Raw genomic sequence first — 144179 nt, 5'->3', positions numbered from 1 at the left:
CAGTGAAATGAAGTGCCATTGCTGACTTGGCAGAGGTGTGGTGAGGAGGCTTCGTGAACCGTGACATTTAACAGAGCATCACCCCAGTGAGGCTGGCAGGCTGTGTACTGGGTCAGTGCGTCTGGTCATGGAGCTCATCTGCTTCACTCTTACCCACACAGGTTTATTTCTACTGGTTTTACGTGTTTCATCTTTTTAAAAACTTATGTTTGTTAGAACCTTTGTCACTTAATAATTAGACAGTTCTATCGATAATAATTAGAGATGCTCTTTTAAATCTTGCAAATTTGAAAACAGACTGTGACATAAAAAACATGTAAACAAGAAATCATAAAAATGTTCTTTTACTAAACACTGAAAGTGGAACTCCTCTCTTATAAGTAAGGACTATGCATCTTTTGTTGCTATTTTAAGTTAACCTTTAGGCTATGTACTAATCCTATATATCATATATAGAAAGACTTTTTTTTTTTTTGCTTGAAATAGTATCCTGGGACTTCCGGTCATGATGGGGTGGAGGGCATAGGTGATCGCAGGATGGCGTCCTCCCACAACTACATCCAAGTTACAACCAAACTACAGAACAACCATCATTCAATATCACCTGAAATCAAGCTGAATGGAAGTCCTACAACTACGGAATTAAAGAAGGAGCCACATCAAGACTGGTAGGAGGGGCGGAGGAGTGGAGGTGCTACAGGCTGGTCCCACACCCACGTGTGGCAGAAAAAAATTAGAAGGACCCTTCGTCTGGGAAGGTCCTCCTTGAGGACTGAGGGGTCCCCATCCCACACCAGGCGCCCAGCTCAGGGTTCCAGTGCCAGGAAGAGAAGTCCCCATACTTCTGGCTGGAAAAACCAGTGGAAACTAAGGCTGAGGGAGGCTGAGATGGCTGGAGCCCCAGGCAGCTCCTCTTAAAGGGCCCACGCACGAACTCACTCGGACTCGCACCCTCCAAGTTCCAGCTTGGGGGAGACAGCTTGAAAGGCACCAAAGACATACGGGGAAGAACTGAGTTGTTTGGCATTGGAGCAAGGGCTAGAGAGGCAGCTTTCTCCTGGACAGACGAGCTGTCAGAGACCTTTGTTCCTTTGGTGAGCCCTTCCCTGGGGCGGCAGACAGCCACCATATCTGGGACTCCAGCAACCTGGCTCACACTGTTTGCCCCATCCTGGTGATTCCCTGAGGCCTTGCCCCACACAACTTTCAGGCCCACCCAAGCTGTTGCCAGTTGCTTTACCATAGGATTGGCCTGTCTTGGATCCTGCTTCAGGTTTTCCTAAATTCTTTCAAACAAGCAGCATCTGGTATCATCTGGCTCCGTACCTCTCATTAAGTAATATATAGAAACAAACACAGGAAGGGAGCCAAAATGAGGAGACAAAGAAACAGGTCCCAAATAAAAGAACAGAACAAAACCCCAGGAAAAGAACTAAGCAAAGTGGAGATAAGCAACCTAACAGATGCAGAGTTCAAAATACTGCTTATAAGGAAGCTCAATAAATTTAGTGAGGGCCTCAAGAGCATAAAAAAAGCCCAGTCAGAAATGAAGGAGGCACTAACTGAAATAAAGAATAATTTACACAGACTCAATGGTAGAGTAGGTAAAGCCAAGAAGCAAACCATTGATTTGGAATATAAGGAAGCAAAAAACACCCAATTAGAACAGCAAAAAGAAAAAAGAATCCAAAAAAAATGAGGGTAGCATAAGGAACCTCTGGGACAACTTCAAGAGTACCAACATTCGAATCTTGGGGGTGCCAGAAGGAGAAGAGAGAGAACAATAAATTGAAAACCTATTTAAAACAATAATGGCACAAAAATTTCCTAACTTGGTGAAGGACACAGACATTCAAGTCCAGGAAGCACAGAGAGTCCCAAACAAGATGAACCGCAAGAGGCCCACACTAAGTAAGACACATCATCATCAAAATGCAAAAGGTTCAAGACAAAGAGAGAATCTTAAAAGCAGCAAGAGAAAAAAAGCAGTTAGTTACCTGCAAGGGAGTTCCCATAAGACTGTCAGCTGACTTCTCAAAAGAAACTTTGTAGCCCATAAGGGAGTGGCAAGAAATATTTAGAGTGATGAAAAACAAGAACCTACAACCAAGATTACTCTATCCTGCAAAGCTGTCATTTAGAATCGATGGCCATATAAAGAGTTTCCCAGACAAGAAAAAGCTAAAGGAGTTCATCACCACCAAACCATTATTATATGAAATGTTGAAGGGTCTTCTTAAAGAAAAATATGAACAAACAAAAAGGCAATGAATACATATCTATCGACAATTGAATCTACATACAAAACGAGCAAGCAGAACAGAAGCATTCTCATAGATACAGAGAACATTTTGTTAGTTGCCAGATGGGAGGGGGGTTGGGGGAATGGGTGAAGGGATTAAGAAGTACAAATTGGTTGTTAGACTGACAAACCTCAAAGGGAAGGGGGGGTAGGGGTGGGAAGAGATAAACCAAAAAACTTATATGTATATATGTATAACCAGTAGACACAGACAACAGTGTGGGGAAAGGCAGGAGGGGAGCGGGAGTGGGGAGAATGGGGTCAATAGGGGAAAAATGAGAAACATCTGTAATACATTCAACAATAAAGATAAATTTAAAAAATAAATAAAATCAATAAAGAAAAAAATTATTTTTATTAAAAAAAAATGGTACCCTGGAAAATTCAGAACAAAGCCAATGTCATCTTAGTTTAGATCATAAAATTTCTTTTCTTAAATGTCTTGACTTCAGTGGTGGTCAATCCCTATTCTATCCTATGGCTGGTAGACTTGCTTTCTACTGACACAAATCATTTTAATGCGAAAAGACCGGTCCCTTCTGTTACCTCTCGAGGAACGATCCTAACGCTCCTCATCTTTGGCCAAGCATTTAATCTCCATCTGACATGATAATATACAATTGGATTCATTATTCTCTGAAGGGCAATAGACACTAAACTTTCATCTATTCACGGACATCATTAGCCTACCGAATTATCTCTATTTTCTTGGCTTCCTCCACATCTCTTATGTGATGACTTATTATTTGTTAATGTTTGGCGTAGTTTGATACATATGGTGCTGCTGGTGATAGGAAATGGGGCAGAGTTAGAATTTACCTCAAATGGAATGTAATTAAATATCACCAGACTGTTTTTAAATGTCTAATCTATGCCATGTGGGGTTTTAAACTAATCAATAATTCCAAGAAAAACTGAGACAGAAGCCTGAATTACTATAGTATTTTCATGGGATGCCAGAAATGATCATTTCGGGTCTTGGGTTAATGAGTGCAGCACGTTTATGAAGAGTAGAAACTTATTAATAGATCTCTGTTAGTCCAGTTCCCAGTGCATGAGCCAGCATCTATCTTTGGAGTGGGCTTGTCTATATGTCACTGTAGGGAAAAGCAAACCTGTGCAAACTCTTCAGAAATGTCCTCCAGTGATCCCATGACTTACCACTAGGGGCGCTAAAGAGCCAGTCATCCAGGTCCAAGGCCAAGAGGCCCCGTCATCCAGAAGACAGGCTCAAAGGCTGAGATACCCCACATAGAATTAATTTGCAAAATAATTCTGCAAACTGTCAAACAAACAAACAAAAACAAAATATTCAAATCACATGACGCTCTTAAAGCAAACCCCTGACAACTTAACTTTCCCAGAATTGTGTTTTTCCACAGAGCCCATGCACACGAAGCTTAATGCCTTTTCAGCATTTTAACAGAATTCCCAAATATTTATCTATTTAAACGTCTATACCTTTTAAAGTAGCAATAGAAGGAATCACTAATTAGGTATGCTGAAGGAAAATTCAATTCATTACAAATTATCTAGGAGCTGTGTGCGCCATTTTAGCTGTGGAGAATCAATCCTTCTCAGGGAACTAATGAGCCTTAGCTTCTGCATTAAATCAGTGCTTGTCATTTAAAATTATACACGGATGTATACATACCTGCATTAGGGGTGCATTATTTATATGCAAATAGTTCATATACCAGTTTTTCTAAAAGCAATTCGTTTGCTACAGACTTTTAAATCTGTCTTACACTTTTTTGGTATTTTATCAGAGCCAGAATTTAAAGCGATTTCATCAATCACCAAGTGACAATAGCATGCAAATCCTTCAAGGGATATGAGGTGCAAAAATAACACGACTGTTAATTAAATCATATATACACTTCTGATCCCAAGCTTCCCTTTCCATCTCCCCCTCAACCCGCCCTTCCAAAGTGTATTAACACATTCAATTCTTTTTCCATTTTCTCTCCTCATCAGCGCTGACATCCAGCTTCCATCATGGCTATTAGGATTACTGAGCAGAGCCACATGGCAGGATCTGTAGACTCCCCTTGGCTAGGACAAAAATAAAACCATGAATAGAACAAGTAGGCTGCAATTTCTGTGGGCAAGGAAGGGGGTTCTTAAAGCAAAGGCTAGCTCCCTCCACAGGAAAACTTGGATCAATGAGCACAATGACATTAAGATCATAGTCCCCCAAATTAGGGAGATTTAGGGGTTTCAAGAATAATGATTTGTTTTTATTTGTCGGTTGGCTTCCATTCCACTCTGTTTAAAAAAATGCATACAGCTCTGGCCGGGTTGCTCAGTGGTTAGAGCGTCAGCCCACGAACCAGAGAGTCCCAGGTTCGGTTCCCACTAAGTGCACGTACCTCGGTTGTAGTTTGTCCCTGACCCCAGTTGGGGTCGTGTGGGTGGCAGCCAGTCGATGTGTCGCTCTCACATCGATGTTTCTCTCTCTCTCTCTTCCTCCCTCTCTCCTTCCCACTCTATCTGAAGATAAATGCAAAATGTCCTCGAGTGAGGATAAAAAAAAAAAAAAATGCATACAACTCCATCAATTCACCATATTTTTTAAACAATATAAAAATGCCTACAAATACAGTGTGGATATGATGACCAGTGTTTTCTCTAGGGTTATATGTATATGTAGAGAAAAGTCTGTACAGTGGTATGTCCCCCACACCCTTCCTTTACAACATGAATTACCTCACCAAATACAGAGCATCTACCCAAATTTCCAGGCAAATGTCTATACCTATAACTTACGATATCTGTAAAATGTGAAACACTAAAAATATGAGTTAATAGAAATATTTAATGTAATGCCTCTAACAATAGAGCCCAGAAAAAATGTTAGAACAAAAATGCATTGGGCAATTTTAGCAATACCAGAAATCTCAAAAGTTCCACACTCTGCTTTCACAGACTATAAAGTCTTTCCTGTTAGAATTTTTCAATTTTCTTTGGGAGTTGAGAGTAATATATTGGTATCAATATACTAAAAACATGTATGCAATGGATGAGTCTGCCCTACAAAAAATTTGTAGGAGGTAAGTTTGCCTTGTGGGAAATTTTGCCTCTGGTTTGGGGGAATATTTCTCTGCACCCCTGTAATGGTTTCTGTTCTCAAGTTTTATTTATTTACTTATAAAAACCTAATCTTAGAAAAGGAACTAGTAAATTCAATCATGCTAAGGCATAAACCAATAAAAATTGACTTCTAGGGGTTAAGCCTTAAGCCAACACTAAAAATTTTAGTAGTGGAATTTTAACCCACGTCATGTTAACAATCAAATTTTAAACTGAAAAATATTAGAAAGAAACTGGTGCTTTTGCCCTAAAGCATAAATAATGTCCACGAATGAACTACCTTGGCTAAATTTCATATTTATAAATGAATGTATCTAAAATTTTGCTCCGGCTATCGACAGTCCTGATTTAAGGTGGTTTGACTTACAATGTTTTGATTTCACGGTGGTATGAAAATGATAAGCATTCAGTAGAAGCTGTTCTTTGCATAGTGATCATTTCCCGGACTAGTGGTATGTGGTCTGATATCTCGCGATGCTGGACTGCAGCAGCGAGCCTCAGCTCTCCATCAGACGTGACCACAAGCGTAAACAACTGTACAGAGTACTGTGTTGCCAGTATGTTTCGGATATTGTGCTCTGAGCATGACTAAGGTAGAGTAGGCTAAGCTATGATGTTCAGTAGGTTAGGTGTTGTCAATGCATTTTTGTTATTTTCAACTTATGATGGGTTTATCTGTATGTAACCTCATTGTAAGTCCAGGAACATCTGCAGTCATTTAAAAATTCTATCCAACTTCTATAGTGAACCAAAAGCCATATTAGAAAAACCTCTTTATCCACAGTGGGATGCATGTGATAAAATGTGTGTTTAGATCCATGACTGCAGTATGTACGATCACAAAAAACTGCAAACAACATAAATGTCCACCCATAGGGGAGTAGCAAACTGATTGAAATACAATGAAATACCATCAAACCTGAGTATTATTTTTTCCCTTTGGTGATTTTTTAAAATTGTGTTAAAATATACATAATATAAAATTTTATTATCTTAACCATTTTATTTTATCTATTTATTTATTTTCTTCCTCACCCAAGGATATGTTTTTCACTGATGAGAGAGAGGAAGAGAGAGAAAGAGAAAGAAACATCGATGTGAAAGAGACAAATTGATCAGTTGCCTCCCAGATTTACCAGGACTGGAGATCAAACCCAAAACCTGGGTATTTGCCCTGACTGGGAATCAAACCCCTGACCCTTCAGTGCACGGGACAATGCTCTAACCAACTAAGCCACACCGGCCAGGGCTATCTTAACCATTTTAAGTGTACAATTCTGTAATATGCAAATTACTATATTAAAAATAAGGTTGCTCTATGTATGCTAAAATGATGTAAACTCTCCAGGATATGTTGTTGAATGAAAAAAGTATAATGTAGAATAGTACATATCAAATGAATCTACTTTGCTTTTTATTTGCGCATTTAAAAATGTAATGTAGAGAGAATAATTTATCACCCATGCACTTATTCTCAAAACTGGCAATTCTCCCCCCACACCCCAGATTTAGTTTTTTTTTTTTTTATTCTTTTATTTAGATAAGGAGAGTGTTTTATTTACATAAGGAGAAAGAGCAAGAACAATCACGTATTTGAAAGGAGAAACAATAGAACCAGAGAAGATGGAGGGTGAGTGTCCACCACAGCCCAGAGAATCCATGATTCCATTCCCTTCCAAGGTAAAAGCTTCCTCAAAATAATGTGTAAACAAGCTACACATTACACCTTCAGCCGTCGTCTGCCTTTTCAAATACCTAGTCTACATGCAAAGAATGGAAAGGCCAAAAATCTAAAACAAACAAAAACCAAATAACCCTCTCCAGAACAACCCCGAGCCCTCTTTACTATGCAAGACATGAGGTCAAACACTTCTAGTACAGTATCCCCTTTAAACAAAGGAAGAAAGCCATCCTCACAGAGCCTTAATAGAAAGTTCCACTCTGCAGCTTCCTAACGGGGCCCGGGGGGCGCGGCTACCATCTTGGAGGCCACCCTTGCGGAGAACCGGCCAACAGCAGGTCCATGCACCTGGATGATCACGAGCCAAATGTGCACTGGTGGTCCGGGTGGGGAGTGCGGCTGGGGGACAGACAGGGCCTGACCCCCACATTGAGCCATTTCTGTCCTGGGTGATCTGTTTGTCTTATGTCCACCTCCCAGTTTCAAACGGGAAGAGCTAGCTTTCTGTGGTCTGCCTTTCCCATTCGTCACAGAACTTGAAGTACACACACTTCAGTATCTTTGATTATCAAGGGCCATTTCCCAGAGACCTTCTAACCCAGACACGCTCTGCTAGCAAAAAGGGACACATACAGGTGAGAGGCAGCATGCAGCTCCTCGTGGAGGGGACCCGGTCAGCAGGAAGGAGGCTCTACCAGTTTGCCACATGCTACCTTCGTGGGCCAGTTCCGGACACAGCTGTGCGTGTGCATACCCTCAGCCTCCTTGGCTCTGAGCAGCAGCCATCAACCTCATCAACCCTCCGAGGGGAGGTCCGGCAGACAGAAGGGCGAGTGTAGCTGGAGGGAACTGGTGCCGATGCTTAATGACAGATACCCCAATATTCCTAGAAGTGGCTGGAGTGACCATGGCTGTGGAACCAGAAAAAATGATTTCTGAATGTGTAATAGTCATCCTTTGTTTTCCCCTTTAAGGAATGTAGAGCTGAAACTGGCAGTTCTTAGAATTGGTCACATTTCCTTCAATGTCTATATCTGTGCGTATGTAAAGAAAAAAATCCCAGATAAATTGGAAGTCCATTTGTCCTTCGTCCCCCATCCCTTGCAACTAACTCACCTCTTGAGAATCACATGAGTGTAATGTGTACCTGAATCATCTCTTTTTATTCATCTATTTTTTTCAAATAGAAGGAACGTGAATACAATATTATTTTGTGTGCCTTTTGAAATCTGCCTAAATGTTACAACCTCTTCAACCTGCTTTCTTATTCTGCCATCACTCTGAAGCTTGTTTTCTTCACCTGACATTGTTTTGACTGTGAACACCAAGTTGTGTTTCTTTGTTAAAGGATATGCGTATGTGCTTGATTTCTAAAGACAGCTTCCTGGTGGCACATGCGTGACATTGTTAATAGTATTCACATTAGAAAGAAAATGTGGGGGAAGTGTGTCCAGGGGGAGGGTAGGACTTTTACTCCTCATTTTACACTCTGAAGTGTTTGAAATTTTACTATAGTTGTTAACTTTCAAATAAAATAATTAGTTTAAACGTACAATTTTTTTTATCCTGTTCATGTGGCAGGTTACATGGTTTAAGTAATTTCTTCCCTGTGTTCACACGCTGTTGCTGCCCATGTGAAATGATGAAAGCAGTAGAACTTGCGGAGAAGTTATAGGTTCTGGGGGGGGAAGGAGGCCAAGAGCTTACACAGAGGTCACTCTGCTCTCCCAGTTCAGGAAAACTGAAAAAAATCTGCCTGCTAGGAATGCTTTGGATTGGAACAGAAGTGAGTGAAAGGGCCGCATGTCACGTGTACAAAGGAAATAGGTTGGAAGGGGGGTGAATGCTGCCGATTTCACGTCCTGGTGCTATCACTAACACTCACAAGCCTCTCTCATTCTCGTTCTTTTCCACCAAAAAATGAGAAGACAAAGATTTCTCATTCATTCTGTTAATGTTTGTGGAATCTCTAGGTGGTACCAGGCACTGTCTTAGGTACTGGAAATATAAAGGCGAACACAATGGAGCCTCCTCCCTCATAGAATTCCTAGCCTCACCCTGGAGGTGCGTTGACATCCTCAGAGTCTAACCTCCAAACGCTAGACACAGGCAGAGTGCAACCAGGAGTCTGCAGGTCCCAGTGTTTCCCTGCACAGCCTCCGTGGCTGCGTCAGAAGCCAGATGACAGAGGACAGAATAGTTACTCCACGGGTCTCAGCAGGAGGCTTAGGACCCAAACATCTCTACTTTTTGTGGGACTTGGGGAACGTGGCTTCCGCTGGGAGCAGCAGGATGAACCAGAACCACAGCCAGGACCACAGAGGGAACATGTCACAGGAGTGTACCAGTGAGTGAATAGAAGAGGATATTTGATTTTCTTTCTTTTTTTAAATTTTTATTTATTTATTTATTTTATTTATTTATTTTTTTTGTGGTACGTGCCCCCAGCGGGAACTGAACCCGGGACTCTCTGGTCCGCAGGCCAACGCTCAACTGCTGAGGCAAACTGGCCAGGGCTTGATTTTCTTAACTTGAGTCAAGTTAAATGAGGCTATTCTATATCTTAATAGTGTATATTTTGCAACTTTCTTGAATTTTACTTATGTGTATAAACTTTAAAATAGCTGACCACATACACTGTCACTGGGTGGTGTGGGAGAAGGAGTCACCGTGGGGGAGAACTCTCCCCTTTCATACTGAAATGGACGCCATGGTCCCTGTAGTGATGCCATGAGTCACGCAGTGGTTTCCACGTGCGGGGACAGGGGGTGACCCAGGAGGAGGTCATCCTCAGGCTCCTCAGTGAGGGGTTTTCACCAGAAGTAGAGCCAAAGCTGAGGGAGAGCAGAAAGGGGCTAACTGACTGGGATTAGATTTTGAAGCCTATGGAATTAAGAAAGCAAATTAGTATCTTATAAAATGGGGATAATAATGCCTACTTCATTGGATTAACATGAGGAAGAGTACATTTTAAAACACGGGTATATAAACTATAAATGGCTTTAGAAGCATGAGGCTATTAATATTATATTATTTGGTATTCTAAAAGATATAGATAATATATTTTCTAGAAATTGTTCCATGAAAAGGTGCCAAAAGCCCAGTGGGCCCTGCCTGTCTCAAGTCTCTTCTGTGCACAGCTGCCTTGTCTCTTACTTATTGGTCTCATTCTTCGAGGCTGTATTATGTGACCTAGATCAGCAGAAGTCTGGAGACATTTAGGGAAATAAGATTTTGAAAAAAATATAGGAGGGGAATTCAGATGGGAGTTTAAATCAGGGGAACACACACACACACACACATACCAGACTCTTAAAATCTCTTATGGAGTTTAGCTTATTATGGCAAATAAAGGATTGCAATCTCTATCTTCCTAGGATTCTTCTCTATTATTCCTAATTATAGAAAATATATTGTCATAAGGATCTGAAATCCAAAAACAAAAACAAAAATCATTTTCAAAATCTTTCACGTTAATAATGGCTATCATAAAATTTGTCTAATTTTTTTTTTGTATCCTTATCACAAATGATATAGTGCTCAAGAGCCACACATTTAGAGAGAAATGAGCCCAAAGATAAAACACCTTTGAAATAGCATGGCTCTTCTTTTCTGTACACATAGACAAGAAAAGCAATTTCTTAGCCCAGTACAACCAATAGCCTCAAAAGATCTTCCTGTGTTCCAGTGATGAAATGCTTTATGCATACATAACTCTAATTTAACAATTTCTAGTCATTATTTAAATGAGAGACTTGAGTATGTTAACAATTTAGGAGACATTTACATAAAAAGAAATCCTTTAAACTTTATAATTATCCAGTCCACAAGAAAATTATGGGGCACTCCTCTGGGAAACACAGAGTAGAACAAATGGAAAGATAAAGAAATAGAGTTGCCATGATTCATGCAATAGCTTTTGACTAGTTTTTGAGAGAGAACAGTCTGCGGGTTGGATGCACACACGCACTTTGTAAACAGCTCTAAAGAACTAAACAGTCTCCCTTAGGACTGTTGAAACCTTAGGTGGTACGGGGACAAACTCAAAGCCCAAAGGTTAATGTCAAAGAGAGCACATCTCTGATGGAAATTCATGGCCAGACTAGCACAAGCCCTACAAATAAAGGAGAACAGAGACCAGATGGAAAACATTCTCTAGGTCCCCTAGAGTAGCAGTACGGACACAGCAGGGCATCACCCATCTTGTACAACTGAAATACAACTGATATTAAATTGTTCATTGAGGAATCTTAACTTATCCAAGTACAAAAGTGGAAGTTTCTATCTCCCCCCAAAACAATTGTATTAATTCAGCCCTACTGACACCTCACTTGCATGCATTTTTCCCCAGCAGCTAAAAGACTTCCTGAAAGACATCTTAGACTGATTCCCTAAGTGGTCAAACATGCTTGCTTATTAAGACAGGGTCATTTTATTTTTTTGTTAAATGTTAATCCTCCCCACTTAAAATTTCTCTCTTACTTTCAAGGTCTCTTTCCAACCTCCTTCTTCTTTCCCCTATTACCTAGCATAGATAAGCTCCAGAGACTTGAATAGGAAGACAGGGAAGGGGTGTTGGGGCAGGACGGGTGGACATGGAAAAACTTGCATCTTTATGAGGTCACACAAAGCAAATTGCTTTCTTTTTTTTTTGCTATCAAGGGGGCAGCCCTTTGTCCATAGTAATAAGGTTGCTGTCTCTATTCTTTGTTAATATAGTTTAATTATCTAGACTTACCCCAAGCAACTTCCCCAGGCACCATAACTCAACACTGGGGCCTTAGTCACAGGCACACAGTGGAACGTTAGGGACAATCTGGCCTTTCTCCACAGACTACGCCACTATGTCAACTTGCTTCCACTTGAAAACACTAAGGCATGTCATCAAGCCCGATGGCCAAGCAAACACTCAGTCGGGAAAAAAGAAACCAGTTTTCCCTTTTTAAATGAGACTATAGACCTTAATAATTATTCTCTTGGCCGGAGAATCATTAGAGTCCAGTACTGTACCAAGGACAAGGTGGTGGGAGGGTCTATCCCAGTGTAGGCAATAAAGTAGTGCATTATCTGTAGAAAATTTAAATATAACAATAAAATCCACTCTAAGTCAGTATGCCTTTTACCATGATCATACACCGGCCATTCTAAGCAAAATCAGTAATAAAATATTTCTCCCTGTAAATATTTTTTGTTGGTCTAAGTTCTAAACAATTATTGGTCAGAGAGGGATTGGAGAGGAAGAGAATGCTTCTAGTTAATACATTTCTATTGCTTACTTTTAATAAATATTTATTCTGTATGGAAGTTAATTTGGAGAACTTCCCATTAATCAGCTGCTTCCTAACACACAGGGATTCTGTAACCCTCATTTCTTTCTAAAGTAAGTTCGTAAAGGTTTAATTTGGACACAGTCACCAAGGTACTCCATATTCTTATTCTTTTATTTTTTATTCTTACCCAAGGATATGTTTTATTGATTTTAGAGAGAGAGAGAGAAACATGGATGTGAGAAACTGATCGGTTGCCTCCTATACATGCCCCAACCGGGGATTGAACCTGCAACGTAGATATGTGCCCTGACTGTTAATCAAACCCACAACCTTTTGGTGTATGAGATGATGCTCCAACCAACTAAGCTACTTGGACAAGACAATATTTCTAAACTTAATTAGTGATTCGAAGTAAATGATAGCACAGCATTGTAAAGAAAAGGAAATACAATTAGAGAACTTCAATTCTGTTAGTCTAAGTTGTCACTCAGAGTTTTTATTTGTGTTTAAAATGTAAAAAAAAAAAAAAAAAGTGAAACTGCAAGCTGTGGGGGAAGCTATATCTGGGTCATATGTCCAAGTTTCACTTTGAACATGCACTGAACTATTTTACTGAATTTTAATACTGTGTTTATGGAGTTGACATATATTCTTTTTAAATTTGCTAACTAAAGAATGAATCAAGAAACGAAAGCATTAAATCCATGGTTCCATTCAGTAGCCATGGATATTTAAGAATGATAATATGGAGGAATTATTTTTGCTAGTGCCCCCCATGTTTCACACACTGATCACACATGCACTGTGGTCAGGTACATCCATATTGAAGATGGTAAAGTTGAAGTAAAGGAGTCATTCTTGAACTTCTTTGCTGTTTCTGGAAAAATGTTGCTAAGCCCACAAAAGAGCTGTTGCACCCACTAATGATGATGGATGGGCGTAATCATCTGTCCTGGTCAGTGATATGACAAAGCTAAAACCAACAGACACTCACAGTGGTGTCAGGCACAAATCAAAGACATTACTCCCAATCCTTATATATGTCTTATGTAAAGCACTCGTTGAACCTTCACAGAGTTCACTTTTGGATGTGTTGCTTTACATGTGGCTCTCTTGGAACTTTGGGAAAAGATTATCCATTTATAATATCCTCATTGATGGAAAACATTGCAGAATGTGTGCATAACAGTGAAAAGACCTTCCAAGATTACTGGTGTGCTCATTATGGAGCTGTACAGTCAGAACAAGTTTGCAAGGTTAATTTTAATCTTCAAAGTACTATGCAATCTAAAAGAAAATGTGGACCCAAGAGGATTAGCTTAAAATGTCTCCCTGTTGCATGCGATTTTTCTATTCTGAGTTTTCTTTTTTTTCTGATGTGAAGTTTTAGATGAGGTTAATCAGACCCCCAAATATTTGCAAACAGCCAAAATCAGACTTTAACAATGTACAGTGAAACAGCAAGCTTTAAAGCTGTTGCTTGAAGATCACACAGAAATTCTGAAGAAGGCTATAATTATGCACACAACATTGAAAGGACCATAATCCCACCAAAACAGTATCAAAGTGAACATATCTGAGCTGCAGAAGATGCAGAAAGAAATCCTGTCTGAACTTCCCTATCTGACTAGTGCAGAACCCTGTGAGAATCAGCTGTCACTGAGGCAACAGTCCTTGGGCACTGGGATATTCCAAAAACTTGTGTAAACAAGCTTTATCAGAACCTTCCACCCTTCACAGCTCTAAGTCAGCGCCCCCTCCCCTTACTAAATCGGCTATAAACCTTTGTTCCTCGATGTCTCTGTAGAATACTCCCACGTGTGATCCATTTTTATCCTATTGTCTGCCTATTGTCAAGTAATTCACAGGTCTCTGACCATTTGGACGTAAATTGGTAGATTAAAAAATTTCCCTTCCAATAACATAAAGAAAATGAGTATTTAAATTGAAAAAAAAATTGAATTTTAAAGAATGACAGGAGAAATAAGAGATGCTGGTCTTACATTGCTAGGAGATATTTAAAAAAATGGGATTGAACCTCCTCATTGTTCTGACCAAGAACTGGACATTTGTTCTAAGGCAAGGGGTCAAATAATGTCTCTGATCTTTGCAGAAGAAAAGCTGTGAAAGTTTTTATGGAATATGATATAAATTTATGTTGAATTTACTAGTAAAGATATTTTAGTAAAAATTCTAATTAGAGACATTTGAAAGCTGCTAGAACAAATCCCAAAGAAACTATGATATGCTCAGTACTGTGATTTCTGGAATTTATTGTGAAATTGAATTTTTACAAATCTTTGCTGAACTTAAGACTTCTTACTACTATCTGTATATGTATTGCTTCATGTGATAAAGCTTTTGAAATTAAAGTTAATAAAAGTAGTTTTCAACCAACCATGAGAGAGGATAAACTAACAAATTCAGCAACACATGGGTTTGTGAAGAAGATGTGTTTTGACACTAAGGTTTGAAAACAGAAACTGTAATGTTATTCATTACCGTGCCAGACCAATATGAAGAAACAAACATTTCCCTTTAAAAGATGCATTAACCTAATTAAGATATATTACTACATTATTTTTTTCTGCAGTATTTTGTTGATTTTTTCTATTCTTTTTTTACTGACAGGATTATATTTACAAAAAAAATCAATAAAGCATTTCTGTTTGCATTTCTTTTCTGTCCATTATTATTACTTGTTTGCGATCATTACTGAAACAGTTTTGTTATGGAGAGGAGGGGTGCACAAGAAAGCTATGCTGGGTGTCATATACCTTAGATGAGCCTCTAATTCACATGGCTTGAGCCCCTCCTCCTTAGCCTCCCCTCCCAAACTTGCCTTCCACCTCTTCCCTCTGGGCCATCTCATTTTACTCAGGGAGGCCGAGGTTGAATGGAGGTTTTGTACCTACAATGTCAATCTACAGACCCTTAGACACACTTCTAAGTGTTATGACCTTTGCCTGCAGTTCTGGAAAACCAGAGAGATTTTGATCAGCCCCTCCCACCAACACGCATTTTAGAACAAAAGATGAGTTCTTGAAGGACTTCTGTTGAACTTGACTGCACCAGATTGGCATTGCTTAATATTGATATCAATGAATTTAGGTTAATGGGATAATTGTAGGACTTTCCCTAAAAACAATTTTTAAAAAATTCTCAGTTGTAACTTAATTATTGTACATCTCTTAAATGTGTAGTTTAAATAGAAAAGTAGAGAAATTTAAAATAGGTGACAACATATCTTTAATGCACAGGGGGAAAAAACAGAATGAATTAACTTCTTGGCAGCTGCCGCAAGGCTGGCTGACGGGATCTTCCAGTAATGGGAAACTTTGCTTCGGTTTCCAGCTGAAAAAGATACAAATGGTTCTGCTATGCATGGCGTTGTTTTGCAAAGATTTATATTTATTAAATTAGGTTTAAAAACTTGAGACTAAATGACATAAATCCTCTCGGAAATCATTCAGAGTTGCTCTCAGACAAGTCCTTTTCCGGCTTCTTCATCTGTTTGTGCTTCCCCGGGCTAGAAGCCTCAGAGCGTGAGGGTGAATGATTCTTTGTGGCTCCCTCCTGGGAAGAAATCATCAATGCAGGACTGCAAATGAGCAGCACAGGCTGTTTCTTGGTCGATGAGCCAGAAGGCTGGGCAAATGAAAGGCAGCTTTTGTTTTTCTTTCTATGCAGTTGCTGGTTGGTAATTTAGGGACTGGAGATCAGTGCGTATTTGATTTTCTCTGTGTAAGCGAACCCCTTCAGGTGGAGCCCATGAAATAACATTGCAGAATGAGAAAGAGAAAGACAAGATAATGAAGCTTGTATGTCTTTTGCTTTGGAAGAGGTTTTCTATTTTGTTCAGTGATTTCTTTATAACTTACACTGCACGGAAAGAGAAAATTAGGGCTTTTATACATCTGTTCTCTATTTAAAGAGAATATTGGTTTTAGTTCACTGACACAGAGGCAGGAAAATTAGGAAGCTGAGTTCAATTATGATTGATGGCTTCCTGAGAAAAATCTTTAAAATTGTGCATCTTTTATCTTTTAACAAGAGACGCTATCTAGATTTGATTTTTTAAAAGAATTCCAAAATGTTTGAAGACTGATTCTTCAAAGGAAAAAGCTTAATTATAAAGATGATAGATCCAGTCTGGTCTTAATACACATGTAATAAGGTGTTTGTTTTTTGTAATTTGGGCTACTCTACCAGCATTAGGCCATTTCCTTTTTTATCAGTTTTTGAAATATCATTGCTTGAGTGTACTGGGACCTGAAATAAATATTTTCACACTTAATTAAGATGGGCTCTCAGTCATACCAGTCACAAACCGCTTGGGTTGAGTGCCTCAAAACCTTTTCCATCATGCCTTTAACCTGCCTTCTAAATCAGTGTTTTCCTAATGTGAGGAAACAGTTGTGAGACTACAAATAGCTGTTGAATAGAAATAAAATACAAGGTGCATCACTTTTATTAACTAATGGCTAATGAAGTCAACTGAGCCTGTGATTGGATTTTGTCTGACCCCCAAATTTTCAGTTCCATTCTTCTCAAAATAGACCCTAGTCGTCTGGCCACAGAGCTGGGATTGGCCAGTTGTGCTTTTCCCCCCTTGGCAACAGTGACTGATCAAGGTGTGAGTCTGTGCTGCAGGGCATCGACCCCGCCCCACCCCACCCCCAGGGCTGATAAACAGGGGTGGGGAAGTTCTCTCTTTCTGGCCATGTTGCTAAATTGGGACTGCTAGGGGACAGGTTTCCTGCTGCAAGAAGATCACTAGGAGGGAGAGACCTTGAATTTAAGACTTGAGAGCTGGGGGAGATAAAGAATCCTGGCCCCATCCAGCCATCTGGCCGGTGTGGCTCAGTGGTTGAGCATCGACTCATGCACCAAGAGGTCACTGGTTGGATTCCCAGTCAGGACACCTGCCCAGGTTATGGGCCCGATCCCCAGTGAGCGCATGAAGGAGGCGGCCAATCGATGCTCTCTCTCATTGATATTTCTATATCTCTCTCCCTTCCTCTCTTTAAAATCAATAAAGAAAAAAAAAAAAAAAAGAATCCTAGCCTCAGTTATCTCTGGGGTCATCTCTCAGCCCTGGTTCCTGAAGTATTGCCTTTTAGGTTGTCATCTACCCAAGTAGTTCTTCCAGGTCTCCAAGCCATAAATCTCTCTTTTTTTCTGCTTAATAATCATTTGAGTTACTGCAACTTGCAACCAAAAAGTCCAGACTAATATATGTACCATTTTACACCACTTATTTTTTTGACTTGTTCTTATTTTTATTTATTTATTTTGTCTGGTAGGTTTTTTTTTTCTTTCTTTTTTTTAAATTGAATTTATCGGGGTGACAGTGGTTTGAAAAACCATACTGGTTTCAAGAGTACAACTCAATGAAACATCGTCTGCACACTGCTGCTTTCTGCGCCAGTCATGCCGAGCAAGGTCTCTCTCCACCCTCCTTTCTCTCCCAACTCTGTCCATCTCCACCTACCTGCCACCCCCTTTCCCTCTGGCTAGCACCACAGTGTTGTCTGTTTCTATGTGTTATATACATGATTTTTTTTTTTTTTACTTAATCCCTTCACCTTCTTTCAGCCACTCCCCTAAACTCCTCTCCCATTTAGTTTTAATTTACATGCAGGAAGACTCACTTTTTTTTGGATCTGCAATTATATCACTTATGTCAGCTTTAGTAAGTGTACAGAATCATGTGCAATCACCACAAGACACAGAGCAGTTCCATCACACCCCAAAATGCGACCCCTTAGAGTCAATTCCTGTGCCAGAGCCCAACCCCTAAGAAACAGTGATCTGTTCTCCATTCCAATAGTTCTGCCTTTTCTAGAATGTTATATAAACAAAACCATATGATACATAGTCTTTTGTGTCTAGCTTCCTTCATTTAGTACAAGTGTTAACCCCCAAATTAAAAGGCCTTTCAAAGTGAGAGGCAATAACCACCTATTTAAGATCAAAGAATAGCTCACCTGAACACACAGGGACTGACAAATGTGTTCTATAAAAGGCCAAGTAGGAAATATTTTTAGCCTCTGTTTCAGCTATTCAACTCTGTGAAAGCAGACACAGACAATATGCAAATGAATGGGCGTGGCTGGATTTGGCCTGCAGATTAAATAGTTCACTGACTTTGCATGATGGGTTCATCTTTCTTATTGCCTGTTTTAATAGTTTGTTCCTTTTGGTTGCTGAGTAGTATTCCATTGCATGGATGTACCAGTGTATTTGTCTATTCAGCAGTTGACTAGCATCTAGCATCTGTGTTGTTTCATAATTGCTGTTGGCAATTATGAATAAAACTGTTATCAACATTTGTGTACAGGTTTTTGTATGAACTTAAGTTTTGTTCTCTTGGGTAAAATACCCAGGAGTGTGGAATTGCTGTGCTGAATAGTTGTTGCATATAAAAACCGCCAAACTATATTCCAGACTGGTCTTACCATTTTTGCATTTTCGCCAGCAAGAAATATATGACAATTTCACCTCCTTATCTTTGCTAGCACTTGATATTGTTAGTCTTTTTTTAAATTGCCATTCCAATAGGAGTATTACGGTATTTTGTTATTTTAATTTGAAATTCCCTAATGAATAATGATGTTGAATATCTTCTCAGGGACCTATCTTCTTCGGTGACCTGTCAGATCTTTTGCCCATTTTGTGGGGAGTCATTTGCTTTCTTTTTGTCAAGTTTTAAGATTCTTTATATATTCTGAATGGAAGTTGTTTGTCATATGTGTGACTTATAAATATATTCTCTGTGGCTTTTCAGTCTATTAACATTGTCTTTCGCAGAGCAAATGTTTTTAAATTTTGATGAAGTCTAGTTGATCATTTTTTTCTTTGATAGTCATGCTTTTAGAGTCATTTCTAAGATAGCTTTCTCTCATTCAAGGTCATAAAGATTTTCTGCTATGTTTTCTTTTGGAAGTATTATAGTGTCATATATATATATATTTATCCTCACCTGAGGCCATTTTTTGTTCAGATAGAGTGGGAGGGAGAGAGAGGAAGAGAGAGAGAGAGAGAGAGAGAGAGAGAGAGAAACATCGATGTGAAGGGATATAGTGTCATATTTTACATTTAGGTTTATAATCTATTCTGGGGTAAATCTCTGTATGAAGTGTCATTTTAAGTTTTGGTTTTTTTTTTTTGCATATGGCTGAATGACTGTTCTTTGTTGAATTGCCTTTGCATCATTGCCAAAATTCAATTGACTATATTTCAGTTAGTCTACATCTGGATTTTCTATTCTGTTTCATGGGCTACATGTCTAACCTTTTGCCAATATCCCACTATCTTGATTGCTGTGGTTTCACAGGAAATCTTGAAATCAGGTAGCATATATCCCCCAACTTTGTTGTTTTGTGTTTTTGACAAAGTAGTTAGGCTATTCTAATTTTTTTGCCTTTCAATATCAATTTTAGAATCATTTTTGTCTCTATCTAATAGATCCTGTCAAAGTTGTGTTTAGGATTTCATTAAACCTATAGATCATTTTGCAGAGAATTAGCTTCTTAATAGTATTGAGTCTTTCATTAACATGGCACATCTCTGTTTATTTAGGTCTGCTTTGATTTTATTCAGTGCTGTCTAATAGTGTTCAGCATAGAGAACCTGTATATATTTTGTTAGATTTATACTTGTTTAATTTTTTTGAAAAGGATAATCTTAACTTTTAATTTTTCATTACTTTTATGTAGAAAATACAATTGACTTTTATATATTAACTTTGTATCCTATGACATTGTACACTCACTTATTATTATTAAGACCTCTTTTGTGGATCCTGAAATTTTCCACAAAACTATCATGTTATCATTGAATAAAGACAGTCTTATTACTCCTATTCTAGTCTTTATGCCTCTTATTTATTTATTTTGGTTTCTTACACTGTTTAAAACTTCCATTATTATACTAAATAGGGAGAATGTAATTAGAAATACATGTAGTAAGAAAGAATCTCCTTGCATTGTTCCCAGTATTTGGGGAAAAGTGTCCAGTCTCTCACCAGTGAGTATAATGTTAGCTGTAGAGTATTCTGTAGATGCTCTTTACCAGGTTGAGGAAGTTTCCTCTATTCCTAGTTTGATAGGAGTTTTTTTGTTTTTATCCTCACCTGAGGACATTTTTCCACTTTTGTTCAGATAGAGTAGGAGGGAGAGAGAGAGAGAGAGAGGAACATCGACATGAAAGGGACACATTGAGTGGCTGCCTCCCGCACCACCCCAACCAGGGCCGGGGATGACTCATAACTGAGATATGTGTCCTTGACCAGATTTGAACCCATGACTCATTGATTTGCAGGCTGACGCTCTAACCACTGAGCCAAACTGGCCAGGGCTGATAGTTTTTATGAATTATCTGTTAATATGGTTAATTGCATTGATTGCTTTTCTGATATTGAACCAATTTTGTGTTATAGCGCATTATCCTTTTTATATATTGTTGGATCTTATTTGCTGAGAATTGGTTGAAGATTTTTGCATTTTTGGCCATGAGAGATATCATTTTGTAGTTTTATTTTTTATTTTTGTAATGTCTTTGTCTGGTTTTGGCATTAGGATAATATTGACCTTTGGAAAAGAATGCGTAGAAAGGGTATAATTTCTTCTTTAATGAAACTTCTCCAGTGAAACCTTTTGGGCCTTGAATTTTCTTTGTTAGAAAGTATGAAATGCAAATTCAATTTTCCAAAAGATATGGCACTGTTTTTGAGTAAGATTTTATAAATTGTATCTTTTAAGCAATCGGTCTACTTCAGCTAAATTATAGCATTTATGAGAATAAAGTTGTCATATTCCATTATTATCTTTTTTTGTTGTTGTTAATCCTCACCTGAGGATATTTTTCATTGACTTTTTGAGAGAGTGGGAGCAAGAGAGAAACATCAATGTAAGAGAGATACGTTGATTTGTTGCCTCCCGTAAGACCTCGAGGGGGGCCAGAGATCAAACCTGCAACCCAGGTACGCACCACTGATGGGAATCGAGCCCGAGACCCTTTGGCCCATGGGCCAATGCGCTAACCGCTGAGAAAATCTGTCCAGGGCCCATTATTATTTTTTTTAATATCTCTTAATGTTTATAGTAATAAACCTTCTTTCATCATTATACCGGCAATCTTTTTTCTTGGCCAGTCTGGCTAGGAATTTATCCATTTTTTTCAGAAATCTGGCTTTTCACTGCATTAATGCCTTCTCATTGTTTTTCTTTTATTACATCACTGATTTCTGTGCTTTATTTCCTTCCTTATTCTTGCTTTGCATTTAATTTGATCTTCATTTTTTAGTTTCTTCAACGGGAAGTATAGAGTATTAACTGGAGACTTCCTTTTTTTGTTTTGTTCATCCTCACTGAGGCTATTTTTTTTCTTTGATTTTTGGAGAGAGTGGAAAGGAGGGAGGTCAGGGAAAGAAAGAGAGAGCGTGAGTGTGAGAGCCTTGGCTGGGTAGATCCGTTGCTTAGAGTGTTGTCCTAGGACACCAAAGTTGCGGGTCTGATCTCCAATCAGGGCACATACAAGCAACAACCAATGAATGCATAAATAAGTGAAACAACAAATCCATGTCTCTCTCTTTTTGTCCCTTCTTCTCCATCTCCAAAATCAATAAATTTAAAAAAATTAAGAAAAGAGATTGAGACAGAAAGAGAGAGAGACAGACTCCCACTGGAGTTCCTTTCCCTGATTCTTCTACCTGGAGAGATGAGTTGTCTCTGGGGCTTCAGATGTTTACGCCATGGCTGCTACAACTTCATGGTGGGAGCTGGTGCAAGGCAGAGGTAAAAAGAGGAGCCCCTAGCCTATTCAGGTGGATCCTTTCCCCAGGCCTCTGGCTAGACAAAGGTGGTTATTTTGAGAGCTGTTCCTGTCCCAGTCCACTGTGCAGTTTCATCATTAGGTCAAAGCTGGCAGATAGGGAGGAAAGAAATACAGGATCAGCATCAGGCTGGTGGTTTGTGCTGCAGGTTTTGATTTCCTTCCTCAGTCAGCCTGCTATGTGTACGTTCCTCAAGTAGTTAGCTTTTATATTCTGTCCAGGGTTTTACTTAGAATCAGTGAGAGACATACTGTAGTGTGTTTACTCAATCTTGGCCACATTGGAAATTCACATTGCTTATTTTTAAGGCTAGTCCTCAGACTTCTTAAATTACTCTAGAAATTGCTACATAATCTTTTCCCCTTTCCTTTGGAAATTCTCATTTTTATGTCCTCTTTCTCTAGTCCTTCTACATATGATATCCCATTAAGTGTGTTGCCATGCTACACAGCTTAGGGTCTCATACTTTTACCTATAAGCTGATAAATATTTATTTTCTTTTTATGTTTGCTTTGGAAGCTAGAAAATGGTTAAACATTTCCAGAAGAAAGTGCTGGATATGTTGTATGGATTTTAAATAACTTCAGGAAATCTAATCATTTAAAACTACTAAACATTTAGTTTTTATTTGATTTTCAAACTGGATAAGTTTTCTTCTGAATATGAAAGAACAACCAGAGGAGAAGGCAAAAGAACTGAACTGTTTGCATGCCCTGCTCTCCCATCATTTGGGTCACGGCAGCCTCTTAAACCTACACCATGGATTATACTCAAAATTTTCGATGTATAAATCAAGAGAGCTGAACTGTAGTCCTAATGCTACTGTTGACTGGCTGTGTGACCTTCAACAATTTACTTAACTTCTTGAACTTAATTTTCTCATTTGCTTAATGGCTCATTGGACATTAGGTCTCTAAAACCTTTTTTTTTTTTTCCAAGAGCTGACATTCTCTGAATTTATAAGAGATGGTTGGGAATAGACTGTGACAAAAATGCGACCCAAATGGGAGTTAGGGAATCTTTGTCAGCCATAGCACTGAACATACTAAAAAGGTAGATAACCAGTACAGCCCTGCTTTTGAAAGAGGCAACAATCACTGAGTAATCTACATTTTTTAAGAGTTAGTGATCATCCAAATTAGATTGTAATTTGAAAATGCATGATCTGAAGTTAAGCTAAGGGCAAGCCTGTATAATTCTGAGCTTATGATTGCATTTGCATATCAGTATTGGGTTTGTAGTGAGGCTGGAGTTATTGATAAGAGTCAGTTGATTGGAAAGGGACAGCATTCCTTGGAAAGCAGAGGTAGTCATCATGTGTGAAACGCAGGCTTTCCCACCTCCACCCCCTTTGCTCAAGAGCTCTGGGGGAAGGGAACTTGAAATCTTTTCGACGTACAAAGCAGAGCTGACATATCTGGCTAAAAATAATTTGAAATTTAAAAAATATATGAAAAACAAATAAGAATATCATATGGGCACAAGCGATATTCTCAAACTGTCTAAGCTTTTGTGAAAAGCTTAGAAAAATTCTAAGAAATTGTGATCAAAAATTGTTAATACATGAAAATATTAACATCAGACATTTGTTTAATTTTAGCAAATTTTAGTACCTTTCTTCCCTTTTCCTTCCATGTTTTTATACCTAAGACATTTAAATAAATATTATCATACTTGGTATAAACTTTGCAATTTGTCTTTTCCTTCAATTTAGCTTGTTGATACCTGCTGTTTCTGTTCATTCACATGACCTACTTTATTGTTAACCATTGAACAAAGGTGCCAACGTTTACCTACACAGTCTCTTGGAAATCTTTTTTTCCTGACTTAGGCTATATTGATGTCCTGTTCCTACCTACTTATTTCATATTTTTTTGCTTACCTGTATTTTTATTTTCTTTAATTTTTTTTCTCCTGCCAACTTGGAAGCTATATCTCGCATTTTATGCATGACAAATTACCTTTATTTTTAAATATGAATTTTTAACTATGTATTTTTCTAACACTACTTAAAGGTTTTCAGTATTTCAATCTTATTTCTATATAGGACACAGATCTTAGCATGTGTTAGCTATTTGTTGAACACCGCCTTCCTTTCTGTCATTTCTACCTAATTTTAATTAAAAATTTTTTCAATATAAAAAATAGGAGAAGCAGCACATTCAATCATTGATTAAGACTTATTTTAATCCCTTTTATGATAAATTTTGATTATTATAATTCAGGTTTTATGAATTCATTTCTTTCTGCATGGTATATCTTTTAGTAATTCATAGTGAGGGTTTATACTTTCTTAGTTTGGTTTGAAATATCCCCATTTTTTTTTTTTTTTATCCTCGCCCCAGGACATTTTTCCATTTTTTGTTCAGGTAGAGTGGGAGGGAGAGAGAGGAACAGAGAGAGAGAAACATCATTGTGAAAGGAACACATCGAGTGGCTGCCACCCGCAGAACCAACCAGGGCCGGGGACAAACTGCAACCGAGGTACGTGCCCTTAGCGGGAACCGAACCCAGGTCTCTCTGGACCGCAGGCCGACGCTCCAACCGCTGAGCCAAACCAGCCAGGGCAAAAATATCCCCATTTTTTATCTCAGTCTTAATACTTTATCTCGACTTTATACAATTGCACATTGTAGTTATTGTCCCATTAGCATTTTAAGGATATTAATGTATTTAATTCTGTCATTCATTGTTTCCAGGAACAAATGTGCTGTTGGTCTAATTTTCATTTCTTTGTAATAACAGCTACCATTTTTGAGTATCTGCTCTATACCAGTGTGCTAAGCACATATATTGACTCACTTATACTACACAACAACACTATGAGGTGTATTTTCTTATTATAATAAAGAGAGCTTAGATTCAACATATCTTGATCTTTTTCCATAGCCAATTAGTGGTGGAACTGAAAGTGTGTATTTACCTTTATCGTGTTCAGTACTTTTAGTGTGCCTTTGGGTCCATAAATCATGTCCTTCAACTCTGCAACATTTTCAGCTCATATCTCTTCAAACACTGCTTTTCCACTATTCCTCCTTTCTTTCTTTCCTTTTTTTTTTTTTTTAAATCAAACTCTTATTTTGGCAAAGGCACTGTGTGTGTGTGGTTGTGTAGGTAATGCACTGCACAACTCTAGGGGCACCACTAGCACCAAGGGCTATGAGCCCTTACCTTCAACCAATTCACTTAGACATTTTTGTCAATTCTCAATCAAAGAACTGATGTTTCAATAAAGACATTTCTACTAAGTGTTTGTAAATTAGCCATTATATATCTGTTGCTCCAGGAGAGAAGGCTCTTTCTGATGACTAATTGCCAGGTAATTCAAGTTAATCTCACCTTCTTTTTTTTTTTTTTTTTTTAATCCTCACCCGAGGACATTTCTCCATTTTTTGTACAGATAGAGTGGGAGGGAGAGAGAGGAAGAGAGAGAGAGGGAGAGAAACATCGATGTGAAAGGGACACATCGAGTGGCTGCCACCCGCACGACCAACCAGGGCCGGGGACAAACTGCAACCGAGGTACGTGCCCTTAGCGGGAACCGAACCCGGGTCTCTCCAGACCGCAGGCCAACGCTCTAACCGCTGAGCCAAACCGGCCAGGGCTAATCTCACCTTCTAAATAATATTAATAATAATAATATCTTTCTGTGTATCATGCTGTATTGTGTTAAAAATTATTTATATGCATTATTAAACCCATTCTCACCACAATCCTGTGAGACAGTTTGGGAGGATGGTATCATTATCCCCCATCAGATAAATAAGCAGATCAGATCTCAGAAAAACCAGTGGCTTACTCAAGGTTACAAAGCTGTTGAGTGACAATTGGACCCATGTCTGCTGAATCTAAAAGTGCTCATGACACTCTCAAGGAACTAGTAATGTGCAGAGTACCATGCATGAGATGAACTCATCTGACTTCTTTACCAATTCTCTCCTTCCTGTGCCTTCTTTCCTGCTAACCTATGAGCTCCTCGAGAGTGGGGGTTAGTTCTCACTTGAGTGTGAATCCATAGTCTTTAGCATAGGATATGGAACATACACAGTGAGTGTCTACCATTTTGTGAATGAATGAATAAACTGAAATGCAGAAAGTGCTTATATTTATTTTTTTTAATTTTATTGACTTTTTTTTTTTAGAGAGAGAGGAAGGGAGAGACAGATAGAAACATAGATATGAGAGAGAAACATTAATCGGCTGCCTCCTGCATGTTCCCTGTTGGGGATTGAGCCCGGTACCTGGGCATGTGCCCTGACCAGGAATCGAACTGGGACCTTTCAGTCAATGGGACACCAGCTGGGTACAAAAGGTACCTTTACATATAGTAATTTTATGAAGTATTACAGCTTGGAAACATTTTAATATGTCAATATGTAACCTTTTATTTTCAATCTCTTTGAAAAATACTAAATGCTGCATTAATTTATGTCAAATAAACAATAAACAAATTAACTAATGAATGAGTTAGTGTATCATAACAATAAAATAATGCAATACTTCCGTGTGCATTTAATAACTACTCTCACTTTAAAATTCAATGCAGGTTCACGTGCAATTAACTCTTAACCTTCACTGACATTTAAATCTATAAACTCACGGGCTTAATCCTTAAAATAAATGCAATGTGAAATGTTTAAAATTTGTCAGGGAATTTGAATGAAAAGGTATGAGCAAATATAACTTGCCATGTTAGATATTGATTTCATCATTTCTGACCTGGGAAAATAAAATCAATGTTTAATGTGGCAGCGATGACAAATGGCGGAGGCTAAATGAGCTTCTTGTGTGCGTTCCTTCTGACGACAAGTGAAACAAAGGGGATCCACTGCAAATTGTGTCTGTGGCGCAGTTGATTAAACCTGCATGTGCGGTCACAGTGTGCCTGAAATATCATGGGATCCATGATGAGTAGCTCCTGCAGATGCCGTTTGCCCTGCGGGAGCAGCAGGCAGGCAGATCTTCCTCAGTTCAGTGATTTTACTGCATCTATACAATTTCAGCCAAGTGCAAGAGAAAATACTCAGAATAAGGGCGGCACCAGAAAGATAGCCAAGCCATAAATAATAGGATGGCTGTTTCCGAGAGCCCGGATGCAAGAAACAGGGCAGCTTGATGCGTGTTAAGAAAGGAGCAATGGGAGCTGAGCATTCCATTCCATTGTCAAAGCCAGACTAGACAAAATTATGGCTCCGCTGGCTTTGTAAGCAGGCAAGGAAGGAAAAATGCAAGCAAATAGTCAAGGATAGAAAAATATAAAAGCGCTCTTTTCACATCTGGCCCAAGTACACCATGCCAGATTAGAAGAGGAATTGAACTATAGGGAAGGCACTACTGCAGAGATAGAAAATTCTATGTACTTCTCCATTCAATAGATACTAATAAGGATCTTGCTAGGATATACAGAGAATGCAAAGGGAACAGGTCACATTTGAGCTCAGGTTGCCTTATTTGGTTAAAAATTCACTTTGCCGTTATCAATTTGATTGTAGGTGGAGGTTATAAGGAAGAGCATCTGGTTCCTGAATGAACGCATTTCCCCACAGAGCCCAGACAATTCTATATTACTCTAGATTCCATTATTACTATGTTATTATGGAGATATTTACTTTGGGAGACATTTAACATCTTTTGGGCCATAGAAATGTTGTTTAGGAAATGCTTTCTTTAAGTGCCTGAGCATTTGTATCTATTTCAGCAGAGGGTAAGAGTTAGGGTGTTTTATTTATTTATATGTTCAAGTTCAGCAATTAGGACTTTTTATTAATCTGGTATTCTCTTAGGCCATTTTAGAAATCTCTTTGAAACATGTCCATTAGATCTGAATTATATTTCCTCTGCAGGTAGATAAGATACTAATAATAGATGTCAGTTACTTATAAAGTCTTCTCAGCATTTATTCTAACATAACCATGAAAATAGACATGAGTCCATACGCTCATAGGCTCAACTATCTGCCAAATGAAACTAGGGGGGCAATTTACCTTTTGTGGGATTCTGCATTTGTGGGTTTTCAGAGCAACTGTAAGCAAACTGTTAACATAATCACTTTACAAGTTAAACATGGGAACCAGAGGAGGTGGGGGAAAACATTAGCAAATGTAAGTAAAATGCTTGAGGAAACATATCCAAAAAGTTATTTCTCAGTCTGATGTCAAATAGTTTGCTACCTATGTTTTCATCCAGGAGTTCTATGGTTTCCGGTACATTTAAGTCTTTATTTTGAGTTTATTTTTGTATATGGTGTAAGAGAGTAGACCAGTTTCATTTTTCTCCATGTATCTTTCCAGTTTCCCCAGTACCACTTGTTGAGGAGACTATCGTTACTCTATTGTATGATCTCGCCTCCTTAGTCTTAGATTAGTTGGCCATATGGGCTTGAATTTATTTCTCAGCTCTCTCTTCTGATCCATTGATCTAGTTGTCTGTTTTTGTGGCAGTGCCATAGTGTCTGATTATTAAAGCTTTGCGGGATAGCCCTGGCTGGTGTGGTTGAGTTGGCTGAACGTCCTCCTGTGCACTGAAAGGTCACCGGTTTGATTTCTGGTCAGGGTACATCCCCAGGTCGCAGGTTCCATCCCTGGTCAGAGTGTGTGTGGGAGGCAACTTATCGATGTTCCCCTCTCACATCAGTGTTTCTCTCTCTCTCTCTCTCTCCCTTCCTCTCTAAGATCAATAAAAACATATTTTTAAAAAATAAAAAACTTTACAGTATAGTTTGAAATCAGGGGTGTGATACCTCCCAAGTTGCTCTTCTTAAGATTGCTTTGGCTATTTGAGGATTTGGGGTCTTTTGTAGTTCCATATACATTTTTGGATTATTTGTTCTAGTTCTGAGAAGAATGTCATTGGTATTTTGATAGGGATTGCACTGAATCTGTACAGTGCTTTGGGTAGTATGGTAAACAAAAGCAAAAATAAAGAAATGGGACTTCATCAAACTAAAAAACTCTGTACAGTGAAGGAAACCATCAACGAAATAAAAAGACAACCTACTGAATGGAAGGCTATATTCATAAATGATATATACAATAAGGGGTTGATATCCAAAATATATAAGGAACTCATAAAACCCCCACCAATAACAAAAATAAATAAATAATCCAAATAAAAAATGGGCAGAAGGCCTGAAAAGACTTTTCTCCAAGGAGGACACACAAATGTGCAACAGACATAGGAAAAGACGCTCAGCATCACTAAGCATCAGAGAGATGCAAATCAAAACCACAGCGAGAGACAACCTCACACCAGTCAGAATGGCTGTTATCAAAAATTCACAAATAACATGTGTTGGTGAGAATAAAAGGAACTTTGTAATGTGGGTGGGACTGCAAATTGTTGCAGCCACTATAAAAAAAAGTTAGGAGATTCTTCAAAACACTAAAAATAGATCTACCCTATGACCTAGTAATTTCACTTCTGGCTGTTTATCCAAAGAAAATAAAAACACTAATTTTAAAAAGTATATGTACCCCTATGTACATTGCTTATAATTGTTTATAATAGCCAATATATGGAAGCAACTTGGGTGTCCATTGATAGATAAATGGATAAAAATGATGTCATATGTAACACAGAAATTAAAAAAGAAAGAAACCTTATCATTTGAGACAATATAGATGGACCTAGGGGGCGTGACGCTAAGTAAAATAAGTCAGAGAGAGACAGATACCATATAACAATATGTGGAATCTAAAAAACAAAAAAAAAACAAAAACAAAGTCATAAACAGAGACCAAAGGGATGGTCACCAGATGGAGAGGTATGGGTGAAAAAGGTGAAGGGGAATATAGTCAATAATATTGATACGTTTGCTCAGTGACCGATGATTACTAGAATTAGTGGAGTGATCACATTGTAAGGTATAAAATGTCAAATCACTATATTGTGCACCTGAAACTAGTATAACTAATATGACATTGTATACCAACTATACTTAGATTTAAAATATATAAGTACAATGCATTTTTGAGATCTTATGCTCTTTGAAAATGTTATCTGAAATGTTCTCTAGCTTCTTAATGACAAGTGGCCTTTGCTATCTTGATGATATTTTCTCAATTATTTGGCATTTGGAACAGATACTTCACTTTATATTATATTATGATTGTTTAATTCAACAAACATTTTAAAGCTTCTACGTAAACTCTTTTCAACTGAGAAGCATGTATCCCAAAGGCTGTGTGCTGGACGTGTAACTAGCTACAGCATAAACCATGGGGGCAATTTTTGCAGTCAAAATTTTGCATAGCAGTAAATTTAAACATGTTTTTATTAAAACTACTAATGCTATATGATGGATTTGAAGGCAAACTTTACATAATGCTTTAAAGATAAAGCAAGGCATCAAGGAAATTTTATCCCAACACAGTCTGAAGGCACATACTCCTCCGCTGTAAGTGAAACCTAGGGGGAAAGGTGAGCGCATTCTGTGCAAGACAGGTTAGAAGGCACGTCGCGCTGGGACATACAAAGAGTCTAGCCATCTTCCTTTGACTCACAGAACTTGTAATTAGGAATTAGAAAATGTGTTTACAATGAACACACACAGAAGCTGTGACTAGACACGAGGGAAAGACCAATTCTGATTAATAGATGTGCCATGTGAGTGTTCGTACTTGGAAGGGCCTGGAAATTTGAGTAGAATTCCAACAACTAGAACATGTTGGAGGGCTTTCCAGGGAGAGGGAACAGCCTGTGCGAAGGCACCACGGCATGAACTGAAATGGTCGGTTTAGGAGCATGAAACCATGTCTTGCGGCTGGGACATAGGACACAGGGAAGATTGATCAAAAGTGGTGCTTATGTGTATTTTTTCTTTGTTATTTCAGATAAACCAATGTTCAACCTTTAAAGTAATCTTCCTCTGAAAAATTAACTTTATAAAGTAAAAACAACTTCCCAATTTATCTGCAAAAAGATTGTGTTTTTAAATTCATTTAGATTGGGGCACAACTGGGTAAGCATTTTCTTCTTAATTTTCTTCTGAATTTGTGTATTTCCACATACTTTTATGTAGTGCCTACCACTGGCTAGAACCAACTGGCAAAGATTGCCTCCCTTTCCAAAAAAAGGAAGAAAGAAAATCTTCTCTGAACGAAGGTACCCAGCCCAGTTTTATCTAAATACTCATCTCCTGTGAGCCTCGGGGAAAGGCCACGGCTTGTCCCTGATTTTGGGATGATCCTAGAGAGCAGCTTCTGCCCTGGGTGACGCCTGATGTATTCCTTCCACCAACACATCCCAGCTGAAGCCTAAACTTAAGTGCTCAAGAAAGAAAAGTCACTTCAGTGCTGCAAATTATAGTTAATGGTCCCCAATATTATCACAACCCTGTAAGAAAACAAATAAATCACCTCATTTAACTCAACACCAGCATTTCCTTCCAACCAGTTGGAGGATTTCCACAGAGTCCTCCCCTTACTTAGAAGTGAATTCTTGGTTTCTTATGAATAATAATGTCGAGAAATTTTCAATTGTGAAAAGTCAAGAATAATGACTACATTTAAAATTTTTTATTGGAGTGAAAAGAACAGCTGTCAAGATGGAAATTTATTTCAGTGTCAAGAAGAACATTAACACTGACCCACGTTAAGGTTATAGAATGACATGAATAGCAAAATAAGTTGGGGCCTCCTCAGAAGAATTCTGTGGTGCCTGAGACAGGTTGAGAGGGATGAAGTAGCAAGACTGACTAGGCCCGAGGACGATGCATAGTGTGGCCATTCCTCGTTCTGGTCACCACGGCCAGGGTCTGCGTACTAGTGTCTATGTTGCCAGCTCTCAGAGTCATCAAGCTTGAGTGATACAAAAAATAAAAAGCAAAATAAAAATCCCTATGTATTTGCCACAATGTCAATTGACCAGTTTTGGGAATAATGGTCAGAAATATTTCTGACCTGATGACTGGTTATCCATTTCTGAGACCCAGAGAATCCACCCTGTCACCAGGATCCTGGGAAGGCATCAGAAGGCTGCTTGGCAAGCATGGAATTGGAACAAAGGAGGGTAGAGTTCAAAGGCTAAATCATGCAGGTCTCGGTGCACCCCCACGAAAGGGATCTTCTCTGTTGCACCAGAAGATGTGGCATAGTGTTGAGTGTGTGGATTTGGGGGTCAGTCATGTCTCAGTTTGAGTTCGACCTGCACCATTTATCAACTATGACGCCTGGAGAGATAAGCAGTCTCTCCTTAAAGCCTCAGTTTCTTCATCTGTGAACTGTTATGTGAATAACAGCAATAGCTAACCCTCAAAGAGTAGCCACATGGACCAGGCTGTGTGCACGGTGCTTTACAGACATCTCTCAACTGACAATAACTCTCTGAGTTGACTGCTCTTATTATCCCAGATGAGGAGACTGAGGCACAGCTGCTCCCTACAGAAATGTGAAGGTTCATCCTGCTGTGATATCTTGTAAACTGTCCCATTTCATGGTGAAGGACTTTGCTCCTGCTCCAGGTCTTTCCTGGCTCATGGAGGAGAAATGAGTCAACTACTCTCTTGATCTATTGACTCTTGCAGGCAGGTGGGGTCTGAAAGGAAAGGAGAGCTCTGGTTCTGCAATGCAGAGGCAAGGAGGACCGTGGTATCTTCCAACCCAGCTTAAGGCTCCTTGTCTCCTAAAATATCTAAAATCAAGCCCTGGCCGGTTTGGCTCAGCGGTTAGAGCGTCGGCCTGCGGTCCAGAGAGACCCGGGTTCGGTTTCCGCTGAGGGCACGTACCTCGGTTGCGGTTTGTCCCCGGCCCTGGTTGGGTTGTGCGGGTGGCGGCCACTGGATGTGTCCCTTTCACGTCGATGTTTCTCTCTCTCCCTCCCTCTCTGTCTGAACAAAAAATGTCCTCGGGTGAGGATTAAAAAAAAAAAAACTAAAATCAAATACATATCACACTGTGAAATATATAATTTTATTCCTGCCCCACCCTCCATATTCACACCTGGCCAATGAGAGTAGTCCTCTTATTTGAATGTTTTAATCTTTATTTTGTGTCAATTAGTGCTCCTGACCTCAGTGTGTTGAGTGCGCTCACACCATCTCTGCGGTGCGCTCACACCATCTCTGCGGTGCACGCACACCATCTCTGCGGTGCACGCACACCATCTCTGCGGTGCACGCACACCATCTCTGCGGTGCACGCACACCATCTCTGCGGTGCACGCACACCATCTCTGCGGTGCACGCACAGGCTTTCGCTCGCTGACCAGCAGTGAAAGGGATCATGCTGGGCCCATGGCTCCCTTCTCCTCGCGTTCTTCCCTGATTGCAGAAGAGGCTTGGATACAATTATAGCTCACCCACTTCACCCACCCCAGACATTGTAAATCCAGTGGCCAGAATATTAACACTGACCAGATCGTGTGTGCAGAAAAAAATTCCCATGGTCTTTTGTAAAGTGTATCACACACCCAAATAAGACTAACCCCAGCGAAGGCAGTGTTCAGTGAAGAAAGCTTCTAACCTTGTCTTCCTATCCAGGTTATCAGAATCGTAAAGATTACCGATCATTTTAAAATATAGGTTTTGTTATTATTTCAGTAGGGCAAGGCCAGGAGGTCAGGAGACAACTGCCATAGAACAGATGGGTTGTCCTCACAGATCCCAAGAGGAGGAGGCACGCGATGCCCTGTGGGCCACAAGGGAAGCACCAGGCTTCCTCAGAAGTCAGCTGGAGCAGGGGCATGTTGGCAAGAGCCTTCACTGTGGTTTCCCTGGGTCGGAACCAGTGAGCCAAGGTAAAACAGGTTCAGGATGACTAGTTTGAATAATACCAGCAGTCTCCGAGGCTTAGGGATTGTACCTAGCAAGTTGTTTGGTATGTGACCTGGGGAGATTAGGGCAGTGGATGGTGACCCCGAGTATGAAAACTCAGATAAAGGAGGTGGTTAGAGGGGCGGGGTGGGGAGGGTGTTTGGCTCTGAGAATTGCTGGTACGCCTATGAAAGGTGTGCCCACAGGGGAGTTATTTGCTATCTTTAGGAATTAGCTAATTCTGATCATTCTGAGAGGGGCAGCTCCTCTGGAGTCAGCAAGGTCCCAAGATATCCAACTATCAGAAAATACAAGGCATGGTTCATACACCAACTGAGTGGAATTGTTGTCTATCTATTAATGATTTAGACACTAATACTAGAGAAGATCATTAATTCAACCCTTGTTTTTTTAATCCTCACCCGAGGACATTTTTTCGATATTTTGTTCAGATAGAGTGGGAGGGAGAGACAGAGAGAGAAACATCGACGTGAAAGGGACACATCGAGTGGTTGCCACCCACACAACCCAACCAGGGCCGGGGACAAACTGCAACCAAGGCACGTGCCCTTAGCGGGAACCCAACCTGAGTCTCTCTGGACCACAGGTCGATGCTCTAACTGCTGAGCCAAACCAGCCAGGGCTAATTCAACCCTTAATAAAGATCACAAAAGGTGTAATTGAGAATAACTTAATGAAGACCATATGGAAGAACTATAAACAAATTACTCTAAATTAGTTTGGGCATATTTCTTTACTATAAAGTATAAACACTGTGAACACAGTGCTATTTATAACTTCCAGAGTTATCTCATTAGGAATCCCTAGAACCCTTAGCAGAGTGGCTAAAGAAAGATCTTTGTTTTTTGTCTTCTCCAGTCCTGATATCTCGTCACCTGCTGAACCTATTTTATGATTCCCATCAGTGTGCTGACATGGTCATTTCTTTATATTTCTTATAACTCATTTCAAAATTTTTCATTCTCTGGATCCATAACCATTAAAAATGTAGATTTTTAGGAAGGTTAATTTTCTCCATGTGGTTCATAGTAATACCCACTACAGCCCTGGCTTGTTTGATCAGTTGGTTGAGTGTCATCCTGTGCACCAAAAGGCTGCCAATTTGATACCTGGTCAGAGCACATACCTAGGTTGCAAGTTCAATCCCAGATTGAGGCATGGGCAAGGGGCAACCTGTTGATGTTTCTCTCTCACATTGACGTTTCTCTCTCTCTCTCTCTCTCTCACTTTTTCTCTCTCTCCCTACCCGTCTCTCTAAAAATCAATAAAAACATTTAAAAAATAATACTGCATAAAGTTATTGTGAGGATTAAATGAGATAGTGTATATAATTCAGCACAGCACCCGGTGCAGCATAAATGCCTTGATAATTACAATCACTATCAGATCTCCCAATTCTGCTTTTCTTGTATTTTAGGTAGTTTTTGTAAATTATTGGTCTCATCTATTATGTTGATTTATTAGTTTACCACTCAAATGTAACTTTATTTTTTAAGTGTCACCACAAAGTACAACCTATTGGACATCGAATTCAGAGATCCTATAGTCTCTCCTAGGTTTCATCTGATTGGACGTTTTGTAAATTCCTGTACATCAGGACCTATAGTGGATAGGGCCACATTATGATTTGTGGACCCCTTCTTCCATAAAATAATATTAAAATTGTAATGTATGACTGAGTTGGTAAAAAGATGAATGTGGTTGAGGTTGCAATTGTTTATTTTCATCATTATTATTTTCATTTTCTTCTGATTTTGAAAGAAATTAAAATTAAACCATTTTCATGGGCCCCTAAAATCATCATGGACCCTACTGTGTCTTCTACTGTGTATAAAGGATAAATCAGCCCTAATGGTGGACTCAGACCACAGTGAGAGTTAAGAAACCCCAGTGATAGCATTTCTGAAAACAGAGCTAAAGATATTGCTACAGTTGTTTTGTTAACAGAGACGATAAAGCTATTACCAAAATCATTTTGGAGTAATGTATTATAGAACAGCAAAGGTGTCAATCCCTCTTGAGACCCCCTAGTTCAAGGCCCATTATTCATAAGTGAAAAATTCAGGCTGTGTCCAAGTGCTCAGTGTCCAAGTGAATTCATAGAGAGCTCCAGCTAGAACCCAGTTCTCCTGCTATACCAGGCTGTATTTTTTTCACCACACTGTCCATTATTCTTTCAAGCCTAATTTGAGCTCATGTCAAAATGTAGTTAAAAATAATCTCTTTTGTTTTCCTACCAAAACAGTACTCCTGATACTATACTTCTGCCGATATTTATAGGCCCTTGTGGAATTGGACATGAGCTCGTACTTTCGGGGTGGGGTTTGAAGTCCTTCCCTTTAACACTGCATTACCAGCAACTATCTTTCAACGTAAACTGACACAAGGTCTGTCATACAGTAGTCCCTTGTCCACACAGGACACCTCGGATGCCTGAAACTGCAGATTGTGCCAAACCCTATACATACTATTTTTTCCCTATGCACATAAACCTGTGATAAAGTTTAGTTTATAGATTAGGCTCAGTAAGAGATTAAGAACAATACTAATAATAAAATAAAATGTTTTCAATATCCAACCTCTATTTCTGCAGTGTGTTGTTTTTGCTAACTCTTCGTTATAGTGGTTTATTTCCTTTAAAGTGGTGTTTAATTTGAACATTTCCTGTTTCCTTGAGCAGTCTCTGGAACATTTTTTGGTAAGAATTTTTTGAGTTCTGCGTTTACAATACTTATGGTAGAGAGGAATTCCGTTTCCTACTGCTTGCGACCTTGTTTGGGGCAGCTCAGCCAGAGCTAGCACTCACCTCTGTCCTGTCTTATAATCCCTCCAGGGCACCCTCTGGAGATGTAGGCTGTCTGGTCACAGCATCCCTGAAGGAGGGCTCCTTTCCATGTGGCACCTCCCTTGGGACTGCAGTCTCAAAGGCCAGGGAGCAAAGTAGGGAAAAGGGGAACGAACATTTGTTAGGTGTTTATTATATAACAAGGTCCAACCTGGGTGTTTTATATCTGCTCTATCTTCTAATCTGGAAACTAGTTATCCTGAATATGCTGACTCTTAAATACCATCTGTTTTAACTCATAATTTTGGAGTGAATATTTCAACATGAATTTAGCCTCCGAGGTTGTAGATCCAAGCTTCTCAAAGATCCACTTGTATCTGAATATTACATTCTCTGGCACAATGTTTCACGTGGCCTGATAACCATGATTTCAGCTTCCCTATAACACACTGATTAATTATATTCTTTGAAAATGCCAGAAGATTAGCTTCATTGCCCAAAGGCTGTGTTGATCTGCAGAAGTATCCATAGATGTTTCTGAGAAATGCCATAACACTATTTCAACACCTTCCTAATCTGGCCAGATCAATTCTCTTGTGTACAAACCATCAATATTTCCACAGGATAGTTTCCATATGGATCATCATCATGTTAATATATTAAAACAGTATTTAAGATGAAATATTTAGCCTAAGTGGAGAGGCGTTAAAAACAAAGACCAGCTGTTGTGTCCATATTCCTGGTGAAGAAACAGCTGGAATCTATATACAATTTGGAGGCATGGCTGAAGATGTGCTTTTCGTGAGAAATTTGCCCTTGGGGGGAAAGAAGCTTTGCCTTTGTGTACAACTGAAGTGGAAAATAGGAGAGAACCTTGAAAGCCGGGGACTATCTTCAGTTACATGAGAGAACTGAATAGTGAAAGCTTTGAACATTACGATGACACAAAGCCATGGAGTTTTAATTAAATCCTGCACACTAGAAGTGAGGCCCAGTCCCAATTTTGTGCAAGTTTTAGAAAATTGAGTATTACTAGAGCCACTTAGATATCCTATTAGATCCATATTAGATCTGTGCTGTCCGAGGTGGTAGCACTAGTCATTTGTGACTGTTTAAGTTTAAATTAAATACAGTTTAAAATTCAGTTTCTTGGTTTCCCTGGGCACATTTCAAGTGCTCAGTAGTCACATGTGGCTAGTGGCCACTATATGGAACAGCACAGACATAGATCATGTGCATCATTGCAGAAAGTTTCTTTGAACAACACTGTATTAGACATGCAACAAACACACGTTGAATGAACGAATGCATGAATGCCCAACAATTGAAAGGAGAGAAAATGTACTGCTTTTGTAAAATGTTGAACTGGTCCTCTTAAAGAAGACAATATTGCCCTGGCCGGTTTGGCTCAGTGGTTAGAGCGTCGGCCTGCGGTCCAGAGAGACCTGGGTTCGGTTCCCGCTAAGGGCACGTACCTCGGTTGCAGTTTGTCCCTGGCCCTGGTTGGTCGTGTGGTTGGCAGCCACTCGATGTGATCCTTTCACGTCGATGTTTCTCTCTCTCTCTCTGTTCCTCTCTCTCCCTCCCACTCTACCTGAACAAAAAATGGAAAAATGTCCTCAGGTGAGGATAAAAAAAAAAAAAAGAAGACAATATTTATTTGGAAAAAATAACCCAGTGGTTAAGTAATAAAACGATCTTTTAGGAAGAGTAATGTCATGATTCCATTAAACTTGGTTTAGATTTCTGCGATAAATTTCTCTGAAATCTTCAGTAAAGTCTGTTTTCTTCAAAAAGACTTTTGTGCGTGGGGATTTTTTTGAGGGGCTCAGTGAAGCAGCTATGCCACGTAACATTTATGTCAATGAGAAACCCCACATATAACAGTGGTCCCATAAGATTATAATGGAGCCCTGGCCAGCTTGTATCAGCAGTTAGAGTGTCTGCCCACGGACCAAGGAGTTGTGGGTTCGATTCTGGTCAAGGGCATGTACCTCAGTTTCAGTTCGATCCCCGGCCCTGATTGGGGTTGTCTTTCTCACATCGATGTTTCTCTCTCTCTCTCTCCCTCCCTACCTTCCTCCCTCCCACTCTATCTGAAAATCATTGGGAAAATATCCTTGGGTGAGGACTAAAAATAAAAAAAAAGATTATAATGGAGCTGAAAAATCCTTATCACCTAGTGATATCATAACGTTGTTTGCACAATGACAAAAATCACCTAATGATGCATTTCTCAGAAGGTACCCCCTTCGTTAAGCAGTGCATGACTGTGTTTCATAGGCGAGTGTAGAAGAGAGGCCAGATATAGGGAAGGAAGAATCAGGAGGATGAGAAGCTCATGATAACATGTATCCACCAAGAACAGGTGGGAACCTTAGGAACAGCTTTGAAACTCCACACCCATGGAACCAATTTTAACTCTAATTAAAATACCCTGCCGATCTTTAAGCTGCATTTTAATATACTAATCAGGGTTGGCAGGCCAGATCTGGCACACCACCTGTATTTTAAAAGTTTGTATGCTAAAAATGGGTTTTAGACTTTTCAATGATTATAAAAAGAAATTGAAAGAATATTTCATGATATATGAAAATAATATGTAATTCAAATTTCAGTGTTCATAAAAAGTTTTGTTGCAATGACTGCCTCACTTGTTTATGTATTTTCTATTGCTGGTTTCGTGCTACAGTGGCAGAGCTGAGTGGTTGTGACAGCCGCCACATGGCCTGCAATGCTTAAAGTATTTACAGGCTGGCCCTTTATAGGGAAAGTTTGACAACCGCTGTACTGTGTCATCAATCGTGAGAAAAGGGATCTGCACACCAGATAGCACAAAGCACTGAGGCCAGGAATGGGTTTTGCTAAAGTGTGGCTGCTTCATGGGGAACCAGAACAAAACAAGTTTTAGAAGATTAGGGATTACAGGAGGAGTAGAGAAATCTTTAACAGGAATAAATCCTCTATATCAAATGTAAACCGCTAATTTTTTATTGATGATGATAGCAGGACAGATAAAAGAAAACTGCATGACTTAAGGCAATAAATCATCTACCGTTTCTTTTTTTTCTTTTTTACCCTCACTCAAGGACATTTTTGCATTTATCTTCAGATAGAGTGGGAGGGAGACGGAGAAAGAGAGAAACATCAATGTGAGAGAGACACATCGAGTGGTTGTCACCCACACGACCCCAACCAGGGCAGGGACAAACTGCAACCGAGGTACGTGCCCTTAGTGGGAACCGAACCTGGGACTGTCTGGTCCATGGGCCATGCTCTAACCGCTAAGCCAAACAGGCCAGGGCTCATCTACCCTTTCTGAGGATCAATTCAACATCACTTGGTTTTCATATCTCATAGAGTTATTTTGAGGTTCAAAAGCAAACAAAAAAAATATATATATAAAAGCATTTTGCAACATGTGCCATACAAGTGTAATGTATAATCCCTGTTGATAATGAAGTATAATTAAGTTGATTCTAAATACTTAATGGAGACAGAAAAGATGATGATCCATATTTCACAGAGGAGTTGGTAAACAAACTGTTCTAAAATACCTACTAAGAATATCATTGAACCCAGCTGGTGTAACTCAATAGTTGAGCATCGACCCATGCACCAAAAGGTCACCGGTTTGATTCCCGGTCAGGACACATGCCCACGTTGTGGGCCTGATTCCCAGTGGGGGCATGCAGGAGGTGGCCAATCAATGTTCTCTCTCATCAATGTTTCTATCTCTCTCTCCTTCTCCCTTCCACTCTCTCTAAAATCAATAAAGAAAAAAATTTTAAAAACATATATCATTGAGTTGCATCCAGGCCAAGTGACCTCCCTACAGCAAGCAAATTCCAAGTATGCCAAGCATTCAACTAAATGGTAACTGCTGCCTGCCCACATGCTGTCCTACTCTCTCCAGCCTGTGGACACTTCCAGCTGCCTACTGGACCTCAAGCAAATGTCCGTATGTGATACAGAATAGTCCAGCACCAGATGCTGCAGGTCATTTTCACTACAAATGCCTATGCAGTGCCTCCCAAGAAGGCCCCATGCTAAAGTCAAAGAGAGGGAAAAACGGAAAGCCTAAGTTATGGCTCCTGTTCTCCAAAATATATATTCTCCTTGGGGAGATAACAAAACATATTGGATTATTGGTGATAATCAAGGGGCAAATGAGAAATTTTGGAAACAAGTTATAGAGTGATTTAGAAAAGAATGGGCTGCAAAGAACAGAAGTGGTCAAGGAAGGCCTCCTGAAGAAGGAAGGAAGGAGCTGGGTTGGAGCTTGAAGGCTGTGAGGGGAGGGGATGGAAGGAATTACAAAAGGGAAAATGTGTGAGAAATGGCTTGGCTTTGGGTGGGAGAAAGCCACCCACTAAAAGAGGAGAGATCAGCCGGGCTGAAGAGTGGGTATGATGGGGAAGAGCAGGTGAACTTCTTTGAAAAGATAATGAGTAGTAGCATTGGCACAGACACTTGGCTCCTTAGAAAAGTGTTCTAAACAGCTGGAGAACCACAGATGTCCCTTACCCTCCTGAACACAAGATTAGAATGAAAGGGAGAGTGGCTAAGAGGGGAGAGATTCAGAGGACATTTGCTAACGCCATCAACCCTGAATGGGGAGAGAGAGATGTTCTGACTGGAACCCTGAGCAATATTCTTATTATCTCCTGACATAATCTTTCCAGAGCTCCTCTCCAAATTTTTGAATCAAATAAAATACCTTTACTATTGGTGAAGCTTCTGAAAAACAGCACTGTCACCCTCTTTTATTCAGCTTTTGTTGACCATTTCAGTGTGACAACAATTTAAACGAAATAGTGGCTACCATGTCAACCTCACTGGCCAATAGGTGATCAAATCTCCATTGGTAATGTTGAAAAACAGTAATCAGAGCCATGAAACTTGGAGAAGACCATCATAAGGGATACTCAGTGCACATATGAAAGTCCATGCCCCCTGTCAGAGAAGATGATAAAAAGAGTCGATCATTTCACTAAAATGGCTAATAGCAGATGCTACTGTTTTTTAAAAATATGTTTTTATTGACTTTCATAGAGAAAGGAAGGGAGAGGGACAGAGAGAAACACTGATCGGTTGCCTCCCACATCTCCCACATGCACCCTGACCAGGAATCAAACCGGCGACCCTCTGGTGCACAGAACGACACTCAGCCAACTGAGCCCTGCAGGCCAGGGCAATGCTACTGTTTTTATACTGACCTTAAAAACCCAGACTTTTACCATTAAGGTTAGTGACCAACCCAAAAATCTTGACTCATACAATAAAACAAAATAATTTTTATAAACTGAAGAACAATAATTTTGTTAGTTTTACCAGCAGATTTGTCATTGTGTGTGGTTTTAACTAGGACTCAGAGTCCCAGTAGTGATGCACTAAAGAAGACTTACTGCCACCGCAGTGAGCCCTGATTTGAGCAGATCAGACTATCTTAGAACAAATGACCCGAAGGCCAGTTTCATCTAACATGCAGGTACTTGTCAAAACTAACCATAAATGCACTTAGTGTTTGCATGATAATAAAATTACTGGAAAAAGAGAATCATAAATTACAATTAATCTATGATTAAAATGAATTCTTGTGGGTATGAAATAAAAGCTAACCAATTATCAGACTGACCTTGCACATTTTAGGAAACAGGCTTGCAAAGAAAAATAGTTAACGAAAACTTCAAACCACTATTTCTTTGTGAACAGAATTCATTATCTCCATATAGTAGATTTAGTGTGGCTGATGAAAACACATAGACTACAGTTTTATGTCTAAGAAGATGTCCAGAACATCTAAATGTTTTGCTACTTAATCCACAACTACATGAGTAACTAGAATGGACAGGAATTGATGGCACTGACATTAAAACATGCTCCTGGGCTAATTTATGTAGAACAGGGTGATCATACTGCTAAATGAACTAAGTTCTATGAAGAATTAAAGAGTACAGGGATCTAATTCCACATGATTTATTTCTGCCAACAGAGAGAAAAGATTTAAAAGTTAAACTTAAAAGTAAAATGTGGAGATTCCAAAATCATGGCGGAGTGAATGGAAGCTACACAGACCATCTCCCAGGACCAAACTGGATTTACAACGAAAATAACAACAAATCGTCAGGAAAAAGCAACAGAAAAGCAGGTTGGAGGACCACATAACCAGGGAAACTGACTCGATCCCTGTAGGATTGTAGAGGCATGATAGGGGGGCTGGGAGCCCACAGACAGCAGCGGCCTTAGCTGTGAGCAGCGCCCTCGGATTACACTCCCTAAGCAGCTCCACAGCGCAGAGCCGGGACAGAGGCTAAAAAAGCCACAGCCACTCACCTTGGGTTCCAGCAGAGAAAGGGCAAACTGGTCTGGAACTGTGTGGGAACACTCAGGATTTGGAGGGCACTCAGAGCTTTTGCTGAGTTGCGGCCATGCAACTCAGGATGGTGGTCATCTTCCTCCTTCCCAGGGCTCTGGGGAGAGACAGCAGCCCCTCCCTCAGAGATTCAACCTCACTCGGTGGCCATTGAAATGCAAATCGAGGCCCATTAACAACCAGCATCCACCCCACCCTTAGAAAATCCCCTTATGCCTAATACCTGAGGAAGTTTCTCATTCAACTGAGCAGCCAAGACTCTTCAAGTAACTGCTACTGCTAGCCTCCAGGCAAAAAGCTAGAAGATAACTGTACCATTCTTGGGCTAGCAACTCTAACCAGGAAGTAAGACTTGACAGTGGTGTTTAACGTGGGTCCTCCCTGGCTCATTCAAATCCAGGAGAGGGAGCCACAAACAGCAGAACACCAACACCCACAGGGAAAATTTGGCAGGCTCCAAAGCCCACTGTGATAGCCAAAATGGTGAAACACAGAAACAAAAGCCAAATGAAAGAACAAGAGGCCTCTACCGAAGATGAGATAAATGAGGTGTACTTAAGCAAGTTAACAGAACCAGAATTCAGAGCCATGATCTTGAGGAAGCTCAACAGCATGTGTAAGAACATGAGCACCAGGAGTAAAGACATAGAAATGTTGAAAATCAACCAGTTGGAAATGAAAAACCACCAAGAAGAAATGAAGAATGACATAGCAGAAATAAAGAATACATTGGAAGGTCTAAACAGCAGAGTAAAGGAAGCAGAGGACCGGATCAGTGAATTAGAAGACAAGGTAGAAAAAATCAACCAATCAGAAAACCAAAAGGAAAAAACAATTAAAAAACAGGAGGACAGCGTAAGAGAACTGTAGGACAGCAGGAAATGTAGTAATATTTGCATCATAGGAGTCCCTGAAGAAGAAAATGAGCAAGGGTTAGAGAATATATTTGAAGAAATAGTGACAGAAAACTTCCCTAATTTGGTGAAGGAAGAAGGCATTCAAGTTCAAGAAGCACAGAGAGTCCCAAGTAAGAAGAACCCATACAGGGCTACACCAAGACACATAGTAATCAAAATGCCAAAAATTAAAGACAAAGAGAGAATCCTAAAAGCAGCAAGAGATAAGCAATAGGTTACCTATAAAGGAAAACCCATAAGGCTCTCAGCTGACTTCTCACAAGAAACACTACAGGCCAGAAGGGTTAATCAAAGTCATGAAAAACAAGGATCTGAATCCAAGACTACTCTACCCAGCAAGGCTATCATTCAAAATAGGTCAAATAAAGAGCTTCCCAGACAAAAAAAAAAAAAAGGCTAAGGGAATACATTAGCACCAAACCAGCACTGCAAGAAATTTTAAAAGGACTGCTATAATTAGCAGGAGAAATAGGAAGAAAAATATAACCACACTAAACAAAAAAGGCAATAAATAAGTACATATCAATAATCACCTTAAATGTAAATAGATTGAATGCTTTGATAAAAAGACACAGAGTAGCTGACTGGATAAGAAAGCATGACTCAGCCCTGGCCGGTTTGGCTCAGCGGTTAGAGCATCGGCCTGCGGTCCTGAGAGACCCGGGTTCGGTTCCCGCTAAGGGCATGTACCTCGGTTGCAGTTTGTACCCGGCCCTGGTTGGTCATGTGGGTGGCAGCCACTCGATGTGTCCCTTTCACTTCGATGTTTCTCTCTCTCTCTCCCTTCCTCTCTCTCCCTCCCACTCTATCTGTACAAAAAGTGGAAAAATGTCCTCGGGTAAGAATAAAAAAAAAAAAGAAAGCATGACTCATATATATGTTGTTTACAAGAGACCCACCACACAACAAAAGACTCACATAGGTTGAAAGTGAAGGGATGGAAAAAAATCTTCCAAGCAAATGGAAGGCAAAAAAAGCTAGGGTAGCAATACTCATATCTGATAAAATAGATTTTCAAAATGAAGGCCATAACTAGAGACAAAGAAGGCCACTACATAACATTGAAAGGATCTATCCAACAGGAAGATATAACCTTGATAAACATATATGCACCCAATATAGGAGCACCAAAATATATCAAAAATCTTCTTGAGGACTTCAAAGGAGAAATCAACAGCAATACAATCTTAGCAGGGGACTTCAACACCCCGCTGACATCACTGGATAGATCCTATAGACAAAAAATTAGCAAGGAAACAGAGACTCTAAATGAAGCACTAGACCAAATGGATTTAATAAATATCTACAGAGAATTACACCCCAAAACTACAGAATTCACATTCTTCTCAAGTGCACATGGGACATTCTCAAAGATAGACCACATGTTAGGACACAAACTAAGTCTCTACAAGTTCAAAAAGATTGAAATCACATCAAACATCTTCTCAGATCACAATGGCATGAAAGTAGAAATCAATTGCAACAAGAACATGCAAAGACATTTGAACACATGGAGGCTAAATAGCATATTATTAAACAACAAATGAGTTACCGAGGAGATCAAGGGAGAAATTAAAAACTTTCTGAAAACCAATGAAAATGAACACACAACAACACATAATCTATGGGATGCAGCGAAAGCAGTTCTGAGAGGGAATTTCATAGCACTACAGGCCTACCTCAAGAAGCAAGAAAAATTTCTAATAGTCTATCTAACCCCACAATTTAAAGAACTAGAAAGCAAACAAAAAGAAAACCCCCAGAGCAAGTAGAAAGAAGGAAATAGTAAAGATCAGAGCAGAAATAAATGACATAGAGTCCAAAAAGAACAATTCAAAGGATCAATGAAACAAAGTGCTGGTTTTTGGAAAAGATAAACAAGACTGATGGACCCTTAGCTAGACTCACCAAGAAACAAAGAGAGAGTACCCAAATACACAAAATAAGAAATGAAAGAGAAGAAGTAACAACTGAGACCACAGAAATACAAAAGATCATTAACAACTACTATGAACAATTATATGGCAACACATTGGACAATATAAGCAAAATGGACAAATTTCTAGAAACACAGTCTCCCAAAACCGGACCAGGAAGAGATAGAAAACTTGAATAGACCAATAACAACTAAGGAAATTGAAGATGTAATCAAGAATCTCCCAGCAAACAAAAGCCCAGACCAGGATGGCTTCACAGGGGAGTTTTACCGAAGATTCAAAAAAGAACTGACACCCATTCTCCTGAAACTATTTCAAAAAATTCCAGAATAAAGAAGACTTCCAAACTTGTTTAATGAGGTCAGCATAATTCTAATTTCAAAACCAGAAAAAGACACTCCAAAGAAAGAAAACTACAGGCCAATATCCCTGATGAACATAGACGCCAAAATCCTGAACAAAATACTAGCAAATTGAATCCAGCAATACATCAAAAGAAATTATTCACCATGACCAAATGGGATTCATCCCAGGGATGCAAGGCTGATACAATATTTGCAAATCAATAAATGTGATACACTACATAAACAAAATGAAGAATAAAAACCACATGGCCATATCAAAAGATGCTGAAAAAGCCTTCGACAAGATCCAGCATCCATTTCTGATAAAAACGCACAGCAATGTGAGAATAGAGGGATCATATCTCCACATAATAAAGGCCATATATGAAAGACCTACAGCCAACATCATACTCAATGGGCAAAACCTAAAATCATTTTCCTGAAGAACAGGAACAAGAGAAGGATGCACCCTTTTGCCACTCATATTTAACATAATACTGGAAGTCTTAACCACAGCAATCAGACAGGAAGAAAAAATAAAAGGGATCCAAATTGGAAAGGAGGAATTGAAACTGTCATTATTTGCAGATTACATGATACTATACATAGAAAACCCCAAAGTCTCCATCAAACATGTACTAGACTTAATAAATGAATTTGGCAAAGTAGCAGGATACAAAATTATGTCAAAAAATCTGTGACATTCTTATACACCATTGATGAACTCAGAAAGAGAAACTAAAAAAACAATCCCATTTACCATCCTGGCAAAAAAAATATGATACCTAGGAATAAACTTAACCAAAGAAATAAAGGACCTATTCACAGAAAACTACAGCTCATTGAAAAAAGAAATAGAGGAAGATATAAAAAAGTGGAAGCACATACCTTGCTTATCGATTGGAAGAATTAACATCATTAAAATGTCCATATTACCCAAAGCAATCTGTAGATTCAATGCAATCCGCATCAAAATACCAATGACATAGTTCACAGAACTAGAAGAAATACTTCAAAAGTTCATATGGAACCAAAAAAGACCTCGAATAGCCACAGCAATCTTGAAAAAGAAGAATAAAGTTGGAGGGATCACATTAACAAATTTCAGGTTATACTACAAAGCTACTGTAATCAAAACAGCCTGGTACTGGCACAACAACAGGCATATAGACCAGTGGAAAAGAACAGAGAACCCAGAAATGGACCCAAGGCAATATACTCAATTAATATTTGACAAAGGTGGCAAGAGCATACAGTGGCGTAAAGACAGCCTCTTTAATAAATGGTTTTGGAAAAATTGGACAGCTACATGCAAAATAATGAAAGTAGACCATCAACTTACACCCTATACAAGAATAAACTCAAAATGGATGAAAGACTTAAATGTAGCTTATGAATCCATAAAAATCCTAGAAGAAACTGTAGGCAACAACATTTCAGACATCATACGCAGCAGAATTTTCACTGATACATCACCTAAGGCAACAGAAACAAAGGAGAAAATGAGCACATGGGACTACATCAAACTCAAAAGCTTCTGCACAGCAAAAGATACAGTCATCAAAATGGAAAGGCTACCCACTGTATGAGAGAGCATAACTGCCAATGATATATCAGATAAGGGGTTAATTTCCAATATATATAGAATGCTCATACAACTCAACAAAAGGAAGACAAAGAACCCAATTTAAAAATGGGCAGAGGAACTAAATAGACACCTCTCCACACAAGACATACAAATGATTAAGAGACATATAAAGAAATGCCCAACATCACTAATCATCACAATGAGGTATCACCTCACACCTGTCAGAATGGCCGCCATCAACAAATCATCAAACAACAAGTGTTGGCGAGGGTGTGGAGAAAAGGGGACTCTAGTACACTGCTGGTGGGAATGCAGACTGGTGCAGCCACTATAGAAAACAATATAGTATACCTCAAAAAATTAAAAATTGAACTTCCATTTGACCCAGTGATCCCACTTCTAGGAATATACCCTAAGCAGCCTGAAACACCAATCAGAAGGAATATATGTACCCCCATGTTCGTAGGAAGCACTATTTACAATAGCTAAGATCTGGAAACAGCCCAAATGTCCATCAGTAGACAAATGGATAAAAAAGTGGTGGTACATATACACAGTGGAGTATTATGCAGCTGTAAGAAATAAAGATCTCTTATCCTTTGAGACGACATGGAGGGACCTGGAAAGTGTCATCTTAAGCAAAACAAGCCAAACAGAGAAAGATAAGTATCATATGATCTTACTTATTTGTGGAATATAATGAACATAACAGTGTGAGGAATGGGGTAGTCCCAGAGACGTGGAGGTGGGGAACAGACTGACAATCCCCAGAAGAGAGGATGGTGGGGGTGAGATAAACCACAGAACTTATATGGATGTATGCATGAACAATGGACATGGACCATAAAGCCGGGGACAGTGTGGGGAGGGAGAGGGAGGGGGAATCAGTTGGGGGAAAAAGGAGAAACATCTGTAACAAAAATAAATTAATTTTTAAAAAAGTAAAATGTAACTGGTTTATTGTAAAAGCTATTACATTTTTCATTAAAAATAACTCTAGATTAAATTCTTCCTGTTATATATATATTTTTTATCCTCACCTGAGGACATTTTTCCATTTTTTGTTCAGATAGAATGGGAGGGAAAGAGAGAGAGAAACATTGACGTGAAAAGGACACATTGAGTGGTTGTCATCCACACGACCCAACTAGGGCCGGGGACAAACTGCAACCAAGGTACATGCTCTTAGCGGGAACCGGACCAGGATCTCTCTGGACCGCAGGCCGACCTCTAACCGCTGAGCCAAACCGGCCAGGGCTCTTCCTATTATATTTTAATGTGATTCTTTTTTTGTTCCCATTTGTGATTTGGCTATGAATGCAGCATGGGTCCTGGTGCTGGTGACCACAGAGCAAGCGCTGTCCCCACTTTCAAGCACACCTCAACCAGGAGGTGTTGTGACATTGGCAGGTTCAAATCTCTGCTGCCAGTGGAGGGGAAGGCCTTTCAGAAAGCCAACGATGCCTTGGTGGGTCCCTACTGTTTTGTTTTATTTTGTTTAAATTTATTTTTATTTTTGTAAATTATGGTATAATTGACATACAACATTATATGGTAGACAGCATAATGATTTGGTACTTATGTATATTGTGAAATAATCACCACAATGTCTAGTTGACATCTCTCACCATACACAGTTACAGAATTCCTTCTTCTGGCGAGAACTTTTTTTTTCTTGGCCTTGCAGCTAACTTCCTTGTCAAATTCCCTTATTAATTCTAATAGTTTGTCATAAGTTATTTTACCATATATAGACATGTGTAATGCAAATAACAGTTTTATTCTTTCCCCCCAATCTTTATACCTTTTATTTATCCTGCCTTATTAAACTGATCAGAACCTCAACTAATGTTGAATGGAAGTCTTAATAGTGAACTCATCTCTATCTTGTTCCTGAACTCAGGAAGAAAAGTGTTATTTCACTATGAAGTGTTATTTCACTATAAATAACATTTTTTAACCCATTCCCCTTATCTCCTCTCCTTTGACAACCATCAGCTTGTTCTCTCTATCTATAGGTTAGGCAAATAGAATTAGATTATAAAAGCTGAAGAAAACTCTTCCAGAAGTAAAAAAAAAAAAAAAAAAAGCTTCCTATGCAAAGACAAGTTGCTAACTTGGAAAAAAATTATTGTGCACTTTTCAGATGAAAAAAAAAACCCACACATTTAAATGTCTAGTTTCTTTAAAAGGTTATTTTAAAAATCATGAAGTTTAGGTCAGTTCCTGCAGTGAATACTAATACGTGGTGAATAGTTATTCTAGTACTTTCTTCAACTCCATGTATTCAACATTAATGCAATGTCAAAATAAAGGAATGCAGTTACTTGTCTGAGAGCCCCACTTCCTGAATCCTAATTAGAGGGCAACGCAGCATACAACTTTTTTTTTTGCTAACCAACCTAACATATTCGAGTAGAGATACTGTCCAGGGAATATACATATGAAAAAGAGAGCCCTGGCCGGTTTGGCCCAGCGGTTAGAGCGTCGGCCTGCGGTACAGAGAGACCCGGGTTCGGTTCCCGCTAAGGGCGCGTACCTCGGTTGCAGTTTGTCCCCGACCCTGGTCGGTTGTGCGGGTGGCAGCCACTCGATGTGTCCCTTCACATCGATGTTTCTCTCTCTCTGTTCCTCTCTCTCCCTCCCACTCTACCTGAACAAAAAATGGAAAAATGTCCTCAGGTGACGATTAAAAATTAAAGAAAAGAAAAACAGAATTTGCTTTGGGTAATAATTATTCTTGATTATTAAATGTCTCCCTCTTCTCTATTTGAAATTGAATTGCTCTGAGAAATGATCATTTTAAAGCAGGAAATCAGGAACACAAAGATTAATCCTACAAAATTCACCATTTATGGGGTAAAGATATGACTGTGGATGGAATGTAAACTTAAACGTGATTTAACACTCACTTTATGGCTAGAAAAAGAAGAGAAAAAAATCACCATTGTTCTTTTCGAGTAGCGAGTGTTTTGAACACACCTAAGGAGTCCAGAGGAGGAAAGCAGGACTTGGCAAACCGCCAGTCACAGCCTCCCAGGCAGAGCTCTGGGCCAGCAGGTGTAGCCACTGAGGTGGCCCACTGTGGACCTGTCATCGGGAGGCTCTGTGGAATTCAACAGAGTAGAATTATTTGACAAAAGGTACTCTCTGTTTTGCCTAGAATAGCGTTTAGAAACTGCATGTCACAACCCAATGGTGGGCTGTGAAATTAAGTTACTGGGTAAAAATCAGAATGTTATGGACGGAACTGTGTCCTCTAAAACTTACCTGTTGAAGTCCTAATCCCCAGTACTTCAGAATGTGACTTATTTGGAGATGGGTCTGTTAAAAAGGTAATTAAGTTAAAATGGGGCCATTCGGGTGAATCCCAATCCAACATTGCTGGTGTCCTTATAAGAAGAGGACATTGGGCATGCACAGAGAAAAGACCATAAGAAGATACAGAGAGAAGATGTCCACCTGCAAGTCAAGAAGAGAGGTCTCAGAAGAAGCCAACCTTGCTGACACCTTGATCTCAGACTTTTAGCCTTCAGAACATTTATTTTAGCCTGTGAGAAAATCTGTGTTGTTCTAGCCCTGCAATCCATGATATTTTGTTATGAAGGCTCTGACAAACTAATACATAGGAATTTTAGAAATGGAATATACTGAATAAAAAATGTCAGGGAGCTCTATACATTGAAAGAGTAAATAATATAGCTTTATTATAATTATATGGGGTGTGTGTGTGTGTGTGTGTGTGTGTGTGTGTGCATTCTGTCTTGATATGATATATGGTGTGTTTCTCAGTGTGGCTCATGGACAAAAAGTTTGAAAGCCATGGTTTAAAATACAGTAGGTGTTCAATGTGTCTGCTAAATAATACTTGCATCATCTGTCAGGGTCCCCTTCTGGGGTGCACTGACATATTTCTGCTCTTTGTACCCCCTTCATTATGAGGACTTCTTTTCACATTACTTTTGATATCAAATTGTGATCAGTTAGGCTATGATCTTCTTTTATACTGTCATGTGCCTGACTCTGCCTTAAACCAAGTTCTGCTTTTTCACAAGGTCTTAATGTTACTTGATTTGTGTGGCTTCTGATCATTTCCAGAACATCTACAAATGGCTAATTTCACTCATTATTTGGGATATAGTAGATATCTCCTATTTTATCTGATCAGCATTACTCCTGTCATCTGGCAATAGCACCCTGACTTTTTTTGGGGGGGGGACTACCCCATCCAACTCCATGAGCTTCTGGTTGACTCTCTTTTAGGGTGGGCATGTGATTCAGACTGGCCAAAGTCTTCCTGATATTTGACACAGGGTCCATGAGAATCTGGGGCTGTTTTTCTTTCAGCATGAGAGATCTTCTCTGTGGAATGAAGCTAGACAAGGCTCAAGCAGAAAGTTGGAGAGAAAGACCCTGGCAATATGGCTGGAGTCCTGAGATGCAGCCATGCCTAAGGTGTTAACCTCAGTTCTCAACTCAGTCTTCTGTTATCATTGCTTGAATTTAGCAAAGTGGGTAGGGCCCATTTGCCTTTCATCCAAAGTTATCCTTGGGCTATATTTGGCCACCAGTGCCAGTTAAATGAGCTTGATAATGGATACGAGGTTACCCAGTGAAGAGCACTGGTATGGTAAATGAGGCAGGTTTAAGAAAAGACAATGGAAGCTGGATTCAGTACCAGAAAAAGACATATAACCCGGAGAAAATGACAGTACACATACAGAATTACAGGAATAAAGACCACGTATGGGAGGTTTCCCTATAGGGGTAACAACTGAATTAAACCAATTAACAGGCAATTAAAAAATCTTTCAGATTTATGATGTTTTGTTTAGAAGAGAAAAATGATTGTATATAATGACTGAGTAAAAATAAAGACTACTACCAGTATAGTAGTCTCACATTTTTCATTTTTATTACTTTTTATAAAAGAACACAAAAATTATGGGAACAAAAGGATAACTGCAAATCAAGTTTCAGCAAGTTATCTTAATATAGAAGGCAAAATTAGACAAAGCCAGTCACCCACGTGTCTGTGAGCTTTTGTCATTCACCTGCACGGAAGCCTTCCAGATCCCTGGAAGCAGACATTTTTTTTTTTTTAAGACACTTAAAAAAAATTACTGTGATAAAACCATCTCTCTGTAGCTCATGGACTGTGAAGCATTAAGAAAGTAAAAGAACTTAATGAAACCCAGCCGGTTTCTAATGCACCTAGGAGTGAAATATGGAGAGGTAACAGGAGGCCTAGTGCTTGGAGAGCTTCCAACACACTGTGTAGCCTGAACAGCCAACTAAGAAGCAATTAGTCATGTAAGACAATAGGCAGGATGAACTCCATATACCTGCTCTTGATGAAACATCACAAAATTGAAGACATTCTTAATGACCATAGTTTAAAAAAGAGCCACTCCTATACAACTTTCTTCTCTGCTTTCCTTCTATAAAAATCTTCACAGAGCCTCTAAAACCTCTGATCTCCATTTCTCATTTTTTTCTTCTCATTTCTGAGCTCCCCATGCTGCAGTCGGCTATGACAAGATTTCTGCTGAAGTATTCTGCTTTTCAAGTGGCTTGCCTGCTTCCATGAGTCCTTAAAATCACACCTGCTACCACAAGTCTACTTGCCCCAAGGTAGAGTCTTTTTTTCATTAGTAACTTTCTACATGTGTTTACTGGTCCTATTCCATTTCTATTCACTATCTCCCAGTTGCAGCAATTCTCTCTCATATTTCTTTTTGGCATGTAAATAATTAAGGAACTCACCCCAAACCTCCAGAATGTCACATTCAAAGGATGCATCCTAGCAATTGTTGGATCAGACCTTTCTTTGAGACTCTTCTCCCTCTCAGCTTTCCATACAATACTTTCTACTGGTTTTCCTACTTCTCAACTAATCCTTCATTTTCTATTCCCTGGGACTTCCCGAACTATGTCATCACAGCCACTGTGCTGTCCAATGGTAAACTGAACCACCTGGGTGTCTCACCTGCACCTCAGACTCATAGTGTACACTGGCAGTCTCTCTCTCTCCCACTTTTCTTAACTACATCCATAAACCGAGCCAGAAAATGTGGGTGTCACCCTTTACTCCTCCCTTTCCCCCAAACAGCCAATAAGACATCTCCATAGCCCTGACCCTAGTTCAAGACCTCTCATCTCGGAATTAACTCTCCAACTGGTCTCTCAGACTCTATTCCTTCCCACATCACCTTCCCTATACTCCACCTCCTTCTCCACTGCCAACTCTGTGACTTTATGAAAATGCAAATATGGTTTTTTTTATATTCTTGCTTTAAATCCTTTAATGCCTTCTAATATCTACAGCAGTGCTTCCCAAACCTCAACCTGACTCTGAAGCACCTGGGAGGTTATTAAACATGATTTTGCTGCTGCTCCTTGGACAACACTCTGAGAATCAAGAGTTCCGAGTTCACGTCCAGATGTGAAACAGGGGCCCCTTACAGTCCGCTCCCTGCCTAACATTACGGCTGCGGTTTCTGACATTGCCCAGAGAACTCCTGGGACACCTCGGTCACTCCAAACCTTCACTCACCTCCATCCGGAGACCCTCATGGTTTCTAGCCACGTCTCCTATCTTTTCTCAGTCGGTAAAATGAGCACCAGCTGGGGATTAGCCCATATTCAAAAGGTAAAAATCAAATAAAATTTCCATAATAGCAGGGAATACATGTGTTATAAGTTCTTTGTGTGAAATGGTTCAATAATATCACATTTGTTTCACATTTCTTAACAATTCACCTTTGAGTTTTTACCATGGCAATCTTTTTTTGCTTAATGAAAATCTCACTAAAGTTTTTATGAGGCCAATGGTGAGAGAACAGAACTATATTAATAACCTTATGAAAAATATATGTATCTTTCTCTAGATATTGTCTTTTAATATTTTCATTGGATTATCAAGTGCTTATCTTTATTCTAGCTTTATAGCTCATTTTTCTTTTATCATTAGAAGTGGCTAATAAAAAGGTAGATTAAAATACATTTGGCTGTTTGATCAGGGTTGAACATAATTTCCTAGACCATTGGGAAGCAATGTTTATGTGAGATCAAACCCCTCTTTTTCTGAGCCCAGAACAGATATTATCGTAGAAAGAACAATCTCATAACGTAGTTGAGCCATTAGGTTCAGGCTCATCTCCCATCATGTCCAGCAAGACAATCCAACATCTTATTAATCATGAAAGCTGCTGAGCTATTTTACATATTTCTGTGCTTTTGCATATGCTATGTGCTCTGCTTAAAACCCCCTTTCTCACTCCTGCTAGCTAACTCTTCCCGATCATTCAGAATTAGGGCAAAAGTTACCTGGTTGAGGAAGCCTGAACTGATTACCTCAGTTGGGCTGGCTTCTTACTGAGTTACCTACAATCACCACCATTTGTACTGCTGAAGGCTGATTTATTTGCATGACCCCCTCCCCACCCACTTAGAGGCAAGGATCTTCTCTCCTGTGCCTGGCTGACAGGGTGTTGACGTACAGGGGACTTCTGGTAGGCAGAGTAGTGCCCTCCTCCTCCCCGAGATGTCCGGGGCCTAATCCCCTGAACCTGTGAATATGTTGCTTTACATTGGCAAAGGGGGTTTTTCAGATAGAAATAATGATCTTTAAATAGAGAGTTTATCCTAGATTATTATCTTGGTGCCCAATGTGACCACAAGGATCCTTGTAAGAGGAAGGTAGACGTGAGAGTCGGAGCTGTGAGGTGAGAGCAGGGGCCAGTGATGCAGCCTTGAGCTGAGGCCTGCAGGCCTAAAGGCGAGGACACGGATTCCCTCCTAACGCCAAGAGAAAGGGATGCATCCTGCTGACAACTTGATTTTAGCCCAAGACCCATTTTGGACTTTTTTTTTTTTTTTTTTTTATCTTCAGATAGAGCGGGAGGGAGAGAGGGGGGAAGGCAGAAAGAGAAACATGGATGTGAGAGAGACACATCGACTGGTCGCCACCCACACGACCCCAACCCGGGCGAGGGACAAACTGCAATGGAGGTGCGTGCCCTTGGCGGGAACCGAATCCTGGGGTCTCAGGTCAGAGGGGCCGAGGCTCTAACCGCTGAGCCAAACTGGCCAGGGCTAGACTTCTTTTTTTCTTTCTTTTTAAAAAATGTATTGAGAGAGATTTCGTGTTCCACTTATGTATGCATCCATTGGTTGATTCTTGTAGGTGCCCTGACCCAAGTTTAAACCCACAACCTTGGCATGTCTGGATGACGCTCTAACCAGCTGAGCCACCCAGCAGAGCCCATTTTGTATTTCTCGCCTCCTGAACGCGAAGATATATTCCTGTTGTTTTAAGCCACTGAGTTTGGATAATTCGTTACAGCCGCAGTAGGAAACTAATACAACGCTCAATGAATGTTCTTTTACAGAATCCGCGAACAGAAAATGCCTCCGGGCTCATTTCTCTGTCCCTGTATTTTTTCTCACTCCTCTTTCTCCCTGAGCTGCAAGCAAAGCTGCAGATGATGCTCCGAGACCTGGCTGGGGCACCTTTGACACCCGTTGGTGCTTTGCCCCCTGCGTTTTGTGGACCCAGCTGGGTCAGGGTTGGAAGGGCTACTTAGTATATTACTCCGCCAACACGCAGTCCGGCTTCATTACACAGTTTCTATCACCTGTTGGTGCACGTCTCTGCGGTCGGTGCTGTGGCAAGTTTTATTTGGTCTATAGTTTACTTTAAAATGCTCCACAACTCCTAGACAATGAGTACTGCTATAAGGTAAATCAAACATTTCACCTCTTGCCATCAGCTCCTGCTCTCCACCAGGTCTCCCCACTCCCCCTGCCTCCCCCAGATGACAGGACACCCTACCTCCATTGAGAACCTCGGTTTCCTGACTCACTGGGTAACTGAAGCCTTCCTTTCCAGTTTGACGTATATAAATATATACTAAAAATACTTTTTATTTTTAAAGATAGACTTCCTTTTCAATTTCACAGGTCTCTTGAACTGCTAGGCTTACAGTTAAAATGCGGGTCCGCTCTGTAACTCAGCTGTCAGGCCTCTAGGTGTCGCCATCACCCAAGTCCTGTTATCGAAGGGTTCCTGACCCTATAGATATCATTTAGTTTTGATTTTTTTTAAGATAATGAGGGGGTGGGGGTGAGGGTGGGGAAAAATATATATATAATAGAGTAGATATATTTTTTCACCTATGTTATATATACAATATATATCTTTTATTCGTGTGTCTGTGTGTGTATAATAATCACAAAACATTGCCATTTTCCTCTGTTCCATTCTAACACTAATTTTCTGCACGAAACTGAACTAAATGATGTAAATAGTAAATGACGTACCTGAATACTTTAAAATTTTATTTTTGTTCCATTTCATAAAAACACTGGACCACCCTGGATTTTATTTGACTATCAGAATATTCACTAAACATTCACTATTGACACACAAATACATGGTTTTCCTTGTACAATGCTGTTGCAGTGTTTTCCCTGCCTCTAGATGTGTATACATTTTTGGAGGCTACTGTGAGTTGATTTGGATTTCAAAGCAGGAGGAAAGCAGCAAATATCAAAAAGTACATTTAGAGTTCTAGAAATATTCTCAAGCTCACTAGTCAATCACATTAAGTTCTTCCCCATTTGGAAATTTGACAACTCATAAATGTAAATATATGATATACTGAATCTGAAATAAGAATGCCAACCGGGAGAATTTAGCAGGGTTGGAACCCTGCTCCCCAGTACTGCTCTTTTCTGATCTCATAAAGTTCTCTATATCCATATGACAAATGTTTACAAATACCACCAGTTCAGCCCTGGCCGGTGTGAGTCAGTTGGTTGGGCATTTTCCCACGCTCCGAGAGGTTGCCAGTTCGAGTCCCAGTCAGGGCACAGGCCCACATTATGGGCTCAATCCCTTGCAGGGGGTGTACAGGAGGCAGCAGCCATAGATGTGATCAATGTTTCTCTCTCTCTCTCCCTCTCCCTTCCTCTCTCTAAAATAAATAAAAACATATTTTTAAAAATCATCAGTTCATTTGTTCTACTTTTTCTTTACGCTAGAATTGCCACCTTTGTCTGTGTGTCCTTATCTATATCGTGGCATTGCTGCCACTTCTGCAGTCCCACTGGTCACCCTTCCTGAGATTCTTCTTGCTGCTGACTCTGCAGTGATCACATTTTACTTCTGATGGCTGTCGCAGGTCACAGTCCATAGGCTAGACTTAAATGGCATAACTGGAAAGAATATTCTGTTTAAAGATACTCCTTGTCTCTCCTTTTTAAAAACTAAGATTTAGTAGAATTAAAAATGGGGACAAGCAAAATAAGCCAGTCAGAGAAAGACAAGTGTCACATGATCTTACCTATTTGCGGAATATAATGAACAAAATAAGCTGCTGAACAAAATAGACCCATAGACACAGAAGTAGGGAATCAGACTGAGAAACGTCAGGGGGGGGGAGATAAATCAAAGAACTTATATGCATATATGCATAACCAATAGACACAGACAACAATATTGTGAAGGGGGGCAGGAGTGGGGAGGGGGTGTCAATGGGGGGAAAAGAAGAAATATCTGTAACAAAAATTAATTAAAAATAAATAAAAATAAAAATTGAGGCAAGTTTCCATAAAGATATATGTAGATATGTGTATATACACACAAACACACACATACACAAATCAAAATAAGAGCTTTCTAAATCTTACATTTAATATTTATACATTTTCTGACAGCTTTGAATATAACCAAAGCCATTGTTAGACAAAGAACTTTGACTACAATTGAGGTTATTGTAAGACAAGGGAACATGCTGTTTTTATCATCCACCCACTTGCTCTACCCAAGAAAAATACTGCATAGCAGTTAGCTCCTATTAAGGGCTCTATCTAGTCGCTACTGAACTGACAGAATTCTGTCAGGCTTCTAAAAGCAACTTGTTTTCTGACTTTGGAGCTAAAATTAATTAGGAACCCAGAAAGTCCAACTTTTTTCTTTGAACAGAGAAATAACCCCAGGGGTATATTAGTGACCAAACTGGATGTGCTAGTTAAAGTCTTCTATTTATTCTTTTAAAAATTACGTATGTAAGCAGTGAATGGTTTGGTTCAGCGGTTGGAGTGTCAGACCACGATTAAAGCATATTAGGTTCAAGTCTGGTCAGGAGCACATACCTCGGTTGCGGTTCAGTCCTGGCTCTGGTCGGGGTCTTGCTGGAGGCAACCAGTCGATGTGTCTCTCTCACATCAATGTTTCTCTCTCCCTCTCCCCCCCCCCCCAACTCTATCTGAAGATAAATGGAAAAATATCCTCGGGTGAGGATTAAAAAAATTATGTATATAAAAGAACAACAATCAAATTATGTATATAAAAGAACAAATCAAAGTGGGTGGCTACATAATAAAAGTGAGTATCAGATTTTGGTCTGATTTCATTATAAGCCAACAGTGACACTTCCACTGGGCCCTTGGAGAAATCAGAATGTTCAGTGAACTAATACTTTTGTAAATTAATGAATAGACCCAAACCTCTCCAGCATACCTATTCACAGGTGACAAAGTCTGGGCTTATAGGGTAAGGGTAATTAATTCCTAGAAAGACCACCAATGTTACTACTAACTTACAGACATCTGTAAAATCCATACCAAGGAACCTAAGAGGTAAAAGGGTGCAGAGGCTCCCTAGCACGGGTCCTCTGCACCACACAGACCTTCTCCACATGTGAGCTTGGTGGCACCACGTGGCACCAGCACTGCAAACTCCCACGACAGAGCCACACTGGAAGTTACACTTATATTCCCAACAAAGTTCCGAATGACGTGGGTGCTCTGTGTATCCATTTGTTACTCTTGATTTTGTTAACACATACTAATGGGAACATCGAAAAAGAAAATGGACAAACCCAGCGTTCCAGCATCAAGCCGAGAGGGCACTGGAGTGTCCTGGACGAGCCACCTTTTGAAGCTCATTCCTTTCTCAGTAAAATTAATTTTTCTTTCACTTCAGGCTCACTTAAAAGTTAATAAAGGAAGGATGTCTGGCAGGAGTATCTATCTCTCCATCTATCCATCTGCGTAATCACTCGGACCGACCCAGGGAACGCACAGAACCCCTGGATTTAATGGGATCTGGCGTTTACCATCTTCTAATAACCTCTGCCTTGTCTTCCTTCAGAGGTAACATCTTTCAGGGTGAGTGAATAGGTCAGACTTTACAGATATGTTTTTTCAATTTCCTCTTTGCTAAAGAAAAGAAAGATAAAGAACCAATAGTTAAGTCCTTTATACAAGTATCGGGTTCTTGGTATTTATTGTTTGGGAATTAAAGAGAAATTCTACTGCTAGGCCAAGACCCAAGCTTTAAACTCGTTTGGTGCATATCCTCTGAGTAACTGATTGCATGGAGTCACTTCTAGAAGCTTTAAATATATATTTTACCATCTTGCTTTTTTTCTTTAAATAAAATTTCAACAGCTTTCTAAAACAGAGAACCACAAAGATGACTAGACGAGCTTTGCTTCTTCCTGTGACATTTATATTTGCGACAAGATACTCACCAGCTTAGTTAGCAACTGAGTTGCCAGCTCCCATAACGAAGTTTTGGATGCTTGAAAGCAAAGCAATCAGTATGCTTGTAAAGCAAATTTTCACTTAAATTACCTATACTTCACAAAACACGGATAATCCTTTTGCTCTTAGTGAGCATGGCTAATTCCAAATTAGAAGTCACTGAGATATGATACATGCCAGTTATCAATTTATCGTGTGGTAGTTCCAAATCCACCTCTAACACATCTGTGATAATGGTCAGAATTCCTTTAAGCATCTCTCCTTGACAGTGAGCACAACGTTCAGCTTTCTCAGGACAGGGTGCAGGAGGAACACCGTAGGAGGAGGCGGGCTCCTACGGGCTGCCGCACAGTGGGTCTTCGTTGTGGGTGGGATGGTGCTGCCTCAACGTGGGGGACCCAGAGCACGATTCCTCAGGGACCTCGCAGCTGCGGTCTGCCCTGGTGATAACCTCCAGTTCCTAGGTCTCCTGTCTGTACCGGCACCTAGACTCCCTCTGCAAACACACACACTGGGCCAAGGCTGGTCTGGCCACTGCCTGCTCTCCAGAGGGTTGCTTCCTGTTGCCAACGACTAAGCCAGCCCTGCCGTGGCACCGCCGCGAACCTCTCTGCCATGCAGGGGGCTGCAACTGTCACTTCTCCGAGGAGTCTGGCCTCCCTTCCAAGGAAGGACTTCTTCCTCTGTTCCAGGGTAAAATATAGTTTTCTCATATCTGGCAGACACTCTTTTATCAGAGTTTAATAATTCTTTAGCCCAGCCGGTGTGGCTCAGTGGTTGAACTAAGATGACCCACGCACCAAGAGGTCGCCGGTTCAATTCCTGGTCAGGGCACATGCCCAGGTTGTGGGCCTGATCCCCAGTGGGGGGCATGCAGGAGGCGGCCAGTTGATGTTTCTATCTCTCTCCTTCTCCCTTCCTCTTTCTCTAAAAATCAATAAGAGAAAAAAAATGTTCTTAAATAATTCTTTATATTTTACTTCCTGTTTAAATCACCATGTAGCCCTGGCCGGTTTGGCTCAGCGGTTAGAGCGTCCACCTGCGGTCCCGAGAGACCCGGGTTCGGTTCCCGCTAAGGGCACGTGCCTCGGTTGGTTTGTCCCTGGCCCCGGTTGGTCGTGCGGGTGGCAGCCACTCGATGTGTCCCTTTCACATCGATGTTTCCCTATCTCTCTCTCTCTTCCTCTCTCTCCCTCCCACTCTGTCTGTACAAAAAATGGAAAAATGTCCTTGGATGAGGATAAAAAAAAAAAAGTTGAAATTAAAACTTATTTAAAAAAAATAAAATAAATCACCATGTAGTGTTTCTCTCCTAATTGGTCACAAACTGATACACACATTTCACACTTAGAAACTGGTAACTGCCAGCAGAAGACATAAAGACTCCAAGTTACTGGTAATACAATAAAAAAAACAGTTGACTTTTAAGTACATGACCATGTATCTAATTATCAAATAGACCACTGAACGCATACTAATGCATGTATTTCATTTAACTGTAGAGTCAGCTTTTATATAACAAATGTGTTGTGTTTAAGTAAAAAGAGAACATACCAGTAATTCCTCTCTCTTGATACAAAGCTGACCCAGACCAAATAGTATAAAATAAAAAGCAGCGTCTGAGGTACTAAAGAGTAAACATCAGGCTCACACAGAGCACTACGCTTTCCTCAACATCACGCCCGTGTAAATATCAACACCTGGTATCAACAAACCCCACAGAGTTGTCCGAATACAAGGTGAGAGATAACGGATCTGATTTTTATATTATATTTGAACTTAATTGGTGAATGGAGATTACGCCCTTACCGACACAGGAAAGGGCTTATCCTTTCCAGGTAATAAAGGGCTTATTGTTCACCAGGTGAAAGATACAAGCTGTGGTACCAAACAAACAAACAAACAAACAAAAAAAGGACTCAATACCACAGATTTCTTGGGCTTTGGCTAGACAACTTATTTGGTGACTCTTATGTTTACCACAAGCTATGCAAGGGATGCTGTTCCAATCGGCAAAAAATCAGAATGTAAATTAAAAGTTATGTACAGTATATTGAAAATACTACCCAATGAGAATGACTAATAAACAATTTTTGGTAATGATGAAAACATTGGGAAAAACATATCTTCACCAACACGTAAAACCCATTCTCTACTAAAATGATCCATTTTCAGGAAGAATGCTCTCTTTTGGTAGAAACCACTACCACCCTTTCTCCCATCATTTTGCCTGCTTGTCTCTGATTCCTGTAGTCTCTCTGTCCACCTTCACTTCAGACATAACTGTTTGTTTTGGAGTCTCTGTAAAGCTGTCCCCAGAGAATGGGGTCACTCTGGAATGGTCTCATTTAGAGGCACTCTGGTCCCTAAGAAGTGGTTTCCTGCTGTCATTCAGAAACTGTCCGCAAGTCAGAATGCTGTGGTCATTGTTCCTGCTAAGTGTATAACTGCTAAAATCCTGCTTGCCCAGTCACCTTCTGACTAGGAAGAGAAGCCTGCTAGTATTCCGTTTCTCTTTTATGGCTGGGATACAGCACAATAATAAATATTTACTAGGCATCAGGGGAAAGAGCACAGTGAGGGGAGCTGCAGCTGCAGTCATTCCTTCTGGCTGCTAATCTGGGGAGTTAAAATATTGCTGCTGTCAACACTTTTTGCTACCCATTACACTAGTTAGGATGTGGGCAGGAACAGATCCTTTAAGAGTGGTTTACCACTAAAGACAGGGAGAGAAAAAAGACCAGGTCTGGTCTAGGATAACAGAATCAACACTAAATTGCTGGTCTTAGGCCCCAGCTACTGAGTCATCTCTGAGCCTAGCTTCAGGCTGTCCCAGGGCCCAGATGGGTATTTCAACCTAGTGATGTTCCTAGTGCATGATATGAAATGGATTGACAGGAAGAAAAATATGATAAAAATATTATCCCAACTGAACAGATGGGATAATAATATCAACAAACTAAATCAAATTAGTGCGAAAAATGTTTGTCTAGAATTTATCTCAGATGGGCTGTTCCACCCATCCCCAAAGGCAAAATCCGACATAGGTGTGGTAGTTCATTAGAATGACAAATAAGCCCCAAACCAACACTCAAAGCAGCTACAGGAAACAGATGGTTGGCATCTCTTGGCTTGCAAGGGAGGTAGTACAATCAATTTCTTATTTCAGGGAAGGGTCTCATACAAAATAATCTTCCCAAATATTCTTCCACTTACAACAGTACTGTTACCATCAACTATTTCAATGATAAAACTAACAGATTTTCCCAAAAAACTGTTTTGCTAAGACAGTAGCAAAAAGAAAATGGTTAAACACCCTGGGCAGGAAAAGGATGATATTTTCCCTTAATACTCGCATTCTGTTTTCATCTTTGGTAGTCAGATCAGAAAGAAACTTTAAAAAAGCAGATTATCCATATATTCTTATGAGCTAAAATGGATTTTACAGATACAGAGAATTAACATTTTAGGAAATCTAGGACAAAATCCTATTAATATTCATCACTGTGCTGCAGATTATAGATGGTATCTGTGTGGTTCATTAAATTCCCTTTAACAAAAGGAAAAACAAAAAAAATGTCACCATGACTTAGTTCACAGATGTGGGTCAATTCAACAGGGGACATCAACTTCGTAAGACGATAAAGAAAGGCTGGACACATAAAGAGATGTTCCATATTAAAATTCACAAACATTACCTTTATTCCAGGACAAAAAGAACCCTCCCCCACTACAAAAATGCTTCAATCTAGAGAGATGAAAAAGCAAAATTAGAAAAGCATTTATCTTGGCAGCAGTATTAGACAATTATATTCCAAAAGAGGTTCACATTTCCTTTTATTATTACAAATGAAGGAAGGAGATATTCTGCCCAAACCCTAAAAATCTTTTCAAGGAGTTAATGTCTGTATTGTAAATTCAGGTAAAGAGGCTGGTACAGAACAGGACTGTCTTGGACTACTGAAACGAAAACCATACATGTAACTTAAAATTTTCTTGTGGTCACATTAAAAGTTTAATGTTTAATGTAACCCAATATATGTCAAGTAATATCATTTAAAAATGTAATCAATATAAAAATTATAGAGAGATAGTTGACATTCTCTTTTTCATACTAACTCTTCAAAATCTGGAATATATTTTGCACTCACAACACATCACACATTCAACTAGGTAATTTCAAGTGCTTAATAGTTCTCTGTGGCTTGTTGCAAACATACTGGATAGCACCATTCTATACTATAGAGCTTTCTTTTGCATAACATTAATGATAAATATTTGCACTAGAGTTTTTTCAGTGGAAAGTTTAATAATAGTGAATTTTATTATAGAACCAAAAGTGATATATATTTTGAGAGTGTGGAGTGCTGTTTTGTGCAATTCATTATAAGCCGCACCAGGTTTTCAGTTGATACACTTTCAGATGCCAAGGTTCTTAGTCTATTAACAATGCTGTCCTGTGGTTAGCAGTAGCCTCAGACAATGAGACTGCATTATACTTTCTTATTCTAACACCAACCAATCCGTTTACACGCAGGAAAGCATGCCCCTGCCACAGCACACTGGCTTCTGCTCACATGCTGCTGATCTTGCTCAGCTAAGGATTATTTAATTATGAGTATAGGTTCAATACAATTTCCTATTACTTAAGTGTTTTTTAAATGTTCTTTTACATATAATATCATTTTGGCCTATTGAAATAAGCCTACTATGTGTTGACATAGTAAAGAAATGTGTATATATAAACATGCAGTCTTTTTTAAAAAAATGTGTTTATTGCCTTTTTAGAGAGAGAAGGGGAGATTAAAACATTGACGTGAGCCCTGGCCGGTTTGGCTTAGCGGTTAGAGCATTGGCCCACGGACCAGAGAGTCCTGCGTTCAGTTCCTGTGGACCGGAGGGTCCTGGGTTCAGTTCCTGCTGAGGCGTGTACCTTGGTTGCAGTTTGTCCCCCGCCCCGGTTGGGGTTGTGTGGGTGGCAACCAGTCGATGTGTCTCTCTCATGTTTCTCTCTCCCTCCTGATCTGTCTGAAGATAAATGCAAAAATGCCCTCCGGTGAGAAAAAACAAACAAACATTGATATGAAAGAGAAACGTTGATCAGCTGCCTCCTGCACACCCCCAACTGGGGATCGAGCCCACAACCACCCCGGGCATGTGCCCTGACTGGAAATCGAACTGGGACCTCTGTCTATGGGATGATGCTCAATCCACTGGGCCACACTGGCCAGGCAAACATGCCACCTTTATAAAGATTTCCTTCTGGTGAAATTCTGTAGCAGAAAACCAAATAATAGCATTCATTTCCTTCCAAATAACTGGAATTGATGAGTCTTATAGCATCAAAGAAGGAACACTTCTGAAGCACAGAGGTTTCCTAAGTAAATCAGCGTACGATATATGCCTTTAACTTTATGTTCTCCAAGTAGAATGAAATTTCACATGCTTCTGAAAATGGCTTCAGAAGATTTTCTACTCTAAATATTGTTTCTCTATAATAGTTAAATAAATATTAATGGATAAGAGATTTAAGTATATCTAATATAAGTATAACTAATTTAAGGTGTTTTAAATTAGTAATAAAAAACACAACATAATAGAATAAAAGTATAACTTGAAGAGAGATTTTCAAGAAATAAGAATTCCCATAATAAGCCCCGACCAGTGTGGCTCAGTTGGTTGGGCACTGTCCCATGCACGGAAAGGTTGCAGGTTCGATTGTTGGTCAGGGCACATGCCTAGATTGTGGGCTTGATTCCCAGCAGGGGGCATGCAGGAGGCAGCTGACTGATGTTATGCTCTCACAACAATGTTTCTCTCTCTCTCTAAAAATCAATGAAAATATATTTTAAAAAAAGAATTCCCATAATAAAAAATGTACAACTTAATAGTAATCAAATATACACATAATGAAATTACAAGATGCTATTTTACACTCAGCTTGGCAAAAATTAGAGTCTGACAATCCCAAAAGTTGGTGAGGATCTAGATAGCCAGAAACTTGGTATACTGGTGGGAACCTGGAAAACCGTGGCACTATTTTATAAAGCTGATGATGTGCTGTGTTATATGACGGCAATTCTGTTCAAGGTATACATTTACTCTGTGTATGTGCACCAGAAATCACATAAAAAATGTTCATAACATTTCCTTTTCCTGCTTAAAAGAAAGATGCAGCCCTGGTCAGTTTGGCTCAGCAGTGTTGGCCCACAGACTGAAGGATCTTGGGTTTGATTCCGTCAAGGGCACATACCTGGGTTGCAGGTTCGATCTCCCGTGCAGGTCAGGCTGGTTCGGGAGGTGACCACTTGATGTGTCTCTCTCGCACTGATGTTTTTCTCTCTCTTTCCCTCCCTCCCTTCCAGTCTATCTTTAAAAATCAATGTAAAATAGCCTGGGGTGAGGAGTAGCAAAAAACACAACAACAAAAAACAGTACGGTTCAACTTCCAGCAACAGAAGGGAAAAATTGTGCTAGTCACACAATGAAATAAAACTTAACTGTGAAAATAAACACACGAAAGTACTTGTTTCAAAATGATAATGCCCGATTACAATGAACATAAAAAGAAAGTGACAGAAGAATAGTTTCATTTCATTTATTCGTATTTAAGCATACATACACGGAGGTAAAACGATTAAGGACAGAAAGGCTATGATCAATACAGAGTTCAGGAGAGGGGCTCCCGCTATCACACCGGGATGGGACAGGGTCAGAGAAGAGCTCACGTAGCAGGCACACGGGGGTTTGTTTATTACGCTTTACATTTTAGTGTGTATGCATATATGCTCCACTGCATGTGTGAAATCATTTTAAACTGGAGTGGCTGTAACAGACACAGAAGATTATGCATCACACTTCAGAAGATGCCCACGGCCTGGCGTGCTATGCACTTCCCTCAACTCTATCCTTCACCACTGGGCTGAACCTGCTGCTTTTGTTTCTCTGTTTCTCTCATCTTGAAGGTAGAGACTATGGTCCTGTTCCGACAGTACCTATTACACTCTAAGGACTCAACACCCGATGATTGAAAGGATGACTAAACTAACCTAACTTGAAAATCTAGAAGAACTAGGAAAAGTCTGAAAGTCAGCGTTACAAGTGGGTGGCTTATTTCGTTTCCCAATTTAGCACATTCTACAAACTTACAGCCTGTTCCTCTTTTATCTCCTCCTTCACCCTCCCTCTGTCTTGGTATTTAAGGTTTGAAATAGTTCAGTGATGAGATCAGCTTAGACACTGCCTTTCGAAATGCTTCCTTCTGTTTCCAGAGGTGGCTGCAGCCAAAGGGGCTTCTCTATTAAGGTGGTATCTACACTGTACTTGTTTTCTGCCCCCAATGAGGCGAATAAATCCACCAACCTGGGGCTTCAGTGTACTCAGGAAACCACGGTCATCTATTTAAACCAACCAAGGGACCCAGTGATTTAACACCATCTTTGGTCCCGGTTCCTGTCTGAGATGATTCTGTGGTCACCTCACACACACACTCACACACACACGACTACATGTGCATCTCTTCACATGGTCAAACGATACATCTGCATTTGTATAACTAACCTGCAGGTGTGGAGCTCCTGGGTGGGAGTGGAAACACAGCATCCCAACTAAACAGGAAGGTTTGAACCAAACACAGAACTAACATTAGAAAAAGTGTAAGACATGGTAGGGAACAAACACTCCATTTTCAGAATATGTGTTTTCTGGAATTTATTCTTTTTTAATGTTGAATATAAAATCTGAGATTTCACCAATGCCTTTAGGGACAAATGCATACAAATGAAAACCTAAAAATAACAATTATGCAGATCAAGGTGGCCCTGACAAGTAAGAAAAGCTGGTAAGTGAAAAGCTTTTCTAGGAAAAGCAAAGCCATCTATAGCAAAATCAAAATTTAAAAAACCAAAACAAACTAAAAAGAACGACGCTTTGGTACCTTTCAATGAGAGGAAAAGTAGGTTTAGTTCATTATAAATTCAAGTAATACAAAAACATCTATGTGGGAATATTGAATAAATCTATAAAATAGAAACAAATCTAAAATATATTAAAGTTTGAGGGGAAAAAAAAATCTTCCTTTTCTCCTCTTTGATTTTAATAGAACACTAGAACTTGGAAAGAAAAGGTATTTCCCCGACTAAATTTCCTCTGGTCTGCTTATACCTAGCAAGATGGCACTCTGTATTTGACCGGATTTAAAATGGCATACTTTGATTTCCGGCAACACACTTCCTTTGTCCTAACAAGCCTACCACAGGAAATAAGAATTCTGTCTCGAAATGCCCTTGATATTACAGCTATGCCTGCAATTCCCATCCACTTCTTTCCTAGGCTTTTAAGACTGTGATCATCTAAATCTAAAGGCAGCTAGTCAAAGACGGGAACAAGAAGATCATGATGTGTTTGGAATTCAGCTGGTGAAATAGTACAAGTAAGGACATGATCTTCCCTGAAGACAGTGTGGTCCCAGAGGGCAATCCCTCAGCATCTGGAGAGCCTGGGTACGTGTCAACGCCACTCAATGTGCTTCTAACTCAGTTTAACAAGTATAGCGCTAGCCAAGGCTGGTCTCCTATTTCTTTGCTGATTTAAAGAAAAAAAGGTAGGGTGAGGGATAGATGATGTATAACTGTAACAGTCATTTAGCACTACTATTCATCTAGTCTGTTTAGGAGAATCATACTGGGCCTACCATAGACATAGGACTTCAAAAGCTTTAAGACAAATCTGAGTAGCTTTGTCTAGCAAGTATTGTATTGATCCTACAACCCCAGAGTTTAACTTACAAAATGTCAATCTTAAAAAGGTGGTTCTTGGCCTGGCCGGTGTGGCTCAGTGGTTGAGCGTCGACCCATGCACTAAGAAGTCGCCGGTCAGGGCACATGCCCAGGTTGTGGGCCCAATCCCCAGTGAGGGGCATGTAGGAGGCGGCCAATCGATGTTCTCTCTCATCGATGTCTCTATTTCTCTCCCCCTCTCCCTTCCTCTCTCTCTAAAAATCAATAAAGAATAGAAAAAAAAAGTTGCTTCTTGGTGCTCACTGGCAAGAGTAGACAATATAAATTAGACCACTGTAATATTAGAAAACATTTTAATTGCTGCAGCTTAAAAAAAATTCTAAGTCTTATCAGAAGAGTCACATACTCAAACACAATATCCAGTTAAAAAAAAAAATCCTGGATAGTCCCTGGGATTTATCAAATGGATTTTGACCTGAATCTTATTTAATGCCAACTAAGCAGTAATACCCATGATTTCACAACAGCTTTCCTTCAGGGAAAACTGTGTGGATCGTGTATCTATGCCAGCCTAGTAAAATTTGTGGCACGTTTTTCTTCTGGTTGTAGGCCCTGGGCTACAAACCTCCGCCTGTGATTTCAGCTTTTGCATTCAGCAAGTCCACATTTAGCAAGTTGTAGGGTAAGAGAATATATGTGATGGGGTTTCAGTTCTCCTGTTTTTTCTGTTTCTTATAAACTTCCTACTCAGAATCTAAATGTCAGGTCCAGCATCAGGATCCAGAGAATAGCAGAATATTTTAGGCAGCCCTCCGATATTTGGTCCTTTGCAAGACTGTTCCCATGTTTGGCAACTAAAAACTCTAAAAAATATAAGCAGAGACAAGGATGCAAAAACGTAGCCTCTGCCCTAGTAAAATAGACATGTTTAGTGTTGCTCAGCATCCACTCTGAAGGGAGTAAAGATTTTGCATGCTAATACAATTCAGATGTGTCTCCATCAGCCCCTTTCTCATATATGCTGCTCTGAACACTCACTGAGTATCTACATTACTCTGAAAAATCTGGGACTGTGCATTGGCCAGAAATATAGACTAGCAAAGTTAGAGAAATAGGAACTAGCAAAGTTAAAGAACCAGTGGAAAGACAGAAAAAAAATTAAACTGGGCAGAAATATTAGTATCTTTTAATATGCCTTGTCAAGGGTTCACAAAATATATCCAAAGAAGATCTTCCTTTCTCGAAAAAATATAATCCCTCCACAAAATAGAATAAGCAGCTGTTAGTCAGGGTAGCTGCATTAAAAAATATATGTGCACTTACATTTAAGTTGCTAGAGCTGAAGCTTTCAGATATGAGTCAAACACTTTTTCTATAAATTTACTATCTAATTAGTGCACCTCTTAAAATACATCTTTTAAGCAGTCTTATGCATTTAGGTGAAACTTTCCTCTTGCAGAAGATAAAGAAGCATCTATTTTCCAAAATAGCAATTATTTTCATCCCTGTAACTTGGTTCCGATCACACATTATTGCAACAGTGATTTCTGGAAAATCTCTGGGAGCTTAGAAGGTTTATGGGGGTTAAGAGTTACATTACCAAAAGGAGGCTAGGACATCCAACTTGCTCTGTAGGTGTTATTACAAAACACTAGAAAAGTGACATTTGTGATTTTGCAGCAAAAAATTTCATCCCTTTGTCAACCAGCATTTCCTTTTCTTTCTGATCAAAATATTCTAACATCCTGGCAGACTACTTTTAAGAATAGAAACCAGACAGCTGAAAGAGACGCAGGTCTGAGCAATACTGGCATCAACTATAACCTAGGGCAGATCCAACATTTTCTCTCTGATGGTGTCACTCACTTATCTTCCAGTCATTAAGGAAGCACACCTGTAACAGGTTATAGTACCTCCAGGTGAGTGAGGCAACTACAGGCAATTCTGAAAATAAGAAAAAAAACCCACCACAGTTCTGATTTGGTTTAAAGCAATCATGCAATCCCATTATACCCACATCTTCCAAAAACACCTTTTCCAAATGCAAGCAAAGTTATTGATGATGCATGTGGCTTTTGTCACAGTGATGCATTAGGTAAGCAGGTGTGTGCCGAGTACCAGGGGGCGCTCCAAAATGCATCTCCATCATCTTCCACTTGTCTTCTCTAAGGTTCTGCCTATTTATTTAAAAATAAAATAAACAAGTCAGTAATTGCCCTGTGTTGACAAGAAAATTCACCCTGGCAGTGATATTTTAAATGTTAGGAACAGAGATGCTGGGAATCATAATAAATCACCCCCATTTGATATATAAGAACAAATCCTGAGTTTCAGGATAAGAGGCCAGATTTAAACCCCACACATCTGACCTGTCAAATATGAAACTGTAAAGAAAACCACACTTCAACAACTGCAGAGACTCCACTCAGAGGTGCTATTCCACTCATGCCTGGGTGAGCAGGGGGTGTGGGCCACACCCTCAGGGGGCCTGTGGAGAGCGAGCCAAGGTAAAGAACAGCACCTGTGGCCATGCCTATTGGTGAACAGCTGCTGCCCCAGCCCCAGGATGGCTCCATGATTCAACCACCAAACAGACACCTGGCATGGGGGGCCTCTGCCCTGCTCCAGCTCTGGTTCTGGCTGGTCAGTGCCCAGGGTTTACCAGTTGTTACCACCCCCGAATGGCAGCGATCCAAAAGCAGAAACTTCTACTCAGTCCCTGCTTTGAGTCTATGGAAATAACAAACGCGATGGGCCAGTCACTGCGGGCTCCAGCGAGGCCTACCAGAATGTGGGTTTCCACACCTGCCAACTTCTCGAGAAAAGTGGGAATCTGTTATTTGAAACATTGACAGCTCATTTAAATTCTTTTAAAAACCTTGTGCAGACACACTCAGAGCCAGTGTGGCCTGAAGGCCGCCATCGTGTGCCTCCCACCTTCCTCCGCCCTCTGCTCCTGGGTACTGCCAGGATCCGCACTGCACCTGTGCCTTGTGGGCCCGTAACTGTTCTTTCCCTATCGTTCTCTTCTGTCTCCTCACTGTGTAAGCTACAGATGCTAAGGGTGTCTTCTCAGTTCCCCGGCAGGCTCTCCAGCCCTGTTTAATGTGTGTATACTGCACAGAGGGTGGGAAAGAAGACGAGAAAAGGGGGCTTCCAGCTTTGCCTACACTGCACCTGCGAGTGCTCTGTCCAGCCTCACAGTACAGATGGTACAACGATTTACCACCACGGTAAAAACGAAGTAACTAGAAAGGAGGGAAATGCTCAACTGCTCTTCAAGATACTCTTACTTCTCTCCTATGAAGGTGAATGGAGTATGAGCTGGATTAACCCTTCAGGCCCCAAATGGTTCGCGGTGGAGGTGGCACACACAGCGCACCATGGGCTTCCCCTCTGGGTCCCTGTGCTCCTGCCCAGCTAGGACTGACTCGGCACCTGACAATGGTGGGCTGAAACGGTGGGCATGACCAGAGCCCTTGCTGCCTTTGGAGTGATCTGAAATCAGGTGAACACCCATGGTATCAAGACCAACTTTAATATTATGACCACAAGTAGTGTGAGAATGCTTATTTTATAGATCACAGATTTCTGGAGAAATTTCTGAGAGAGTAAATATTTTTTAAGAGTCGAACAGTCAGCCAGCGGAGTCCCTAAGGAAGCCAAATCTCAGGGGAAAATAAGAGCAAAGAAGTAAGCACACAGTATTTTTTTTTTTTAAATGCTTTTGCATAGACAGTGATGTTCACCGGATTTATGCATCTGTTAGACTGATTACTCCTACCCCAGTTTTTTCCAGTTCTTTGAAGATAAATCTGGATTGTTCAATATCCTTGGATGAAACATGTTATAAAATACTACAATTTTCCTAACAACTATTCCAATGTTCCATCTTTATAAAAATAGTCTTAAGAACCTTTTAATATTTTATGTGTGGGTTTTGCCTCTGTTAAAAACATGTGCCTGGAAACCACCCACAACCATCTGTGGTCTTACTGACGTAAAAACAAAGCAAGACCTCACATCAGCTATAAACTACAGGTGCTGGTGTATAATTTTTATTATTGATAGTCGCTGCCTTCCTCCCACAGGTGTTCCAGAAATGGTACAAATCCTAAGTAGCCTCAAAAGACCTATTACTGACAGACATTACTGACAAAGTTCTCAGTAATGCACTTGCATTTCAATTTAGTGTAACAAATGACACTTTAGAGCTCAGCCTCAATTGAAATACAGTAAAAACTGCAATTGCTATATATGTAAAGATTACAGGGAAACACAACTAAGATGTTTATGTGGTTATCTCTGGGTGGTGGATTAATAGGTTATTTTATTTTCTATTCAACACATTTTAGTTCTTTCCCAATTTTTCTAAATGAGCCTAGGCTACTTCCATAATTAGAAAAAACCAGTGTAGCCCTAGCCAGTGTGGCTCCATTGGTTGGAGTGTCATCCCATACACCAAAAGATGGTGGGTTTGATTTCTAGTCAGGGCACATACCCAGGTTGTGGGTTCAATCCCTAGTAAGGGCGTTTGTGGGAGGCAACTGATCGCTGATGTTTTCGCCCACAATGATGCTTCTCTCTCTCTCTTTCTCTCTCTCTCTCTGTCTCTCCTGCTTCCTCTGTCTAAAAATCAGTAAATTTTTTTAAAAAAGAAAAAAACACCAATGTCTTTAAAAGGGAAAACAACAGTCAAAATATAACCTATTTTAAGAAGGAAATGGTATTTTTTATTTTGAAAGCGAATCTATGTGCTTCACAAAGTTGTGATAATATATATCATTTCTAGGTCTCAATATTAAAAAACATTGCGCTTTTTACGTTCTCTGAAAGACATATGACACAACAAAGCAGCTTTGAAAACATTTTGATTAGTTTAAGGATTGTAGAGTTTTCTCGAGATTGACTACTTGTTATTGCAGACCATCTCTCTTTTAACTTACATGAATTAAATGTACAAAAGACCTTAAAAATATGGCCCTGGCCGGTTTGGCTCAGCGGTTAGAGCGTTGACCTGCGGTCCAGAGAGACCCGGGTTCGGTTCCCGCTAAGGGCATGTACTTCGGTTGCAGTTTGTCCCTGGCCCTGGTTGGGTTGTGTGGGTGGCAGCCACTCAATGTGTCCCTTCCATGTCGATGTTTCTCTCTCTCTCTCACTCTCACTCTATCTGAACAAAAAAGAAAAAATGTCCTCAGGTGAGGATAAAAAAAAATTTTTTTAAATATGGCTCTGAGGCTGCTATTTCAAAAAACATAAAGTAATGTAAACTTGCACTTTAAAACAGAAAGCACCTACTACTTTATGCTAATTCTTCTTGGAAGGAGATATATATTATAAATTAATTAGATTATAAATAAAAATAAACTCTAATATACAGCAACAGTTGAAAACTGAAAAGAAAAAAGAGATTTTTTTGTTTGTTTGTTTTTACACTGGGCAGTCTCTAACTGTGCATTTAAGTGAAAACTAGCCCTGCCAGTTTGGCTCAGTGGTTAGAGCGTCGGGTTCGGTTCCTGCTAAGGACACATACCTGGCCTTGGCTGGGGTCATGCGGGTGGCAATCAGTAGACATGTCTCTCTCACATCAATGTTTCTCTCTCTTCTTCCCTCTCTCCCTCTCACTCTATCTGAAGATAAATGCAAAAATGTCCTCGGGTGAGGATAAAAGAAAAAAAAGTGAAAACTAAATACTTAAGGTATTCAGGATGTTCCCCCAAAATGTATGCACACAATTGTAGATTCTATTACATTTTGAAAATAAAATGTATTTTAATAAACACTGCCTTTATAATGATTCAAAATGTGTATACATTTTTTGGGACGCCTGTATGTGCATTCCTCTAACACCTTCAACTTCAACTGAGAACAATGAAGAATAAATGAAAAAGGTGAATTTTAAAACAAGAAAAGATTTACCTACCTTTGATGCCAACCGTGATTTCAGGCCTAAGAATGAAAACACTGTGTTGCTTTCCTTTGATTCAAAAAAACTGTCATAATCCTGGGAAAAGAAGGGGGGGGGGGGTAAACAAAAGCCAACAATTATCTTTGTATGCAGTACTTTTGACAAATTCGTTAGCAAAGTAAAGACTGTGCCCCTGCTCCAGCCAGGCCAGGGAAGAGCTATATAAATCTACTCGTTTGCTCTGCTTGAGCCAACATTTCTCTCAGTATGATGATAAATGTAACAAGTTTTCAATCCAAAGCCTGTGATAGGATTAAAACATAAAACACTGGCGACGGAAATGAAATCGGAACTCACTCCCTTTCCTTCATGTGCCAAACCAACATTTATTTGTGTGAAATCACTCTGTCCTAAGCTTTTATTCTAGCACTTCAATATGGAAGGCTGCCTCCCAATTCTACTCTCGGTATTTTGTTATCTAGGGCTTTAGAAAAAGCTATCACTGGGTAAACAGAAACCTATAAAGGTCTCTGTGTGTCAGTGAGAGTGCTTCTATTCTGCTTTTGAAGTGGTCCACATTCTTTAAGACTGTGCCTTCAGAGAGAATAAAAAGATCAAATGAAAACTATATTCCCTATTAACATTTACCTTCGCCTCAGAAGCAGAATCATTCTTCTCTTCCTACTTTCACAAGAGAAGCCATTAAGGAGTTCTAATCAATATGTTCATCAATTGTGTCTTTTCAAAAGTTTGCACATATAAAACCACACAGTGTCTAAGTTGATAGAAAGCAGTCTTAAAATTTGGTAGCGGTCCCTTTGATAACTTTATCCTGAGAGTAAATATTGTAAGCAGACGAGGTTCAGAATCATTTTTAGGCATTTCCTTTGGGCTAGGCGCCTTACAATGAGTCGGTCATTTAATCCCCACCACAGCCCACCAGGTTGGAGACAGGCTCAGAGCAAAAAAAAGAAAAAAAAAATTGTTGCCCAAGTTTGACAGCCAATGCTTGAGAGAGCTGAGATTTGGGTCCAATTCCATTCATGTTGTGATTGATGTTTTTTGTACTTTATAATGCTTCTTGCTCAAGAGGAAGGTGTGGGCACCCTGTACACGAGTCACTGAGCTTCCATCTACTGCTAAGCCCAGCCAGTGGCATCACAGGCACTTTTGAAACCTGTCTAGGAATCTAAAGGGGAGTCAATAACTTATAGAGATCTGCCTTCTTGCAAAACATGCCTCAGTTGATGAAAAATCTTTGAATTATTTGACTCTGTCTAGAGATTCTCTTGTCCAAATGCTTTAGAAGGGTGAGGCGGGAGTCGGGTTTCAAAACATTAAGCCTGAGAAACTGTATGAGACACCTACGTGAAGAGGACCATTTGGGCCGTTGGAGGTTCCTAGTGACTCCACAGTATCACAGATTTCATAGAATTTTATGAGAAATTTTACTTTTTTATAAGAAAACTATATCACAAAGAATGCAAGTCTAAATTTTATGTGACATTTAAGCAAAATCCCGTGAACTGAAAACGTTACAAACATTCCTCAGGACAAAGGCATTTCCAAACAGTTGAGTGACACACTTCACTGGGTTCAAGAAATAGTCCTGTTTTAATATATACCTTCTCTAGCTGATCATTTTTGCTTATATTTAATGTGGTAACAAGAGGAAGGCAGCTGAACTACAGCCAGATGTATCATCCTTTTAGATATCCACTATATGAAAACGACTGAACTGTTCCCCCGGCCATATTCGGCCACTATTCAGTCTACATTCTTTCCCTACAGAATGTCAGTTAGAGCCATGGCCCTAATTAAATTCACATCTTTAGCTCTGATTTATCCTCTCAGTTCTGGTTCTATATACAAACTAACTGTTCACAGACTCTTAAACATGAGGGATTTGAATCACGATGCATGATCTTCCTGCCACACCACAAGATGGACCTCTGAGAAGAATGGCACTAATGGGCTCTACCGAGTCAGAAACCAAGGTACCATCGGATTCCTCTCTCTCCCCACCAATAACTATCTTTCATACTCCTTCAGCCTCTCCATCGGCGACATCCATCTCATCGCCCTAATCAAAGCTAGACTTCTGCAGTAGCACCCCAATTTATCAACGCTTCTCCAAGCTAACCTATTTCCACCCCATCATCCTCAAGTGAGGACTGATTAATCTTTTAAAAATGAGACATTGATCATATTGCCTTCTTCTTTTTTTATCCTCACCCGAGGACATTTTTCCATTTTTTGTTCAGATAGAGTGGGGGGGGGGGGGAGAGAGAAACATCGACGGGAAAGGGACACATCGAGTGGCTGCCACCCGCACGACCAACCAGGGCCGGGGACAAACTGCAACCGAGGTATGTGCCCTTAGCGGGAACTGAACCCGGGTCTCTCTGGACCGCAGGCCAACGCTCTAACCACTGAGCCAAACCGGCCAGGGCATATTGCCCTCTTCTTCTCCGGACCGCAGGCCGATGCTCTAACCGCTGAGCCAAACCGGCCAGGGCTGCCCTCTTCTTAAATCCTTTCCTTCAAGATGTCTCATTGCTCTTACAGTACAGATTAAAATTCTTATCGTGGCTTAAAAGGAGTGATGCGGTCCAGCTCTGACTTAGTCAAGCCTGAGAACAGAGGTCTTGTATTTCCACGCATCAACCACGATCTAGTTCACAGGTTTCTGGGAAACTGAGGGGTATATATGCTCAGTCAACTGTAGATGTGATGTCCTGCAGTCTACTGAGTTATATGACCTTGATCAGCTCATTTAACCTCCTCGGACTAGTTCTTCCTTTCTGCATCAGACACTACCAGTCCCTTGAAGCGCCAGGATTCTATGAAATGATGGAGCATTCAGTGGAGTTGCTCTTAAATGGGCTGTTAGCTGTGTCCAGGGGTAAAGTCACCTCTATATTCTATTTCTAAGGATACGTATTTGAAAATTTACCCCTCACTGGTTTAACTGAAGAGACAACAGTAAGAGCGAAAAAATTAGGACTCATGACTTTAGTCATCAAAATGCTGTCCCTATATTGAATTTTGAAATTCAATTCTGTTGAATCAAAACCTGTTTCTACTTGATTAATAATCTCTGATGGCAGTGTGAAATGCAGGAATGAAAAAACTAATAATTTAAGAAATAAAACATGAGAAATAATGCCTGACTCAATCTCTATAAATGTAGCATGAATTTTACTTTAAAAGACGGAAGGGCTAACATGGAAATATCCTGCATATAAAAAATTAACAGGCAAGTTACAATGAAAATGTGTATAATTCAGGTTTCAGTGTTTATATGAAAAACCTTAATTTAAAAATAATTACAGGTCTTTGCCCTGGCCGGTTTGGCTCAGCGGTTGGAGCGTCGGCCTGCGGTACAGAGAGATCAGGTTTGGTTCCCGCTAAGGGCATGTACCTCGGTTGCAGTTTGTCCCCGGCCCTGGTTGGTCGTGCGGGTGGCAGCCACTCGATGTGTCCCTTCACATCGATGTTTCTCTCTCTCTCTCTTCCTCTCTCTCCCTCCCGCTCTATCTGAACAAAAAATGTCCTCGAGTGAGGATAAAAAAAACAATAATAATAATAATTACAGGTCTTCAAATCACAAAACTGGAAATAAGGTAAACTCTCACAAGCAAGTTTCATATATAAAATGGGACATGTAAAATCCATACATGCAGAGAAAATGTGTAACTTTATAAACTATCCATTTAACATTGAATCAAAACTGTTCTCATACATTTTACTCACCAACAAAAGTATTTTGAAATTTCAGCTATTTAAAAATCTCAGAAAGGCAACATTTCTCATTTAGATAAAAAATAAACAACAAAAAACTCTTCATATCTGTCATAAACATTATAAGCATTATTTTTATTTTATGAACCTTTAACTCAGTGCCATATAACTGTAGCTAAGGGGCTTCTTACCTGAATGCTGAATTGGATCCTCCCAACAGTTTAGAAATTGTCATTTAAGGTAATTAACTCCTTACAAGTGACAAGTATAAAATTTGGTAATTAACGTTAAAGGCAGAATAATTTAATAAAATCATTTTTAAAAGTCAATGTTAGAACAGTTCCTGACACACACCGAGTTACCAATAATACCTGTCAAGTGGATGAATTAGTTCACTGCTAATTAATGACTGATAGGCCATGTTTTAGGTAATCTCATGCTAGCAACATAATTTGAATAAATCCTATCTCTATTACTTACAAGTTTTAAAGAATTATGTACACAATTTACTTTCTGACATTCAAAAGCTTTTGAGTGGTCTGATGAATCTCAAAGTGCAAAAGGTTAAATTATTTTCCTTGTCATATTTAGGCACCGCATGTGATGATCATTTAAAATTTAGATTTAAAATGAAGGATTTCTTTTATTTTTGCATGTAGCTGTACAATTTTCCCAACATCATTTATTAAAGAGGCTATCTTTACTCCACCATATGCTCCTGCCACCTTTGTCAAATATTAATTGAGCCCTGGCCAGTTTTTCTCAGTGGTTAGAGAGTTGGCCTGTGGTTCAGAGAGACCCAGGTTCGGTGTCCACTAAGGGCACGTACCACGGCTGCGGTTTGTCCCTGGCCCTGGTTGGGTTGTGCAGGTGGCAACCACTAGATGTGTTCCTTTCACATCAATGTTTCTCTCCCTCTCTCTCCCTCTCACTCTATCTGAACAAGAAATGGAAAAATGTCCTCGGGTGACATATATTAATTTAGCATATTGTCTTGGGTCCATTTCTGGGTTCTCTATTCTGTTCCATTGATCTATCTGCCTGTTCTTGTGCCAGTACCAAGCTGTTTTGATTACAGTGGCTTTGTAGTATAACCTGAAATCTGGTCCATTAACTTACATCATATACAAGAATAAACTCACAATGGATAAAATACTTAAATGTGACTCACGAATCCATAAAAACCCTAGAAGAAAATGTAGGCAACAAAATTTCAGACATCATACGCATCAGAATTTTCACTGATACATCACCTAAGGCAACAGAAACAAAGGAGAAAATGAACACATGGGACTACATCAAACTCAAAAGCTTCTGCACAGCAAAAGAAACAACCACCAAAATGGAAAGGCAACCCACTCTATGGGAAAGCATAATTGCCAATGATATATCAGATAAGGGGTTAATTTCCAATATATAGAGAGTGCTCATACAACTCAACAAAAGGAAGACAAAGAACCCAATTAAAAAATGGGCAGAGGACCTAAACAGACACCTCTCCAAACAGGACATACAAATGGCTAAGAGACATATGAATAAATGCCCAACATCACTAATCATCAGAGATATGCAAATTAAAACAACAATTAGGTATCACCTCACACCTGTCAGAATGGCCGCCATCAACAAATCATCAAACGACAAGTGTTGGTGAGGGTGTGGAGAAAAGGGAACTCTAGTACACTGCTGGTGGGAATGCAGACTGGTTCAGCCACTATGGAAAACACTATGGTGTTACCTCAAAAAATTAAAAATTGAACTTCCATTTGACCCAGTGATCCCACTTCTAGGAATATACCCTAAGAAGCCTGAAACACCAATCAGAAAGAATATATGTACTCCCATATAATAGCAGCACTATTTACAATAGCTAAGATCTGGAAAGAGCCCAAATGTCTATCAGTAGACGAATGGATCAAAAAGCTGTGGTACATATACACAATGGAGTACTATGTAGCTGTAAGAAAGAAAGATCTCGCCCTGGCCGGTTTGGCTCAGCGGTTAGAGCGTCAGCCTGCGGTCCGGAGAGACCCGGGTTCGGTTCCCGCTAAGGGCATGTACCTCGGTTGCAGTTTGTCCCCGGCCCTGGTTGGTCGTGCGGGTGGCAGCCACTCGATGTGTCCCTTCACGTCGATGTTTCTCACTCTCTCTCCCTTCCTCTCTCTCCCTCCCATTCTATCTGTGGAAAAATGGAAAAATATCCTCGGGTGAGGATAAAAAAAAAAAAAAGGAGAAAGAAAGATCTCTTACCCTTGAGACTACATGGAGGGACCTGGAAAGTATTATCTTAAGTGAAACAAGCCAAACAGAGAAAGACAAGTATCATATGATCTCACTTATTTGTGGAATATAATGAACATAACAGTCTGAGGAATGGGGTAGTCCCAGAGACGTGGAAGTGGGGTACAGACTGATGATCCCTAGAAGAGGGGGTCGTGGGGGAGAGATAAACCACAGAACTTATATGCATGTGTGCACGAACAGTGGACATGGACAACAAAGCTGGGGACAGGGCGGGGAGGGAGGGGGAATCAGTGGGGGGAAAAGGAGAAAACATCTGTAACAAAAATAAATAAATTAATTAAAAAATAAAAAATAAAATCTAGGATTTCTGAACAGTTAATACCTCCTTCCAGAGATAATAAATTAAATAGTATGATGTGAAATAACTTGAGTAAATAATATTAGAAAATTTAAAATCACATCCTACTCATTATTAGTATAAGTTATTATGGCCTTAGGCATTCCCTAATAAAAAAGGAAAATCTGCTTTCTTATCAAATTCATTCCATTAATCAGGCTTATATTAAATATATATATATTATGGCTTAATACTGCAAATGTTAAAAATCACCATATTGTAAAAGCTCACTATGAAGTTTCTAAATAGGCTTGTTGAGTTCCTTACAGTCAAACACTCTGAAGTGTTTATAAATACTCGTCCGCTAATGACACATTCAGAACAATCAACCTTCTGTTAATGACTAGTTAACAGCACCTTTGGAGAAGGGTATAAACACACAAAGCATATTCAGAATAAAACTGCCCAGTTTCAGAAGCTGGTACGTTTTTATTACATTAAAAAAAAAAAAAGGTTGAAAAAGTCCCTTTGTGTCCAGTGTCGACTGCTTATGAAAAGGAAAATTTCTGGACTATATAGATATCAGCAGAACTGAGCATTATTACTAATGGAACATTTATCTGAATGTTGCAATTTTAAGAAGAATAAAGCAAGCTAACTAGCTGTTAAAAAAGAAAAAAATAACTTCCATCACCTATACTTCTGTTTGTGTTCAAGGGAAAAGCAATGTTAGAGGCATTTATAAGCTCATGATAAAATCTACAACAGGTAGATTCACAATAGTCTCATTCTTCCACAGAGCTTACTTACGGACATTAGCCGTACAGTGCGATTAGACTATTGTGGACTAGACAAGCACTGGAGACAAAGACCTTAAAGTTCTTTGCCCTTTTAGTGTTCCCTAAGAGAACAGTGAGGAAAACCCACAGCAGCCACTCTGAAAAGCTGTGCTGCTTCCCACGCTAAGTCAGTGACAATTAAGTGACAGACCCTCATTATTTCTACATGCCAAGGGCACATCCAAACAGGAGGTTGCAAGGAACAAAAAGAACACGTGGCCTACAAGGAAATGGTGGCAATAATCAATTCCAAACGAGCCAAAGCAAATTTGGTTTACCCAAAGGAAGAAAATCTTTTAAAAATGTTTTTTAAGACTACAAGAGTTATTGCTGCTGCTGCTGCTGCTGCTGCTGCTGCTGCTTAAAATGGACTGAGTCTCTTCCTTCTTAACGTTTCAAGCCTGAGGGTATCTTCTGAGCAGAATTTCTTGATTTAGTGGTTAAAGACAGTTAGAGCTATATTCTCTTTTATGAAATCTTGATATAGAAAGAAAAAATAGTTGGCAGTTCCAGTCATGGTAAAATGTGTAAGATGTAGTTGTCTAAAACAGCTTCATTCAGCAATTTTTATGCCAAATACTAAAACTATGAGTAAGCCCAAAGCTGAGGATTTTAAATTTCTAATTCATGTTTAACATTTCCAACCATATCAGTAAGAGATGGCCAGGCAAGCAAAAACATCTACCCAGGCACCAATTGAAATTGGATGAAAAATATTTTTGAGCTTAACATAGGAACAGGAAGCAGCAATAAAATTTTAATAACTACCCAGAGGAGTAAGTGAAAAGCCTAAAATTAGTTAAGAGACTCTCTTGGACATTGACATTTTTGTCATTCTCCTTTAAGCCACAGGGATTTAAGTAAAACAGGATTACTTATCTTCTACTATGACTGCTCACAGAACTAAATATTTTTGTAGAGAATAGTATTTATATGTTTAAGCAATATAAATATAATACACATATTGTAATCGTTACTATAGTTACAGAGGAGAATGTGACATAAACTTTGGCAATGCTAAAGTGTGCGCGCGTGCATGTATGTGTGTGTAAATCAAATTGAGGAGAAATAAAAAGCTATAATAAGAATGCAAATCTCTCTTCATCTTTCAAAGAAAAAGGTAAACGCTGTCTACATTTAAAATCAAGGAATATAGATATTTAGTACATGAAATAGAGCGGTGATAACTTAAGAACCGCATAAAAGAGGCCACATCTTGGGAATCTGGGGGAGGTCGTGTGCAAAGAAGGGCGGAGGAAAACTGACTCCTCACTTTGACATGGCCTTAACAGTTTTGTTTTCATTATTTTTATCTGTAGAAGGTTCAGAAAGAGAAAATTTTTCACCAAAAGAAAACCGTGAGTCTCGATATTAATTAAAATATACCACCAAACATGCAATGGGGTGGCCTGAAACTGGTTGAAGGTTTTCAGTATTCACAGCACAAGTCATTTTTATGAAAGACACGTCCCAAGAACTCATCACTGTAGAATATTGACGCAAACATCTCAGCAAGGTGAAAATGGGAGATTAAACATTTATAGACAAAAGAATAAAAACGAGGGTTATACAGAAGAGATAAAACTGCGAAGAATATCTAATTAAATTGTTATGCTTTTGGGCATACAGCTGATCAGCAGTGATAAAGAGAACTTTATATCACCCCTTCCACAACACCCAAATTTGCCTTTCCTAGCAGCTAGGAGGATGCCAGATAAGATCATTTACAGTAAAATATGTAAAGGAGAAACTTCTCCTTGATTAGATAAGTGATCTTTTAGACAGAAGGCCTTGGAATACAGATTTTCAAATTCAGATCAAAAGTTTCCCAAGGAAATTCTACCTGGGGGATATGTGAGCTTCTAGAGGAGGTGTTTTCTGAAACAGATTTCATTGCAAAACTTAGAGGTTTCAATAGGCTTGCTTTTCAGACATTTGGCTTTTACTTTCTTAAAAAATTAATTAATTAATTTTTAAAAATCCTCACCCAAGGGCATCTTTCCATTTATCTTCAGAAAGACTGGGAGTGGGAGAGGGAGGGATCAATGAGAGAGAGACACATCGACTGGTTGCCTCCTGCACGGACCCCGATCAGGGCCGGGGACAAACTGCAATGGAGGTACAAGCCCTTGACCAGAATCAAACTCGTGACTCATTGGTCTGTGGGCCGACACTCTAACTGCTGAGCCAAACCGCTAGGACCAGATAGGCAGTCTTTATTCTATGACTTTGGGCATCTCTAGGCACTGAGAAATCCAACTCTGGTTTTACCAGCAATTCATATAATAATATGCTTGTTTTAACTTTTATTAGTTTTCATTTCACCAAGAGACTTTTTCTTGACTTTGAACCCAGGTTCTGGGGCCACCAACAACCCTTCATATCTTGATAACAGTATACCCCAACCTATTTTTGTTTGACCGAGGACTCTATGGAAAGGTAGAAGAATGGAATAGTCTAAAATGGGACTCTCTAAAATAAACATCAAATTCAATGCACTCTTCAGAGAGCTTTGCAAACTATTGTTTCAAGTGGCTGGAAACAGACTAAGTAGCCACAGTGGGGGAATAGTTAATTTAATTATGATAATCCACCCAAGGGAATAATATGCAACCTCTAAAAAATAAGTTTACAATGACATGAAAACTTTTTGTTAGAGAACAAAGCAGGGCACAAAATGGTACATATAGTATGAGCAAAACATGTAAAAATTTTAAATCTACTTGTATGAAAAGAAATGTGTATAGACGAAATGTTTGCAGTCCTATTAGAAAGGTAACACTGTTCCCCCTTTCTTTCTCATTCTCATTTTTAAAATTTTCTCCACTTTCATATTCATTTTAGCGCTGGGAAAAAGAGAAACAACAATAATAATGTGTTGGGTAACTAATTCAATAGAAAAACTTTAAATATCACTTTTCAACAAATTCTTATGAGACCTGTGACTACAGATCATTTATTTTATATGTCTATATAAAGTAAAATTATATATATGAATCAGTTTGTAAAACTGATAATTAAAGGACTTGGTTCATGCTTCCCAAAGATGCCCAAACACAATGAAAATAAATGATACCAAGACAACCTCCTCGAAAGGTCTTAAATAAACACTGCACTTGGAAACAATGTAATGTATACATTACTGTGGTATGCTTCCGAGCCTCCACCAAATGTGAGCTAACACATATGTCCTTGTCTCCTTTTATGGGAAAGACAAAAGGAGAGGAGATGCCACTAAGAACCACTGCTGGTCATTTAGCCTTTCTGTGCCCCCTGGAGATGAGTCTAATCCATCCAGTCTATTTTCAGGTCCAATCAACCAAGATAACATGGGAAAAGACAGTCATAATCAGCCCCAAATCACTACTTAAACTAGTCAATTGCTTTAATGGACCAATTTAACCAAATTGCTTATTTGGTTAGCAATACATGCAATGCTCGGGTTCAAATTTAACATTCTGCAAGTATCATCTAAAAGTGCAAAAAAAGTAATTCAATAGTTTTATAACATAAATAATCTCATAAATTACCATATGGAAAATTATCAAAGGTTATTACCTTTCTATAAAAACTGTCTGCTGTCTCTCAGCTGAGCCCTCCTCTCTTCATTATAAGACAGGACTTTACATGAGAAACTCCAGTCACATCTTCTACTTTACTCCATCTCTCTCCCCACCTTCTCCCAATGCCAGTGGAGTATGGGCACCTTCAGCCGAATCTACACCCACTTGTCCCGACTATTGGAATGATCACTGTGTTTTTCCCCATTGGTGGTTAATCCACAAACTGGTTAATGTGATCTTGGTCAAATAAAATCGGACTGCATTCCCATTTCTAAATAATAGTTTTTCTAAAAAAATATACAAATAAAAATAAATTAATTTGGCAAAGTTGCAGGACAACAACATATAAAAACCAATCTTTTTCTATACATGAATAATGAACAACTGGAAAAGGAAATTAAGAAAATAATTGAATTTACAGTAGCAGTAAAAAGAATAAAATATTTAGGAGTAAACCTAAACAAGGAGGTAAAACACATACTGTATACACTAAAAACTATAAAACATTGCTGAAAGAAATGAATGCAGACACAAATAAATGAGAAGATACCCATGTTCATATTGAAGACTTAATATTACTAAAATGTCGCTACTACCCAAAGCAATCTAAAGAGTCAACACAATCCCTATCAAAATAGCAATGGCGTTTTCTGTAGAAACAGAAAAAAATATCATTCTAAAATTTATATAGAATCTCAAGAGACCCCAAATAGCCAAAACAAGTTTTAAAAATAGGACAAAGTTTCTACAAACTTTGAAGGACTCACACTTCATTTTAAAACATACTGTAAAGGTACAGTAATCAAAACAGTAGGGTCATGGTATATAGACAGACATACAGATCAATGTAACAGAATAGAGAGTTCAAAAAAATAAACCCTTATGTATCAAATGATCTTCAACAAAAGTGCAAAGACCTCTCAATGGGAAAAGGACAGTCTTTTCAACAAATGGTTCTGGGAAAACTAGATATTCACATGCGAAAGGATTAAATTGTACTCTTACCTTACACCATATAAAAAAATTAACTACAAATGAATTAAAAACCTAAACATAACACTCAAAACTATAAAAGTGTGGGAAACTTTTTGCATGGTATCAATTTTGTTAAAATCTGCTCTGCCATCGCCTGCCCCAAGGCAGAATATCTCTGCATTCTGCATTTCTTTATCTCTGCATTTTGCATTTCTTTAAGTAACCATTTACTCAACAAGCCAGTCTTTGCTGACCTTTGTTCCTTTTGTGGTATTTCCTGGAATTGCTTCAGGCAAGCTTGGTGCTTGGCAAAAGGTGCTTCTTGCCCTATATATTGTGTGAATTACCCCTGAATAAAGGAGACTTGATTAGAGCCCTGTCTTGTATCCATTTCTCGTGTCTCTTGTCCCTCATCCTCACTCCCCCTCTAGAGTCCTCGTTGCTGGCAGAAAGAAGAGCAAAGAAAAAGAAAGTAAAAGAAAAGAGGGAACGACGTGGGAACCTGCTGCGTCTGCACCCCTCGGGTAAGTGAACGGTGATTATGGGTCAAGCACTGAGCCAAGATAAGATGTTCGTTGAAGGACTAGGAAAGGCTATCAAGGCACGAGGAGTAAAGGTGAAAATTAAGCATTTGTGTCAGTATTTTGATTATATTAAGGAAGTTTGCCCTTGGTTTCCTACAGAGGGAACTATAGATCAAAAACGATGGAAAATAGTTGGTGATGCTCTTAGAGATTATTATAAGACTTATGGACCCGAGAAGGTCCCGGTAACTGCTTTTTCTTATTGGTATTTAATAGATGAAATTCTATCTCAGAGACATTCTGATCCTCTCGTTGCTAATGTAGTAGAAAATGGCGAGGGTATATTACAGAAAGAAAAAAAGGGGAATTAAAATGAAAGTAAAGAATGTGAGGACTTCATGTCATTCGATAGTGATAATGAGGAAGAAGAAACCGAGCCCACTCGGAATAAAATTATGCCTAAAAGCTCTCATACAGGGAGACGAGAAAAACTAACAGAGAGAGAGGGTGGAGAAATCAAAAGAACAAAAACTGGTGTTGCCCCAGAGGAAATAATCAAATCCAAGACAAAGATTTATCCCGACCTATCAGAATATTTGGAGACTGTTCCTGACGGAGGGGAGGTTAATTGGGATGAACTGGTGGATGAAGCTGCCAGATATCATAACTCTGATTGGCCGCTTGTTTCTCAACACCCCCCCCCACCACCACCACCTTATAATAATAATCCCAGTGCTCCCCTGCTGGCATGTCCGGTCCTTGACCCTAGAAAAGAACTTAGAGATAAAATTGAACACCTTAAAGAACAAATAAAACTGGAAAAAGAGCACCAAGATCTCACAGCCCAATTAGAAGGACTAAAAATAGGAAAATCTAAAAAGGAGAGTGAAATAAGATCAGAAGTCCTCGGTAATCAAAAGCCACCCATGAAGGGAGCTGTCCCAAAGATCCCTCCCCGCTTGCAACTTGCACCAGAGCTAGATGATATAGAGGCTTTTCCAGTAACAGAAACAGTGGATGCGCAAGGACAGGCCTGGCGCCACCATAGCGGGTTTGATTTTAAATTAATAAAGGAGTTAAAGACTGCTGTAGCACAATATGGAGCCACAGCCCCATATACTGCGGCAATTTTAGAATCAGTAGCCGAGAATTGGCTTACGCCTGGGGATTGGCAGACGTTAGCCCGAGCGACACTTGCTGGAGGAGACTATCTCCTATGGAAATCAGAATACAAAGATTCGCTCAATTGCTGCTCCTGCCTTTGATGCCCACCACAAATAGGGCAGTATCAGGACAAAGAGGTGATCAAGGTTTGGGTCATCAGATGTTTACTGGGCAGAGGTTGTATCAGCACAAAAACCCATTATATCTCTCTGGTTAGATGGTAAGAAATTTTCAGGGCTTATAGATACAGGGGCTGATGTCACAATAATTAAAAAGGAAGACTGGCCTACAGCCTGGCCCCTAGACACAACTCTGACCCACCTAAAAGGAATAGGGCAAAGTCAAAACCCAGAGAGAAGTTCAAAGCTATTAACTTGGAAAGATCAGGAAGGTAACCAGGGCACCATACAACCATATGTTATAGCTGGATTGCCTATAAATCCTTGGGGAGAGACCTCTTATCCCAATTAGGATTAATAATGGGAAGCCCGAATGCTGTTATTACTACCCAAATGTTGAAAACCGGATATCTACCAGGCCAAGGGCTGGGAAAAATAATATGGGTATAACAGAACCCATAGAGCCCTCCCCAAAGACTGATAGGGCAGGATTAGGCCATTTTCCATAGGGGCCATTGACACTCCTGTGACCCATGCAGAAAAGATCACGTGGCTATCTGAGGAGCCGGTGTGGGTTGATCAATGGCCTCTAACAGCAGAAAAACTGATGGCTGCGCAACAGCTGGTACAGGAGCAGCTTGATGCTGGCCACATTGTCCCTAGTAACTCCCCTTGGAATACTCCTATTTTTGTCATTAGAAAGAAATCTGGCAAATGGCGGCTATTGCAAGACTTAAGAGCTGTAAATAAGACTATGGTACTAATGGGAGCCTTACAACCAGGACTTCCCTCACCTGTTGCCATACCTCTGGGTTATTTCAAAGTCATTGTTGATCTAAAGGATTGTTTTTTCACGATTCCTCTGCATCCAGATGATCAGAGGCGATTTGCATTCAGCTTACCAGCTATAAATTTCAAAGCGCCTATGAAAAGATTCCAATGGCGTGTTCTGCCACAGGGAATGGCTAATAGCCCTACCCTATGCCAATCCTTTGTGGCCTCAGCCTTACAATAAGTTAGAGACAACTGGCCAAATATGTACATTATACATTACATGGATGATATCCTCATAGCCGGAAAAGAGGGGAGCGAGGTTTTGAAATGCTATGAGATGATGCGCGTTGCCTTACGAGACAAAGGCCTGGAAATAGCCCCTGACAAGGTCCAACTCGCAGACCCTTATACATATCTTGGTTTTCAAATGCGAGGGTCCCTAATTTCCTCTCAAAAATTATAACTAAAATTAGACAAGCTTAAAACCCTAAATGATTTTCAAAAATTGCTAGGGTACATTAATTGGCTTATGCCCTATTTAAAAATCAGTAAAGGAGAACTTAAACCCCTGTATGATATATTGCAGGGAGATGCCAACCCTACATCTCCCGGTGAACTTACCTTGGAAGGACAACAGGCTATACGCAAAGTTGAACAGGCTCAAGCAACCACCTTTATGGATTAAATCTTAAATATGTACATGTTATCATAGATACCTTTAGTGGATTCATTTATGCTTCCCCCCAAACTGGTGAAGCCACAAAACATGTGATCAGTCACATGCTAACCACATTTACAGTTCTGGGATGCCCACAGCAATTGAAAACCGATAACTGCCCAGGCTATACAAGTTCAGCCTTCTCCCAATTTTGCAAACGCCTCAATATTCAACACATAACAGATACACCTTACAACCCTCAGGGCCAAGGGATTGTAGAGAGAGCACATCTGTCTTTAAAGATCACCATTAATAAAATAAAAAAGGGGGAATGGTACCCCACGAGGGCATGAGGGGGTCACCCAGAAATATTCTCTCTCATGCCTTATTTATCCTCAATTTTTTAAATTTGGACACTGATGGGCAATCTGCTGCTAATCGCTTTTGGCATACAGAAACTCAAAAGCAATTTGCATCAGTACTATGGAAAGATCCGCTAACCAGCTCTTGGCATGGCCCAGACCCAGTCCTCACCTGGGGCCGAGGTTCTGTATGCATTTACTCTAAGAAAATGAAATCTGCCAGGTGGCTACCAGAGCGTCTGGTTAAACAGATTGATCAAGTTAAAGGAATAACAGATAACCATATAGATAACTCCAGGGACGAAAATTCGCCCTGAGAGGCTTTTCCTGTTTCTTCTTTATTTCAGGAATGGACCAGAAGGCTGAAATCTTACTGCTAGGGATACTACTGCATCTTTGCCTGCTTGTGGAAGGAGGTTTTGGGCCTCCTCCAAACCCCGATGAGCTCCTGAGGGCCTTATTTGGCCCCCCCATGCGACTGCCTTACAGTAACGCTGCTGCTTAAAAGAGTTTCTTCAATAACCCCCTTTGGAGCAGGCTAAATGGGGTGCTGCCTTATCTTCTCCCTCTGTTGGGCCCCTTACTTGGCCTTTTACTGATTGTGTCACTAGGACCTTTCCTCTTCAATAAGGTGACGGCTTTCATCAAGCAGCAGATAGATGCCATTAAAATGCAACCTATACAGGTCCACTATCATAGACTTGAAATGGCCGACAGAGAAGCTCACTCTAGCTGTGTCAGTCAGTAAGCTATGACTATGCCCGAGATGGCAAATAGTGAGTCTCAAAAACCTTGTCACCTTGGTGCGACACTGAGGACATTATGTGAAATTAGCCAGTCACAAAAGAAAAAATACTGTTACTTCATGTCTATGAGGTACCTAAAGAAGTCAAATTCATAGATATAGAAAGTAGAACGATGGTTACCAGGGGCTGGGAGTTGAGAGGAGATATTTAATGAGTACAGAGTTTCATTTCTGCTGGATGAAAAATTTCTGGAGATCTGTTTTATAACAACTGTGAATATCCTTAACGCTACTGAACATGTACTTAAAAGTGGTTAAGATGGTAAATTTTATGATACATGTTTTTTACCACAATAAAAATATTTTAGTAAGAAAATAATAAAATATATAAAGAAATCCAACCTCCCTCTTTTTTTGCTGACTAGGGAGAAAATGAAAAGAAATGAAAGGGGAGTAAATATTATCCTTTTGTGTAGATTTCTGGTGCATTCCACACATGCCAGTTCTGCAGACAAGTTTACATCTTGAACACAAGGACATGAGCTTCCCAAAATCCAAATCAGACACTAAAACCTATCAGAAAATTCTAGATTTTGGGATGTTTACTGTTAGGACCCCATTTCCTGAGAAGAATCTTACTCATATTAGGACACTCCAGGGAAACAGCAAGAACAATGTCTGTGCCAATTTGAGTTTCTGACTACAAATGACTGAAATGGACACTGGCAACCTAAAAGGGAAAGGATTTTGAAGATATTGTGGGGAACTCACATAATTTACATTTAAAGCTGGAGGACTCAGAAGACAGGAAGAATTTCTACATCTGGGTAGACAAGACGACCCCAGGCCACACCCCAGCATCAGCTTCATTAGGACATCAGCCATGGCTATGCCTGGCCCTATTACCTCTGAACACTCAATGCCAATCTCTAAGTAATGTGTTTCTGTATCATCCCCTTAATGTTCAAATGCTGGGGTAGGGAAGAACTGACTGGGCATGCCAGGGACCTTCCATTCAGTGGAGACTAAAGAAGGCCACTGTCCATATTTGTTACCAAGAAGATTAGTGGCTGTCTATGTCTCAGATGCCCAGCTCATCCAGTTAAAAATAAAGCACTAGGTTTCCAGCCAATTCCAGGAAGTAGGAGAATCTTCATGCTTACTGGGTACTGTCAATTGCAAGGTGGCTGTTTTCCACAGGTTATCCAATCAGAGCACAGCACTCATAAACTATCACTGGGTAAAGCAAGGTGCAGAGAAGCAGCTGGGGTGAATGAGGCCGTGATTATTAAGTTGCCCTCTAATGCTTTTGCTTTTGTCCAAGTCAAATTTACCTGACCTGATAAGAGCAGATACTGTCTTCAAAATGCCTGCCAAAACAGACTTTAAAGACAGAGTGCATATACCAGTGCTACTGTGACCATCACCACGGGACTTATGCTGCTCAAGCTGAGAAGATGCCGTTTACTTGTCATAGTTTAATCAATATGTAAGCCTCTAGCCAGATCCCAGTCCGTCTGATAAAATTTCCATAGATTCCGTAAGGGCAATGATACACAGAATGTTAGAAAGTCAAAAAGAGGTCAACAAAATAGAAGGATTTACTTCACAACTCTTTTATTCATTTAATATATTCCTCTTTTCAAAGGGCCCTGAAGAGTTTTGCATTTATGATGATACAGCAAAGATGTCTCTACCTCCTTTCTCTTGAAAACTCAATAAAACAACAAAGATTAGAAAGCCCAGAAACTCCATTAAAAAAACAAACAAACAAACAACAACTAACTGACATCTATAGCCCTGAACATATGAAGGAAGTAGGTAGAGAAATAGTGAGGGTCATTAGAGAGCAGAGGATGGTCAAACCTTAATGTCTGCAGAGGCAGCATCAACAAAAATAAGCTGCAGGGCCCCCAGACAACATCAGCAATTGGAGACATCTGCTATTGTGAAAGTGGGGTGAGTGGGCAGTAAGGAAACAAGAAGGCTGAAAATCTATATAAGCAGCAGTTATACTTCCAGGGTATAAGAAGTGAAAAGTTAATAGACATGATTTCTGGGAAGCAACAAACTTATAAACACCAGCACTATAGACAGTGGGAGTGAAAACAGGGATATGGGGTGAAAACATGCATGACAGAGAGTGAGACCCTTCAGTTCTCTCACCCTATTGGGCCAGAACTCTAGTAACCAGGCTGATATTCCCCAAGTAAGAGAGTGAAGGGCCATTCTCTTAAGAAATTGAACCATCTTCTATGAAACGACCCACAGATACTATTATGATCAGTATCTGCAATGAGAATGTTGACAGGCTACCCAATCATCTTACAGCAAAGTCCAGTGGGAAGAAGCCTATAAGCATAACCACAGCTTCTAATTAGCTTTCTTGTGCCTCATCTCCTAAATAAATAAAAGACAAGGATCACCAGATATCTGAGGAAAGCCCATCACACTCCAGACAGAAGACCAAAATAAACAAAGTGAAAAAAAGGAATTAGGGAAACAGGGGCAATACTGGTAAAAGAAGAAAACTTCAAAAAGATCATATTTAATATGTCCATTGAGCTAAAATCTTGCATTCATCTCATAAAAGCGTAACATTATTAAAAAGAAAAAAAATCAGAAAGGGGGAAAAAAGATGACATAAAAAAAGTTTAGTGAAAGGATTCAGAGGTTAAGTTAATGAAATCTCCTAGAAAGTAGAACAAAAAATTACATGTGAACAATCCAAAAACAAAAAAAAATAATATTAGAAAATCAGTGTAAGAAGTCCAATATCTAAGTTAATAGGCACTCCAGAGAAAGAGTACAAGAAAAAAAAGCAGGGAAATATTTTTCAAATAAAATAAGAACATATTTAATGACTCAATTATATAATTCTTAGATTATAAGAATCTACTGAGCACTTGCCACAGTGAATGAATAATAGCTTATATTATAGTAATTTGCCAAAAAAACAAAAATTTAGGAATCTCATATGTGTAAGAAAGAGATCTTAAAAACTGGCATGGAAAAAACTGACAAAAACATACAACAGATAAAACAAAAATGACATTAGACTTCTCAACTGCAGAACTGGAAACAGAATTATAATGAAGCAAAACCATCAAAAGAATGAAGCAAAACCAACCTAGAATTCTATACCCAGCCAAACTTACCACTCAACTGCAAGACCTGAATAACCGCATTTTCATACCTGCAAAGTCTGAGAAACAGAGAACTGCTAGGTTTTTGTTTTAAGACTTCTAGCACCATTTAAATAAGAGCTTTACTTTATTTTGAAACTGTGCAGTTTCCACACATTTTCAACTATTACTTCATTCTGGTCTGCAGGCACAACAGTACACTTTCTAGACTCAGTAATTGTGAATGGGATACACCCTTAGTTACCACATTCTTCCCCTAATATAATATAAGATCATGATATAAAAAAAACCCACAAAATAATAACCTTTACTCTTATATAATAATGTACTTATAAGTACTTTAGAAATAGTCATAAATACCCTGTGAAGTAAGTTATATATTACCATCGCTTGCTTAAAGATGAGAAAATTGAGGCTTAAGGAGATAAGTGACTTTCCAAAGCTGTCACAGCCAACATATAGTAGTAGTAGAACTCAAATCTATACCTAGTGCTATATTCAGGATTCTCCTCTTGACATGTGTATAAGAACTCTGTGCAAAATTTTTATGGCTTCCTGTTTTAATATCTCATTCTTCCTTATGCACACAGGAAACTGTTTCCTTTCAAGCTACCAAAAGCACTCTGTTATCCCTTTTCTCCACCCTAATGACCTCCCAGCTGTTCATTTCACCTCAAGCACCTGAGCACTGTAGCCTAGCCCCTCGCCCTTGTCCAGACCATCCTTAAAGAACTGGAATATAGGTCCCAAAATAAACACTGACTTATATACTTAGAGCCCTGACAAAAGGCAAATTCCAACTACTCATTAGAAAGAAACTTCTTGATTTGTTTTCGTAACCTAAGGGTGAGAAGGAAAATAGATAACTAGACAAAAGGGACGGCATCTTCTCATATGCCATATATAGCAGGAAGGCACCTAATGTATTTTATATGTTCATAATGATCCATCTGGCTTATTATAATAAAACAAAAACCTACTATTTATGATCACTATTAGTTTGTTATACTGCAAGGGAATAATGGTTCAAGAATAATTACCCCTTCCAATCTGCCCCTCAAATGTATTAATCAAAAAAATATGCTTTAAAATTTAGAACACAATAAAAACATGGACACAGCTTCCCTTCCCACCACCACCCCTTTTCCCAAGCAAACAGAGATAGGAAAACTCTCAGACACACATGTACTCAGAGTCACACACACAGTCTGTGACCCTGGACTCATCACTCCTTCTCAATTTCACCCCCTATTCGACCTGTGGATCTCAATAGGCACTGGATGAAGAGGTTATAGTCCTCACTGAGAAAAACCCACTGAACTCTAGGTGACTGTGATTTGAATACTGCAAAGCAATAGTGTAATAACAGTCTAACTACTTACTCCACAGTATCGGTCACCATTAAATATCTGAGGTGGCAGAGGGTTGCCCTGAGCAGGCTTTTTTTCGGGGGGGACGTTTTTGTACATCCATTGCCTCTGTTCTTCTGACATTGTGATATCCACCTCCTCAAACTCTATCTTGTTGGCTTCCAGAAATCTAACCACATCTTGCTGCTTCTTCTTTATCTAAAGAGAGGGGAAAAAACAAAAACAAATAAGGAGAAATGCTCATCTGAAACAATATGAAGGTATTTCCAAATTGAACTAAATTTGACTTCTCATTGTCAGAGGTCACTGATAAAAAAAAAAAAAAAAGAGGCACCATGCACTGTCTACTCTGTGCATATCCAGCAGAGGTCTAAGCAAGTCCTGGCACAGTGATTTCTTCCCCGGGCTCCCCAGATCTGAGACACAATTCAGAAGGCCTTCAGGCTAGGTGTGAGGTGAGAGGTTCGCAGTTCTGGAAGGCCATCACCACTCCTCCCTCCCACCCATAGGAGCTGACATTTATAGTCATGAAAGCTCAAAACCATTTGAAAACCATGTATAACCCATCTGAGATGTTGACATTTCATTGATTCCGGGGAGCAGCAACACTTTCATTCCCCTCAGAAACCTCCTTCATATATCCCACAGCTGTAGCCACCGGCATGAAAGCATCCTTTCATCAACTCACAAGAGAAAAATGCTCTCCACTTCTAAGGTGAGAGTAAACAGCAAGCACCATTGTACTTTGAACCCTTATTTCTTAACTCTTTTCATTCTTCTGATCTTTCATGTTTCCTTCCTCAGTCACTAGGGGTCAGGTGTGCTCTTGAAGAGCTGCAAACACATTTGTAGTTTGCAAAATGTTATCAATCTTCTTAATTTAAGGATCTAATTTAGATGGGGTGACAACAGTCAATGTCTCAAACACAGTGTGTAAAACATGAGGAAAAAAGCTTGCTTCTTCCTAAATGATTCTAGATAATCTGCACTAAGAACAAACTTAAGGGGTGAAGTAAATCTTATAATGGCCAAAGAAAAAAATCCTTTTGATAGGTCAAGCAGCCAAAAAGACCTCTTGTCAAGGAAATAAAATGTTTGATGAACAAGCTGTCACATACCAATTGCCTCTATCAACCCCTCCCCCCAAAGCCCTAATAACTGATGTTTCTGAGGTGGAAATCTGTCATGATGAGCAAGGAGATCATGATGTGAAGTTGGTGAATGACTAAAGAGCAAAGTTACTATGGACAAAAATAAAAAGCTGACAAAGCAAGACCTCTTTAAGCTCAATGATATTATAAAATGAGAGAATTACTATATGATTATAAATCCAAATTAATAATGGCATTATCTTAAATTAAGTCACTTTTCATTTCTGGAAAAGTTAACTTTTTTCCCCTTACTAATATAGTTTCAGAAATGTAGTTATACTATTTTCAAACCTCAGCTCCATCCTACTTATTTCCTCCTTAAAACCCTACAAGGTAGATTTTATTGTTCCTGAGGTCAAAAGTAGTCACCCATATTGATCAAGATCCTAGTGTGCACTCTTATCAAGATGATAATGTCATTCCCCTATTTAAAATCCTTCATTAGTACCCTACTGCCTTTGAAAGAACATACACATTTCTTAGTACGTAGCATAATGTCCTTCACGATCTAGTGCCTTTGACTAGAAAAGCCATGTAGTTAACATATTTAAAAGTCTAGAAATAGTAAAACAAAAAGTTACCTATCATCATACTACCTAGACAGCCACTATCAAACTTTAATTAGAGGAAAGGGTCTGGATTTAATATCCATATTGGATCTACATATCCAGCACACTTCCAATGTTCATGAGAGTGATCAAAAATGAAACTGCTACATAGTCACCTTGGTTTTCCACATAAAGTATATACATATAACATATACCTCTACCCCAAAACGAGAGTACCCAAAAATGCATACATTCTCAATACCAGGATACACCCAAGACACTCATACAGCTTCCTTCCCTCCCCACTTCCCTGTCCTGTAAACATGGATACCACATACACACGCACCACACACACACACACATACACTTATTGCCAGACTATAGTCCCCTACAGCTCAATTGATCTTTTCTTTCACAGGATTAGACTGGGTAAAAACAGTGCATCTTGTTCCCTTCACTCAACAATATGTCATTAATACAGTCCCCAGTCATTAAAAGTTTTTTAAAACAGTATGAATTTTAATATCTCCCTGGCAATTCCATCATGCAGATATACAGTTAACTATCACTCCCTTGTTGGATAGCTAGCATACTTGTAACTAGAAATATTATTTCACCACTAGAAATAATAGCATGTACTGAACATCTTTGTTTATAAATGTTTTGCTGTTTCTCACAATACTACTTTAGGACAAAACCCTGCGAATGACAGAGACATTTTCAGGCTCCTGATGGAACCAGGGTAAAATGTAAGGCCACAGTGGTAAAATTAAAAAATATATATATATATATATACAAACTTCCATTTATAAAATAAATAAGTCTTGGGGATGTAATGTACAGCATGCTAACTTACAGTTAATACTATATTGTATATTTGGAAGTTGCTAAGAGAGCAGATCTTAAAAGGTCTCATCACAAGAAAAAATTGTAACATATATTGAATAATTATGTTGTACACATGAAACTAATATAATGTTGTATGTCAATAATACCTCAATAAAAAATACAAGGCCACATCAATTTACATTCCCATGAGCAATATTTGAAAGTATCCATGTCTCAACCCCTCTCCCTCCTTATAGCCAATATTTGGAAGTTGCACTGTAGAAGATTACAGTTCAAGCAATGTGAGGTGATGGATGTTAACTAAACTTATGTACTCGTTGTATCACAGTATATAATACACCAAATCATTATATTGTACACCTTAAACTTACACAATGTTATGTCGATTATATCTCCGTGAAACTAAAAAAAGAGAAATGGTTGTTGTTCCAAAATAATTTCAAATACCTCATTCATTACACACTGACAATGCTCAGGAAGCAAAGACAGTTTCTAACAACAGTAATGACTGACAGTCATGTAAGAAGTAAAATATAAGTAATTTTATCTCTGTTTTTAAAGCAGAAGCATGAGGAGGCATGGCCAGATTTGTGTTTCAAAGAGATCACTTTAGTACTATGCAAGTTAAAAAGAAAAAAGGAGAAACTGTTTGTACCATTAACACAGCTATGAAAAGGTCTCCAAGATATATCTATAAATGAAAAAGAAAACCAGAATTGTGAATTAGACCAGGCACATTTCTCTGAAAAGAGAAATAGGAACATATTTGTATTTGCTTATATTTACATTTTTAAAATTCTTGAAGGTTACATAAGAAATTAACAAAAGTGGTTGCTTAGGGGGTCCAGGGAATGGGAACTGGGTAATGGGACAAAGTGGGAGCAAGAGTCTTCACTCTCTACGTGTATAAACTTTAAACATTTTTTAACAATGGGTCGATGTCAAAATACGAAATAGAAGAAATTCATTTTAAGAGAGAAAGAGAGCTCAGAGCTCCGCGTGTAGGCTCGCAGCCTGGGGGGAGCAGGTCCGAGCCACCGCGATGTTTTACACAAACCAGGCTGCCCACCAGGACACACGGCAGGACTGGAGCGTTCTGCTATCGGCTTCCATGTCTCCTTAATGCTTATAAGGCCAGATGATAAAAATAAAATTTTAAAAAAGGGCTAAGGCCACAGAAAATTAACTAATACTACAGCAAACCACCCAAATAAATAAAAAGGAGAAATTTAACCCAGACAAGGAGGTTTTCAAGTGGATGTTTGTGACACTGACACCAGGAAGGAAGATGAGTCATGCCACCAAGCACTGTTTTTAAGATCTGCCAAGGTAAATGTGGCCTGGAACTGGGGGAGCCCAGGCTTCGGTGGCAGGGGACAGACCACGTCAGGAGGCTGGCACTGGGGAGACAGCAGGGCCTGGGGAATGGAAAGGTAGGTACCCTTTTGTGGCAACAGGAAGCCATCGAGGACATTTCATGTGCTGGGCGTGTATCCAGAATTCAAAAAACAGTAACTTATATAGTCATTTCCTTAACACAAAGAGCTTTCTTCTCCTGACATTTGACTGTTCTGAAACTAAGTGTACCTTACAACCGGTATCAAAATAATTTTTTTTTTTTACCCTCACCTGAGGACATTTTTGCATTTATCTTCAGATAAAGCCAGAGGGAGAGAGGGAGGAAGAGAGAAAAACACATCGACTGGCTGCCACCGAGGCCGGGGACAAACTGCAACCGAGGTACGTGCCCTTAGCGGGAACCGAACCTGGGTCTCTCTGGTCCATGGCCCGATACTCTAACTGCTGAGCCAAACTGGCCAGGGCTCAAAATAAATTTGGGAAGCAAATAGAAGAGAAGAATTGTTGGGTAATAGTCACTGCCTTCACTTTAGCCACAAGTGAAAGAAGGGTACTTATAACTCCTGGTTGGTTTCTTTAAACAAACTTAGAAGCCATGGCAGATAAAGCTATTTACCCAGTAACCATCTCCCTCTCTTTCTTAATACAGAAACCTGGTTTTGTTTAGGAAAGCAATGTGCTTAGCTACAAAATTTGTTTACCCACACTCCTCTGCAGCTCGGGGTGATCACATGACACAGTTCTGGCTCCACTTAATGAATGAGAAGACAAAGTCCATTCTGCCCTTCATCCTTCTCCTGTCCCCCTTGCAGAAATGCAAACGTGGTGCTGGGAGGTGTAGAAACCATTTTGCAAATGTGAAAACAAACACCATATGCTAAGGATGGTCAAACAGAACGGCGGGGGCCTGAGTCCTTGATGACATTTTATGAGTGTCACACAAGTCTTGTGAAGCCTACTCTGAACCCTTCTGTATTAGATAAACAAACCCCTAATTAGTTAAGCCACTCTTTATCCAGTTTTCTATAGTTTGCATCTACATGCAATGGTACTTGGTTAAATTCTTCATTGCTACTAACAATGTCTTCAGAAACACTATAGTATGAAGGATTGAAAATAAAAGCAATTACTGCACAGTAGAGCCTAGAAATAAAGGCTGTAGACATGAATTTAACATAAGTGAAGTGAATATTTGTCACTGAATAAATAGATGAATTTTCACTTTCTTCGTAAAATAACAACAAAGTTGTTGAACCTAAAACAGGGAGATATTACAAAAGCATGGAAGGGGCATTTCATCTTACCGTTCAAACATGTGCCATCCATTACACATCATCCAAAACTAAAGGGAACAGACTCGGCTGAATCCTCAGGCTAGTTCACTGGTAGGCAACTATGGCCCACAGGCCAAATCTAGTCTTTATGTTTAAATTGTTGAAAAAAAGCAAAACAATATTCCATGACATAAAAACTACATGAAATACAAATTTCAGTGTCCATATATAAAGTTGCATTGGTAGACAGCTACACTCATTCATTTATATATTGGCTAAGGCTGCTTTTGCCTCACAATGGCAGAGCTGAGTAGTTGCAACAGAGGTAGCATGGTTGCAAAAGCCTAAAGTATTTACTAGCTGCCCTTTACAGAAAAAGTTTGCCAACCAACCCTGGGCTAGATCCCAGCTCTTCATTTCCAGCTCAAAGTTCACTCTCTTGGTGAGTCAGTACTTCCCTAATCACCTGCTCTCATATCTTACCAGCCACCCCAGAACTTCATACTCACTTCAATGCTTCAGTTTTCAACTTAGCATCTGTGTGTTTTATGTATTCGTTTGTCTATCTCCCCCTACTAGAACATAAATTCCAAAGGGCTGGGGATTTTGCCTGCTTTTTTGCTCATTGCTAGATCCCCAGAGCTTAGAATGGTGTCTGGCATGTAACAGACATTCAGTAAATATTTGTTAGTGAATAGCATTCTCACAAGAAGACAGATGAATGTAACAGCAGCACTGATTTTCTTATCATTTTAGATGAGATACCTTCAGTATCACCTCCTTGGAGAGCCACCTTAGCTGAAGTTTTATCTAAATTTATTAAAATTTTATTTATCTGTTCACTCATTTTTATGATCATCTCTCTCTACACAATATCAGTTCTGTAAGCAAGAGACTGGCAAGCAGGGGCCCTCAGTAAATATTAACTGAGCAGATGATTAAAGAATTACAGGTGATTTTCAGGTGATGTTTAAGAGATCAAACTCAGTTGGTAATTTAAGTTAGGAACACATGTAGCTGAAGTTTAGAAAGGTAGATCAAATGCTAATATTTCTCAATTGATGCTAAAACTGTAGGAATTTAAAGTCAGTGTGTCTAGTATGTTACATCTAAATGTAAATAGCCTAAATAACTCAGAAGAATCTCTAGACCCTGCATGTAAAAAAGGTTTCATTTCTAACACTGACACTGATATTACAGAAGAAAACTGTATTTGTTATGTTTAAATATGCTACTGTCAGTGAATTTTAAAAATTGCAAGAGCATAATGTAGTATTTTGTTTTGTCCAAATGTAGTATTTTTTTTTTTTTTTTTATCCTCGCCTGAGGACATTTTCCCATTTTTTGTTCAGATAGAGTGGGAGGGAGAGAGAGGAAGAGAGAGAGCGAGAGAGAAACATCGACATGAAAGGGACACATCGAGTGGTTGCCACCCACACGACCCATCCAGGGCCGGGGACAAACTGCAACCGAGGTATGTGCCCTTAGCGGGAACCAAACCTGGGTCTCTCTAGACCACAGACCGATGTGCTAACTGCTGAGCCAAACAGGCCAGGGCTGTCCAAATGTTCTTTTATTAAATTGTCGATATATGTGCAAATTGATGGTGATTGAGAATCAAGCAAATATTTTCAAATTTGCTTCCGACTGCTACCACAGGAGTCTATCCACTTCCCTCAGTTATCTCCAGGAGCTCTGAAGCAAGCTCCTTTAATGTGCTTGGAAGCAGTCTTCTTGGCCACTGCCTCAATAAGTGCTATAGACCTCTCTCTCTCTCTCTCTCTCTCTCTCTCTCTCTCTCTCTCTCTCTTTCTCTCTTCCTCTTTCTCCCTCTCCCTCTCCCTCTCCTTCCCTCTCTCCCTAAAAGAAAAAAAAAGTGCTATGGTCTGAATGTGTCTCCCCAATGTGTCTTCATTGTTGAAACCTAACCCCCAAGGTGATGGTGTTAGAAGGCGGGGTGAAAAGGCAGTGATTAGGTTACAAGGCGGAGCATTCATGAATGGGATTAGTGTCCCTATAAAACAGTCCCAAGAACTTCCTTGCCCCTTCCACCAGCAAGAAGTCTGCAGTCTGCAACCCAGAAGAGGGCCTTCACCAGAATCCAACCATTCTGTTACCCTGATTTTGGACTTCCGGCCTTCAGAACTGTGGGAAATGAATTTCTGCTGTTTATAAGCCACTTGATTTGTGGCATTTTATGATAGCAGCCTGACTGGACCCAGGCAATAAACCTTCACCCTTTCAACTCCAGACCCCTACAAGACCCAGATCAGCTGAGGACCCCAATGCCTGCATCCAAGCCCTGGTGACCCACCCTCACAGGCACCTGGGTGATAGACTATCTGGGCTGCTGTTGCTGAATCTGCTGATGTGGCAGGAACACTCAATGATCCATGGAAATCAGTGAAGACACTTGTATCTGCAATCTCCTGGCTCCACGGGTCCCTGGGGATTAGATCAGCGGGCATGCTAAATAAATCACACTTCATTTGACTTAGCCTTACCCCTACTCGGTGACACCAACGTCTAAGTCAACTTGCACTCCTCCACTCTCTTCTTGTAGGATTAGTTATTTCCCAGAAGGCTGCCAGTTAGCTTATGTAATTAAGCAGCCCTGCCAGATTCCCTCCATAGGCTTCTCGACATGTCTAGTCATGTCTGAATTCTGGGGTGTATGTGGATGATGCAGCACCCTGGGACCTTGGGAGTCACCAGTTAATAAAGAGACAAAATCAATTTGAATCAATATAGATTTTTAAAAATTAACATTTAATGTGAGCTTTTGTGGGAAAGCAAGTTTAAAGATAAAACAAGGCATAGTCCTGGCCGGTTTGGCTCAGCAGTTAGTGCATCTCGGTCTGTGGTCCAGAGAGACCCGGGTTCGGTTCCCACTAAGGGCATGTACCTCAGTTGCAGTTTGTCCCCAGCCCTGGTTGGGTCTTGCGAGTGGCAGCCACTCGATGTGTCCCTTTCATGTCGATGTTTCTCTCTCTCTCTCTCTCTCTCTTCCTCTTTCTCCCTCCCACTCTATCTGAATAAAAAATGGAAAAGTGTCCTAGGGTGAGGATTAAAAAAAAGGATAAAACAAGGCACAGACGGAGAAGGAGAAAAACTAAAGCAACAACGTATTTTAGAGTTAGACTATCCTACTTTTAATTCTGGCTCTGTCAGCTGGGCAGCTTCGGAAAAATTACTTCACTTCTCTCCCATTTTCTGTTTCCAAATCTGCAAAATGGACCTACTATCTTTTTTCATTGGTTCACTGGGAGGATTAAAGAAGAACAGAACTGAGCAATAAGAGGCACTTGCTCAACTGTTTCATCATTCAAATTCGCTTTACTTTCTTGCCCTAGATGTAGCCATCTGCAAGAAACATAAAGTGACTTCTGAGCACTTTCAAAGGCTTTAGGTATCGATGCAACAATAGTTCTTATTTCTCTTACTTTCATACTTCAAATATCCAGTTTTCTTTTTTCTGACTTGAGGTAAGGCTGATTAAGGCTTTTCATGTATCTCATGTGGAAAAAGTCACAGGCAGATGAAAGACACAAAAGAAAGAATAGATTTTCTTATAACTTGACAAAATTTACAGAGGGGTTGAACTAGACTGAGAGAGGCAGAGGGCCCTAAAACATTCCTTCTTTCAACTAACAACAAGCAAAGGACTGATAACTTTTCCCTTGTCAGAGACCCCAGAAACTTTCCAGAGATTGAGTAGGGTACCTCAAAAATATGTAATTTCATGGCAAATTCTTCAAGTCCTCACTGTTGGGCGCGCTGGGCATTATACTGTAATAAAGAAGATGCAGATGGCTAGAAGTATGGTGGCAGATATTAGACTAGTTGCCCCGACAGCTATTCATTACCTCTGCTGGGAAGGCTGGAAAACTCAAGCTCCCATTTTCCCATCCACCCTTGCAGCTGGGGCGGCCGTGTGACTCAGATCTGGCCTCTGAAGTGTGACCAAAAGTCCACTGGGTGAAGTTTCTGGACAAGGCTTTGCTCTCCCGTTGAAGCAGATGGTAATGTTAAGATGCTAGGAAACCCCCTGTCTCTGCCTTTCCTCCTCCTCCTGTTAGAAACCCAGGTATGAGGACTAGGGGTGCAGAGGCAGCCTTTCCATCGTGAGGCAATGACATCAGGAAAAGGCCAACCAAGAGAATCCTAGAAACACAGCCCTGAACAAATCAACCTCCAGACCTACCAGGAGAGACCCAACACTTCTATTCATTTAGGCTCACATTAGTCAAGTTCTCTCTTACTAGCAGATGAACACATTCTTTTTTTTTTTTTTTTTTTTTTTGGTACATTCCCCTAGAGGGAACCGAACCCGGGACTCTCTGATCCACAGGCCAGTGCTCCAACCGCTGAGCCAAACCAGCCAGGGCGGCAGGCGAAGACATTCTTAACTAAAACACTCACCGATGTGTCTCATTGTTGAGGAGTCAGGCATGAGTGTAGAATAAGCCCCAACAAGTCATCTGCTAACTGTTGACATTCTAATGCTATTTAACTAAACATGAGATTACACATAAAGTTCTGTCCATTTCAGTTTATCTTACTTGAAAGCAAATACCAGGTTACCAAGCCAAAGATAAGAAGGAGAGATGCTGCCTTGCAAGAAATTGAAACTTGAGTTTTAGGGAATCAGAATGTCAGAAAGATGGATTATGAAATAGAGAGCAATTCTGAAAGAACCATTATGATTTTTGTAAATTAAGCAATACAATTTCAATGATAAAAAAAGATTGTCCCTGGTACCTACTAGGCACTCAATATATTTGTATTAAACAAATAAACATTACTGAGCTTTAATAAATACTTTTAACATATTTTCATTTTACCCAGTCAACATTTTTGGTCCTGTTTTCTTAATCAACTTACATTGGTTTCCTTTATCCATGTTTATAATGTTAAATCACCTTTTTATTTAAAATTCTTTTTATTGAAAAACCTCATAATCTCATCATCCCGAAGTAATTATTTTTCATATTACCTTCCAGGAATTCAACAATTAGAAACATACCTTTATATAGTTGATATATAATAACACACATTTTAGGATAGGATGTGGTTGTATTATAAATATTCTGCTTTTATAATTTTCATAGTTATCTTACTGAAGGCATAAACTCTAGCCCAGCCAGTGTAGCTCAGTGGTTAAGCATCGACCCATGCACCTAGAGGTCAGCAGTTCGATTCCCGATCAGGGCACATGCCCATGTTGTGGGCCCAATCCCCAGTTGGGGGCATGCAAAAGCAGCCAAACGATGTTCTCGCTCTTCAATGTTTCTATCTCTCTCTCCCTCTCCCTTCTCTCACTCTAAAAATCAATAAAGAAAAAAATATTTTAAATTATTCTATTGAGTATTTACTCTAATATTATCCTACCACTGGAAATTTGAGTGCGTTCTAGAGACTTTTTTCTTTTATAAAAATGATAACCGCTCTGAGTGTGCTGACTTTTTCATGATGACAAATTGTATCAGTAATATGTTTCCTAGCTATATAAAAACACACACAGGCTCTCACACACACACCTTCTTCCTTCTTGATTTGTCCCTTCAAGGTCCCTTCAAGAAGATACTTTAACAAGTAACATTCTTTTTTAAAATAGTTTGTTATAATCAAGTAACTTTCTTATTCAACTTTTACTAAATGAATTTTAGGAAATGTCTGATATTATTATTTTGTTAATGAAAACCATGCTTGTTGTCTATAAAAATTGTCACTGTGAAATCTTAGCAAGAACCCTGGCCAGTGTTGCTCAGCGGTTCGAGCACTAGTCAGCACACTGAAGGGTCTTGGGTTTGATTCCTGGTCTAGGGCATATACCTGGGTAGCAGGTTCCATCCCTGGCCCCAACCTGGGGTCGTGTGGGAGGCAGCCAATCGATGTGTCCCTCTCACATTGATGTTTCTCTCTCTCTCTCTCTCTCTCTCTCCCTCTCTCTCTCTCTCTCTCTCACTCTCCCCCTCCTCACTCACATCAATGTTTCTCTTTTCTCTCTCTCTTCCTCCCCCCCACCCCCCCACCGCCACTATGTCTGAACAAAAAATGGGAAAATGTCTCGGGTAAGGATAAAAAATAAATAAATAAAATAAAATTAAGAATATTGCTTTACAATCTATAGATTCAATGCAATCCCCATCAAAATACCAATGACATATTTCATAGAACTAGAACAAATACTTCAAAAGTTCATATGGAACCAAAAAAGACCCCGAATAGCCACAGCAATCTTGAAAAAGAAGAACAAAGTTGGAGGGATCACAATACCAGATATCAGGTTATACTACAAAGCGACTGTAACCAAAACAGCCTGGTACTGGCACAAGAACAGGCATATAGACCAGTGGAACAGAACTGAAAACCCAGAAATGGACCCAAGGCAATACGCTCAATTAATATTTGACAAAGGTGGCAAGAGCATACAGTGGAGTAAAGATAGCCTCTTTAATAAATGGTGTTGGGAAAATTGGACAGCTACATGCAAAAAATGAAACTAGACCATCAACTTACACCATACACAAAAATAAACTCGAAATGGATAAAAGACTTAAATGTGACCCGTGAATCCATAAAAATTCTAGAAGAAAATGTAGGCAACAAAATTTCGGACATCATACGGAGCAGAATTTTCACTGATACATCACCTAAGGCAACAGAAATAAAGGAGAAAATGAACACATGGGACTACATCAAACTAAATAGCTTCTGCACAGCAAAAGAAACAATCATCAAAATGGAAAGGCAACCCACTGTATGGGAGAACATCATTGCCAATGATGTATCAGATAAGGGGTTAATTTCCAATATATACAGAGTGCTCATACAACTCCACAAAAGGAAGACAAAGAACCCAATTAAAAAATGGGCAGAGAAGCTGAATAGACACCTCTCCAAACAGGACATACAAATGGCCAAGAGACATATGAAGAAATGCTCAACATCACTAATCATCAGAGAGATGCAAATTAAAACAACTATGAGGTATCACCTCACACCTGTCAGAATGGCCGCCATCAACAAATCCTCAAACAACAAGTGTTGGCGAGGGTGTGGAGAAAAGGGGACTCTAATACACTGCTGGTGGGAATGCAGACTGGTGCAGCCGCTATGGAAAACAATATGGTGCTACCTCAAAAAATTAAAAATTGAACTTCCATTTGACCCAGTGATCCCACTGCTGGGAATATACCCTAAGAAGCCTGAAACACCAATCAGGAAGAATATATGTACCCCCATGTTCATAGCAGCACTATTTACAATAGCTAAGATCTGGAAACAGCCCAAGTGTCCACCAGTAGACGAATGGATCAAAAAGCTGTGGTACATATACACAATGGAATACTATGCAGCGGTAAGAAAGAAAGATCTCTTATCCTTTGAGACAACATGGAGGGACCTGGAAAGTATTATCCTAAGTGAAAGAAGCCAAGCAGAAAAAGACAAATACCACATGATCTCACTTATATACGGAATATAATGAACATAACAGTCTGCGGAATACAGTAGACCCAGACACATGGAAGTGGGGCACAGACTGACATCTCTCAGAAGAGGGGATGGGGGGTGGGGGGGTGGGAAGAGATAAATTACAGAACTTATATGCATGTATGCATGACCAATGGACATGGACAACTAAGCCGGGGACAGGGTGGAGGGGGTGGGGTGGGGGGGTGCCAATGGGGTAAAAAGGTAAAATATCTGTAACAAAAAAATAAATAAATAAATAAAATTAAAAAAAAAAAAAAAAAAAAGAATATTGCTTTAACAGTATCCCATCATTTTAATTGCTATTTTGTGGACACTTTATGAAGCACATATTTTATTAGTACAATAATATATGCATAAAATTTATTTAAAATATACAGATATTGGAAATATATCCTCAAATATTTTTTTTATTATTGGGGTATGTGATCAAAAAACACTGCAGACCACTACACTAGAGAACTGTGGTGACCAGGAGAAATGTGGTTGTGCAAACACACAAGATTATATATTATTTTCCTTTATAATGTTTGTCTAAATAATTTTCAAGCCAGAAGGCAAATCTCTGCTCCAAACATTTGAGAAATATTGGTCTATTATTCTCATTTTTCAATGTTTTTTTTTCTTATATCTGATTTTAAAAGTCAATTTATAAATTCCTACTTTGCAAAACCATCAAAAAAAGGGGTGGGGGAACCCCACCATATATTTTTTCTAAAAACGTGTGGTGGTTGTGGAGAGGGGCAGTTCATTTAGGTACATTATTTTTGTAACAATGTTAGGTTTGGGCTCTGTATGGTTTAACTTTTGATATTCTTTTTTTTTATTTTTATTTTTTTTATCCTCACCAGAGGATATTTCTCCATTTTTTGTACAGATAGAGTGGGAGGGAGAGAGAGGAAGGGAGAGAGAGAGAGAAACATCGACGTGAAGGGACACATCGAGTGGCTGCCACCCGCACGACCAACCAGGGCCGGGGACAAACTGCAACCAAAGTACGTGCCCTTAGCGGGAACCGAACCCGGGTCTCTCCGGACCGCAGGCCAACGCTCTAACCGCTGAGCCAAACTGGCTAGGGCACTTTTGATATTCTTTACCTGGAAGCATTCCAGCATACCTATGACTGGGAAAATGACTCGATTCATAAAGAAATCCTAGAAAACTAACCTGGGTTTCACTGTAAATATAGACTTATACTATACAGCTAATATATTTTCTATAGGTTAACATAAATGAGACAGCATAATAAATCTAGGGGCAGAAATATTAGCACATACAAATGTGATTGATTCAGGCAGAATGAAGACATCATAACGTCTTGCAATATACTTTATACTCTGTTTCTCTTCATACTAATACTTTGCCCTTGAAGACATCACATACTTCCAGAACCTCAACTATAAACTTTTATGAAGATATAAACAAAATTTGCATTTCAAAATTGATCTCTTTTTCAAGAGCCAATCCCATAGTTCCAAAGCCTTTCTGAAAATGTATGCTTAAATGTGTCACCATCACCTCAAATTTGTCCGGTAAAACAAAACAACAAAAACTTCATTTTCACAAGGTCAACCCATCAATTCACAATTCACCACCTTCTCCCAACTTTCCTGTTTCTATTAACAATACACCACTTTGTTGGTGACTCGGCGTCAGAATAGAACTGCCTATAAACCCAAAACTTAACATTGTTACAAAAATAACCTACCTAAACGAAAACCACACACACACACTCATGTTATTGTACTTGGTTTGGAAGCACTAAAACAGGGATGGTGTGAAAGAAGGTGGGGAGGTAGGTGTGGCCACTGCAAACTTGACTCAGGTCTGTGAGGGGCCCTGGTTCTCTGCTACTTGTTCATGGGGGTTAGGGTACTTGGATAATGATGCCAAGGGCAGTGGATGGATCCTCATCTGGGCCACTTAGTTTTGATGTATGTTCTCGTCCTGGACAGTCAGTTAGGGATCATCCAGTGCAAGTTACATATGCTATCGGAGTTTCCGTCTCCTCACAGGTGAAATGCAGATCACAAGTCAGCTCAGAGTGTGGTAATGAAAATTAAGTGACATAATACAGAGTTCTTGGTGCGTGGCACACCACAAGAGCTCTCCACACATTTGTTACTATTACTACTATAGTAATTTTTATTCTAAGGCCACAAACCTCACCAGCTATTCTGTTCTGTAGCAGTATACTACATGTCATTGGGGATACCTGGTCCCACTAAAACTCCATGGGAATCTGGCTTCTCTTTCTCCAGGACTTCGCTGATTCACTCATGTATTCACTCCACAAGGATCTTTTGAGGCACTATGCTAGGCATGAGGGCACACACCTGCCGCTGCCTTACTTCAGCTCACCCCCAAGAAAGCTGTGAATTACGTGTCGATAGTCAGAGCACTGACAGTGCCCAAACTAGAAAATTTGATTTAAACAGAGAGATGATCCACCCTCTGGGAACACACCCTTTGGTAAGGATGGGTTTCCCTTCAGATGCGAGCATAATGCTGTCACACCTGCACAACATGTTCTATACGAGCTTATCGTCCGTCCAGGTTCACACTAACCGGGCCATACTCCCATCCCAGCCCAGGGAAGCAGGCTAAGTGGGCTGAAAGTCATGAGGACAGAAACAGGTCTTCCTGGGCACACCCTGCAGTGTTTTCATTAGCAGAATGAAGTCCAACCGCTCCATCTAGACTAGCGAAACCCAGGAACATACAGGCACTGTTCATTGTTGGGTAGTCACAAGAGTAATCTTTTTGACTTTCCCATCTCTGCTGCACAGGAACTAGGAAGGAATGCTAAAAATAAAACCAGAAAGTGGAACAAGGAGAACCAGAAATTTCAGCCAAGTAAAGAGGAATTAACAAGTGTCCCATGGCAGTTCCCCAGGACTTAAGTATATACCAGTTCCCCTGGTATATATATATTTTATTCTCACTCGAGGACACTTTTCCATTTTTTGTTCAGATAGAGTGGGAGGGAGAGAGAGAGAACCATTGATGTGAAAGGGGCACATCGAGTGGCTGCCACCCGCACGACCCAACCAGGGCCAAGGACAAACTGTAACCAAGGCACACCCCCATAGTGGGAACTGAACCCGGGTCTCTCCGGACCGCAGGCCAACACTCTAACTGCTGAGCCAAACTGGCCAGGGCCATCCTGGTATATTTTTAAACTGATAAACAATATCAATTTAATATCTTTTTATTTTGAGTACATTTACTTGTCTCTCCTTTAGAATTATAGATTAAGACCAAGAAGTTAATATGTAATTAAAACCAATCTTAATTTAGTTCCCAAACTGAAACTTAGGTATCAGGGTTTATGGTCTATTATTTTTGAGTTAAAACAATGTCTCAGAACTCTAATCTAATCCACCACTAAAGAAAATGTTACCTGTATGTATTTTCTGATTGGGAACCAACACTTTTGGAATAGTTTAGGCAGCTCCCTTCACTTTCCAGATCACGGGAAACAATACTTACTTCTACTTCGTGGTATAATTTTAATAGATAGCTAAGTAGGACAATACTAGAACTGAATCAAAAAAACATAAAGTTTATAAAATCTGCAACTACACTTAAATGTTTAAGCCTATGTGCAGTTGGCTCTGGAACAACGTAGGGGTTAGGGGAGCCAAACCCCTCCCCGCTAAGTCAAAATTCCACTTATAATTTTAACTCCCCCAAAACTTAGCTACTAATAGCCTACTGTTGACTGGAAGCCTTACAATGACATAAATAGTCAATTAACATGTTTTATATATTATATGTACTATATATATACTGTATTCTTAAAATAAAATAAGCTAGAGAAAAGAAAATACTATTAAGAAAATCATAAGGAAGAGAAAATACATTCACAGTATTTTTTAACATTTTCATGTAAGTGAACCCACAACGTTCAAACCCATGTTCAAAGGTCAATGGCAATTTCTTGATTCTGTTAAAAAGTTACAGTGTCGTTCACAGTCGTCCTCTCTACAACTCCTCCATCGAGAGCTACAACAGCCGCATCCTCTTCCAGTTCCTAGACACCCTGAACGCACCTCCTTCTTTCCTTTTGTTTTTCATTCTTTTCTTCAGCTGCCACGTCCTAAAAGGTCTCGTCCTCCTCTTGCCAATTCTCCCATCTCTACAGCTCCTATCCCACTGCTAGCCGCACCTCCAGGGATTGTATTATCCTACCCTCTCCCAGCTAAGGCAGACAAGAATGTCCAGGTATATGATATACCAAAGATATACAAAATAGAAGCCTAAAGAACACATTGAATTCTATAAACTTGCTATAAAAATGTTTACCCTCAATTACAGTACTCATATCAGTAACAAGTTTGGTCCACAGATCACACTTTGAACAGCTCTGCTCCAGGACTGACTGAAGTAGGAACTGATGAGGTCTTTACCAATGGCTCCTCTCCACCAAAAACATCCCCATATTGTCCACACTTCCTATCTACATTCTATTTTACTTCATGGCTCAGCCCCAAGCCCACATGGCACTCAATCATGTCTATCCAGTGGCTCTCAATTAGGAGTGATTTTGCCCCCCCTCCCACCATGGGACCTTTGTCAGTGTTTGGAGACATTTTTGGTTGTCAAAACTGGGGGATACTGCTAGCACCCAGTGGGCAGGGATGCTAAATATCGCATGATGTACAGAAAAACCACCCAAAATAAAGAATTATCTAGCTTAAAATGTCAATAGTACCAACGTCAACAGAAACCCATACTTACACCAACCACTGCCTTCCCAAATCAGCTCCTTCATCAAACTCCCCGTACACCCACGGTCGCCACCAACCCAGTATTTGATGATATACAGCCTGGCACTGTTTAATAACAGTTGTTTGTATCTGTGCCACCTCTTTCCCAGCTTAACTGCAAATTCTTCTGGAGGACGAAGACCATGTGTACATCACTTCTGCATCCCACAGCAGCTCAGAGGAGCTGTTTATCACATGCCTGTCCGCTGCTCTGTCTCCCTTCCCACCTGCTTGATGAAATATAAATGCCTATAGCCAAGGTCTCCAACCACACGTGTACTAAACTACTCCTGATCAGTACATTTAAAACAAACAAACAAACAAAAACTTGTATTACTTAGCAATGTGAAGCCATCATAAAATATTAGCAAAAGCATGGAATGAAAGATGTGGGTGGTTTGATTTTATAGTTTTACATTCCCTGTCAAGATTACATGTTTACTTCCTTAAGAAAAAAAGTCAGCCAAGTACAAAATATGTTTAGAATGCCACCATGAAAATTATATACAACTGCTCATACACATGCTTCCTGTTAATTAGAGGACACTTTGCAGAAAAGCTGCTCTGGCAAAACTTGCTGTAACAGTCAAAATCCTCGACAGTACAGAGGAAATCCTGCTGAGTGTAGGACTTTCCACAGGCCACAACACAGGGCTTCGGCCGTGCCTTTGCCACAGCCAGAGATGCTGCTCTGCAACACAGTGGGTTCTGGAATACGTTTCCATTTCTACATCGCTCCATTCTCGAATGTGTGAAAGGGATCCTATAAGTTAATCTAGGAACTATTTCTACTTACATTTGAAAAATAACTGGGGTCAGGGGATGACAGATCATTTCCACCATTACATTTTACAGGGGATCATATTAGTTCATATTTCCATAGTGGGCACAAATTGATACCGCAAAGACAAAGTCTGGGTGCTCTCAGCACCTCTGAGGTGGGCCTGGTCACCAGCTTTCTCCGCCCTCCTCCGGCTGCTTCCTGAGCAATGCTCGTATGCCTTGTCTACTGAAATTCAACCATTTAACTTCAGCTGGACATCATTCTGTTCCGATCCTACAGAAACACCACTAGGAGCTTGCGTAGCTTCCTCAAATCTTCACCGGCTCTCACCCTTCCCATAAATGACTCTAATTCCTGCATTCCAGATCAAAGTATGCCTTGAAGATTGCCTCCAAATTCTGGTGTCTGCACCCCAAATTTCTGTTTTCAGCCATATGATTCTACATTCCACCCTGACTTAAAAGAGTAAGCAGAGAAATTAAGAGAGGAGAATTAGAAAGAGTGTGTGAGCACAGAGGGCCAACACAAAGAACAATCAAAGACTCGCAAAGGTCAGGGAGCCGTTATTCACTCAACAGGTTTTTACAAGACCTTGTAAAGACCTATGTTCCAGACACTGCCCTAGGAACTAGGGTAACGTAGGTAACCAAACACGGCCTTTACAATGATGCAATACACAGCCTAGTGGAGGGGTGAGGGGCAGACAGTTGCCAACAAGGAACTTCCCCGTGAACCTGGTCTATGGGGCCTGGGCAGCCCCAAGGTACTCTGTGGGGAAGGTGCACAGGGAGGGCTGCAAAGCTGCAGCCATGTGTGAGAAAAGAACAAAAGCACAGCATCAGAAATATATCAAGAAGGAATATAAATACACAGCTCATACAGTGAGGAGGAAAGAGTCTACAGCTATATGGAAAGGTAGAGAGAAATGAAAATGGAAAGCAAAAGAGAAATTGCAATATGGGGTCAGTTAGAAGCAGATAACTTACTTTCTCCTGGAAGCGGAGATTGAGGCTCTCTGCATGACTGAAGCTCACCCCTTTAGGCACTAACTCCATCTTTTATTTTAAACTATTTTTAGTTTAGAAATCTTTCTAAAATGCACCCCATGTCCCTGCATTGTTCAGCAGAGGACATCAAACCAAACTCTGCCAAAGCTGATCTACTCTGTTCTGGACGAAGCATCATCATGATCTATTTTTTGTGCTTTGATGTGGTGCACTGACATTCTCTGAGTCCACTTGTGTGTAAAAGCCATTACTTTACACCAAATGGCCAATGCTGTGCTTCTGGAATTCTCCATTTCTGCCTTCCAAAGGCAGCTGTCACTTCTCAGAGCTTCCGCTCCGTGGGGCCAAAGACCACTGTGGCCTATTTTATGTACAGTTTTCTGGGTGAGGTGGTGAAGGGCAGCCCGCAAGCCTGCAGACAGCTCAATGCGTCTCAGTGGCCTGTCTGCTTCCTTCTAGGTCTCCAGCCTTACTTCACACAAGGGTTCTGAAATTCTGATATGTAGATAAGATAAGTGATACTAAAATAAAATGATCTCTGACAGCATACAATCTTCACGCGACTTATTTAAGAAACATATCCCTCACAGCCACTGTATTTTCCCAAACATACCTCCGCTGACATGCTCTAGTCCAGTCCTTCTTTGACATGGTCATTAACTCTTGATATAGGTTTATATTTTTGATGAAGAAGCTACAAAACAATAGTTCTTTATCACTTGTTAAATAAATACTATACATGCCACATTTTCTAATAGAAAACTTGGAGGGCCCTGGTTGGTTTGGCTCAGCAGTTAGAGTGTTGCTCCACAGACCAGAGAGTCCCGGGTTCAGTTCCCGCTAAAGGCACATACCTCGGTTACCATTTGTCCCTGGCCCTGGTTGGGGTCATGTAGGTGGCAGCCAATGAATGTTTTTCTCTCACATCGATGTTTCTCTCTCTTCCTCTCTCTCTCCCTCCTGCTCTGTCTGAAGATGAATGCAAAAATGTCCTCGGGTGAGGATAAAAAAAAGAAAGAAAGAAAACTGGGAGGAATAAGAAGATGAATGGAGTAGTCCCTGACCTCAAAGAATTTAGAACTTGTAGTTCAAACAACCTGGGTGCAAAGTAATTAGAACCAAGGCCGGAGTGTATCAAGGCCACAAGAGAGAAGTTCACAGGCTGTGCCATGGAGGGCTAGGGAAGCAGAGTTCTCCCAGTTTTGAGGGTGAAGGAGGAAGGAAGGGGTGTGGGGTACGCTTTGCTGGGAAATGTTACTGGCATTGGCTTCAAGTAAAGGAGGGGACTCTGGCTAGTCCCAATGGAGGGTGAGCTCATCAAGGCAAAGAAAACGGCATGAGAAAAGGCAGAGAAGGCAGAGAGGGAAAAAAGTATTTACATTGTAGTCCAAAGAATAGTGAGAGAAAATGCTGCAAATGAAGATCAGAATCAGATCACAGAGGGCCCAAAATATCAGGCTAAAAAGTTTGGCTTTTAATACCAGCTCTCAGGGACCAGTGAGGTTTTTCTGAGCTTTCTGAACCTAATACACAAATGTAATCTCTTAAAAGGATGAGGCTTCCCCGCCCTCTTTAATGGAAAAGGAATTCAAAAGGTGAATTATTAATCATCTCATTCCCGTTAATTATCTCTTGAGCCAAGCTCACTATTAAAATATCACTGTGGAACTAACTAGAGAGCATCCATTTGTCTTCCTCTCACACTACAGGAAACACAGTGGGAAAGGGATCATCCAGTCTAAAGCAAAGGGCAGCACGATATACAAATCAAATGTATGTCCGCCGGAGAAGAACAGGGAGAATGACATGCGTTCCCGTTCACAAGCTAATACAAAATATTCTGGAAATAAAAACAAACAAACAAAACAAGTCTTTTAACTTTCCAATGGAGCCTTTATTTCAGGGAAATTTTCTATAATCTTGAAAACAACTACCTTCCCAGCTCAAGAGATGTTTTTTATCTGTCTTGTTCTGAATAGAACTTTCTTTGCCCTCATCCAAATAAATACACCTGCTCTTGAGATAATTTTAGCACTATATTCCACATGACTCTGTGTTGTCTGCGTTCTGTGTTCATCTTTTTCCCCAGTCAGACGATGAGTTATCGGGGGCGGGGGGGTAGAATAATGCCATATACTCATTCTGCATACTAAACATGACTAACACTGGGCAATAAAACATGACTAACACTGAGAACTGATTAACTAAATTAATTTCCAAAATATATATCCCCTAAAGACTCAATTCTGTGTTACTCATATAGGTTTATGTATGGAATATAGGGGGGAAAAAAAACTCAGTGCTAGAAGAGTTCTTAAAAAAAAACTGAGACCACTAAAATAGCTATAATCGAGAAGACAGACAATAATAAGTATTGGTGAGGATGTAGAGAAATTGGAACCCTCATAATTGCTGGTGAAAATATAAAATAAAATTATTGCTTTGGAAAACAATTTGGCAGTTCCTCGCATAGTTAAGTATAGAGTTGCCATATGAACCGGCAATTCTAATCCCAGGTGTATACCCGAGAGAATTGAAAATATGTGATCACACAAAATCTTGTATACAAATGTTCACAGAAGCATTATCTATAATAGCCCAAAAGTGGAAACAACCCAAATATCCATCAATTCATTAATGAATGTGGTATATTCATACAACAGAACACAATTCAGCCACATAAGGAAACCATGTGCTGGGACATTCTACAACATGCATGAACTTGGATACATTAAGCTGAATGAAAAATGCCAGACCCAGAGGGCACATATTGTATGATTCCACTTAGATGAAATGTTCAGAAAATGCAAATCCATAGAGGCAGAAAGTAGTTGCCAGGGGCTGGAGGGAGGAAGGAATGGAGAGTGACAGCTAATGGACTCAGGGTTTCTTTTCGGGGTGATGAAAGGTTCTGGGATTAGACTGTGGTGATGGCTGCACAACACAGTGAATCTCAAAGCCACTGAAACACACAACTGAAAGGGTGAATTTCATAGTGTATGACATGTCAATCCGAAAACAACAAAAACAACACAATGAGAAACCTGAAGCCCAGAGAAGCTAAATTTCTTGTCCAAAGACACAAAGGTAATTAAATGGCATCACCTAAACCAGACTCCAAGTCTCCCAACTCCCAACACGGTATTCTAGGTCCACAATGCACTGCTCTAGAAGTATCAGGATGAGGCACGCTGCTCTATGACTACAATGACAGGGCAACCTTCCACAACAAAGAATTACCCAGCCCCAAACGCCAATAGTGACACTGGTGATAAACTGTGGTTTAGGGTGTGATCAACTTTATCTTTATGCTTTTCAAGGAAGTTCTGCCCTAGAGGTATAATTACCTCAAACAGCAATGCTGAGATGAGAGAGTGGCTGGGAGGCTAGTATCAAGCACACACATGAAATAGAAGCACGTTTTACTGACATAACAATTAACTTCCACAAAGAGTCTGAATATCCAAGTGCCCAAGGCAGTTAACATAAAGGAATGAAGCCAACAAACATCTAATAACCATTTAGGACTATTATGTCCTTCCTTCCATGAAAAAACTTGCACTGGCTCCCATTCTTCATGAAATATATATAACCTTATCAAAATAATCTTGTGGCTTCCCACTTTTGATAGACATAGATGCCAAGAAATATTTTCTTTGTAAGAAAAAAGAATATCACAAGATCTGAAACAAATGGCTCGGACTTGGGAAGATGGGAAATGGTGGAGGACTGTGGAGACCCCAAGGGTACATGCCTAGATGAAGGGGTCACCACTAATTAGCTCCAACGGATCACTGCCATGATGAGAGATCTTTGGATGATTAAGAAGAGTAGGAAATTGTGTGTGTGTGTGTGTGTGTGTGTGTGTGTGTGCATGAGAGAAAGAGAGAGAGAGAGAGAGAGAGAGATACAGAGACGGAGAGATTTCCTAGTACTTAAAATCTTGGTAAAGCCCGGCCGGTGTGGCTCAGTGGTTGAGCATCGACCCATGCACCAAGAGGTCACCAATTCGATTCCTGGTCAGGGCACATGCCCAGGTTGTGGGCCCAACCCCTAGTGGGGGGCATGCAGGAGGTGGCCAATCGATGTTCTCTCTCATCGATGTTGCTATCTCTCTCTCCCTCTCCCTTCCTCTCTCTCTAAAATCAGTAAAGAAAAAATAATAAATAAAATAGAATCTTGGTAAAAAAAAATTTTTAAACATGATGTTAAGTAAAAAACAAAGGGGTTCCAGGCAGGAACCTTCACTAATAAACCCACCCCTAATAAACAATGTCAGTTTCAGATTTTCCTATAAATGCATTCTAATAAAATTCAGGAGCCATTGTCTGATTATAAGAACAAATGTTTTTCTTTAATTAAATCTTAATAACTCATTTAAAGTTGAGAATTTACAAAAGACAGGAGAATTATTGCTGGCTGGCCTTTCATTAAGCTCCAACTTTACAAATGAGGGTGCTGCGATCCAGAGAAGTTAAAAGGCTTGCTAAGCCACCCTGCTGGTTAGAGTACCAGAGTCATAATTTGTACCCAGGTCTTTGTGTTCTTAGACTCCACTTTCTTTCCACGCATTACCTTGCTTGTATCACACAAAGTTCTATTTACCATGTGTATGAGGCTCCCTCTGTAAATTACATGTAAAGAACCTGATCTTTGTGAGGTGTATGAATAGTGGCTTTGCCTACCCACTCCTGCACGCCCCTCCTGCCTTCCCTGTGGGTGTTGATTATATTATTCCCTTTGAACACAGCAGCTGGCCCAGCCAGTGTGGCTCAGTAGTTGAGCATCAACCCATGCACCAAGAAGTCGCCGGTTCAATTCCCAGTCCAGGCACGTGCCCAGGTTGTGGGCCCAATCCCGGTGAGGGGCATGCAGGAGGTGGCCAATCGATGTTCTCTCTCATCGATGTTTCTCTCTCTCTCTCCCTTTCTCTCTCTAAAATCAATAAAGAAAAAAATATATTTTTTTAAACACAGCAGCTGCCTGCACTCCCACCGGCCATCCTTCCATCGCCTCCAACCACTGTCAGCCCGGACTCTGGCCTCCCACTTTTTACTCACTCTTGCATTGAACTCCCACTATAGGCTGTAACATACTGATAAACTCTTCCCACCAAATGGATACTTTCTTTGCAGGGTAGAAAACAGGAACTCATCAGCCGGGGAAAAACATGTCTCCCAGGAACCCAGGATCCAAGGTAAACAGAATGAAGACACACACTCCCACCACTACTATTTGTCCTGGTACATCACCTGTTACCCAAAAGGTCCCAAGATATTAAATGTCTCAGCCCTTGACCCCGTTCCTGGGTTCCAGCCACAGGGCTAACCTTTCCTTCTTCCATATTACCTACCCTATTACCCTCACAGCCCATCCTCTGCTCCCCCCACTTCAACACAGCAAGTCAACTTCATCACATAAAGCAAAAGAATCACATTTGAAGCAAATCTGGTTTTAGGACGCCCAACGAAACATTCAACAGTCCCTTCAGAGCAAAGTCTACTCTAATCTCTCTTTAATCTCCGATTCCTTCCTCTGCAACGTGGCCTTTAGGAAATAGAGCGGCAAGGATCTGGGTGTCTGGATCTTCTGGAATCTAGGACAAGGCAGATTATTTAAAGTTTCTGAACTTCAGCAGCTTCCTATGAGAGAGCGACAGAGAGAAAGAGGAGATATGAATGGCTACTGTGCCCAGTTACCTTAAGAAATAAAAATAACAAAAAGCCCTGAGTACTTCCTGCACATGGTGTGAATGGTAGTTGTGATGATGATGATGATGATGACAACGACGACGACATTCCCTTTCCATTTCAGCCCATCTCCTTATGGCTTTTATCAGTCTCTGCACAAGTAAAGCCTTTGCTCTCACAAGCCGGGGGTCACTGTGCCTATAATTACTGGCTCAGTAAGTGGGGGACCCCTGGAACTGTTCCTTAGGAGTCCTACCCCTCCCCTTTCTTTACCTTAAGCTCTCACAGTGTTATCCTAGCCAGCTTTCTCCAGGTCAGCATGACCCAGGTTCTCACTAGTCTCCGACTGTGGACTCTTCTAGTAGGCAATGTGGGGTAAGTACTGAACAAGAAATCAGAAGGCAGGGGTTTGAATCTGGATTCATTGAGCAGAGTGATCCTAGGCATGTTAATCACCCTATACCTCAATATTCTCATCTGTAAAGCAGATATAATAAACCACAGGCTGTAGGGTCACTGTAAGGTTTAAATCACCCACAGGAAAAATCCTATCACACTGCTGGACACAGGTAAACACTCGTTGTTCACCAGACCTGATCTTTCGATGCCCTAAGGCTCAGCAAGGTGGAGAGGCATGTCCTAGAGTCCACCTAGTCTAGTGTCTTTCTCCCTCTCCTGTCTCCACCACCTTTTCCCACAAAGCCTCCACTACCTCATTCACTGCCACCCAGCTGCTCAGCTGCTGAAAGCACCCCACCTTCATGACACAAGCATCAAGATTCAGCATTCAGTTTCACAGTCAGGATAATCCCTGTCCGTTCTGGGACGTACCACTCATCTTCATTAAACACAGAATTCCTGGCCCTTCTCCACCACCCTCACCTCCCAATTTGGGGTGAGACGTTTGCAGAGGATATTATCCATCAATTCAACTTGGTGTCTCACATTTCTCTCACAGGCTCAAAATAGTCTACAATCAGTTACACAAATCTGAAAGGGAGTCCAACTGCACAGAGTCTAAGACGGTGCTGGCATAAGCCCTGGTCCTCCCTCCCCTGGTGCAGAGAAGATGAGCACAGTCAATCACACCGCTTGTTTCTGGACGAGGCTCCAAAGCCCCTCTCATGGCTCTCCAGGCAGACACCATCCATAAGTCAGAGCTGCCATTTGGAGTGAAATCTACTTGCCAAGTCTAGGAAGCTTTTTTTTTTTTTTTAAATCCTCACCCCAGGATATTTTTCCATGTATCTTCAGACAGAGTAGGAGGGAAGGTGGAAGAGAGAGAGAGAGAAACATCAATTTGAGAGAGACACATTGATTGGCTGCCTCCCACACAACCTCATCCAGGGCCAGGGACCAAACCGCAACCGAGGTAAGTGCCCTTGACCAGAATTGAACCCGAGACTCTGGTCCGCAGGCCAATACTCTCACTGTGGAGCCAAACTGGCCAGAGCAAGTCTAAGAAGCTTTAAATCAAGCCAGAACTCTAAAGTCGTGTACTATGCACAGCAAAGAATAGTGTCCATTTGCATAGTAGTAAGCACTTTGTAGGCAGTGAATACGTATGGCTTAGTGACTCATGCATAACATGTTATGTAGCTAGAAAATGTTCAAAAATCACAGAACTCTAAGTGGTTTGTTTGGAGAATGACCTCAAATTGTAATGTTCTTATGCATTTAAATTTCAGTTGAAAACGCTTTATACTTAAATTTACTAAAAGCTCTGCAAAAATTATACCAGCATGCACTCTCAGCTTAGTGAGTGCTATGTATTGTACATAATATTTTGATGACTAAAGATCTTACATGATTCAAGGTTATAATTTTTATTTTTTATTACTGCTATTACTACTATTGCTGCTGCTGCTGATGATATAATAGAAATAATAGATAACATACACTAAGGACTTACTATGTACCTGGCACTCTGTTAAATACTTTATATGGAATACTTCATTCATTCAATGCTCATGGCAATCCTATACAGAAGGTTCCTATCCCACTTTTACCAATGAAGACACCAAGGTTACTTGCCTAAGGCCAAATCCCTCATCAATGGCAGAGCTAGGATTTGGGCTCAGTCTCTGCCTTACCCATGAGGGAACCCTGCCCTCCAATGATGGAGAATCCACAGATGGGGCAGAAATAGGCACATGTACTTTTGTTGAATATAAACTAACTCCAGAATTAAATATATCAGCAGATATTCGATCCAAACACCCACTTTTGCTAGGAAATAATTTATTATAAAAAGACAGTGCAACCCCAAACTCCTGTCAATTGGGAAGCCAGGCCTAGAGAAATGGCCAATTCCCTTTCAAAGGAACTGTCCTAATGAATATAATTACTAAAGCAGAAAACCAGTAAACTTTAATCCACATGGGAATGTCATGAATGAAGAACACTGCACTCCCACTCCTTATGTCACCCACAGAAGGAAAACAAATTACTCAAAAGCTGTGCTGGTTGTTGTTACTTTGGGGATTTTGCTTTGCCTGGTTTTTATTAGAATATTGGATTGGTATGCAGCAATAGTTGCTTGCTTTACCTCTATTTGCATTTATCAAATATCTGAACTGACCTGTCAAGTAAGTCACCTAGTTGGGTCTCTGCTACCCTCAAGCCCTACCTAGATCTAAGATAACAAAAAGCCATTTCCTGATCTGGGTCATTACCAGGATGAAATGGAAAATGCATCCTGAAATACTTAGAACCCTCTGCCCTCGGTTACAGCCAACATTCCACTTCCGGCTCTGGAGCTGGAAGCAATATTGGCAGAGAGCCCACAAAGGTCCCACAACAAGGCAGACACACCCTGATGCACACACGCCCTGCTTTTCCACGTTCAGGGGCAGTTCCAGGAAACCCCCTTTGGGGTTCTGCCAGAGCTGAGCTGGCTAAAGAACCAGGCACTCTCAAGAATAAATAAGCTGCCAATGGCAACAGAGGGAACCAGGTCCAGGGGACCAACCACATTGTTCTAGAGTTTCCCAGGGGCTGCACCAGCCTAAAAGTACTTGGGTTTGTAGGCAGAGGGGGCCCGCAGTCTGTCAGCATCGACTTCAGCTTTCAGTCCTACAGCAAAGCTGTCAGGAATCCAAAAGGGAAACATTCAATTAAGTTCTAGGTTGATTTCTTTTTTAGAGTTTGGGGAACAACACTCAAACACAAAAGAAATAATAACACTAACTTTAAATTACGATAATCTAGTTCCTGGGTAAGCTAGTCAGTGCTGGCACATAAACTCAGATAAGCCATTAAAAGAAGACAGAAGGGAAACTGCACTGCCCTAAACTACATTGCTCAGTAGCATGAGGTTGGTACAGGCTACCTATCCCCCACTCTTCTTCCTTCCCACCCCCACTTCTCCCGCCACCCCGACTACCTCCCCCAAGCTAGGCAATGATACACACTGATCACTACTGGTCTAAAAAACCACTCAACAGACAAGTTCAATGACATGTTTCTAAGCTACACCTATAAAGAGCACCCCCCCCAAAAAAAAAACCAATTGTATATAATCAAAAGTAGAAATTTTCCTTCAAATACTAATAGCATTTGCCATTTCATAGAAAAATACTCACTAAGTTTCTAATTTCAAAAGCTAAGGTCCTTTTTTTGTATAATGGATAAATAGAATAACAAAAATTAATCAGCCCTGGCCGGTTTGGCTCAGCGGTTAGAGCGTCCGCCTGCGGTCCAGAGAGACCCGGGTTCGGTTCCCGCTAAGGGCACGTACCTCGGTTGCAGTTTGTCCCCGGCCCTGGTCGGTTGTGCGGGTGGCAGCCACTCGATGTGTCCCTTTCACATCGATGTTTCTCTCTCTCTCTCTTCCTCTCTCTCCCTCCCACACTGTCTGTACAAAAAATGGAAAAATGTCCTCGGATGAGGATTAAAAAAATTAATCAGAAAAATAATGAATACAGGAATGTAATTTAATTCAGAATAAATCAAGTTTCTGTGAAATCTACATCTACACTAACATGGATTAGAGTGATTCCGGCTGAAAATTGCTGAAACCTAAAAGGGTCTCTAAATTTAGAGTTTGGAGAGTGACGTTTTAAAAAACTGACATTTAGCAGCTTAACTAATAATTTTTTTATCCCAATTTTTAAATCTGCATTTCAAAATATTTTAAACTTTCATATGTAATGACCAGTACGTCATGCTAATTTTTATTTTTAAAAATGAAATATTCACTAAGAATTTAGACTTTTTCTACTCCGTTATCCAATTCGAACTTTACTTAAAAAAATAATAATAATAATTTCTGAACTTTTCATAAATTAAACATTAAAAAAACCTAAACAAGAAATATTTTTGGAGTTAGTATCTTACACTGCTTTCTAACTGAAACTGTTGAGGTTTTCTTTCCTCCACTATAGTTGTTTCCCTTTTCTATTTTTGATTAAAAAATTGAAAAACAGAAAAAACAAGACATAAGTAGTCTTACAGTCCTGCAGTTTGGAAACCACCTTATACTTCATATTATAAATATTTGTCAAAATTTCATTTCCTCAAATAGACAGAAATGTCTATTAACTAAAACAAATGGGTAAAAAGCCCCTAATTTCATAAAGGAGTCCATGACCTTGATTACATTTATATTTACAAGTTTAAAATATTGTAGAATGAAAAACATCAGATTCGGGGACTATTAAAGGGAAGTAGGAAGACTGAAGTGAGGTGCTTACTTGGGATATTGATAAAGCTCTCCTCCTAGCAACAGACTGTGCACATTGACTACAATTCCATATAATTACATATCCAGCTGCTGCCTTTAGATTCAAGAAATTTGCTCAAATACTTTCCAATTAAACAGGGAAAATTCCATCAATTAGTTTTTCTATTTCAACCCTCATATTACATGCTGTTATGTGTCCAACTGTGTCTTCAAAACATGATGAAGTAGCCCTGGCCGGTTTGGCTCAGCGGTTAGAGCATCGGCCTGCGGCCCAGAGAGACCCGGGTTCAGTTCCCACTAAGGGCACATACCTCGGTTGCAGTTTGTCCCCGGCCCGGGTCGGTGGTGCGGGTGGCAGCCACTCGATGTGTACCTTTCACGTTGATGTTTCTCTCTCTCTCTCTGTTCCTCTCTCTCCCTCCCACTCTACCTGAACAAAAAATGGAAAAATGTCCTCGGGTGAGGATAAAAAAAACCCACAAAAAACAAAAAACATGTTGAAGTCCTAACCCCTGGTAATTATAAATGTGGCTTTATCTGGAAATAGGGTCTTTAGAGATGATCAAGTTCAGATGAGGTCATTAGGGTGGGCTCTAATTCAATATGATTGTGTCCTTATAAAAAGGGGAAATTTGGACACAGAGACAGGCACACACACATGTACACCATGTGAAGATGAAGGCGGATATTATGGTGATACATCTACATGCCAAGGAACCCCAAAGATTGCCAGCAAACCCTCCTCTCTTACAGCTCTCAGGAGGAAGCAACCCTGCTGACACCCTGATCTCGACTTTTAGCTTCCAGAACTGTGAGACAACCCTCTGTTGTTGAAGCACCCCAGATTTTGGAACTTTGGTAACGGCAGCCCTTAGGAAACCACTACTACACACGCCTTCCCAGGCTGACCTTCTCTTACAATCGCATCCTTTTCCTTGAGCCCCAACATATTTCTACTTCTAATCATTTCGTGTAGGCTCCCACCTATTCTTGAACCTGGCTCCCCACCCTCCCCTGCCAGTGCCCTTCAGCACGGTTTCTCCTCAGGGGACCACTGGCATTTTGCTTTGCGTGGGGCAGTTCTTATGGGGCCTGACCAGCACACTGCAGGGTGTCAAGTATCCCTGGTGCTCTCATCCACCCAGGGCACCACAGTACCCACAGTGGGGAACTGCTCTAGAAGCCTGGGGGCCACCTGCCCACCAGAGTTTGACTCAGGGTCCCACCATCTACTGCATATGATCTTATCAGGTCATTTAACTTCAGTCTCTTCTGTAAAAGGTAAATAAATAGCCCTGGCCGGTTTGGCTCAGCGGTTAAAGCGTCAGCCTGAGGTCCACAGAGACCCGGGTTCGGTTCCCGCTAAGGGCATGTACCTTGGCTGCAGTTTGTCCCCGGCCCTGATTGGGTCGTGTGGGTGGCGGCCACTCGATGTGTCCCTTTCACATCGATGTTTCTCTCTCTTCCTCTCTCCTTCCCACTCTGAGTAAAAAATGGAAAAATGTCCTCGGGTGAGGATAAAAAAAAAAGGTAAATAAATAACTACCTTGCCGTATGACTGTGAAGATTCAATGCATTAAAGATGCTAACTAGCCCAGGCTTATCCTTACTAATTCCTCCCAGCATGAGAATCACTTAGGAATTAATGCCCAGTCTGTTCTACACAGTCACATACTGATTTTAACTGCCTTGGAACTCCTTTCGGTGGCTCCTTCACATACTGAAGCTTCACTGAATACCTTCTGTGGAGATGCAATTGCTTAACTGATCAATGCACGTTTAAAATAGTTATAAGTCATGCAAAGCTCCTTCTACAGTTGCGAAGAGCAGGCCAACTCTGAGTACAGTTTCTATGTGTTCTCCCGCCACCCTCACCTCTACTTGAAAACATAGTTGCAACCCTGGGCAAAGTTCCATGTTTTCCAACTTTGCTTCCCATTTCTCTGGATTTTTTGCTGCCAGTGAAGGTTCCTCTCCATTATCCAGGGATATAGTGCTGTCTAGCTCATTTCACCCTGCCCATGGAAACATTCCCCATTGGCAGCAAGTCCCTCATTCTCCTTGATTAAATGGTTTGCATCCCAAACTTTTGAGCTGTAGAGTTGGCACTGATTTGTGCCACAAACGCAGAGTCTAAATCTGTTCTCCTGACCATCACATACACCACACCCAGCACCTAAAAGCACCTAACACAGAGCCTGGTACTTAGCAGGTTTTCAATGACTGATGAATGCAAGAATCACTCCATACATGAACGAATGCATTGCTGAATGAACACGCAAATGGATACATTCAGGAGCCCAGAGACCTGGCTTTCATTTAAGCCTCAGCTCTTCACTGACTGACATAAATGACCTCAGGGCAAGCCACTGAATCTCTATGTCCAAATATCCTTCTCTGTGAAATTAGGTGGTTAGACTCCACTAAAAATCTCTGTATGTTTTCTTCCAGCTCTAACAACTGAGCCCATGAACTTTAACAAAGAGTAAAACACTTTTTATTTCTTTTTTTGAGAAATTTTAGTCAACACAAGGTGGGCAGGGGTATTTTTCTGAAATCACATACCAGGGGTCCCTCCCCGTCAGAGAGCACCTTGTTCCCTGGGGACAAAAGGCTCTGGAGAGCATGCAAGCTGCAGATACTGAAGACAGCTCTGAGACCCTGAGCACCATGGAGCTTGTGTGTCACGGGCTTCTTTCAAGGATGTAGAGTCGATCCTGTCCTCAAAAGGGGTCCATGGGGACCTCTGCTGCCTGCTGTCTCCCACCCACAGCTCCTCCTTTTCTAGCCTGAACAAGGTGGGCTTATACACTGTCTCCCAGGCTCCAAATCTAACTCAATCCCTCTCCCTGCCATCTGCCTAAGGCTCCCACATGCATATTTCATGATTTCTGGCACATTTCCTCCTTATCTGACATCCTGCAATGCATCCCTCTGCTGCCTATATTATTTCTGTCTCTGGTGAGAATGTTCCTGAAAGACGCATGTGTCCTTGGGCTGTACTTTATGATTGGGCAGTGTTACCTTTCCTATCTTATCTCCCCACTTGGTCCCCACATGAATTCCTTGAGGACAGAGACCACACCCTCTGTTCTCCTCTAGTTCCCCACAAGACCAAGGACAGAGCTAGCTAGGCAAGCAGCACACCCTTATTGAATGAATGAAATAATGAAATAACTGACTCATTTCAATGTTTTTAAATTAAAAATTCATATTAATATACTTTCTGCATAAACTAAGACCTCCCTTTTAGGTATACAACCAGGATAAGCCAAATATATTATTTTCCTAGGACTGAAATAAAATGTATTTCACTACAATGTGAATAACAAGAACATTATCAGCTGCATAAGAATTCTGATTTTTCGGGTATCCATACCATAATAATGTGGCATCACTTTTATTTCCCAGTAAAAGCAGACCTTACCTGTATCTGGGGAGGAAAAAGGGCAAACACCCTTTTGTGTTAATTAGTCCAACTACCATTGTTATGTGTTGAAGCCAGAGAACTGGGGGAAATCAGAACAAGATATGAGCATTTTCTCTAAATAGAACATTTCAATCTAATAGAACATTGCTGATTAGAGCAGAGCATCTTTTTAGAAATTCCTCGGACTTACTTAGCTAACTCTAATTCTAGTCACATTCTTTCCTTGAGGCTTAATAAACTTCAGCTAAAATCAAACTGACTTGGGAATCAAATTATTTGTTCTCCCATGCACTTGCTGGTCATGGTTGATCACCGACTAAAACAATGCCAATGGTCAACACAACACTGACAGAGGGAAAACATTATGGCTGTGCCATCAAAGCTTCATATAGCTTAATGCTATAAGCCCCATTAGCCTCCCCAGCTCAACAGTTAACTTAAACAACTTCATTATTTCTTGGAAATCATTATTCTTGTACATAAGCATAAAGTTATCATTGTCCAACATATGATATAATTAGAGAAAAACTGTGTATTGATATAGGAGATACTACAATTGGAGAGACTCAATGACTGAGAAGTAACTGAGACTTGAAAAGATTGAGCCCATTAAGTAGATAATCAGTGTTTATGGGCTGTACATATGTGATAACATAGTATGTCTTCCAGCTCCAATCAAACCATGTCAGAGCACATACTCCTAGGTGGGCAGTGAGAGCACCTGAGACATCATAGTAAAACACCAAAGAAAAGATAAATTCACTTTGAGGCTAATATGTATATTGCTAAAGTAATAGAAGCCGTTACATGGGTTTGCCCACATTTACCCAACTGGTCAAGTCAAAGTATTTTAAAGTTAGAGTGCAATTCTGAGTTACTCATTACATTACTCTTCACTCTACAGAAGATAAATGCAGGCAGAGATGGAGCATCTTATCAAAGCTCATACTGGTCAGAGGCTGTATTAAAACTCAGGTCTCTTGCCCTGGCCAGTGTGGCTCAGTTGGTTGGGGCATCATCCCTTACACTGAAAGGTTGTAGGTTCGATTCCCAGTCAGGACACATTCCTAGGTTTCAGTTCAATCAGGACACGTATGGGAGACAAGCAATCAATGTTTGTCTCTCTCCCTTCTCCTCTCTCTAAAATCAATAAGCATGTACTACCACGAGAATTTAAAAACAACAACAACAAAACATTTAGGTCTCTTAAGTCCAGCTTCATGAGCAACACAAAGAACATTAAATTTCAAAATTAAAAAGGCACATAGCAGGCAGGCAACAAATATTTGTTAATATATTTGAGGAAAGAGAGATAGAGGATTATAGAACTACCTTGATATAGTATCTACTGACAGGATAAGCCAAGTAATTTCCTCCAGTTTTAACTTTGACTTGTCCAATATAGACTAAACCTCTTAATGCTATAAAGCATCCCTTGTGCGATCAGTAATGCTATTGGAACAATTACTGAAGCATGCAAGTTGGTGGTGAAACCAAAAGCTTTGTAGCATTCTTACAAAGTGCATTTGGAAAAAATCTATCCACAAAACAATGTGGGTTTCCAAACCCATGAGGTGTAGCTTCAGTGGAGAAATCTATAAAAGGCAGGTATGACTAAGCGACCACAAATAATTAGAAACATCAAAACTATCAGGAGTCTGTGGACCACAGCATGCCTGCCTATACAGATAAGTTGGCATTTCCCATCTATTGTTCCTAATGCAAAAGGGAGTCTTTTCCGTACTACAGTGTTTGTTTCTCCTTAAATAAAAAGCCTCAATTGCTTATAAGGATTTGCAAACAATGTTTTATTCTATCCTCCATCCCACCTGCTTCAGAAACAAATATGAGGACAATTGGGTTGAGTTGCTGGGCACTCAACTAATCAGATCAAATTTTAAGCAACCCATATTACACTTTTTCATGTATTTATATATGTATTATATATCTCACAAAGAGCCTCTTAAATCTATAGTTCAACTCTGAGTTAAAAAAAAAAAGTCTTAATAATTATGTAAAATAGTGCTACATGTTACTCAGTACTCTATCAAGTATACTACTGAATTTTCCTTAAAGGCTGGCATCTGGCTATTTAACTTCTCTTCTTCCTAAAAAAAAAAATCTTTCTAAAATTATTGAAGAATATCGATCAAACAAAATAGCTTACCATAACTAAAGAGACCACCATTTATACACCCCCAAGATGAAATTGACCACAGCATTAGGCAGGGAAGAATCCGAACACACACATTTATATAAAGATGTAAAAATATTTACAGTAATCCAGGCAAAATAATAATAATAACAAAACAAAAATTTCTAGCACAACAGGATAAACCTTGGTTCACCGTTCTCTTTGCGCAGGTATAAAACTAAAGAAATGTATTTAGTGAGGAAGTACTTAGTGAGGAAGGGTGGGTAGAGACCAATTTCCACTTAAACTTTTTTCATTCAAGAGCTAGGTTAGCAAACTAAGCAGCCGAAAAAGCTCCCGTACAAAACTTAACCAGGCTGAAAAGTCCAAAATCGGGAGTAATTAACACCCAGGGAAGAAGAACCCCGAAGCTCTTGGGCTACCCCTTCCCCAAATTCCCGAGTCACACAACTGGAGCCGGGTGCTTCCCGCGCTGTCTCCCTCGCTGGCGGTGCGGGAGCAGCTCGGGGTGAGCCCGGGTCCCCCACCCACCTTTGCTCGCGTCCTTTTCATTGTCCGAGGGTGATGATCACCTGGCGGGCGCCGGCTCGCGCGGCCCGACGTGCCGCGCACGGAGACGCGCTGGGGCGAGCGCCCCGCTCCTGCCGCAGGACCCGCACCGGGGGCCCCCCACCCCGGCTAATCCGACCCCGGCCCGCTACGGGTCCCCGCCGTGCTCACCGCCACGAAGCCCGAAGAGGAGGCGATGAACACGCGGATGACCATCCTCTCCACGCACCGGGACGCGCTGTCTGCCCCTTGGGCTCTGGGCTAGCGCGGGCGCGGAGGCAAAACTCGGCTGAAAACCGCGGCGCTACCGAGCAGAGCGCTTCCTCCGGGAAAGATCGCAGGGATCTAGATCCCTCCCTCCAGGACTACAGATAAAAAAGCTCAGCGCCTCTCCGCCGCCAGCCCGAGCAGTGGAGGGGGAGGGGGAGAAGGTGGAGGGAGGCGGGTGAGGGGCATGATGGGAGTTGTAGTTTCCGTCTTGCCTGGAGTGACTGGTGGACTGAGGACCATCAGGTTGCCTCCGTATTGCGCGTCAAGCCCGTACCCCTGCAGGTGGTTGTAAGAGAGCGCGAGGCTGGGGACAAGCTGTGATAAGGGGTGGCAAGGATGCCAGGGAAACGAGGAAAAAGAAAATTAGGAAAAAGAAAATTAGGCAAAAGGGCTTGGTTCAAAGTCCAGGCTTATGTTCTGTGTTGTGGTTTACTGGTTTGGAGCATCCCCACCCAGCCATCTGCGCGGGGCCAGCCCCAGCGACCTGCGGCCGTCGGGATGGGGCGGGCAGGGCTCTCAGGAGGCGGTGGCAGTGTGGGCAGCGGGCTGGGCGGACCTCTGTTTTCCCAGTGACTCTGGAGATTGCAGAAAGGTGATTCCTTTAGATAAATGAGAGGTTTTCTTTTTAGGCAGACACTGAAAATTAGAAACCCAGATGAGAGCACAACAGATATTTTATTTTTCTTAGCAAAACTGTAATTGTAGTAGAAATAAATACCAAGTGAAATTAGAATCCTTCTATCAACGTTGGGAATCAGGACCCCACCCGCTCCACCCCCTACCCTACACAATGGCTTTGCCTCTGTGCACCTAATATTTACAGTTGAGCCAAATCTGTGCCTTTTTCAGACCTGCTGCACATTCCAGCGCAGTCTCCCTGGAGAATGCTGTTAAATAAAAAAGCTTTTATGTAGTTGCTAATAGTTTAGGAATAGTTCTTTAGCAAGTGCTTCTGTTCAACAAAAGCACAAGCCTTTCACAGTTTAGTGGAAATGAACCAGTTTTCCCTGCAGTACTGTATTTACTTTCTTCCTTTCAGCAGGGGAGTTTAGCAGAGTTCTGGGAACAATGTTAATTAATAATTCTAGAAACAAAGAAATTAGGTGATGAGGTCTCTTGGAAAATGTCTTGCACAAATACTAATCGGTTTGGGCCATTTGTTTTTTAGAGTGATTTTAAATATTTTAAGTTTATAACCTTTCCTATTACTTATTTTAAGTCATCGTAGTATTCCTTTTTAATTTAGTATAATAACAGAAGATACCATCTTAAGGGGACTTTATTTCTTCTTAGTATTAAACAGTTTTAAATATAAGCTTTGCTATAATACTAGCTCTCTTCAAATATAATTTGGCTACCATAAATGTGAAAATGAATGCTTATAAAATGTAAAATAATTTTCTTAAAGGTAGATACTAATTTCCTATATAAATGTAACTTTATAAAAGTCACCATTTTCTTCCATTTGAAATTATATAGCGTTGATGATATGGTTAAACTCAACAAATAAGAATTCAGAGGCTATTCACTGAAAGGTACAAGAATGGATGAAAAAATGAAAAAGTCATTTTGTCAGTCAGCAGAGCACCTATTGTCTGCAAAAGAAAAAGGTACAGAAATAGCGACAGAACAAGAAACGCTGTACCAACAGAGTGTTGTGTGGATATAAAGGAAAGAGAGGGAAAGGGTGGCTTTTTAGAAGAGACTTTAAAGATGAGTAGAATTTTTGCTGCAGATAGGGGAGAATGCAGGGTGAGAATTTGCAGAAGATGTGAGAATAGCAGAGTTGGTTTTGCTTCAGAAAGAGAAGTGAGGGGACTTATAGGGGACATGGCCGAAAAAAGAGATTTGAATGAATACAGCAAGAGACTCTCCTGGGTTGTCTGCCTAGTTCCTTGCCCTTTTCTGGAATCTGTTCTGCTCTGATCCAAGAGGTTACAGTGATGATGTGGCCCCCCAAACCCTGTTCATACAGCAAGACCCAGACCCTTGGCCACAACTGATTGGTCTAGGGGTGAGCACCTGACCCAAACAAGGCCAGGCAACATCCCTACCATAAGGATTTTGAATTAAGACTGGGAAAGAAAGAGAATTTGTACTTTAACTTGTGAGGTGGAAGCTCAGTGCTTTCAGAAGCCATGTTCCAACATGAGAACCAGAGAAGCTTTAGAAGCTAGTTAGTAGGAAGAGAACAACAAAGCAGACATGTGGAGCGTGACAGAGATGAGTTTCAGAGTGTCCTGACAATTCTTTAGTCCTAAACCTGTGTGTCAAACCCAGCTGGTTGTATGTTTTGTAAATAAAGTTTTATTGGAACATATTCCTTTTCATATTGTCTATGGCAAAATGACAGAAACTGTACAGCCTGCAATGCCTGATACATTTACTATCTGGCTCTTTACAGAAAACATTTGCCAATCCCTGTTTATGGTTCAACCTATTTCTATATCCCTGCTCTTGAGGCTTGTGTCATATCCCTGTATCTATACCATTAATTCCTCCTCTAACTTACGTCACCTCAAATTTTGGTTGGTGCAACCAGAAGTGCCCTAACTGAGAAGTCTGTACTTAATTTTTAAGCATTGTTACAAAAAGAAGAATATGATCAGAGCTATACTTTAAGAATTACTCTAGTATGCCCTGGCCGGTTTGGCTCAGCGGTTGGAGTGCCGGCCTGCGGTACAGAGAGGCCCGGGTTCGGTTCCCGCTAAGGGCACGTACCTCAGTTTCAGTTTGTCCCCGGCCCTGGTTGGTCATGCGGATGGCAGCCTCTCGATGTGTCCCTTCACGTCGATGTTTCTCCCTCTCTCTCTTCCTCTCTCTCCCTCCCGCTCTGTCTTAACAAAAAATGGAAAAATAGTAATAATTAGCTATGTTTTTGCTACCCTGGGTGAAAAAATTTATCTCTAGAGCTTCTGTTCAGGACAGAGTGTTAGCAGTCCAAGAAACCTCAAAGGCCAGTATGGTGTTGAGACTAAAAGTTAGTAAACAAAGTGAAAGAGCGACCAAGAGTAGAAAGCAATCTGGGATTCAAGCTAGAGTACAGAGAAGATTAGATGCCCATTTGACAAGTAAAGGCTGCAGATAAACCAGGCAGCTGAAATTTAAAGACAGAATGCAGGAAATTGAGTAGCTCATTAGGTTTTGGGGAAGTTGTTCCTGCATTGCCTGAGACTTGATCTTTTTTTTTTTTTTTTTTTTTATCCTCACCCGAGGACATTTTTCCATTTTTTGCTCAGGTAGAGTGGGAGGGAGGGAGAGGAACAGAGAGAGAGAGAGAAACATCGATGTGAAAGGGACACATCGAGTGGCTGCCACCCGCACAACCAACCAGGGCCGGGGACAAACTGCAACCGAGGTACGTGCCCTTAGCGGGAACCGAACCCGGGTCTCTCAGGACCGCAGGCCGACGCTCTAACCGCTGAGCCAAACCGGCCAGGGCGAGACTTGATCTTCTTTACAAGTCAGGATAGACCTTCTGGCTAGAGTGGCTGTTTCTCTTAGCTTTATTGAGATATAATGGAAAATAACATTGTGTAAAGTTGAGGTATGCAACGTGATGATTTGATTTACATTCATATTGTGAAATAATCACCATAATAAGGTTAGTTAAGAGGCAGAGTATTTGTTTGTTTGTTTGTTTGCTTTTTAATTCCTCACCCGAGGATATTTTTCTACTTATCATCAGATAGACTGAGAAGGAGGGAGAGAGAGAGAGAGAGAGACAGAGAGAAACATCGATGTGATAGAGCCATATCGACTGGTTGCCTCCCGCACGACCTGACCAGGGCCGGGCACGAACCACATGTACATGCCCTTGATTGGAATAGAACCCACAACTCATTGGTCTGCAGGCTGACGCTCTAACCGCTGAACTGGTCAGGGTGAGGTAGAGTGTTTTAAAGCAGAGGTTCTCATCCTTCAGCAGTCTGGTGAAGACTATGAACCCTTTCTCAAAAAAAAATTTCGTAATATTGGGAACAGCCCTGGTGCCGTAGCTAAGTTGGTTAGAGCTTCGTCTCAACATACAAGAAGCAACCAATGAATGCATAAATAAGTGGAACAAATAATGGGTGTCCCTCTCTCTCCCCACCTCCAAAAAAAAAAATCAATAAATAAAAAAAATAAAATAAATACAGAAAATAAAAGAGACAAGATTACAAAAGAAACTACTTATATTGCAAAACAGTTATCAAATTATTAAACAATTTTTATATGGTTATATATATATATATACTTCTTTATTAATTATTAAGTATTACGATTTAGTAGTGGGTCAAAAAACCACCATGAAAATATTAAAATACTGTGATTTTTCTATTGGTAACAAAGTCACAAATGTTTGCTGCTATTACAGTGGTTTGTTGCCAACATTCGTAATTGAAGGAATCGGTAAATTTCGGTTAAAGTTTAGTGAAAATATAAAGATGTTATTTTTTCTTATTCAAGTTAATGAACTCTCTAAATTCTGTCAAGTTCCTTGTGGGATGGAGGTTGTGTTTGTGTTCAAGAACTCCAGGTTAAGAAATGGCGGTGTCTTGACTGTATCCAAATCTGTAACATCCAATAAATTTATCTAAGAAGAAAGTACAGAAAGAGACAAGAAGGAGCCATGAAGAGTCCCCTGGAAAACTCCTACATTTAAGAATTAGGAGTACAAGGAATTTAAAAGAGCGAAGGAGCGGTTGCAGTTTGTCCCCGGCCCTGGTCGGTCGTGTGGGTGGCAGCCACTCGATGTGTCCCTTTCACGTCGATGTTTCTCTCTCTCTCTCTCCCTCCCACTCTATCTGTACAAAAAATTGCAAAAATGTCCTCGGGTGAGGATAAAAAAAAAAAAAAAAAAGCCCTGGCCGGTTTGGCTCAGCGGTTAGAGCGTCCGCCTGCGGTCCGGAGAGACCCGGGTTCGGTTCCCGCTAAGGGCATGTACCTCGGTTGCAGTTTGTCCCCGGCCCTGGTTGGTCGTGCGGGTGGCAGCCACTCGATGTGTCCCTTTCACATCGATGTTTCCCTCTCTCTCTCTTCCTCTCTCTCCCTCCTACTCTATCTGTACAAAAAATGGAAAAATGTCCTCGGATGAGGATTAAAAAATAAATAAATAAATAAAAGAGCGAAGGAGCTATCAGAAAAGTATAAAACCAAGAGTCAGGAAGTAGAGAATAGCAAGAAGGTTACTCAGCCTGGAAGTCAAGAAAGATGATGAGGAAAATGGTAACTGAGTTTGTTAATTAGGCCGCCTGAGTTCACATTCCAGCTTTTCCACTTAATACCTTGGACAAATTTTGTCTCTTATCTAAGCCTCAGTGTTCATGTCTATAAAATGAATAAAAATAATGACTATCACTCAAGATTGTTATGAAGATTGATTATGCTTAGGATATTCTCTAAGTTATAACTTATTGTATCTATCAATCCACAGCCCTTGTGAAGGATATTCCCAGCTCACCTGGCTACAGATGTTTGCACCACATCTGTGTACTTCCCCCAGGGTGACCTATTATAGCTTGAAAGTAGTTTATGACATATATGACCAAGCCTGAAGATACATTTTTGGCCCTGGCCAGTTTTTTTTTTTTTTAATCCTCACCCGAGGACATTTTTCATCGACGTGAAAGGGACACATCGAGTGGCTGCCACCCTCATGACCAACCAGGGCCGGGGACAAACAGCAACCGAGGTACGTGCCCTTAGCGGGAACCAAACCCGGTCTCTCTGGACCGCAGGCCAACGCTCTAACCGCTGAGCCAAACCGGCCAGGGCTCTTCTTTTCTTTTTTAGATAGAGTGGAAGGGAAGGAGGAAGAGAGAGAGAGAGAAACTTCAATGTGAGAGAGACATATTGATTGGTTGCCTCCCACACAATCCCAACTGGGGCCAGGGATGAACCTGCAACCCAGGTATGTGCCCTTATTGGAAATCAAACGCAAGACAGCTTCAGTCCGCAGGGTGATGCTCTAACCAGAGAGCAACCGGCCAGGGTTTTTTACTTTTTTTTTGTCCGGCCATGGTTTTGCTCAGTGGTTAGAGTGTAGGCCTGTGGTCCGGAGAGACCCGGGTTCGGTTCCCGCTAAGGGCACGTACCTCGGTTGCAGTTTGTCCCCGGCCCTGGTTGGTCATGCGGGCGGCAGCCACTCGATGTGTCCCTTTCGCGTTGATGTTTCTCTCTCTCTTCCTCTTTCCCTCCCACTCTATCTGAACAAGAAATGGAAAAATGTCCTTGGGTAAGGATTAAAAAAAAAGAAAATACATTTTGTCCTATTTCAGGAATTTACAGTTGGAAAATTGAAAAACTAAGGCAATTAGTGGTAGGAATATACAGAAAGATGCTTTGAGGGGCCTGAGGGTGGGGATGAGAATCTTTGAGCAAGTGTGAGACAATGAGGGAACCGAAATGAAGAATAAGAAGAGGAAGTTGATGTCCGGCAGGAGTGGCTCAGTGCACCAAGAGGTCACCAGTTTGATTCCACATGCCCAGGTTGTGGGCCAAAACCCCAGTGGGGGGCATGCAGGAGGCGGCCCGTCGATGTTCTCTCTCATCAATATTTCTATCTCTCTCCCTCTCACTTCTTCTCTCTCTAAAATCAATAAAGGAAAAAATTTTTTTAAAAAGAAGAAGAAGAAGAGGAAGTTGGTCTCCAACCAGCGGAGAGTGGAGCCGGTAGGAGTGAAAAGCAGAGACTCTAACAAGGAGGCTGGTGGCTTTCTTCCTTCCAGCCTCGGTTTCCCTGACTCCAGGTCTACCACACACCTGCCTTGGACCCCAGTCTTTAATCTGGAGCTGGTTTAAGCAGGTCTCTTTTCCCAGCCACTTTACACTCCTGACCAGAATATCCACGTAAAGCATGGGTAGTAAATGATATTTCCACAGGGGCCGGGCAGGAGACATGAATGACAGATGTGAGGAAGGTACAAGTGACATGTATTCACTGTGAGGACTGTAACAAACTGGACTGCACATCACAAAAATTCAGATATTTGTCTGAAATATTTCGATTTTTCAACGTAGACTTCATTTTTTAAAAAGAGCCAATTAAGCCAAAACCATCTGCAAGTCGTGTATGGTCTTATGGTTCGCCAGGTTTCTCTCTGCGATGTAAATAAAGCACCGAATCCAGTGTTTGACGCCCAGAGAGCCACCAGAAGTACCAGGTGGTGTTACAGTGAGGGTTTGTCATCATGACTGACCCCTGCCAGAGCACTTCCAGCAGAAGGGCGGAGCAGAAGCCAGATTGCAGCGGCTTGAGGATGATAGCTAATGGGCTGTGGAGGCAATGATCTCGTCTTTTCTAATTACAAGTAGAGGGGTAATGCGAGGGGACAAGCAAGGACAGAAGTCTGAAGGGGAATCAGGCAACATGAACATTGTTCATTAAGGTTAGGCTACAGATGAAATAAAGAGCTCTTTTAAGCAGTCTGGAGTATCAGCGGTGCAGATTTTATTTCTGGAATGGAATGGAATCTGATGGATAATTCTGTTCTGTCAGAGCTGCCTGTTCTTAGCAGCACTTGATCCAATACATCTGGCTCCCCAAGGATTTAAGGAGCTTCAGCCACCACACCATGCCTGTCACAGTCCCTGCTCTGCTCCAGGCAGTCGCTCCTCTGAAAGCTGCTTCGTCGGCACATTTGGCTGCCTGCGGGTGACAGATTTGTGGGAGAGGAGGTTATAAGCCAAAGGGCAAGGGTAGGTCAGAGTCGTTAAGGAAGGGGGCCTCCTAGCTAGTCCTGGATCAATGTCACAGCTCTATGACCTTCCTTAGGCTGTTTACTGAACTGGCCAATACCTCACCTTCCTCGTTGTTGTTGGGGGGCTTAATGGGAAAGATGTATGTATGTAAAGTGCTTTTTCACACAGTGCCTGGGACATAGTTAGCACTTAGTAAGTATTAACTATTATTTATCATGCAAAGTAAAACAGGGATGGCCTTCATTTGCATAAAGCATATAAATTCTGTAAATATTAGTTTCATGTCTGTGATTTTAACTTTCTAAATAACAAGGATCTGGGTGTATAAACCTCTTTGTGCAGTATCATGGTCAGTTAAAGTACATAACAAAAACTCCTTGATAATGAAGTTTAGAGGCCATATTTAAGGCAAAGGGAGTATTAGTGAAATGAGCAGCAATAAAGTAAAAAAATGTAGCTTGAATTTCCTAAGAGAATTCATCCACTGTTTTCATGTTGCTTCATTAGGTCTGTTCTGTCTATTCTTAATAAAATGAAATCTTAATTAACAGAAACCAGACTAACTAATCCCTGAATTGAATGGAACTTCAGCACTCATGTTAAAGGCCTGGAGGCAAATCATAGAGCAAGGAATTAGGCTTGAAACCAACATTCAAGACTTAGTTTTGAATCAGTTCACAGTCAACCCAACCAGTAGGGTCCCCCACCCTCCCTGACAGGAGAAAACACTTTTATTGCCCTATTCCGACTAAAAACTGAAAAAAGAGATGAGAAGGGAGTGGTATATGCCACTATCTTAGAATGATAATGGTGAGGCTTTGAGATCTGCTGGTAACCACAGGATAAACTAAAAACCTGTGTGTGGTTCATTTCTTGCAGCTATATTCATTCACCGAGTGCCAGATGCTGTGCTAGACACTGGGAGCCAGCAGTAAAGCAAACACGGTCCCGCCTCATGGAGAGTATGGCTGATTGGGAAGATGAAAATTGAACAAGAGTATGCTCAGTGCCTGAAGAAAAGACGAGATTGTATTGTTTTGTTTTTTGTTAATCTTGTAGGACTGTCCTAATCAACTTTTTTTTTTTTTAATGAGATGTGTATACATTCACCCCTGCCCTCAAAAACAAGATTACATCATAGATCAGGAGATGGTATCACCAGAACAAAATAAGGGATTAAAAGTTGATATTGCTTAAATGGTTCTAGGCAACATAAGTGAGAGGAACTCCTAATACTCTACAATATTTTGGTTATTATGTCACTTACTTTGTAAATGATTACCATATTATAATAAACAAACATTTACATTTAGGTTATTGTTGAATTCTGAAACATTTTGATTTCTCATGAATACATTGCTAATGAGTTTTCTTATTATAATTTCTCATGCTGGGCATAAAGGCCATTTAGAGTAATCACAACAGAGGAAGTGTAAGAAAATGTTTAAATATAGCTACAGTTAGAGAAAATGGAAGTGAGATTAAACAAACAAAGTGTTAGTGTCGTAGCAATTATTTTTATTATTGTTTTTCCTATAATTTTGAAGGGCCTACTTAATGGAAATTATGAACTTTTACTTTTAAGTACTGTTTAATACCTTGAACCATAACATTTTTTAAAATAATGATTTTGCAAAGGTCTTTACTTTTAAATTCCTCAACTCTTCCCTAGAAGGAAAAATCAAAGGATGAGAAAAAATATAAAGCACTTTAATATTAGGTTACAAATTCTTTTCCTCAGTTCTTTGCATCCATTTTTATCCAGTTCATCCAGAGGCAACTTCAGTTGTGGATATCACTCTGCAGTACCTTGGTCTCCACTGCAATGACAACTTTTGGGTTTAAACAGAATCTGTTGAGAGGGAAAGCATTTTTGCACTAAGTAAAATTCCGATTAACACATATCAGGGAAAAAGACTTCCTTATAAATGAAACTTACAGTACCCAGAAGCCCTGAATTGGCCCAGATATCACTAAGTTAATGACAAAATAAAGTACTTAAAAGTGGAATTCTAGTCCTTCCAGTATTAATTGCTCCCTGATTGTACACCAGACATATTTTAAAAAGATTTATTAAATTCTTCTCGCCCCAGAAACAGTGTAGTGAAATATCTTATTTTACCTTAACCACAGTTTACATTTGTCCAGAACATGTAGTTTTAAAAGCCCAATCCTTTCTGGTCAATTACCTGCTCTCTGTCAGTTATCAAACATTCTCTCTTCAGCAATTTGCATTTATTTAAAATTTTAATAATTATTAAGAAATAATCTCTCAAGACCAGAAAATTATTAATATGCTCTGTAAATCCCGAGAAACCTGTGACTTTGATAGCTGTTCAATAGAAGGATGCTATGCAATTTTAATTCCTTACCACAGCATTTAACGAGTTTGTGCTAGGCTAGACATTCTATTAGATGCTGGGAATATGAAGATTAATTAAACAGAGAGTGTGTGGTGAGGGTGGGTGAGACTGTTTTAGCACAAACTAAAGTCCTGGGTGGAAATACAAAGGTCAGTGAGTGAGTGGTTGTGTGAGAACAATGCAGAGAATGGAATATGAGTCTCTTGAAAGGAATCTTTGAAGTATGATCTAAAGTTTACTTGCAATATGTATCATTATTGTTCCTGTTTTAGATATATAGAATATTTTAGGTAGTTAAAATCTCATCAGTGTCTGTTTTCCTGTAATCTGCTACATTTTGCCTTTCGTTCCTCCGTTATAGAGTAACAACTGTATATTGGAATCAAGGTGGAGCATGAGTGGTGGTGGGGGAGACAATTCTGCAATACTGAATAGCATCCTATCAGCCTAAAATAAACACTGTCCAAAATCCACTTCTGTTCCCATATCAGTTGATATAAATGCAGCTACAAGCTTGGCTAAACATGACAAATTTCTAGCATTCATAGTGACATTTGATTATTTCTCATAACAGGAACGTTGCAGGGAGGTGAATCCAGGTTTATTGTAGCAGTCCAACAATGTCCTCAAAGCCCAGGGCACTTTCCACTTTCCATTCTGCCATCTTTAGCATGATGACATTTCTCCTGGGGCTTGTTGCCTCATGGTTGCAAGGTGGCTGCCACAGCCATAAGTATGGCATCTTCATACTACTATCCAAATAGGAAGAAAGAAGAGGACAAGCAGAAAATATGCTTTCCTCTTATCACAGAAGAAAAGCTTTCCCAGAAGTCCCCTAGCAGACTTTTCCTTAAACCTCATTGGTCAGAACTGGTTCACATGGCCACCTGCAAAGGAGGCTGGAAAATGTATACTAGGAAGGGAAATGCAAGAGCCAAGATGGGTTTAGGTCTGTTATCATTCATCTCTTTGGAATACAGTGGAAGGTGGGCATATTGGCACAAACTACTGGGGTTCTCCTATCAATGGAGACAGTGAGTGGCAACAATGATGCTGCAGTTATTTTCTTAGTGTGACCTTGGGTAAATTATTTAGCATCTGTGCCTCAGTTTCCACATCAGTAAAAGAGAGATAATAAAACCTTATTCCTAGGCTTGGATGAGAATTAGATGACATAATCGACGCCAAATGTTTGAATAAACTAATGGTACATGTTAGGCACTCATAAATATTAGTTGCTAATAAAAAGAGGCACTGTATTTCCCAAAAAGCCTCATTTACAACCAAATTCCTCAGATTCCTGGAGAGCACCCTGCGCAAAAGATATAGAACTGGAAACACGGCTTCCAGCCCTCAGAGAAGAGTTCTTTCCACCAGATCCCCATTCTTCTTTCACCCCCTTCCTCTTCTCTCCCTCTTCCCCACTTTTTCTCTTCCATCTTCTTTTCCAGTACATGTTTCTTTTCTCTCTTGTGACCCCCTCCCCTTCCTTTCAAACCAGAAAAGTATCACTATTTCACCTTGTTCCCGACTTCAAGGCTAAAACGGATGCTGAACCTCACACAGGACTCTAGATTCCTGGAGTCAGTTCTCCTCCCAGGACTAATGGGTGATATATTCAGAGCTGGTTTAATTTATTCTGCATGTGCTAGAGCATAAGTAATTCACAAGCCAGGTGACATTCACGCACCTAGCATGTGTGGATTAGATAAGCACACCTTATTGCATTAGTTTTTGTGGGGGTTTTTTGCCATACTGCTCTCATAAAGGTCAGAAGAAAATCATTTAAGGGAAAGGCAAAAACATTTAAATTTAACCAAATTGGTTTATTCACCTTCGTGACAAAGAGTAAGGCAGAAATAGGACAAGTAAGTTAAGAAATGAGCTTGGAACAAATAGACTTGTTAAAGAATTACCCAGCAGGAAAGAACATTTATTTATCATCTCAAAAAAGGCAGCACCTGACTCCTGTGAGACTGATGAATGGTACATAACAAAAAGAGAAAACCAGAGAATGTGTGTGCTATGAGCATTGAAGATGAGCAGGGGGGAACATCAGCAGAAAGAGAATTCACATACACTATATTTAAAGCTGTTCTGAGAACTCAGAAACATTTATTTTTGAAAATGGAAGCTCAGCTTTAGTATGCAATAAAATCTTTCTTCAACCAAATAGAATGACTTCTAAATGTTAGTAAAATCCCGTTGTCCTTAAAAAAAAAAAAGTGTTTAAATTTGCATAAGGAGGCAGTCACTCCCATGTGTGCCTACTAGACATGGAAAAAGGAATAGATGCAGAAGTTAGGACTAAGCTGTGTTCAAGCCACACCCTGCCCTCATTCATCACTCCCAGCTCTCCATCTAAACAGGAAGAAGCCCAGGGTACCTGGGGCTGGAGCTGAGGGGAAATAGCAGCAGTTCCGTTCCTGTTTACCCTCATCAAAGGCA

At 40.2% G+C, this 144179-nt stretch overlaps 1 protein-coding gene across 2 annotated transcripts; it reads right to left on the bottom strand.

The window, feature by feature from the left end:
- Positions 1 to 71149: 71149 nt before the first annotated feature.
- Positions 71150 to 131790, bottom strand: SH3BGRL2 (SH3 domain binding glutamate rich protein like 2). 2 transcript variants are annotated; one of them, XM_036248594.1, is made up of 4 exons: positions 131587 to 131790; positions 95679 to 95864; positions 75118 to 75198; positions 71150 to 71371 (listed from the first exon to the last, which is right to left on the bottom strand). In XM_036248594.1, the coding sequence occupies exons 1-4, from the start codon at positions 131629 to 131631 to the stop codon at positions 71360 to 71362; spliced, it is 324 nt and encodes a 107-aa protein (XP_036104487.1). In that variant the 5' UTR covers positions 131632 to 131790; the 3' UTR covers positions 71150 to 71359. The 2 variants fall into 2 exon arrangements, with proteins under 2 accessions (XP_036104487.1, XP_036104488.1); XM_036248595.1 differs by lacking the exon at positions 131587 to 131790 and adding an exon at positions 131398 to 131464.
- Positions 131791 to 144179: the final 12389 nt, after the last annotated feature.

Source organism: Molossus molossus, unplaced genomic scaffold, assembly GCF_014108415.1.
Source record: "Molossus molossus isolate mMolMol1 unplaced genomic scaffold, mMolMol1.p scaffold_m16_p_8, whole genome shotgun sequence".
In the NCBI taxonomy this organism is placed as follows: domain Eukaryota; kingdom Metazoa; phylum Chordata; class Mammalia; order Chiroptera; family Molossidae; genus Molossus; species Molossus molossus.
The sequence above is the reverse complement of the archived record's forward strand: the minus strand, read 5'-3'. Positions and strand labels throughout refer to the sequence as shown.

Bases quoted from the DNA above. Each gene is read 5' to 3' on its own strand.
- SH3BGRL2 (XM_036248594.1), bottom strand. From the start codon at position 131,631: ATGGTCATCCGCGTGTTCATCGCCTCCTCTTCGGGCTTCGTGGCG. The intron at 95,865-131,586 runs GTGAGCACGGCG...CCCTCTCTTTAG, and splicing joins CCTCTTCGGGCTTCGTGGCG to ATAAAGAAGAAGCAGCAAGA. The intron at 75,199-95,678 runs GTAAGTAGTTAG...TTCTTTTCCCAG, and splicing joins ATGGTGACCGATACTGTGGA to GATTATGACAGTTTTTTTGA.